At 46.2% G+C, this 136,276-nt stretch overlaps 18 protein-coding genes and 1 pseudogene across 23 annotated transcripts; 15 read left to right on the forward strand and 4 right to left on the reverse strand.

Moving 5' to 3' along the window:
• Nucleotides 1–2,534: 2,534 nt before the first annotated feature.
• Nucleotides 2,535–6,594, forward strand: LOC101776321 (myb family transcription factor PHL7). Of its 3 annotated transcripts, none has more exons than XR_002677107.1 (8): nucleotides 2,535–2,798; nucleotides 3,983–4,197; nucleotides 4,725–4,801; nucleotides 4,883–4,925; nucleotides 5,033–5,090; nucleotides 5,178–5,247; nucleotides 5,565–6,200; nucleotides 6,279–6,594. XR_002677107.1 is itself a non-coding variant. In XM_004961604.4 (7 exons), exons 2-7 carry the CDS (start codon nucleotides 3,990–3,992, stop codon nucleotides 5,904–5,906), a joined length of 798 nt encoding a protein of 265 aa, XP_004961661.1. In that variant the 5' UTR covers nucleotides 2,535–2,798; nucleotides 3,983–3,989; the 3' UTR covers nucleotides 5,907–6,594. The 3 variants fall into 3 exon arrangements, 1 of the variants encoding a protein (XP_004961661.1); XR_002677108.1 differs by having other exon boundaries at nucleotides 6,285–6,594; XM_004961604.4 differs by having other exon boundaries at nucleotides 5,565–6,594.
• Nucleotides 6,595–14,362: 7,768 nt separating this feature from the next.
• LOC101776725 (leucine-rich repeat protein 1) lies at nucleotides 14,363–15,986 on the forward strand. Its single transcript, XM_004961605.3, has 6 exons — nucleotides 14,363–14,660; nucleotides 14,921–14,992; nucleotides 15,072–15,215; nucleotides 15,328–15,399; nucleotides 15,523–15,594; nucleotides 15,712–15,986. The coding sequence occupies exons 1-6, from the start codon at nucleotides 14,431–14,433 to the stop codon at nucleotides 15,767–15,769; spliced, it is 648 nt and encodes a 215-aa protein (XP_004961662.1). The 5' UTR covers nucleotides 14,363–14,430; the 3' UTR covers nucleotides 15,770–15,986.
• Nucleotides 15,987–35,309: 19,323 nt separating this feature from the next.
• On the forward strand, nucleotides 35,310–36,291 carry LOC111256738 (serine/threonine-protein phosphatase 7 long form homolog). Its single transcript, XM_022825226.1, has 3 exons — nucleotides 35,310–35,760; nucleotides 35,853–36,151; nucleotides 36,228–36,291. Exons 1-3 carry the CDS (start codon nucleotides 35,359–35,361, stop codon nucleotides 36,289–36,291), a joined length of 765 nt encoding a protein of 254 aa, XP_022680961.1. The 5' UTR covers nucleotides 35,310–35,358.
• Nucleotides 36,292–36,300: 9 nt separating this feature from the next.
• On the forward strand, nucleotides 36,301–37,419 carry LOC111256593. Its single transcript, XM_022824768.1, has 3 exons — nucleotides 36,301–36,492; nucleotides 36,570–36,963; nucleotides 37,045–37,419. Exons 2-3 carry the CDS (start codon nucleotides 36,630–36,632, stop codon nucleotides 37,188–37,190), a joined length of 480 nt encoding a protein of 159 aa, XP_022680503.1. The 5' UTR covers nucleotides 36,301–36,492; nucleotides 36,570–36,629; the 3' UTR covers nucleotides 37,191–37,419.
• Nucleotides 37,420–42,385: 4,966 nt separating this feature from the next.
• On the forward strand, nucleotides 42,386–45,611 carry LOC101777549 (SNF1-related protein kinase regulatory subunit beta-1). Its single transcript, XM_004961607.3, has 4 exons — nucleotides 42,386–42,834; nucleotides 44,456–44,640; nucleotides 44,741–44,903; nucleotides 45,057–45,611. Exons 1-4 carry the CDS (start codon nucleotides 42,667–42,669, stop codon nucleotides 45,378–45,380), a joined length of 840 nt encoding a protein of 279 aa, XP_004961664.1. The 5' UTR covers nucleotides 42,386–42,666; the 3' UTR covers nucleotides 45,381–45,611.
• A 3,787-nt stretch (nucleotides 45,612–49,398) lies between these two features.
• On the forward strand, nucleotides 49,399–53,071 carry LOC101777968 (annotated as a pseudogene).
• Nucleotides 53,072–53,248: 177 nt separating this feature from the next.
• On the forward strand, nucleotides 53,249–53,692 carry LOC111256626 (non-specific lipid-transfer protein-like protein At2g13820). Its single transcript, XM_022824862.1, has 2 exons — nucleotides 53,249–53,490; nucleotides 53,582–53,692. The coding sequence occupies exons 1-2, from the start codon at nucleotides 53,262–53,264 to the stop codon at nucleotides 53,647–53,649; spliced, it is 297 nt and encodes a 98-aa protein (XP_022680597.1). The 5' UTR covers nucleotides 53,249–53,261; the 3' UTR covers nucleotides 53,650–53,692.
• A 1,558-nt stretch (nucleotides 53,693–55,250) lies between these two features.
• On the forward strand, nucleotides 55,251–57,717 carry LOC101778363 (calmodulin). The gene is made up of 2 exons (XM_004961610.3): nucleotides 55,251–55,492; nucleotides 57,037–57,717. Exons 1-2 carry the CDS (start codon nucleotides 55,417–55,419, stop codon nucleotides 57,408–57,410), a joined length of 450 nt encoding a protein of 149 aa, XP_004961667.1. The 5' UTR covers nucleotides 55,251–55,416; the 3' UTR covers nucleotides 57,411–57,717.
• A 742-nt stretch (nucleotides 57,718–58,459) lies between these two features.
• LOC101779305 (probable calcium-binding protein CML9) lies at nucleotides 58,460–59,318 on the forward strand. The gene is made up of 2 exons (XM_004961611.2): nucleotides 58,460–58,717; nucleotides 58,797–59,318. Exons 1-2 carry the CDS (start codon nucleotides 58,642–58,644, stop codon nucleotides 59,174–59,176), a joined length of 456 nt encoding a protein of 151 aa, XP_004961668.1. The 5' UTR covers nucleotides 58,460–58,641; the 3' UTR covers nucleotides 59,177–59,318.
• A 731-nt stretch (nucleotides 59,319–60,049) lies between these two features.
• On the forward strand, nucleotides 60,050–61,406 carry LOC101779699. The gene is made up of 3 exons (XM_004961612.4): nucleotides 60,050–60,661; nucleotides 60,767–60,883; nucleotides 60,968–61,406. The coding sequence occupies exons 1-3, from the start codon at nucleotides 60,332–60,334 to the stop codon at nucleotides 61,043–61,045; spliced, it is 525 nt and encodes a 174-aa protein (XP_004961669.1). The 5' UTR covers nucleotides 60,050–60,331; the 3' UTR covers nucleotides 61,046–61,406.
• A 6,997-nt stretch (nucleotides 61,407–68,403) lies between these two features.
• Nucleotides 68,404–73,651, forward strand: LOC101780099 (histone-lysine N-methyltransferase, H3 lysine-9 specific SUVH1). The gene is made up of 3 exons (XM_004961613.3): nucleotides 68,404–68,564; nucleotides 70,394–72,506; nucleotides 73,276–73,651. Exon 2 carries the CDS (start codon nucleotides 70,413–70,415, stop codon nucleotides 72,453–72,455), a length of 2,043 nt encoding a protein of 680 aa, XP_004961670.1. The 5' UTR covers nucleotides 68,404–68,564; nucleotides 70,394–70,412; the 3' UTR covers nucleotides 72,456–72,506; nucleotides 73,276–73,651.
• Nucleotides 73,652–74,324: 673 nt separating this feature from the next.
• Nucleotides 74,325–77,652, forward strand: LOC101780904. Of its 2 annotated transcripts, XR_002677086.1 has the most exons (7): nucleotides 74,325–74,869; nucleotides 74,964–75,170; nucleotides 75,285–75,450; nucleotides 76,098–76,297; nucleotides 76,615–76,848; nucleotides 76,968–77,144; nucleotides 77,336–77,652. XR_002677086.1 is itself a non-coding variant. In XM_004961615.3 (6 exons), exons 1-6 carry the CDS (start codon nucleotides 74,687–74,689, stop codon nucleotides 77,079–77,081), a joined length of 1,104 nt encoding a protein of 367 aa, XP_004961672.1. In that variant the 5' UTR covers nucleotides 74,326–74,686; the 3' UTR covers nucleotides 77,082–77,321. The 2 variants fall into 2 exon arrangements, 1 of the variants encoding a protein (XP_004961672.1); XM_004961615.3 differs by lacking the exon at nucleotides 77,336–77,652 and having other exon boundaries at nucleotides 74,326–74,869; nucleotides 76,968–77,321.
• Nucleotides 77,653–77,944: 292 nt separating this feature from the next.
• Nucleotides 77,945–81,027, forward strand: LOC101780501. 2 transcript variants are annotated; one of them, XM_004961614.3, is made up of 2 exons: nucleotides 77,945–78,392; nucleotides 78,779–81,027. In XM_004961614.3, the coding sequence occupies exon 2, from the start codon at nucleotides 78,809–78,811 to the stop codon at nucleotides 80,732–80,734; it is 1,926 nt and encodes a 641-aa protein (XP_004961671.1). In that variant the 5' UTR covers nucleotides 77,945–78,392; nucleotides 78,779–78,808; the 3' UTR covers nucleotides 80,735–81,027. The 2 variants fall into 2 exon arrangements, with proteins under 2 accessions (XP_004961671.1, XP_022681222.1); XM_022825487.1 differs by having other exon boundaries at nucleotides 77,945–78,252.
• A 4,154-nt stretch (nucleotides 81,028–85,181) lies between these two features.
• LOC101781707 (F-box protein At4g18380) lies at nucleotides 85,182–87,162 on the forward strand. The gene is made up of 2 exons (XM_004961617.3): nucleotides 85,182–85,619; nucleotides 85,745–87,162. The coding sequence occupies exon 2, from the start codon at nucleotides 85,897–85,899 to the stop codon at nucleotides 86,959–86,961; it is 1,065 nt and encodes a 354-aa protein (XP_004961674.1). The 5' UTR covers nucleotides 85,182–85,619; nucleotides 85,745–85,896; the 3' UTR covers nucleotides 86,962–87,162.
• Nucleotides 87,163–89,370: 2,208 nt separating this feature from the next.
• LOC101782103 (endoplasmic reticulum-Golgi intermediate compartment protein 3) lies at nucleotides 89,371–95,505 on the reverse strand. Its single transcript, XM_004961618.4, has 13 exons — nucleotides 95,143–95,505; nucleotides 93,708–93,781; nucleotides 93,478–93,561; nucleotides 93,307–93,387; nucleotides 92,308–92,388; nucleotides 92,096–92,188; nucleotides 91,573–91,749; nucleotides 91,420–91,487; nucleotides 91,243–91,294; nucleotides 91,093–91,146; nucleotides 90,912–91,001; nucleotides 90,287–90,353; nucleotides 89,371–89,887 (listed from the first exon to the last, which is right to left on the reverse strand). The coding sequence occupies exons 1-13, from the start codon at nucleotides 95,282–95,284 to the stop codon at nucleotides 89,796–89,798; spliced, it is 1,155 nt and encodes a 384-aa protein (XP_004961675.1). The 5' UTR covers nucleotides 95,285–95,505; the 3' UTR covers nucleotides 89,371–89,795.
• An 875-nt stretch (nucleotides 95,506–96,380) lies between these two features.
• On the reverse strand, nucleotides 96,381–98,519 carry LOC101783333 (60S ribosomal protein L30). Its single transcript, XM_004961622.2, has 5 exons — nucleotides 98,361–98,519; nucleotides 98,153–98,258; nucleotides 96,864–96,965; nucleotides 96,688–96,756; nucleotides 96,381–96,614 (listed from the first exon to the last, which is right to left on the reverse strand). The coding sequence occupies exons 1-5, from the start codon at nucleotides 98,379–98,381 to the stop codon at nucleotides 96,574–96,576; spliced, it is 339 nt and encodes a 112-aa protein (XP_004961679.1). The 5' UTR covers nucleotides 98,382–98,519; the 3' UTR covers nucleotides 96,381–96,573.
• Nucleotides 98,520–98,641: 122 nt separating this feature from the next.
• Nucleotides 98,642–107,343, forward strand: LOC101782511 (calcium-dependent protein kinase 1). The gene is made up of 8 exons (XM_022825076.1): nucleotides 98,642–100,399; nucleotides 104,022–104,548; nucleotides 104,631–104,685; nucleotides 105,513–105,623; nucleotides 105,707–105,939; nucleotides 106,333–106,540; nucleotides 106,820–106,879; nucleotides 107,005–107,343. The coding sequence occupies exons 1-8, from the start codon at nucleotides 98,759–98,761 to the stop codon at nucleotides 107,182–107,184; spliced, it is 3,015 nt and encodes a 1,004-aa protein (XP_022680811.1). The 5' UTR covers nucleotides 98,642–98,758; the 3' UTR covers nucleotides 107,185–107,343.
• Nucleotides 107,344–110,461: 3,118 nt separating this feature from the next.
• LOC101784004 (helicase-like transcription factor CHR28) lies at nucleotides 110,462–119,161 on the reverse strand. Its single transcript, XM_004961623.4, has 11 exons — nucleotides 118,921–119,161; nucleotides 117,225–118,018; nucleotides 116,923–117,095; nucleotides 115,620–115,691; nucleotides 115,462–115,536; nucleotides 114,337–115,375; nucleotides 113,675–113,805; nucleotides 113,065–113,286; nucleotides 111,825–112,325; nucleotides 111,512–111,721; nucleotides 110,462–110,975 (listed from the first exon to the last, which is right to left on the reverse strand). The coding sequence occupies exons 2-11, from the start codon at nucleotides 117,844–117,846 to the stop codon at nucleotides 110,871–110,873; spliced, it is 3,150 nt and encodes a 1,049-aa protein (XP_004961680.1). The 5' UTR covers nucleotides 117,847–118,018; nucleotides 118,921–119,161; the 3' UTR covers nucleotides 110,462–110,870.
• A 10,766-nt stretch (nucleotides 119,162–129,927) lies between these two features.
• LOC101784417 (probable sphingolipid transporter spinster homolog 3) lies at nucleotides 129,928–132,933 on the reverse strand. Of its 2 annotated transcripts, XM_012844658.3 has the most exons (5): nucleotides 131,418–132,933; nucleotides 130,847–130,944; nucleotides 130,680–130,756; nucleotides 130,331–130,444; nucleotides 129,928–130,230 (listed from the first exon to the last, which is right to left on the reverse strand). In XM_012844658.3, the coding sequence occupies exons 2-5, from the start codon at nucleotides 130,920–130,922 to the stop codon at nucleotides 130,228–130,230; spliced, it is 270 nt and encodes an 89-aa protein (XP_012700112.1). In that variant the 5' UTR covers nucleotides 130,923–130,944; nucleotides 131,418–132,933; the 3' UTR covers nucleotides 129,928–130,227. The 2 variants fall into 2 exon arrangements, 1 of the variants encoding a protein (XP_012700112.1); XR_002676750.1 differs by lacking the exon at nucleotides 129,928–130,230 and having other exon boundaries at nucleotides 130,240–130,444; nucleotides 130,847–130,938.
• Between the last annotated feature and the right edge of the window lie 3,343 nt (nucleotides 132,934–136,276).

Raw genomic sequence — 136,276 nt, forward strand, 5'->3', positions numbered from 1 at the left:
TAGGTTCCGGTTCCAGCTCCCAAAGGGCATGGCTTCGCTCGTACGGCGTTGAGCGCGTGCGGGCCACACCCGTGTGGTGTGGGCGTCGTCCCGTAGAAACACGAGTCAGTCAGAGGAGAGATGGGCGTCGCGCGAGATTGTTTTCGATAGGACGCAGTAGGTGGCAGCAGGCAGCTCTCGAGTCCCTGACGCCTTCGCGTGAGACTGGACCAGGCATGGGCGGACGGCCTTTGGTTGCACGGCTACTGCATGCTGACTGGACACCTGACAGGAGTGACAACTCGAGCACATACACCCTCTCTACTACACCCATCGCTCCAATTTCAACGCCCCCTACTGCGTCCACGTCGCTTCACTGCTAGTTGGTGCTAGCCGCTTGTCGTTCACGCCCCACACGCCATGAGAGCCAGTCAGTCCCTCTCCCATGCAGTCGCAGTCCAACAGCCCATCAGGCCATCGTCCCCTCCTCCAAGACAAAAAGGACCAGGCTTTGTGCTCCGTGGTCCGCCCGTCGGCCACCACCGCATAGGACGATTCTCTTGCTCTTCTGCTAGGGCGCTCTCGTAACGAACAAAGGGGAGCCCCCTTGGAAAAGACAAAAGGGGAAGAGAGTGGTCACCAGCCTCGCCAATCTCATCTGTTTATGCCATGCGCTTAGCACCTTGGCTTTGCAACAACGTAAACAACAAAAGTCGCCAGCCGCCGCCACTGCGGCTCCTCTTGTTCTGTTCGATTAGTTTAAGCTGCCCTTCACGTCCGGCCAAACCAGCGAGCTTGGTTTATCGTCTGCCAATGAGGCTTGGCTTGGTCGATCTGAAAAAAATACTGAGGAATCAAAGGCAGCTCTAGTCTATGGCCAAATGAATGAATCACCGGCGAGAGTTGGTTTAACTGAGCAAACTATGGCAGAATATTTCGCTTGTTCTTGGATCCGAAGCTCAAGGACTTGGAGCTGGGCAGCCTGCGTCCGTGTTCCTTCCCAGATTGCCGCATATAACAGTATTTTCCTTTTTTTATTTACAAATTTGATTAAATTTCAAATGATTTAATTTAGAACAGTATTTTCCTTTATTTTCAGACGAAGAAAATATTAGTTTCCCAGGTTGTGGTCGTTCGATGGGCGATCGGGCAGGCCGTAGGGGCCGCAGGAAGGCCGTAGGGGACGGCTTTCCACGACGCTTTTCCAACCGATAACGTCGCCGTCCCGACCGGTCGAATCCACGGCCACGCCCGGGGGGTCCCCGTCCACACAAGGCCCCTCCCGCTCTCCCAGGCATGCTCTCCAATCTCCATCCCCCGCCGGCCGCCCCGGCCCCTACACTGCTACACAGAATCCACAGCTGCGCTGCACCGCCCTGCACTGACGTCTCATTTCTTTCCCCCACCGTGTCATTGTTAACGACGATCCGCTCGCTAAACATGGCCCCAGGGGCGCAGGCAGGGCGGGTGTAGTAGTATGCTCGCAATGATTCCACCGGTCACCGCCGGACGTCGCGTTTCCCCCCTCCCTCCTTTGCCGGGAGATAAGGCGATGATGGCCTTGGCCTCCCATCCTTTCCTCCGAGGCCATGATTGTCCCGAGATGGCTTGCGTCGCTCCTACTTCTGAGATAGATCTCGCCCTCCGCCACCACTTTTTTTTTGGCAGCAGGCCGGTTTTCAGTTTTAACTTTCAGTCGTTTTCGTCAGTGCTCATGAGATGGGATCATGAGACGAGACGAGGGCATCTCCTCTACTGGAATGCCGTTCCAAAATTTTCTTTTCCTCGGCGAGGAGCGGCAGCAGGCAGCAGCAGCGTGATCTAGCCGGAGGATCTCACCGTACGTCAGGCGCGCCGTATCAGTTTGACACTTGAAATCGAAATGACACTTGAAATCAGGAGCACGGGATTGACTTTGACAGGGGTCAATGGTAAAGAGCACGCGCGGTACACAGTACGTCAGTATCTGCAGCTCTGGCTGACTGGCTGTGTTCAAGGAGAAAAGCCATGGATTCTGCGAGGGAAAAGAAAATAAACAGAAATGGCCACACGGGAAGAGGAGGTCTGACCTCCTCTCTAGTGAGTGAGGGCCTTGTTCCTAATTTGGAAGTGGCAAAATTGACATTTTACCATAAATGCGACACTGTAGCGCTTCGTTTGTATTTGTGAATTATTGTCTAAATATTGACTAATTAGGTTCAAAAGATTCGTCTCGCAAAGTACAACAAAACTGTACAATTAGTTTTTGATTTCGTCTACATTTAGTATTTCATGCATATACCGCAAGTTTGATGTGATGGAAAATCTTCTTTTTGAATAGTGCTAAAGTTAGGAGTTAGGGTGAAGGAAACAAGAGCCAGTTCTTCTTCACTGCTTCAGCTCACACTTCACTGACGCCAACAACTGCCTCCGGCCCGCCCGCAGGTTAGACTAGACCCGGTCCGCCTCCCGCTCTCCGGGCCCGGTCGGTTCGCGCGGAACCCTAACCACCGCCAGCGGCGGACGGGAAGGAAAAATCCCCCCAAATTCCCAGGCCTCCCTCCCTCCCTCCCTCCCTCGGCCTCCCCCGCGTCGCTTTCGCCGGACACCACCGCCCAGCCGCTTTCCCCTCGCGCGCCTCCCCCTCCACCTCCCCAAGCTTCCCCGCCCATCTCCTCCGCCCCTTTTTGACCCCGATTGGGGAATCCGCATCCGGCCCTGCTGTGGCATTCAATTCCCCGCCCCCACGAGCACGCAGCCTTCCCCCAAAGCACGCGCTCCCGGCCGGCCTGATCCCCGCGGCCCGGTGAGGGAAGCCCCGGCGCCTCCCGAGACTGCTGGTGCGTCCGCCCCCCGTTCTCTCTCGCTCAGTTTTGCCGCTTGATTGCCGCTCGGATGGAACGGTCTGCTGCTGAATTCGGTGTGGCTCCCGACGTCGCGTGTCGCGAGCTGCTCGCGGCGCGGGAGGTGCTGTGGCTTGCTAGTGTTTGGTGGTTGTGAGCTCAGGTGGATTGGTTTTTTAGCTACGGCTTTGGTGAATAGTTGTTATGAGGAGGTAATTTTGGTCGGAATTAGGATGAGGCTCGGCGTCTGTTAGTCGTCTTTGGACTGGGTAAACGGTAGTGAGAGAAAGGATCGTCTGGGTGGTGGTTGGCCTGAACCTTCTGCGGCGAGCCTTGGCTCGATGGACGATGGGGACGGTTCCGATTACGAGTCTTCTTGCATTTCTCTACTTGCTATGGTTTTGGATTGCGGGTTGTTTGCGGATTCGAAGTTTTTTCGTGAATTCGATGCTGGAAAAAGGCTGGATTGGCGGTGTGTATTTGCCTAGGCTGTGATCACGTCCCGATCCACTTTAATTTCCCTGGTGCACCTGCTGTACAAACATCTAGCGATTATAATCTGTTTGAAAACCTCAGCTTGGATGGGCTCCAGCCCTGGGGTGGTGGGTGTTCAAGACTTCTTTGGGCATTTTGGGGTCACCAAAATTAGTTCTAGCCTTGAAGCCATCTGGCAGTTCTCGAGTGCTCTATTATTAGTTTTGTTGCTATCAGAGTCTAGTTTCAGCTTCCGCGTCTTTACTGGTAATCCTTGCTAAAATTTAGTCTGCCTGCCATTTGGAGCTCAGTGGTTAGGCTGTCTTGGACTCTTGTTGTCTCGTTTTTGGGTGATCTGGAATGTTTGTTTCATGTCTATGTTTGCAAATATTTTATATACAGCTGTAACTCTTAGCTCTGAAATGTGTTGATTTAATTTCTAATTCTAATGCCCAGATGTGAGATGTGTTAACGTTGCTCATCTCATTCACTTATACAAAAAAAAAGAGATATTTTAGCTGTGGTAAGGGCAATAATACAATGAAATGATGTGAGACTTTCATGTGCTTTTTTGACATTTTTGCATCAACTTGATGTCTTCGAAGAGATATAAACTTTAGGCGTTCGAATATAGCTTAATTATCCTAATTTTTCTCACTATGCTTGGCCTTACTTGTGTGAATGACATCTCCTTTTAATCGTTGCAGTGTTCACATGATGTATCATGCTAAGAATTTTTCTGTGCCCTTTGCTCCGCAGAGGGCTCAGAATAATGAGCATGCAAGTAATATTGGAGCTATTGGTGGATCCAACATAAGCAACCCTGCTAATCCTGTAGGAAGTGGGAAACAACGTCTAAGATGGACCTCAGATCTCCATAATCGCTTTGTGGATGCCATCGCCCAGCTTGGTGGACCAGATAGTGGGTATTCTATTCTCTGTCGAGTATTTGTCATTGTCGTTGAACTTGATGCATTGCGTAAACTCATTGCGTAAACTGCCATCTGCACAAATGTTCTGCACTGATGGCATAAAATGAAGGAGTCAAATCTTGCAAAGTATTGGGTGCATATTAGTAGTATATCACTTGAATGCACTACACATGTCATATATGTTAGCAAACTTGAATTTTAATTAACTCAAGCGTGTCAATGTTTAGGATCAGATTGCTGCACACTTTCCGAAATTCATGTGCACTTGTTATCTAGACCCTCTGTAACTGTATGTGCCATGTTATTAAATCCAATCACATTGGAAAATGCTTGTGCCTTGAGAACTGTGATCCTTGTCAGTTGGGGAACAGCTTTGAGTATTGCATGTGGCACATATCTGACTCTATTAATTTAATCTGAACTTGACTAGTGATAAGCTAGAAGGTTATCATAACGGTACTTGATGTTTTTGGGATTGCAGTACTCTGTATCTAAGACTCTTATCACATTTCTTCAGGAGCTACACCTAAAGGGGTGCTCACTGTGATGGGTGTACCAGGGATCACAATTTATCATGTAAAGAGCCATTTGCAGGTGAATATTTTCTCTTAAGGAAACAGATTTCAAAAATGTTTCATTGCAACTAATACTTGCTCTTTCCTTGGTGGTGTGTAGAAGTATCGCCTTGCAAAGTATATACCAGAATCTCCTGCTGAAGGTGAACTTCTTCTGTCCAATTTTTCTTCTGCTGCCTGTTCCTCTTCCCTAATATCAAACCCAGGAACTAAACAGTTATTTTTTATGTTATGATGGAATCTCATGTAGGTTCCAAGGATGAAAAAAAGGATTCGAGTGATTCCCTCTCTAACACGGATTCTGCACCGTAAGTTATCTTTTTACTCAGTTGTGTCTTGTGTGTGCCAAGTTCTTAGGAATTACGTAGTTAACCAAATATTCTGACATGTTTCAGAGGATTACAAATCAATGAAGCGTTAAAGATGCAAATGGAGGTTCAGAAGCGGCTACACGAGCAACTTGAGGTCTGTTGAGATGTTAGCGAATTTACATCATAACGTTTGTTTTTATATCGTCTAATTTGCCAGCCAATCCTACTTAGCTGGGGCTTACTTCTACAAGCCGATGTTTCGGTTCATTTACTTATTATTTTCAAGTTACACCTTAGGGTGTTTCCTTATCATGGCTGTACTGTGTAGTTGTCAATTACTTATTGCTGTCAGTTATTTTATTTTCTTATTTTTTGTAGTTTGTGAATTCTTTTAGCTTCAATATCAATCTGAATTTTCCTTGGGAAGTCTCTTTTCGGTCAGATCAATTTCACCACACGTTATATTTTCAGGTTCAAAGGCAATTGCAGCTGAGAATTGAAGCTCAAGGAAGATACCTGCAAATGATCATAGAGGAGCAACAAAAGCTTGGTGGATCAATCAAAGCTTCTGAGGATCAGAAACTTTTGCATTCACCTCCAAGCTTAGATGAGTACCCTGAGAGCACGCAGCCTTCTCCCAAGAAACCAAGAATGGATGCACTGTCACCGGATTCAGAGCGTGATACGATTCAACCAGAATTTGAATCCCATCTGATCGGTCCATGGGATCAAGAAATCTGTGGGAAAAACATATGCGGCGTTGCATTCCCAGTAGAGGAGTTCAAAGCAGACCCTGGTATGAGCAAGTCATAAAAGCAAAGCCTTCCTTGACAGGAATTCTTCATAGTTGACCTCTCCACTGGATGATCTCACTCGCATGTGAATATATATCATCTTAACAACAGAATGTTGTTCGGATCTTCCGGACCTGCACCTGATCCCTGGAGCAACGGCCAGTTGTTGTTGTCAATGTAGTATTCATCATACAACTCCTGTGATTATGAGGATGGTGTTACAAAGTTTGTAGCAAGCATTTCCTTGGCCCTGAGTTGAACCATGTAGCAAGAAAGAGAACATGTTTACACGCAATACATTTGCTGTGAAGAGGTGTGTGATGTTGGTTTTCTATGTTGAACCATTTCCAAAATCGCTGTTACTTATATCGACTTTGTTTCATGTCTCAAGATGCAGCCAGGCAGCCAGCAACATTCCAAGTAGTCAGTCAGCTGGAAGCCTGAGCAACTCTGCATTACGCTGGACCAGATGATTGACTTGTTTCTTACTGTTTACTGGTGAAGGTTTCGGTGTCATGCACTGAGCACTGTACAATGCTCACTTCAATTTGGCATTCGGCTGTTTGGAAGGTTCCCATGTTAGGTCGTTCATAAAATTTCAGTTGTAGTGCTGCCTGCAATCAAAAGAACTTGTTTGAGAGAATCTTTCAAGGAGTTGCAGCAGAACAAAGGGAAAGCATATATTCTACCTTTTTTGACATTTTTCACAGGAGCGCCGAAATAATTTTTGCGTCGTTGCAACATGGAGCAACTAGCAAGTGGCAATTGGCAAAGAATAATCGTTTCTTTTGCTCAAACGTTTTCACTTTCTCATGCCAGTAAAATGCTTTCAGACAAGCATTGATGCTGCACACTAAGGGATTACTTGATTGGGGGGGTTTGGATTCAGATTTATAATCTAGTTCATATTGAAGCTAAATCTCAAAAAATAACTTGTACAGACTCCCTAAGTTGCTAAAAAAAATTAGCATATGTGAGGACAAAGACCTGCACACCGGGCTCAGCTAGGCAAGAATCGCTGAAACATCCAAAGGTGGTCCACTGGCATGACATATTCTGCAAACCAAAACCCCCATTGTGAATTAGGAAGTGAATTTCCCCTTCTGGGAGTTATTTTACCTTATGCTTGCAGAGAAAGGAACAACCTTTGTTGAATTGGCACTCCCTTTTCCCATCATCTCCTTTTCTTGCAGGCGTGGGCGTATTCCAATTTCCAAGACTCAAACTTCATTATCTTTGATTGACAACTAGTTCGACATTAGATTTCGTGATAGAAAATTGATGCAATGGATTTGAATTTCCTATGCCGTGAGCATTATAATCCAAGAGAGATCAAAAGCCAATATTGTAGTGTCAGAGACCATTACAGGTAAAACCATGCTTTATGTTTTGAAACGGTGCCTTTTGAAACAGAGAGGAAGTACTTTGTGTAACAGTGAGTTGTGTTGGGGCCTTGGGGGTGTGATGCTTCACATTCTTCACATTTGGATTATTTGGTCAACAAATCATTGGTTAATGCCTAGAAAATAGCATTGGATGATATCAACCTAAAAGAAATCACCCTGCGGGAATATTATTTCACGATGGTTTTTCCCAGGTATTAACCAATGATTTGTTGACCTGAAACATCAAATCTGCGATTGGTAAGCAGTGCATAGCCAAGTATATGACAAGTCCCCATTCACATGTATAAATGTCACGTAGAGTTGTATCACACAGACGAAGAAGTGGCATCCAGGATCAAATTATTAGAGAAGTCTTGGAAAACCATTTACCAACATTTTTGTCTCTGGATTAGGTAGCAATAGGTTACGATTACAACCAAAATTAATAGAAAAAGGAATTACACTTTTTGGCCATTAATCTCTCTTACATATAATGTTCACGGCAATATAATCATGATAATGGAAAATGAAATCCATATAAACGAATCATGCGCATAACAACTGCAATTCCATAGGAGAGAAGCATTTTTCATCTAGTTATAGAACTAGTTGCCTAGGTGCACCAACAGATTTCTATAAAATGCTTATGTTTGTAGCTAAAAAGTATTTAGTCATTTCTGTTGTTTGACTGGCACCGCCACTTCTACATTGAACAACACATACTTTGATATCTGTGTATGCATTGTGCGCGAGTATAGTTTTTTTTTTGAAAGAATGCCTAGAGTTCAGTTGTCGCCCCCGGTTTTTGAGAAAAACTAAGTTTGTGCCCGTGTGTTGCGACGGGCAAAATAAGTATAGCATTTCATCATGTTATGCGAAAGGACGTGAAAAATTTAAATTAATCAATCTAAGGCAACATATGAATGCACATTTTTTAAAATTCTCATGGCTACTTCGTTTAATAAAATGCAAGCATGAATGGACGAGCTCATCACAAATTAGTAACTACAGTCTATTTGAATTCTCCTGCCCTTCAATAGTTTTTTCACACATTATCACACATGTCTTTAAAAAAATTCACAAAAATAGAGAAATCTAACATAAATTTAACAGAAGTTGTGTATAACCAATACCATATCATTGCAAGTTGTTCAGCGATTAGTTGAACATTTAATCAAATATCCCCAAGTTCTTCACAAACTCCATTAAATGATCTTATCACTGCAAATCAGATCACAAAATTGAGAACCTTACATTCATATAGCTAACTACCTACATTTCCATATCTTTAATATCATATTGGTGTGTTGAGCAGAGCAAACAAAGGATATCACTGTTTGTTTCAAAAAAGATAAGCTACGCAAGTGAACTAATCAAAATTGTTAGATTTTACATGAACAAATTGAAGGAATCCAAGGGCAGGTCAACCATGAGGAGTTACATGGTGTGTTCCTATGGCGTTGGATCCGGCCCCCACATGGGTCAGTTACAAATAGACATTCTTGTGGTTACACCTCCCTGCACATATAACAAATTATTCTGTACTGGTTCTTACTAACTGGACCAAATTTCTTCACTTTCTTATTATTGTAAATGAATTACCAGCTAGTCCTTTCTGACCAAATCTTGTTAGAATATATCCAGAAGATATTGCCAAACCATACAAAAGACTTTGATAAAACACATTTGAATCAAAGCATCAGAATTCATTTCTATTGGACGCCACAAGTCTTCTGACGGAACACTTTCATGCACACTACCTTCAACATGGATTGCTCTACCCTTTAGCTTCATTTACAAAATGAAGTCAACTCTGATAGATTAAACATGACAATATGCTAATTCAAATATACTAAAAAGTTTTAACTTGAACCTTTTGAAAGAATGCATAGCATCTCATTTCGATCAGTTTTAACCTGAACCTTTTGAAAGAATGCATAGCATCTCATTTGGATCAGCCAGAAAGTTTAACTAGAGAACTTTTGAATGTATGCACGCTTTGGATCAACAAGGAGAACCACAGGATTTTGAGTGGATTGAATTGATCAACTAGAAAATCAGATATCACGATACCTTATGTAGATCCACGCGGATCATGCCAGACTAGCAGCCCTCATTTTCAGCAGAAGATTCACCTAAGGAAAATATATTCAATTTATCATTAGAAGAATAATTTAATATATAGCCGAGCCTGAACAATGCATAGGTCAGCTAAAGGTGTTAACAATGCCCTAACAGGAAGTGCATTGGGCATGAGCACAAAATGAGACACCATAATGCAATCATAAATATTAATCAAACTGCATTGTACACACATAAAGACAAAATTTTCACGAATGCATTTCAACGAACTATGAGATGCACCAAATTAACTCCACAAATTAACAGAGGAACAAAATAGCCAGCATTGTTCATGCAACTATTTTCTAAAGTAATACTTGCGAATTGTGATGAAGAAGGAACACATAGCAAGACCTCATATGCCCAGCTGGTAGGAAAATATACATGGCAACCTTATACGGTAGAAATTGTTTTGATTCAATACCTAGATCATGAGGGTTTTCTTCCTCTTCATAATTACCCTCAAACATAATAATGCTAAAGAATAAACAAGCACGATACCAAAGCTGGCACTGACCAACAAAATGGCCTCCCAGATGATGCCAATGAGACACAGTCAACCAGTGTGCCTAAGTTACCAATGATCAAACTCAGAAAATTAAAATATTAGGATCATGGAGCTCACGAATAGTGTGACCAGACAGCATATATATGAGTGAATGGCCTCACCTAATATCTCAAAGGTTTTCGCCTACCGCAGTGATGCTCTCACTATCTCACAAATGGTAATTGAATGGCTAAAAGCTGGTTTGTCCCTTCAATTGAACAAATAAGTCTCAAATTAGTTCACCTTTTAGATATATGGAATCAGTGATTGATTAGTGAGAAAGATATACCTTGACTTACCATAAGCAAACTGAAGCTATATTACAATCTAGTGTGACCGACAAACAAGAAGCAGATAAAAACTAAAGCATCTAGTGTGAGATGTAGAAATTTTGAAGATTACAACATGAATTATTCAAACTAACTTGAACAGTAACACAATTTATCTCTGGCATACAATGTTAACCAAAAGAAATTAATTCATGCCACCATTAGGATCTTCAGTACACAAGATTGATAGAGGCAAAGATTCAGGTACATCATTACCCAAATAACTTCCTTTGGTTTTGAACTGATATGTATTTGGCTCCTCTCTGTGCTCTATAAACATATCTATTCATTTCCTCTTCTTCTTTTCTCACTACCAAATGGATATTTTCTAGATGATATGACCATGCCATGTGCTTGAAAAATAAAGAAAACATAATGACACAATTCAGTGAGGTAGGGCAAAATATCTTAGCTATATACTAAAGTATGAACTTCAATGGGCACCTTGGTTCTAATTGGCTGATTCCTGAATAGGTGATTGGATTGACTGATTCCCTAGTCTCCTCCCCTTGCTGTGCTCTCTAAAGAAATATATATGGTAGTATAATTAGGATTATACTGATTAGATCAGTTGATCAAAGAAAGAAAGAGGTAAAGATGTTGCCCAAAATGCACGGAGTCACATTCTCAAGGATTGACGGAGGCATCGTTGGTGATTGTCTTCTCGGCTTCTTGTGAATCGAATCAAATCAAATCGAGCGGGTGTTTCTGGTGCTTACCCTACTTGCCGTGGATCAAATCAAGGGCTCAGCTTCAAGCACTCGCCGACGAAGTCGGAGCGGAGAGAGGGAGCGAGAGAAGAGTAGAAGCAAGGAATGGCTGCTGGGAAGCAGCAGCAGTTGCAGCAGCAGGGCATGATGGCGGCGGCAGAGCCAGGTGTGGCATGGCGGCTGTGGCGGGTGGTAAGCGACGTGCTGGACATGCTGCGGCGGGGCCTGCCGTCCGGGTGCAATCTTGCCATGGACCTCCACCTCCTCCTCCACCACGGCAAGATCGCGGGGAGGGTGCTCGGTGAGATCTTCCTCGCATTCCACCACGACTGCCACTCTGTCGCCATCTCCTACGTTGGCATCGGCGCCAACTCCTGCGCGAGGGGCAGGCCCTTCTCGTGCCGCGTGCTCGACCCGAGCCTCACGGTGCAGGATCCCGCGTCGCGGGGCTGGCGTGAGGGGAGGCTGCGGCGGCAGGCGAAGCGAGGATGTAGGGGCAGCACCTGTGCATTGTAGATGGGGATTGGGGATGGGGGATGATGACGTGCGCGTGGCCCACTTGTTAGCGTGGACCGACCGCAGGTGGCCAGATGCTACCCGTGTGTTAGTGTATGGTCTACGGTGCACCATGTCCACGCGAAAGGGTATGGCCTTCATCTAGCGTAATCCGTTGATTTTCGATCTAAAGGTCGCAGGTTCATCTTCTTCCTCCCCTCCAAACTGACGACGACCAAACGGTGGGGCCATGTGCCGTGCATGGCCAGAGTTTGCCGGAGAAAAGCTAGAATGATGTACGAGCGACGGATTTCGATGGAAATACAGAAAACGAAAAAGGATGCAGCGGGGATCTCATTTTGAATGTTAGAAAGGGCTGTGGCGGTGTGGCTTGACTGAGTCATGGGTGCTGGTTGGATGAAATGACGGGGCAAGGTGGATATGATGGTGGCGCAGGGTGGAGGTGATGGTGGCACGGGGTTGATGACGGAGGCGATACGGCCTCGAATGTCTGCGTGAGGTGCGTGAGGTGATGAGGGAGGGCAGCTAGGGTTTGATCGGAGGGCCAGAGATGGAGGCGCGATCGTAGTAGGAGGCAAGGGACGTCTCGGAGGGGGTAGAATGGATCAACGGCGTAAGCGATTAGCGCGAGCGCGTTTGCAGGAACGGAGGGGTGCTGATCGATCAGGGGCGGACCGAACAGACCGAAAGGCGAAGAGATAGAGATAGAGATAGATAAGAGAAGAGGTGTGGGTTTTAGATGGTAGGAAATGAGAGCCACCACAAAGACGAACAAAATGTACATACAATTCTGCCACATAGTTCTTGTCAACCCATTGATTCCATATAAGTTTCTGCTAGTTATAGAACTAGCCGGCTAGATGCAGCAACAAATTAAAGCTTAAAAATATATAGTCATTTATGTTGTTCTTCCAAACCTATTGCCTGGGAACGCCACTTCTACACCGGACAACATATATTTTGGTATGTATGCAGCATGCATGCACTATAGCCTGGAATACACTTGTATTTTTCGAAAGGATGCCTAGAGTACAACTGTAGCCCATAGTTTCTAACAAAAACGGGTGGATCTCGGACGGTAGGGAAATGGGATCCACCACAAAGATAAATCCAAATGGACATACCATTCTGCCATAGTTCTTGACAACCTACTATTGGTATAGTATAACCTTGGTTGAGGGCCCACGGTCAGTGATACAACGGAAATCTATATCACTTATGCCATATATGTTTCTCTATAAGTAAAGTATTTTCTACTAGAGTAGTAACTGAACTACTGAAGCAACCCACCTTGGCTTCAAAGCCTCCCTCTCACTTGAAAAAAAAAACTAAAACCGCAAATCAAACCACGCAACAACAAGCATATGGCAAGGCCGAATTTGCATGCTAAGTTTGTACACTTAATTAACAGAGGATCTTTATCGTAGCGGAAATAGAAGAAAAGGGAAAGATCCGGCCGACTCACCCAGGGCTTTGAGATGTTACTTGTATAATGCAACATAGAGTTAACATCACAGACGAAGAAGGGCATCCAATATAAATCTTGAAAACCATTTACTAATGGTTCATCATTTTTGTTTACGGTACGTACTAATAGGTTGCAACTAAAATTTATAGCAAAAGTATTACACTTTTGGATATTAATCTCTCTTGCATTGCAATATAATCGTGAGATAACGCAAATCCATTGCATCAATCTTATAGCACAAAATCTAATGTTTGAATGTAGTTGTCAAAGAAAACCAGAGTTGTTAAGCGTGTACACAAATCATGCTAATAACGTCCAGAATTCATTAGACTAGTTATAGAACTAGCCGTCTAATGTCACGAAACAAATTTCTTTAAATACATATGTTTGTAGCTTATTTTTTTAGTTATTTATGTAGTTCTTCCAAACTAATTGATTGGCGAACATCATCCCGACATTGAACAACTAACGTTTTGGTGTGTATCGATTGCCACGCACTATATATGACCTGGAGTGCACCTGTCGCCTAAGTTCACCGGTAGAAAAACGAGCATAGCTCCGGTTGGGAAAATCGAACCGGGAGACTAATAAATCGGGATTAAAGGTCCCCATCTTTAATCCCGGATCTTTTATCCGGGACTAAAGACCTTCTAGTTGGTAAAGTTTTGCGCCAAAAAAATATTCTAAATTCCTAGGAGGCCCCTCACACTCGCACATCGCAAGTCATAAATCACGTGATTTTTCACACGAAATATGTGTGCGCGATGCGTGGGATTCGAACCCACGACCTCAAGCCTCACGTGTAGCTTTCTTACCATCTCACATACACAGCATATCTAACTAAGTAGGAGATGCAATCCTTTTGTAGTAACTCGTGAGGATTCTTTAGTCCCGTTTGTTGTTAACAACCAGGACTAAAGGTGTTTCCACGGACTACAAAATTTAGAACTAGGACTAAAACCTCCGGATAAAAACAACTGAAATTTTTATTGAGGATGGAATGTTGTTTTTGTACTGGTGGTTTTTGACAAATCAGGTGGGGTCTGGATGGTAGAGAATGGAAGCTAACGATGAATAAAACGCACATATAATTTTACCACACAGTGCTCAACAACCTATCGGTGTATCGTAACTCCGGTAGAAGGCCCACTGCCAGTGACGTCACGGAAACCCACACCATATAAACCACGTATGTTTCTCGGTAAGTGTAGCATTCCCGCTAGAGTCGTAACTGAAGCCACCCACCGTGGCTCCAAGCCACGCCTTCCGGCTTTACGAACCACCTAAGACCCGCAGTTCAAAGCACAGTTCGCAACCATCTACCCTGACTCTTAAGCCTTCCTCCCACTATAAAAGCCACCTAAGACCACGCCTTAAGAGCACACAGTCACCACAGGCCACAGCACGCCTGCCTTGCAACACTCATTGTTCACCCCACTCCTCACACTAGCTACATCGTCGACGGCCATGGCGGCGCCCGTAGCCAAAAGAACCCTGTCCCTGGCGGCGTGCGCCGCCGTCCTCATGGCGGTGTCCTTGGCACCGGTGGCGGCGAACGAGGAAGGAGACGCGCTGATGGCCCTGCGCCATAGCGTAGAGGACCCCGACGGCGTGCTCGCGAGCTGGGACCCCAATCTGGTGAACCCGTGCACGTGGGTTCACGTCGGTTGCAACGACGACAACCGCGTCAACCGCATGTGAGTGTGATCTAGCCACTTCGCTGCTGTAGGCAACTGTGATGGTTTACGAGGGGATGAATGGGCTGGGCTTATACTTTGTATGGATCGGGCCTTCTGGCAAACACGGCCCACTCAGCGAACAAACAACGCTGAGTGTGCAGATTTTAGACGGAGCTTAGTTTTTTTTTCTGGACGGAGGGAGCTTAGATTTGTTTTGGATTTAAATTTCAACAAGATGTGTTCGTCTAATGTTTCTCTCGAAATTGCTTGCTGGACAGAGAGCTCGCCAACATGAGACTGTCGGGTCCTCTGCCGGCGGAGCTTGGGAAACTGGAGCAGCTGCAGTACATGTAAATCTTTCTGAATCCTGAATCCTGATCCATGTCAGTGAATGCAGTATAGTAACAATTTTTGGGGGCGCATGACCAGGGAAATGAGCGGTAACAATCTCCAGGGCCCGATCCCGGAAGAGTTCGGCGACCTGAAGAACCTGATCAGCATGGACCTGTACAACAACGACATCTCAGGGCACCTGCCCAGGACGCTCGGGAACCTCAAGTCCCTGCAGTTCCTGTAAGTCTCAGATCGAACCACAATTTTCTGAACCCATGCAGTACCCTTCCAATTTTCTGTAACATGCGAACTGACGTGAAATCGCCGAATGCCTGGCCGTGTCCTTCGACAGGCGCATCGACCACAACCGCCTGACGGGACCGATCCCCAGGGAGCTGTCCGAACTGCCCAACCTTGCGAACGTGTAAGTGCAGCAGTCGAGCTCGAACAGTCGAACTATTTCTCAGTGTTCCCATCATTTCTGGTCTATGCGAGCTGCGAAACGTTCGTTGCCGTAACATTATTGCTCTTTTGCTTCCTGATGCAGGGATTTCTCCAGCAACGACCTCTGCGGCACCATCCCGACGTCCGGGCCGTTCCAGAACGTCCCCCTCAGCAGGTAGACCGAGTCTTTTCCCCATCGTCTTCCTCTTCCATGGGTTAAACGATGTTCAGACGCTGCGACAGCGTCGTGTCCAGGTGCTCGGCTCTGCTAACGGCGCTTGTCTCCTTGCAGCTTCTCCAACAACCCGCGGCTGAGGCAGGGGCCGGGCGCGTACGACGCCCACTGCTAGACTGAGACTGGCTGGCACCGCCAGCATGAATAACAAGAGATCGAGCGGTGTTTGGTAGAGCAGTGCGCCGACGGAATCGAGGACGGCGGCGCAGGCTGTGTGTGTGTGTGTGTCAGGGCAAAGCAGCATCCCTCTGACGGGGGCCTCGTCTGTACTCTGTGTTCACCCGGCGCCGATCGCAAGTGAGAAATTGAGAAAACAATTAATCTGGTTATGATGTTGCTGATGTTCATGTGCTCGTCAGAGCAGGCTGGTTTCGTTCTGTTGCGCTAAAACTAAAAGACGGAGCAGGGCGATTGCTTTCTGTTGCGCTAAAAGCTAAAAGACGAGCTGGCGGCCGGCGTGAGCGCGAGGCGCAGGCCGCCCTCGGTTGCCGTATTCCAGCAGCAGGACACCATGCCGAGTTCGTTGGCTCTGGCTGCCTTGGGACGCGCCGCGGCGTGCTTGGCTGGCTGCCTGGCTCTGCACCGTCGCGCTGCGCGGAAGGCGTGAGTGACGCGGGCGCGGCGGGGAGCCGGTGCGTTTGGATGTTGGACGAGAACCGAAGCCCCTCTGCCCATCGTGTCGTGTCGTGGTAGCCAGTCCTGCCCCGGAGACCGTGCTGAGGTCTGCAGTTTCTGGAGCGCACCAACGGAAGGAATCACTCACAGCGGCACAAGCACTGTCGCCGAATTTTTTTTATTTTTATATTTTTTTGATTTTGCAGAAATATATAGTCGAATCAAAAATTTGCAAAAATGGACTTATACCGCCAGCTGAAACGGCGGTTTGGTCCTTACCGCCACCTGACACCCCTACGCCGGTCCCTACCGCCGTTTCAGCATGCGGGAGAGCCCTACTGCCGGTTGAAACAGCGGTAAGGCCCTCACCACCTTACCGTTGCCGCCAAAGTAGTGCGCGCGCGGATCGAGGAACCCCCACCGGTTGAAACGGCGGTAAGGACCCTTACCGCCGGATGAAGCGATGGGGGTTCGCCCTATATAACCGGTGCCGCAACAGCCCAAACAGAGAGGGGAAAGGGAATCAGAGAGGGAAAGAAAAGGAGGAAAGAAGAGGGAAAGAAGGAAGGAAAGGAAGAGAGGAAAGAAGGGAAAGAAGGAGGAAAAAAAGAAAAAAGAGAGGAAAGAAGGGGAAGAAGCTATCGTCATCAGGTATGTTTTTCAATCTCGTAGTACAGTAGATTTAGAAATATCTAGTGGTTTTAGATGTACAAAAATCTATATTAGTTAGTACAGTAGATTCAGTATTTAGTTCATAGTAAATCTAGCGCAGTATAGTTTGATGCAATTTTAATATTTATATTATACAACCGTAGGATGCCAAGGCATCGAAACGCTAGGAAACTAAGGTAATTTCAGTGCACGTTATTACGTTAACCGCTACCCGTATGGTTTAATGTTAGTTGCTTCGGTTCTTACAACGAAAATGGTAAAGGTGGAGTGGTGTTCCGTTGACCGGAAATGCCTTTGACCTTTTGCCTCTGCCTAGTGGTGTTCCAGTGCCCATGTACTTTTGCGGTGATCCTTGCAAGGTAGCCAAGTCCGATACAGAGGACACGTACAGGCAGAGATACTGGATGTGTTCAAACTTTCAGTTTGAGTCTACGCTTCGTCAGCGCCGCATTAACAAGATGGTGAGGAATTGATGTTCTGTAATAATTATTTTGTGTCATATGACATCGTGCATGATTTTTTTTTGTTTTGTAACAATTGCATTTGTTGCAGACCCCTCCACCGTTCTGTGATTTTGAGCAGTGGATTGACACTGAGATAAAGCCTGAAGACAAGGAGGAGATGCAGTACATGTTGCAGTGGACGGTAGAGAACAAGGAGAGGATGGAGAAGAGACTCAGAGAGGAGGTTGCAGAGAAGGAGCACAAGGAAGAGGAGGAAAGGAGGCGTGTTGCTGCGGAGAGGGAGGAGGGAGGGGAAGCTTGAGCGTGCACGCCGAGCGAAAGCAGCGATCGAGGAGAATCTCGGTGCCTTAAGGAAGGGAAAGTGGCCTCATTGTACTTAGTGGTCTCTATTATTGGCTAGTTTTCATGGTTTATTCATGGATAATGTTGCGTACTGTTGGACCTTTCATTGTGTTGTCCTTAGGTCATGTACTCCGTTATTTGCCGCATATTTGTCCTTCCTTTTGACCGATTATTACAATTATGTAGTTTTAATAATTATTTCAAAATTGTTTAGACATATATAGTGAACGCACGGAATCATTGAAAAGCATTAAACTTCTGATCTAGATAGAGTAGTCCACGAATGAGCGCACATCGTTCGTTACACAATCGTACACATTATAAAAGATACATGTCATCCTATGCACTAAATGCGTCCTCGCTTGAAACGAGGCTCACCGGCACCACGACCACGCCTCGCTGCCCGCTGCGCTGCTCTGGTCTGCTGCTGGTCGTACGTCAATGGCTCCGGCGGGCCAATGTCACGAGTTGGACGTCCTCCCGATGCCGCCGCTAGTGGTGCTGCCGCTGGTGGTGTCGCCGCAGGTGGTGTCACAAGGTACTGTGTTGCGCCCGGTGGAGGCCCCTGCGGGGCGTCAGGCAACTGGGAGGGACCGATCACGTCAGGCTTAGCTCTGAAAAGGTCGTCGATCCAAGCGTGGGCGCTGGACCTCTGTCCCTCGTCGATGGAGTCCTCCGAAACCCATCCGCGGTCTGCGAACCCTGTTATGCAACAAAGGAAATGGTTTTGTTAGCTCCGTTGCGGGGAATAGAAAAAATATATTCCTCACGCACCTGCTGGTCGTATCTCTGTGCCTGGTCCAGCTGAAGAGGGCCACGAGGAGCACGCTGCAGTATAACCGACATGCATCTGTGTGGCTGTCGGCAAGACGTGCTGCGGAACGGTCGACGGACCAGGTGTGGCATACCAAGATGGTGGTGGTGCAGGTGTGGCGTAGGACATCCCGAGTAGTGGCAGACGAACATGCGGTTGAGAGGACGTACCAGCCTGCTGAGTAGGAGCTGGAGAGGACGAACAGGGGTAGGCAGCCCATGGTGGAAGTACGACGTCCCCGTGACTGCCACGGCAGCTGACGGCCCTCATGAACCTACTGCAGGCGTCCTGGGCCCTCCTGTACAGCGTCCGGTGCTGATGAGCAGTCATGTCATCATAGTGGTCGATGTCGTACGTCAGCTCTGTGGCTACCTCAGGAATAACGTCGTATTTTTGGGGAGAGAAAATGGTTCAAGTTAGTCACACCAAATGATGCAAGTTGAGTAACAAAAATAATACAATAGCTTACCGTGTAGTCGAAGTTGACGTCTATCGACCGCGGATACGTCTGCATGACTGGCGCGGTCTCCGTCGGTGGTTCCCTCGGAACATACGTGACCCGCGTCCTGGTCCTCGGTAAGAACCACCGAAGGTACGCTGCAAAAGCATCGTCGTCATGTACATGGGCCTCCTGCACCACCTCGGCTAGTGAGGTCGTCCACATGTCGACCCACTGAACCATCCTTGGAGCCCATTGGACTCCAGGCCCACTACCACCACCACCCTGCCGGCTAGCTCTAACGGAACCATCGTTGCACAAGTTAAATAAACGAAAAATTCATATTGCAAGGTGAATCAAAAGGCTGGAGCTGTACCTGTGAACGGCGGTCGGGACAACAGACGTAACTGGAACTGGGGAGTGCTGGTACAGGCCGAATTGCCTCATCACATGGTGAACAGCGTAGCCCTCGACGTGGATGTCGTAGACTAGTGGCCTCGTCGTCCTCCAGTACTCCATGTCCTGATGGCACAGCGAAGAGAGGCCATGCGGGGCACGAGCCTGCACCTCCTCGAAGGTGTACGGACAAAGTCCGGGTACGACTTCTTCGTCTACACCCCACCCATATTCCCTGCAACAAATAAAATCACAATTTGGCATTTATGACTTCGAATAATTGTAATACGAATCGAATAATTGTAGTTGAAGAACCATACCCTCTTGAGGCATCACAACGACCCCATCGTGGGCTTGTCGACGTCGTCGTCGTTCAAACCCTCGAGGTACGGGGACAAGTCAATACGGGGTCGCCCTATCGGTAACCGCTTGTATGACCACAGCTGAAGCAGCAACGGGCAGCCAAGGAAGATTGGCTCCGCCGAAATTATCTTGCAGCAACCCGTGCAAAGACCCCTATATGTCACCACCAATACAGCTGAAACCCAGCTATACTGTGTAACCTCGTCGAGCGGGGCCTCCGCAATGGTCCTCGCGTAAGGAAGAAGGTGCTTAGGCACCGAGTTCCCCTGTGACGTGCACAACAAGATCCAGCCGAAGAGCCACAATAGGTACGCCTCCAAGTGTCATGCTACTGTGGCGTCGTCGGCGTCGGCTCTCAAGTACTCAGCCTGCAAACAAATTCCAAACTTGGATCAAAATTATGAACAAGTTACAAAAAATTAATTGGACATGCAGGTAATTAAATACTCACACTAAACTGCTGGAGCCATGCCTTCGTGGGCCCGTGTGTGGAGCTAAAAGTGCGGTACGGCGGGGCACCATCCATGCGGTGAACGTCCGCAAACCGACCCAGCAGCTCGTCACGCCAAGTAGGCGGGACGTCCATCGCGGCTACGGCGGACCCTGCAAGTGGAAGGCTAAGTAGGATGGAAACGTCCTCCAGTGTGTGGGTCATCTCACCAACCGGGAGGTGGAAGGTGTGCATCTCCGACCGCCACCGGTCCAGCAGAGCTGCTAGCAACGACATGTCGAACTGGAACTGTGTGGACCTCTCATCGCGTCGCGCAGCGCTGTCGACCACGTCACCCTCCACTAACCTAGCTACAGGGAGAAGGCTCACCGCACATAACCTGTATCATGCAAAAAATTAATTAGTGTAAACAAATTAATCGTTGAACTTAACACACAAGTTCTACAAAGTACGATATACCTGGGGATCCAACATGTGTCGATCAGCATGGTCTAGAGCGAGTTACATGCTCGAAACGTGCCGAGAGTCGAACCTCATACGGCTGACATGTACGACCTGTGTTGTCAATCCAAGGTAGGGTCAAGCAACTCAGGGGTCTGGTACCCCTATGGAACTGGGTGCGCTATACCTGTAACACAAGTAATGAAAAAATAAAGACTCGAAGACGTAAGAGAAATAAAATACACAGCACATGAGTTATTACAAATAAAAGCATCCATGATAAATATTACATTACGTTACATTTCAACCACAACAACAAATGAACATTACATTATATTACATTAGGGCCACAACTTAAGTTACAATAACACAACTTAAGATAAACATTACATTGCATTACAAGTTATTAGATGCAGCTTGGGCGTTCGCACTTCCATACGTCGTTGCCGGGCAGTTCTTGTAGGTGTGACCGGCTTCGTGGCACTTGGAGCAGAGTCGGACATCAGGACCTGCTTCAGATTGATCCATGTCGTTACGGATACGTCTGTTCCCGCGTCCCCCGACCCCTCGGAACATTTCTGGATCAGGGTCAGGAATGTAGCGGGCGGCATTCCCAAGATTGTTGATAAAGTCTCCTAGTAAACAATATCCATAAATCTCGTTCCTCCAAGTTTGCCATATGGTTTCTTTCAGGAAATAGTGCGGCACGAAACGACGGGGTTGCAGCCCCCCACCTCGATGCATGCAGCAATGACATGGGTGCAAGGCCTGTGAAGCAACCTTGGCTTGTGGCAAGAGCAAACACAACCTTCATTGCTGATGATGCACTCATGTGTGTGTCTCTCGCACCTCCCGCCCATTCGAACTTTGTCCCTGCAAACAACTTCGAACCAGCGTTCCATGGCTCCTACTTCTTTCGCACGATGCAAATGAGCTTTCTTAATCGCACCCTCCATGTACTCTGTCATCTTGTACCTATAGATTTTGTGGTTGTCGTGCATTGAGTTATCAGCCAACTGGTACCTTTCATTGAAATACTTCATGATATGGTATAGGTAAAATTCCACAATACCAGCAAGGGGCAGGCTCCGAACACCGCGCAGGACCCAGTTGTAAACCTCAGCTAGGTTTATCATCATTATACCCTACCGTGCACCTCCGTCATCAAAGAGTAATGACCACTTTTCCTTCGGTTCATTCTCAATCCACTATGAGAAGCTCTTGATGGATCTTCCCCATCTGCGCGTGACATTTGGACCGTCGAGCCCGACGTCCTCCAGAGACACAGGGTGGTCGGCCTCACTATTGCCCGACCTCTTCGCTAGTTCCTCACATTGCTTCTTTGTGAAGTTCTTAATTTTTTTCCACAGTAGGTTGAACTTCTTCTCCTGATTCTGGCTGCACAGGGGCTTGAACAATTTTATAAGGGTCTTGTTCTTGAATTGCCTATTAAAGTTCGCACCCATATGCCTCATGCACCACCTACTCTTCAAGTCTGGCCATATCGGCGCCCTGAAACGCTCCTAACTTTCATTCTGTAGGTCTTCGATTGCTTGCATAATGCCTTTGTGCTGATCATGAATGAGACAAACCCCCTCGACGTCTATCACAATCATGTTCTTCACCCTCTCGATGAACCAATACTAGCTATCTCTAAGCTCCTTCTCCACAAATGCGATCCCAAGCGGCAACACCTGATTGTTGCCATCGGTCCCAACAACTATCAATATTGTCCCCTTGTACCTTCCAGTCAGAAAAGTGCCATCAATGCAAATGACTGGTCGACATTGCCGGAAAGCCTGAATGCAAGGACCCAACGCGAGGAATGACCGCTGCAGGACCTGTTTCCCTGGAAACTGAACACATGGATAGGTTTTCAAGTCATATAAGCTTCCGAGATTTCTCTAGCAAATGGTATGCAATAGGACAGGGAGGTTGTCATATGATGCTTCGAACGTACCCCACTTCATCTCCAGCGCCTTCTACTTCACCCGGTAAGCTTTGTTGTAGCTGATCTTGTACTTGAACTTCTCCTCTATGGCACAAACAATGGACTTGGGCTCGAAGCCAGGATTCTGCACTATCTGAGGATACATGTATTGAGCAACAAAATCAGCAGTGAGGTTGCGGTGTGTTCCTTCCAATTCAGCTAGCAAGCATTTGTGCTTAACCACTCTAGTCACTTCACGTAATCCTTCCATTTCCCCTTGTATGCATGCACCCTGAATGGGCAATCATTTCGCACACAGCGGACATCATACACCTTCGGGCTACTCTTTTCCACCCTGAACTGACGCTGCAAAGACAAAGTGGACCATCTCTTAAGATCCACCTTCACTTCATCCCCACTTTGGTATAAAGCCCCCACGTATACCTCATTCTCCCTGTAATCCCAAGAAATATTTTCCCCAATATTGACCTGTAGGGTGGAATGGTCATAATTTGACCAATTTCGCGGTACAGGATAAGCATCTTCCTCATCGGACGAGTCACCATCCACGGCACCATTGGCCTCCTCTCCTTCCATCTCCAGCTGCTCTACTAACTCAGGAATTTATTCCCCCTCATCAGCCTCCCCATTTGGTGCGAGGGAGGCAACATCATTCTCTGCATCTCCCCCTTCTTGTTCATCGTAATCAAGTTCTTCGTTTCCACCCTCTTCTTTCACTTCAACTTCATCACCTCCTACTTCTTCTTCAATATGACTGCTAGATCCACCCTTCATGAACAGTTGAACATACTATATGATTGGTAAGCCTTTTATCGTGCAACCATTTATGTAAGTCCGGTAGCTCGAAGTTCCTTCGAGCGGAAGAAACTCCCAAAAATTTATGTCGGGCCGACTACAACCCTCACAGACACATCCACTTGATCTCTATCAACACCAAGGTCCATACAAAGCCACCTGCAAATGCCCCCCAAGTTCTCTCTCTTGCTCTTGGAACACACTTGGTGAAACAGGGAAATCCACTCAAATCTACCCCTTATGGACCATATCTAACCTTCCCCGGCCCATAGAACACTTGAAAATATAAACTACCCGACATGCCTGCCAACATACATGAAACGGGCAGACCAAATTAATCTCAGCAATATATATAAGTTAACTACAATAACGACTTCAATTCAATAAACAAACAACTATGTAACACCCAAGCTTACTAACTAAATTTATTATAAGCTTGTACCAGAACTAATATACACGACAAGCCAGAACTAATAGACACGACAAATAAATCTCAGATCCACTAGATATTTCTAATTCTCAGATCCACTAGATATTTCTAAATCTCAGATCCATTAAGATTTCTTAAATTTACTGTGATCTAAAATAAAGCTATTGTACTACCTAAGGTAAATCTACTATACCATCTAAGCTAATTCTACTATACCACCGAAGCTAAATCTATCTTACTGTCAAAGCTAAATCTATTGTACTAACTAAGCTACATTTTACTATATCTAAATTCAGCTAAATGTTCCTAAATCTCATATTCACTAGCTATTTCTAAATCTCAGATGCACTAATATTTCTAAATCTAGATCTAGTCACTGCACTATACTATCTAAACTATGAGATTAAAAAAATTTACCTGGGAACGACGGAAGAATTTCCTTCCCCCCTTCTTCCCTCCTCCTCCTCCTCCTCTCCTTCTTTTTTTCTTCCCTTCTTTCCTTTCCTCTCTTTCTCTGGCGCTCTCTCTCTTTCTCTGGCACTCTCTCTCTCTCTCTGGCGCGATCTGGTGCGGGGGAGGGGAGGGGTGCGGGCGCGGCTTATATGGTGGGCGAGCCCCGTCGTTTGAACCGGCGGTAAGGGCCTTACCGCCAGTTCAAACGGCGGAGCTTCCTCAGGTGCCGTGCGGAGCTTATCCGCTGGGTGACCGTTGAGGTGGCAGGCTCTTACCGCCGTTTCAGCCAGCGGTATAAGCCCATTTTTGCAAATTTTTTATTCAACTGCAAAATCGAAAAAACAAATAAAAAAATAAAAAAAAACTCATTGTCGCCGCGGTTTCATTCATGTCGCCCAGGAGGCCCAGGAGGAGGGGTTTGTTGTGATTGTTTGGTACGTTTGGGCCTAGGGAAAGTTTGAGCTGGGCTTCCTTCTTATGTTCTGGTCAGCCCATCAAGCCGTAACAGTTGTTGAATCAAAAGTAATGTGTGCTGGTGGGCCGGACTGAAAAATTCCAAAACAGAATGCGGCGTGAAGAAAACCCCAGTGATGATGGGCAAAACGATTTTTGTTAGCGATTCCGTAAATTAATGCTAGTCTAGTACAGATACACAGTACTGTCGCAGTGCGTGCGTGTGCTTCCACAGGCGAGAAGCGTGTGGGTCGCAACCTTTAACGGAGGGAGAGATTCCTTCGAGCAGGTCCATCGAACTTCCTTCTCCTTTAATTCCTTCGTTCTCTCTAATGTCTGTTCGTTTAGTGTAGTTCAGCTCGATCTGCCAATCATTGTGATGCTTGTCTCCACGCTAGTACAGCACAGGTTCGGCTGCCCGAATGATTACCTGCAAAATAGTCCGGCCGCCGCGAGGATAAGCACTCCGTGCATAAACGCACGGATCTGATGGGACGGACTCATGGCGAGCAAGAGCAGGAAAGCCTCTGGTCCAGGTGCATGCACACTAATCTTTCAGTAAAAAAAAAAAGATGCATGCACACTGCACGCGTTTGGGCGGCCCTCCGCTCGCGCACGTACGTGCACGGCGCCAAGGACCTATGACCAATCGTCCCATCCGGTTCAGTGCACTCGACTCGATCGATCGCTCCGTCGTTGCCGTGAGCATGCGTTTCTCGAGCAAAGGCTATGGGCCATGTCGTCGCCCGTTGCTTTTGATCTTGTTTTTGCTGCCTCCGTCACCTACCAACAATCTCTCTGAGACTCTGACCAGAGTCCAAGACCAACGGCCGGACGCGCATAGATAATACTATAACGGTGGCGGAACTGATTTTTTTACTACTCCTTGTCAACCCACGGTCAGCACACCTCTTGATGTTCCTCCAACTCAAAGCAATTTATAAGCAAGCCCATTTCCCTAATCTATATCCCCTAAACTATTTTAGGTTTAATTTCTTATCACATATTGAGAGAGAAATTGTAATAAAGGTCACCACAGATTCGATTATTGATTATTTCAATACGGTGAAGAATCGTGCGGTTAAATCTATCTATTATCTTAATACAATAGTGTTAAAAGAAGTCACAAAATTCGTCGAGAGGGTTTAGAAATTTTCACGTTTATCGAAAAAAAGAAAGAATACAAACCGTTGTATTTTTTGATGATCTAATGGTCTAAGATGAACCTAAATAATCCATGTCCTATTCAATTAATAAACACTTAATTTGGGAACTAGAAAAAAATTTAGACACGGACCCTTCGATTTCCATCCAGATGAGCAAGCCGATCAGATGTTTAATAAAATTCTATTTCAATTCCATTGAGTTGAAACCAAGCATTATATTGAAGTAAAACAAGTCACTCCATCTACCGTACGATGGCAAGATCTAATTTCTTTTATGACCAAGGAAGAGAGGAGCAATCAATCAATCCTGATTGTTGCAATGCATCGAAACCGATCAGCAAGAGAACTAAAACGAGAATTAGATGGTTTCGTTGGAACAAGCGAGGGAAGCAAGGAGTAGAAGAAATAGAAGCACCTTCACTGAAGCTTGACCCTGCAAACGACGAGATCAAGACGGCGTTAAGGCATAGAAATAATAGTCGTCTGGTGAGAGCCTGACTCCCGACGAGGCGACGACGCCGGCATGCCGCCGCCAGCAGCTGGCCTTGCTCTCCATCTTGAAACCCGTCGCGAATGCAGACGGTGGTTGTTCCGCATGGAGAGCTGAGCTCTGCTCTTCGTCTTGAAACCCGGTAAACCTTCCATCTCCTTTTCCCATGGATCTCTCCGGTCTAGACTTTCTCCGAGTCAGAGATTCAACACCAAAGTTGGCTCTCTCCTGGGTATTTCAGTTAATTGCTCTAGCGAGTCTTCCTCCAAGAATTTCTTGCTGCTGGTTTCTTGGGTCAGAGATTCAACACCAAAGTTGGCTCTCTCCTGGGTGTTTCAGTTAATTGCTCTAGCGAGTCTTCCTCTAAGAATTTCTTGCGGCTGGTTTCTTTTAGTCGGAACAGATTCAGACTCACAGCTGATTCGTTTGGAACCTACCTCCAATCGATCTTGGGTGGCTTGGTCAAGGATTTCCTCGCCTCTCATGTTGCAGATCAGATTTTTTGGTTTTCTGTCTCGTCTAAACAAGTTGGTTTTCTCATTCTTGGGTTAAAATCCTTCTCCTGTGACCTTTTCAAACGGGCTTTTCATCTATGCAATGACATTGGGCTCCAAAGAGCCATGGAATTCTCCAAAAGTGATTCTGGTCTTTCTTTTGAGTGGGTTGAAGCTGGTTTGAAGAAACAAAAATGGTCATTTGCTGAGGTGGTTAGAATGAACTCTCCTCCCCCTGATCGGGGCAAATAAAATCCCTCTTGGATTCAAAGCTCATGCTTCCAGTAATCATCGAATCTTCTCTGCTTTTCACCCTCAGCAGAATCAATTTGGTAATCACAAAGCTTTGGTTTTTTAAAGATTGGTTTTTCCCTCACCAATCGGTGTTTGAAAGATTGAATTTTCAAACACAAAAATCAGATTGGAATTCTCAGTTTAAAGGTGGTCAGAGGGCCAGTTCAGCTATTGGGTCTAGCGGCCCAGCTTTCTCTCGGCCCGATATTATTGCTGTAAGTCAACTATTTTGCTCCAGGTGCTTATATCCCAACCACTCAAGGAATTCATGTCAAAATCAAATCAAATGTTAGCACTGCAAGGAATGGGGACATGTTTTGAATTCATGCTCACTTTATCAGTCTCCAACGTTTTATTGAGTTAAGCAACTCTGCTATGATGAGTAATTTTTCCTCCATCCCAACTACCGGCTGGAAAGATAACTCTTGGCTCACATGGTTCAAGAATAATGTGCCACTAACGGATGGGGCCAGCTCTAGTAGTCCTCCTTTATTTCCCACACTAAGTGACTTTGGCCACAGTGTTCTAGGGATACGAACAGACCCTGCCCTTTCAGCTTCTTCGCCACCTCCCTTAGTTCCACATTTTCCACCCAAAAACCCCACCGTACTGAATATCTCTTCACATAATGATGCACTCCTGCTTAAATACCTTCACAAATTCTTCTCTAAGGCAGACATCCCATGGGTTCATTTAGTTTGGGATAACTATTACTCCAATGGACATCTACCTGGGCAACAGAAAAAAGGCTCTTTTGGTGGAGAGATATTGTCAAACTTTTGGACATCTACAAGGGAATTGCTTCTATCTCTGTCTCTGATGGTTCAACGATCCTATTCTGGAGTGATCTATGGAATGGACGAGTACCCTCACAATCCTTCCCAGAATTGTTCTCCTTTGCAAAGAACAGGATCATAACTTTCCAATCGGCTGTGATCTCAACAAACTTTTCCTAGAATTTTCATCTGCCTCTTTCCATCCAAGCATATGAGGAGCTTCAAGAGCTACAAGGAATTATTCAGAAAATACCAGCTTCATCAGACAAAGACCAGTGGTCCTATGTCTGAGGAAACAACTCTTTCTCTACAGCTAAAACCTACAAGACAATAATTGGTTAGAGAAGTGTCCATCCAGCCTTTAGGTGGATTTGGAAATGCAAGTGCCAAATGAAACATAAAGTGTTCTTCTGGCTGCTAACCAAAGATAGAATAAGCACTAGAGATCTCCTCGGAAGAAGAAACATGCAGCTAGAATCCTACACTTGTGACCTCTGCATCCTCCAAAAGTGAGAGACGGTGCCACATTTGTTCCTCAGATGCAACTTTGCCAAGGCATGCTGGGCCTCAACTGGAGTTTCTGTTGTGACTACAAGACTAGTTTTGCATATTTTTAGGCTTATTAAGGATAAGCTTCAAGTACCTTTCTACATGGAAATCATAAGCTTCAAGTACCTTTCTACATGGAAATCATCATCCTGATGTCTTGGAGTATTTGGTGCACCGAAAATGATTGGGTATTCAACAGCATAGATCCTATAGTTGAAGATTGTAGGCAAAAATTCATGAAAGAATTTTCTCTACTTCTCTTTAGATCCAAACCTTGTATGGCTCCCCAAATGCATGCCTAGCTGCAAGCCTTGTAATTTTCTTATTTTTCCTCTAATTTTGTTTCTGTTTTGCTTTTGCTTTGTATGGACCCTTTTTATTTGCTTTTTTATATAATCAGTAGGGGCTTGCCCCTCCTGTTTCTAAAAAAAAGAAGCATCTTGATGAAAACCGAACCCATCGACAATTGGAACACGGCGGCGGTGGAGTAGACAGTCATCCTTGCCGGACATGGTGTGCCGTGCAACCTAGGAGTGACAAGCCGTTTTCTACCGAGCTGAAGGATAGCTATCTATGTCGAGCTTGCCTGCTCCCGCAAGAGGACCACGGAAGGATAGGCTCCACCTTGATTGAGAGGCCGAGGTCACTGGATGTTGCACAGACCAAATAAACGAGGAATAGCACCAATGATCGCAGCCCGGCCTCTCACCATCCAGCTTGCTCAGAATTCATGCTGGCCCCCTAGATAGCAGCATCATGCATGAGTGGCAGTGTCCATGCCGGCGCATGTGCTACGGTGGTGTCGGCAATGTCATCAAGCCATGCATAGGTGTTTATTATTTTGCGCCTTGGCATCGATGCAGCATGCGATGACCGCATACAACAACGATTGTGATGGTAATGGGTTGGGTCTAGCCTAAACACTGATTAGGTATCTCTATGGTCGAAACTCGAAAGTGAAAAATTGTTGTGTTGGAACCATGGGTCAAAGCTATGGTTAATTAGATGAGAGATTGGGTGATCCTGTTGATGGTCAATTTTAATCCATCCAACGTCTGATGCAATGCTTAGCCTATGTCTAGCCTATGTGTACAAAGTCAACAACTGAAAATTCTTCAGTAAATATAACATCCCAAGTAACATCGGTGAACACGAAGAAAAGAATTACACAAGGCATCCATGTATCAACAAGGTACTACATTGAAGCCTTGCAAAGTTCATGATAGATGGTTGCAGCTGCTGGGTGAGGTCATGGTTTGAGTATATATTTGTTGGCACGAAAATGCGTCATGCCAAATACTTGAGCACTGAACATGCAGCCCGCAAATATGCTCATTGTTGCATCGATGCGGAGGCTGATCAGACCTCTATGGTAGGCCGGTCAGACCGGTCTCGCTGGAGAGCTCAGCGAGGATCCGACGAACGCTCGCCCGGGAGGGACCCGTCAAAGCAGGCGCACCTTGGGTTGCCCTCGGCAGACTAGCTCAGGCGCCTCCTCATGCTATAGAGATAGGAGAAGAACATCACATGAGATTGGAAGGTTGGGTAAAGAGGAAATAAAAGATAGATTTGATAGATTCAATTGGGATGCTCTCAATCGGTCGTGGCCTTTATATTTATAGGGAGGTTGTCTTGCCCCATTAGGAGTCAAAACCCTTACAATTCCTGTGTCAAAATACAACTCCTAACTCGGTTTACACAGACCAAACCGAACTGGCAAACCGGTCTGACCGGTTTTTCTTGGTGCATATCTTCCCGAAGTCATAACTTCCTCATCCGAACTCCAAATCAGATCTTCCACAAATGAATTTTGATCGTCTCAACGGGTGTTACGCAATGGTGAAGTCTGACCGGTTTAGAGACCGGTTCGCCATATCTGCCAATTTTAACCGTAAAGAATGTTAAATTGAATTTGATTACAACACTATATATCAGCACGTAGGTATGATTGATTATGATGAAGGGATTACGATGTTAAAAAAGTACGGGACTAGCCGTGCTATTTGTACGGGCATCTAGCTAGTTTAAATGAACAAGATGTATTGACCACATTTGCAAAATTATTTGATTTTGTGTATTGCTGCTGCATAATTTATTATCAGGGGCGGATTTGGGCCCCAGGCTGCCCGGGCTGCAGCCCGGGGCGAGGCCCATGAGCAGTGGGGAATTGCTTCATAAAAATGGCATAAAAAGACCTATCAGCCCATTAGCCCACCCCGAGGAGGAGAAAGCCCAGCAGGCCGTTGCCTTAGCGGCTCCCGTCCGGGATGATTTTTTATTTTTATATTTTTTTTCGATTTTGCAGAAATATATAGTCGGATGGAAAAATTGCAGATTTGGGCTATCGCCGCCGGCCCAGGCGGCGGAAGGACGTTACCGCCGCCTCAGCCGGCGGTAAAGGCCCCCGCCAACGTTCAGCAGCCGGCGTAACTGCGGGCGTGCGAGTCGAGGTGTTACCACCGCCCCAGCCGGCAGTAACGCGCTTCTGCCGCCTGGGCCGACGACAGTCGGCCCTTTATAACCCGCCCACACCCCTCCCCTCCCCCCGCACCAGGGTGCGCCCGCAGAAGCCAGAGAAGGGAGAGGGAAGAGACAGAGGAAAGGAGGGAAGGAGAAAAAAGAGAGAGAAGAGGAGGAGGGAAGGAAAGAAAGAAAGAAAGGATGAGAAGGTGGAAGAGGGAAGAAATTTCTTCCGTCTGTCGCAGGTAAATTTTTTTGAATCTCGTAGTTTTGTTTAGTTTAGATCTAGTTTTAGAAATATTAGTGGATCTAAGATTTAGAAATATTAGTACATCTAGACTTAGAAGTAATAGTGGACGTATATTTAGACTTGGAAACTTTTAGCTGTTTTTAGATAGGAAAAAGTAGATTAGTTAGTATATCTGATTTAGCATATACAGTAAAGTAGAGTCAGTATTATTAGATTTAGTTATGGTAAATGGCTAGAATAAATGAGTTATTAAATTATTTTTTTTGGTAGGTATTCGAATAGAGTTTTTCGACAACAATATTAAATTTATTTGTTCTGGTACGCTAAATGTAGTGAGTAAATTATAACTTTTTAGTTAGGTATTACAATATAGTTTTTCAGTAACATTATTAGATTAATTTGTTGTGGTGCATGTCTATGATAAAGTTAGTTAGTAAGCTCGGTTTAGTGTTACATAATTGTTTGTTTATTCAATTGAGGTCGTTATTGTAGTTAATTTATGTATAGTGCTGAGAATAATTTGGACTGCCCGTTTCATGTATGTTGCCAGGCATGTCAGATAGTATCAATATTCAAGTGTCCTATGGGCCGGGGGAGATTAGATATGGTCCAGAAGGGGTAGATTTGAGTGGATTCTCCTGTTTTACCAAGTGTGTTCCAAGAGCAAGAGAGAAAACTTAGGGGGATATGCAAGTGGCTCTGTAGGGACTTAGGTGTTAACAGAGATCAAGCGGATGTGTCAGTGAGGTTTGTAGTGCAAAGACGGTCGGACATAAACTTTTGGGAGTTGGTTCCACTTGAAGGAACTCCAAGGTATCGAGCTTACATAGATGGTTTCACGAGAAGAGGTTTACCAATCATATGGTATGTCCAATTTTTCATGAAGGGTGGACCTAGCACTCATATTGAAGATCAAGTCGGAGGAGATAAAGTTGAAGCGGAAGAAGATGTGCAGAGTACTGCGGGTGGAAACAAAGAAATTGATGGCAAAAAAACAAGAAGGTGGAGATGCAGGACATGATGTAGCACCTCGGGAACCAAATGCAGAGGCTAATAAGGGGGAAGAATTTCCTGAGTTAGTAGAGGAGATGGAGATGGAAGGAGGGAAGGCCAATGGTGCCATGGAGGAGGACTCGTCGGATGAGGAAAATGATTATCCTGTACTGCAAAATTGGTCAAATTACGACCATTCCGCCCTACAGGTAAATGTGGGGGAAAATATTGCTTGGGAGTACAGGGAGAATGAGGTATGCGTAGGGGCTGTGTATCAAAGTGGGGATGAAGTGAAGGTGGCTATTAAGAGGTGGTCCACTTTGTATTTGCAGCATCAGTTCAAGGTGGAAAAGAGTAGCCCAAAGGTGTATGGTGTCCGTTGTGTGTGAAATGATTGCCCATTCAGGGTGCATGCATACAAGGACAAATGGAAGGATTACTGGAAGGTGACTAAAGTGGTTGAGCACCAATACTTGCTGGCTAAATTGGAAGGGACACACCACAACCTCACTGCTGAATTTGTTGCTCAATACATGTGCCCTCAGATAGTGGAGAATCCAAGCTTCGAGCCCAAGTCCATTATATGTGCCATAGAAGAGAAGTTCAAGTACAAGATCAGCTACAACAAAGCTTATCGTGCTAAGCAGAAGGCGCTTGAGATGAAGTGGGGTACGTTCGAAGCATCCTATGACAACCTTCATGCCTTGTTGCACACCATTTGCCAGAGAAATCCTGGAAGTTTCTACGACTTGAAATCATATCCAGTTCTTCAGTTTACAGGCAAACAGGTCCTTCAGCGGTCATTCCTTGCGTTGGGTCCTTACATTCAGGCTTTTCGACATTGTCGACCAGTCATTTGCATTGATGGCACATTTCTGACTGGAAGGTACAAAGGCACAATATTAACAGTTATCGGACGGATGGCAACAATCAGGTGTTGCCGCTTGCGATCGCTTTTGTGGAGGAGGAGTCTGGAGATAGCTGGTACTAGTTTCTCGAGAGGGTGAAGAACATGATTGTGTTGGACGTCGAGGGGATCTGTCTCATTCATGATTGGCACAAAGGCATTATACAAGCAATCGAGGACCTACAGAAGGGAATTCAAGAGCGTTTTAGGACACCGATATGGCCGAACTTGAAGAGTCGGTGGTGCATGAGGCATATGGGTGCGAACTTTCACAGCGAATTCAAGAACAAGACCCTTACGAAATTGTTCAAGCGCTTGTGCAACCAGAATCAGGAGAGGAAGTTGAACCTGCTGTGGAAGAAACTTGAGGACCTGATAAAGAAGCAATGCGAGGAACTAGCGAAGAGGGCGGTCAATAGTGAGGCCGACCAACCTGTGTCTGTGGAGGACGTCGGGCTCGATGGTCCAAACGTCAGGTGAAGACGGGGAAGATCCATCACGACCTTCTCACAGTGGATTGAGAATGAACCGAAGGAAAAGTGGGCATTACTCTTTAATGAAGGAGGTGCACGGTGGGGTATAATGACGACAAACCTAGCTAAGGTTTACAACTGGGTCCTGCGCGGTGTTCGGGGCTTGCCCCTTGTTGGTATTGTTGAATTTTACCTTTACCGCACCATGAAGTATTTCAGGGAAAGGTACCAATTGGCTGATAACTCCATGCGCGACAACCACGTAATATTTGGGTACAAGATGACAGAGTACATGGAGGAAGCAATTAAGAAAGCTCATTTGCATCGTGTGAAAGAAGTGGGAGCCGTGGAACGCCGGTTCGAAGTTGTTTGCAAGGACAAAGTTCGAATGGGCGGGAGGCGTGAGAGACACACACATGAGTGCATCATCAGGAATGAAGGTTGTGTTTGCTCTTGCCACAAGCCAAGGTTGCTGCACAGGCCTTGCACCCATATCATTGCTGCATGCTTCGAGGCGGGGGGCCTCCAACCCCGTCGTTTCGTGCCGCACTATTTCCTCAAAGAAACTATATGGCAAACTAGGAGGAACGAGATTTATGGATATCGTTTGCTAGGAGACTTTGTCAATGATCCAGATAATGCCGCCTGCTACATTCCTGATTCTGATCCAGAAACGTTCCAAGGAGTGGGGCGACATGGGAACAGGCGTATCCGTAATGACATGGATGAATCTGAAGCTGGTCTTATGTCCATCTATGCTCCAAGTGCCACGAAGCCGGTCACACCTACAAGAACTGCCCAGCAATGACGTATGCAAGTGCTAGCACCCAATCTGTATCTAATAACTAGTAATGTAATGTACTGTCTACCTTCAGTTAGCGTCCTTAGGTAGTGTAATATAATATTTATTTGATGATGTGGACAAGGACATCAAGTATTGTAATATTTATCGTGGACCCTTCTATTTGTATTGACTCGTATGTGCTGTAGAGTTATGATGTTCATTTGCAATGTAACGTAATGCAATACTATATATTCTTTAGATGTTCGGTGCTTATTTCTTTCCATACTTGTGTTGCAGGTATGGTGTCGCACCCAAGCCCACAGGGGGTCGAGACACCTGAGTTGCTGGACCCTACTGTGGACAGCCAGCACAGGTCGTTCCACTCGTCCGTACTTGGTACCAACCTAGGCACGTTTCGGGCTCATATTCTGCTGGCGACCATGCCGATCGACTGACATTGGATCCCAAAGTACAAATAATTAGTAATACTTCTATGTTAAGTTGAACGAATAATTTGTGTAAACTAATTCATTTGTTCCGTGGTACAGGATGCGTGCGGCGGGCCTTCTTCCTGCGGCTAGGCTTGTGGAGGGCGACATGGTCGACCGTTCAGTGCAACGTGGCCGCGAGAGACCCACACGGTTGCAGTTCGACATGTCACTGCTAGCAGCTTTGCTGGACCGGTGGCGGCCGGAGACGCACACCTTCCACCTCCCGGTCGATGCTACTGGGCCTTCCTTGTGCAGGGGCCGCCGTAGCCGCGATGGACGTCCCCCTCTCCTGGCGCGAGGAGCTGCTGAGTCGCTTCGCGGACGTTGCCCACGTAGACGATGCCTCCCAATACACCACTTTTAGCAGCTCCAACGGCCCGACGAAGGCTTGGCTCCAGCAGTTCAGTGTGAGTTTCTAATTACCAGCAACTACAAATATTTCTTAGCAATTTTTTTAATTGTTGACAGAAGTACAAAATTGTTTTGCAAGCCGAGTACATGAGAGAGGATGCAGACAACACCACAGTAGCGCGTCACTTGGAGGCGTACCTGCTATGGCTCTTTGGCTGCACCCTCTTCTGCACGTCGCAGGGGAACTCGGTGCTTAAGCACCTTCTTCCATACGTGAGGGCCATTGCGGAGGCCCCGCTCGATGAGGTTCCACAGTACAGCTGGGGTTCAGCTGTGCTGGTGACCACATACAGGGGTCTTTGCATGGGCTGCGTGAAGGTAACTTCGACGGAGCCTATCTTCCTTGGCTACTCGCTGTTGCTTCAACTTTGGGCCTACGAGCGGTTCCCGATAGGGCAACCTCGTGTGGACATGTCCCCCTACCCTGGGGGTTTTGACGAGGACGACGTCGACAGACCCACGATGGGGTCGTTGTGGTGCCTGAGGAGGGTACGGTTCTTCCACTACTATTTTTTTATTCTTATTACAATTTGGAATTTTCCGAGGTACTAACTGAGAAATTGTGATTACATTTCTTGCAGGCGGTTTGGATGGGGCTTCAGACAAAGAAGTCCTACCCGGACTTCGTTGGTATGTTCGACGCTCTGGTCGACACTGACATGAGGTGGAGACCGTACAGCTTTGAGGAGGTGGAGGCTCGTGCCCCGCATGGCCTGTCTTCACTATGCCATCGGAACATGGCGTACTGGATGACGAAGAGGCCACTAGTCTTCGACATCCATGTCGAGGACTATGCGGTTCACCATGTCATGAGGCAGTTCGGCCTGTACCAGGACTCCTCGCTTCCGGCAACATCAGCGGTTCCGGCTTCCGTTCACAGGTACAGTCTAGCATTTTCATTCTCCTTGCATTAACAATATTTCGTTTATGTAACTCGTTAACGATGGTTTCATTAGGGCTACCCGTCAGGGTGGTGGTAGTGGGCTTGGAGTCCTATGGGCTCCGAGGATGGTTCACTAGGTCGCCCAGTGGGCGACCGCACTAGACGAGGTGGTCCAGGAGGCCCGACCACACGACACCGACGCTTTCGCAGCGTACCTTAGCTGGTTCTTACCGAGGACCAGGACGCGGGTCCAACACGTTCCGGCGGAGCCACCGACGGAGACCGCTCCAGTCACCCAGACGTATCCTCGCGCGAGAGACGTCAACTACGACCGCGTGGTAGGCTACTTGAATTTTTTTTACTTAACTTGCATAATTTGGTGTGACTAACTTGAAATTTTTTCGCTCCCCAACAGATCGACCTTATAGCGGATTTGGACAGGCAGCTGACGTACGGCATCGATAACTTCCCCGTGATGAATTTGGTTCAGCAACGATCGCTGCTTACGAGGGTCAGAGACGGCTGCAGGAGGTTCCTCAGTGGCGTTACCTGCCGTGGCAGGCACGGGGACGTCGTCCATCCACCACGACCTTCGTACCCCCGTGCGTCCACTCCAGCTCCTACTCAGCAGGCTGGTGCGTCCTCTCAGCAGCCCATTCGTCCGGCAGCAGCCGGCACCTCCTATGTCGTACCACCACCACCGCTGCCACCGTCTTGGCATGCCACAACAGGTCCATCCACCGTTCCTCAAATGCAATACACATGGTCGTCTTATCCTTCTTCAGCTGCACCGGAGCTACGACCAACAGGTACGTGATGTGTACTTATTGTAACTCCATTTTAAGAACGCAACGAAACTAACAAAATCGTTTCCTTTGTGATTATAACAGGCTACGTAGACCAGGGATGGCATTCGGAGGAGTCGCACGACAAGGCAGCGAGGGCCAGCAGCAGTGCTTGGATCGATGACCTTTTCAGAGTGGACGCCGACCTGCTCGGTCCCTCCCAGCTGCCAGACGCCCCGGGTCCTACATAGGGTGCGACCCAGTTCCTCGGGACACCACAGGGTCCCACACAGGGCGCGTCGTCGTAGTACCTCGCGACACCTCCTGCGGAGGCAGCGGGAGGACGTCCGACTTGTGACGTTCACCCGTCGGAGCCCTGAACGTATGACTGGCAGCAGACCAGAGCAGCGCAGCGGGCAACAAGGCATGGTCGTGGTGCCGGCAAGCCTCGTTTCAAGCAAGGACGCATTTAGTGCGTAGGGCGACTTCATTGTACGATTACGATGTGTACGATTATCTTTATGTGCGATGACTGCTCTATCAACATAATAAGCTAAATGCCTTTCATTGTTCGCATGCGTTTACTATACAAGTCTAAACATTTCCCAATTAACAATTAAAAGCACACAATTGAAATAATCGATAACTACGAATGAAAATCGTGCGGCAAATAACAGACTACATTACCTAAGCACAACACAATCAAAGGTCCAACAGTACACAACATTATTCATGAATAAAACATGGACACAACCGCACACAACGGAGTAGTAGCAAATAACAAAGCCTACTGGGTACAACGAGGCCACTTTCCCTTCCTCAGGGTATCGGGGTTCTCCTCCAACGCTGCTTTGGCTCGGCGTACACGCTCAAGCTTCCTCTCCCTCTCCTCCCTCTCCGCAGCAAGCCGCCTCCTTTCCTCCTCTTCCTTGTGCTCTTTCTCTGCAGCCTCCTCTCTGAGCCTCTTCTCCATCCTCTCCTTGCTCTCTGCCACCCATTGCAACATGTACCACATGTGCTCCTTGTCCTCAGGCTTGATCTCAGTGTCAATCCACTGCTCAAAATCACAGAGCAGTGGAGGGGTCTGCAAAAAATGTATTTATTACATAACAAAAAACACATGCAAGATGTCATATGGCACAAAATAGTTATTACACAACATCAATTCCTCATCATCTTGTTAATGCGGCGCTGACGAAGTGTAGGCTCAAACGCAAAGTTGGAACACATCCAATACCTTTGCCTATACGTGTCCTCTTCATCGGACTTGGCTACCTTGCAAGGATCGCCGCAAAAGCACATGGGCACTGGAACACCACTAGGCAGAGGCAAACGGTCGAAGGCATTTCCGGTCAATGGAACACCACTCCACCTTCACCATTTCCGTTGTAAGAACCAGAAGCAACTAAGATTAAATCATACGACTACCGGTTAACGTACGGTTGAATAACGTGCACTGAGATTACCTTGTTTTACCAGCTTTTTCACGCCTTGGTATCCTATGGTTGTATAATAAAAATATTAAAAATTCATGAAACTATACTAGTAAATACTTCTAGATCTAAATACTAAACTATGAACTAAAAACCAAATGTAATACTATACTAACGAAGCTACATTTTTAACATCTAAAAGCACACAACATATATGTAGATCTAAATACTAAACTACAAAATAAATACCGAATCTACTATACATACTAAGCTAGATTTTTAGCATCTAAAAGCACAATGTATTTTTAGATTTACTATACTACGACATTGAAAAACTTACCTGAATCCTAGGAGATTTCTTCCCCTTCTTTCCTCTCTTTCTTTCCTCCTTCCCTTCTTCCTCTCCCTCTCTGTTTCTCCCCTCAAAAACGTCTGAACGAGGAGAGGTGGGTGGCCTGGAGGCCTGGCTGAGGGGGGTTAAATAGGGGGAAGCCCCGCTGGCCCAGGCGGTGGTAACGACCCTGACCGCGCCATACCGTGGCGGAGCAGGGAGTCGGGTCCTTACCACCAGCCCAGGCGCAGAAGAGCGTTAGCCGGCGGTAATGTCCTGGGCTGGTGGGGTCGGGTCTTTACCGCCGGCTGAGGCGGCGGTAACGCCCTTCCGCCGCCTGGGTCGGCGGCGATAGCCCAAATCTGCATTTTTTCCATTCGACTATATATTTCTGCAAAATCAAAAAAAATATAAAATGAAAAAAATTCCCCGTCCGGCCGTGAGCCTTCCGCATTCACTCTCGCGGGCTCGCGGCCTCGCCTGACAGCCTCGGAGCCTCCCGTTTCCACCTCCCCGCGATGGCCGACGGCGCTAGCGCGACCTCCGTCCCGGCTCCCGGCTGCGCCTCCGCCGGCCGTGCGCCGCGCCCCCACCGGCCGCCTGGCAGCCTCCCCCTCCCGTGTCCGCCTCCCTGCGCCACGGCACCGGTGGCCGCGTGCCGTGCCCCAACCGGCCCCGCGCCGCCACCCGCGGCTGGCGGCCACGCCGGCCTCACGCACCAGGGCGACCGGTGGCCCGTCGCCCCTCACCTCCCGCCAGTCCTGGCCCCCGCCGCGGCGCCGCCCCCGCCGGCCAGCCGGCCCCCTGCCCCTGCTGAGCCTAAGTGCCTAGATCCATGAAATAGGTTGATTTCTACTTTCTAGTTTCATTTCTTTTTGAAAATTGCTCCATGATTGCTACCTTTTACATTGCAAAGTCAGGAATATTTCATTTCATTGAGCAGGACTGTCATTGAATATTTGAGTCTTACTTTGCAATTGTAACATTTCATTCCTTAGAATGGAGAAATACTATGCCAAAAAAGATGCGTCAAAGAGTAGTGCCGAAACCATAGAGAGTTGGGTTGAGCAAAAAAGATCACGGATTGAACTTGATATGAGAGATATAGTTGCTGATCCAGGAGAAAGGAAGCCAATTGATGATTTTCATCATGACATTAGGGATGAGGCAAGGAGAGCATATCGTCAAGACCGAGCAAAGGAATAAAATGAATGATGATTGGCTGAATAGTAGGATGATGTGCTATATTGAGCGGGATTTGTTTGCATCGATTGAAGATGAAAAAATTTTAAAGCACTTTCAAGGCTTAAGAAACCGTAAGATGAATTTGCTAAACGAGGGCTCAAGGTGCGTGTTGTTTACTTGTATTAGTCTATTTCAATACATAATGTTATCTTGCTTTTATAAAGCGCTGAGATGTTGAAATTTTTTATGTAGAATTGAGAATGTCGATACAAGTGGAAGTGGTGTTAATTCATGAAGACACGTATAGTTCTTTTTTTTTGTCGTGGAAGATTCTTAATTTGGTACTTTTCTACCTTCAATGTTTTACGTATTGTTTGAGTCTATTGGTTGAACACTTGGAATCTAGAAAATTATATAATTATTTGTATTCTTTGAAAAATATGTTATATCTAATAGTGTATGGCTAGTAAGATTTTAAGCCTTATATTAGTTAGTCCGGGGCGGAGTCCGTTTTTGATCCGCCACCGTTTATTATTATATATATTTATGGCTACTTAGTGTATGCTTGTGTGCACTATGAAAAATTAGGGTAATTCGTCAAATTCTTGAATCGGCAAATGTTTATTAGCCCTCATTAATTTTTTCTCTCCAGTTCCACACATACAGAAGCACGTACGCTGCAGCTAATGGAACGTTTCTTGCATCGCAAGTGAAACAACGACTAGCTAGTTGCCCGGCCGGCCCCCACACAGTCCACCCATCCCCGCGCACGTTGCAAGCATCGATCTCCGGCACGTTGCGGCGCTCGCGAGAGCATCTTTCTTGTTTCCTCTTCAAACAATAAGGCCTCGTCTCGCTACGCTTGCTCCCTGGTCCCTGCACGCAGCACACTTCAGCAAGATGAGGCTGGCGTTGGTAGTTATTCCACCAGAATCCTACGTACGAGATCGAATTCCGAAACGTTGTAAACTCGCCGCAGCGGCGAACAATCTCGCGCGGTTTCGGTGCACAAGCTGCAGTCCCCCTCTACCTGTGTCTCCCAGACCCAGAGCGAGCGTGGCCTGCCAGCAAATGCAAAGGCTTTGCAGCCTTGCAGGGACAGGTGGTACCACACGGCCACGCCTCGCAGAGGATCGCGTCGCAGCGCCGGGGGTCACCAGCGGAACAGCAGCCGCAGAGGATAGTTGTAGTGGATAAGCACGGGCCTACCAGCCTATCCATCCCCTCGTCATCATGGTCCGTCCGTCCGTCCTTAATTTATCGTCACCGCAGTACGCAGCTCATCTCTTTCGCTCGATCTGGGTGGACTCAAAGGCACCCCCCCCCCCCCCCCCTTAAATCTATCTGATTTCGGTTGGATTGGGCCCTCTTTTATAGGTGTGTGGTTACCATTTTACCCTTGCTTTCTTCGTGGCCCCAATGTCCCGTGCTCTTCAAGTTACCATCTAGCCTTCTTCTGATCTTCTCTCCTCCTCAAATAATCGCTTTAATTAGCTTGTGCTCCCAAATGTACTCTATAATCATCTCCGAGTAGAGTTGATTTAATATTGGTTCAGATTAGGCTTGCAAAATATATCTGATTCTTTTTGGCAAAAACCTAAGCCCGACTTGCTCGAGGCTCGCACCAGTATTGTGAGCTGTCTGGGAGTATAATCGGGCTTTTTTGCGGTTTTGAGTGCTGAGTAAAAATAATGAACCTGTGTAATGAGTTGGTCGAGTCTGAGTTAGCTAAGTCAAACTGGGTTTACAAGGTCATCCATGAACATATGTTAGTTTTCAGTCTTAGCTCCAAGAGCCGTAGCTTCAAAAAAAATTTATATAAAAAATCATGTGTAACTCGGTTTTCCTTTTGAGGTAGGGGGATTTGTGGAAAATTCAAAATACCATGTTAGACGTGTCATTTGTAAATATAAAGGGGATGTCCAGAATGCTAATTCTGCATCTAGCAATCCATATCCAATGATCATCTCTACACCCTTATCTTCAGCTAGTTCACGTCGAGGTAACCTCAATACCTAAAACATTAAGAAATTCAAAATTCATAGTATCCCATATATGCAATGAACGTAGCTTCCATAAACAAGCTTCCTTTTAGGTGTCGTGCGAGCCCATGACACCTCTGCATCACCCACGATATACTCCTACGAAGCATTCCGATCCAGATCAAACAGTTTTTCTCGGTCCCTATCCAAGAACATATCCTTCTAGAAAAAACCGTCCAAATTGTTGACTTCTCAGGCCTCTGCTTGAAAACCCACCCAGCGACGACAGACCAGAATAATAAATCATCCGGCCTAATCCAACAAGATCAGACCACCAGGGGCACCGCGGTAACTTCGCCCCTCGCGACGCATGCATGCACGGACGCATCTCAACGGCCGAGACGGCCCGACCCCTCCGATCCGACGGCGGAGGAAACTCGCCGGGCGATAGGTCCCGAAAAACACGCGTGAGGCGGCGTGCCGGTCACGTGACCCGCCACGTTATATCCCGGCCCCAACTCCGCCTCCGGCGAGCCGGCCCGCCATCTCTGCCAGCACCGGGGGCCCGGTGGCTCGCCGGCGTAAATCAACCAAAACCCCGTGGCATTCTCGAGCGGTGCCGTAGTCCCGCGCTCCTCCTCCTAGTTTCTTTGCTTCGCCATAACACTGGCTTAATTAGAGCGGCGGTTTTCGAGAGGTGGGTGTAGTGCTCTGCTACTTCGCCTCGAGGGTTTGGTTGGTGGAGGTGGGGAGTGGGAGAGTTGGAGTACCTGCGGCAGCGAAGATTCGGGCGGGCATGGGGAACGCGGCCGCCAAGGATGGGGAGAACGGCCACATGGCGGCTCGCAACGGCGGCGGGAGCAGCTCGGCGGGGGGCGCCGCCGCGAGGCCGCCGCCGTTGTCGCCGCCGGACGCGGTGATGCTGGAGCAGCCACCGCCCGTGCCCTACCTCTTCGCGCCGCAGGTGATGATGATTTATTGTTACCCGAAAAAAAAAAAGGAAACGATGATTTGAGAGGAAGAAAGAATCCCCCCTCCTGTGATGTTCTTGATATTTTCGCGTGATAGAATTGCTCGGCTGCCTCATTCTTCCGGTGCTTCGTGCAAATTGTGGTGGTCCTAGGGTCCGCAGGCAGAAATTTCGAAGAGAAATTGGTGCTCGGTTGTTTCTTGCTCCTGCTTGGCCAACTAATTCAGTTTTGCTCGCTGCGTGCTTTCTCTTCTTGTATAATCCAACAATGGTAATTAAATTTGTTTCAGCTGTAGAAGTGGTGCGTATCACTGGATGTAACTTTCAGATCTGTCGCTAAACTGCAACTTGTAGATGTTTGTGTTTTTCTCAAAGAGTAGATTCTCTCGTTGGGATAACAGTGCACCATGCAAAAACAAAAAAGCATCGAAGAAAAGAAAGATAAAGAACTAGGCAGTGCAACAAAAAGATTATAAGGGATTTGGCTGTGCCTGGATTCTACAAAGGGTTTTGGTAGTCCTGAATCTTGGACTGGGTTGGGTGGACAATTTGGCCCTCCTTTCTCCAATCGCACGCGCATACTTTTTTAACCCTTCTATTAGATATTTAGCTGCGGGGGCACAAATGACTAGATAATGCAAGTGTTGTTGATTGTTTCATTTTTCTTCCTCGGTGACTGCACGCCACATTGTGACAAAATTGTTACAGCCTGGTCTTGGTTTGAGGACCTGTGGTCTCTTTAAATGCATACTTTGTGCTTAGAGTTCGCCAGTGTTCGATGTACACCGCAGACCAGATTGCTTGCTCTTGGTTCTTGGATGGTCCCCATGATGGAAAAAAATGTTAGGCGCCATGCTCTAGAAATGTGATTCACAATCGGATTTATTGGAAAGAATCATGTGATTGAACACAAGTACAGTACTTTATTCAAGGCTGCTTAAATGAAACCACTAGTTAGACCTGCAAGGGCACATTTTGTATTTGACTGCATCATTTGATTATCCCTTCACCTACAATTTACATGAGAGACAAATGGCTGCCTCTTGGAGCATTAGGCTGGTACATCTAGTTGGATAAAGTTTTCGATCAGGTATTTGCTTATATGGATGTTGTAGATGGGTCATAAAGCAGGTGCTCGGGCAATGTGATCCAAAAAAAAAAATTGATCTGGTAACAGTTCATAGTCCTAACTCCTAACAACTGCCCCTTGTGTTTATAGTAACTTTGAAGCCATCTTATTATTAGTGTATATAAGCCTCCCATTGAGCTACGGATTCTTCACCAGAGTCATCTTGTTATGATGCTTAGTTTTCCCTTACCACTTGACTTCTTGTGGACTCCATTTAAACTTATGAAAATGTATAAAAAGTGACGTACGTCGTTAACCCTTTCCTTTTCTAAAGGGAATTACTGATCCTTTCAGACCCTTTAATACTTTAATACTGGGAGATATATAAATGGGCTCGTGCTTCGGATTGCTCTAAAGTTTTTGTAGGAGTATTGCCTTAACTAAGCATATGTCAATATTGCTCAACGCATTTTTAGTTGGGACAAATCACATTTATTGGCATTGCTGCTGGTCCTACTTCAACTTACAGGTAACTGCACCTTGCAGGTTCCAGTTGCTCCACTGCAGAGACCTACTGAATTTTCTCCTGTTTTCAACCATTCACCGATAAATGGAACAGATGAATCCACCACCAACCACGCCCTGGAGAAGGGGATTCCAACTCTGATTACATGGAGTCAAGGAGGAAATGAGGTGTTTCTGGAAGGATCTTGGGATAACTGGACATCGAGGTATATGCTAAAATCAGAATTTGTGTCTTCAGAAACCTTATTTACATCCCAGATTCTTAGGGTAAATTACTAAATCATAAACTCGGTATGTTAATCTCAGGAGAGCATTAGAGAGGTCTGGCAAAGATCACGCCATCTTATTGGTTCTTCCATCCGGAGTATATCATTACAGGATCATTGTGGATGGGGATTTGAGATACATCCCTGAGCAACCTTATGTAACTGATGAGTTAGGACAAGTGGCCAACCTCCTCGATGTCCATGTCAGTAAGGATATTATATTTCTGTTTCATCATTCAAACTTCTGAGAACCTAACAGCAGATTGAGAAAATTACTGGGGGTATTTGCTCTAAGCCATCTAAAGGTGTTAATGTCAGTTCCCGTTACATCTGAAAAACATATTTGTGTTGAACAGGATTATGTTCCTGAAAGTCTTGACAGCGTAGCTGAATTTGAGGCTCCTCCATCACCCGAGCACAGCTACGACCTGCAATACCCAGGAGATGAGGAATTCGCCAAGGAGCCGCCCACCCTGCCGCCCCAGCTTCTCATGTCTGTCCTCGGCGATGGTGATCCTGATAACGCTGATGATCAACCTCCAAAGCCACAGCACGTCGTCCTCAACCATCTGTTCATCGAGAAAGGGTGGGGATCTCAGTCGCTGCTTGCCCTCGGAGTCACTCATCGGTTCGAATCCAAGTGTGTGAGCTTTGTGCTCTACAAACCGCTAAGGAGGTGACAGTGTGACACTGCTGAAGAAGAAAGGAGTGTTGGCTAGGGACTGATGGAAGTGAATAATGGGAGAGTAGCTGACTTGGTAGTGTTGTACAGAAGGGAAACGCAGGAACCCTGGCTGATCTTTTTTTCACTTTTTTTGAAAGTAATAAACCGGTTTCCGTCGCCTGAGCTGATCGAGAAAATGAAAAATATTTGAGCTTGAAAAGGACTTTCCTCAATGCTCTTCTTGCAATTGTGAAAATTTATGTGGCCTGAAAATTGTAGGGGTCATGCATTGAATTGTGCAGATATCTGGTCTTTGTTCTGTGCTGTAGAGATAACGAAAGAATGGTGAGACCAGCAAATCAGTTAGCAACTCGGCTGTATCGCCTGGATAAAGTTGATGTGTCGATTTGCTGGAGACGTAGATAACAAGGACAGGGAAAGGAAATGGTAGATAACGTTGTGCGATCACAAGCTGCCTGGATTCGTCAGAAAGACTCGATAGAGACAGTGGCGATAAGAGCCGCTCCTTGTCAGTAGCTGGATAGCAATTATTCAGAAAAAAAGATCCCTTTTTTTTTGCAAAAGTATCAGTATTTTCCGTTTAACGTTGTCGTGCTGGGCTCGTAACTTTTGCAATACAAAATTTCCAAGCCCGTGCCATCCCGGCCCAACCCACGAGAACATCAACTGAGAGACCGTGTCACTGAATAAAATCCGGGCGTTCGTTTCCTTGGCAATCCTTTTAAGCCGTAGAGAGACCATGTCTGATACACACAACATGATAGTACGTAGGTACATGTTCTTTTACTGGACAAGAGTAGTGTTAAACCCAATCTTTGTACAAGGCAGAACAAATGGACTGTTCGCTTCAGCTTATTCAGCTGGCTTATCAGCCACCAAACATATTTTCCTCTCACAACAAATCAATCGTTTCAGCTTTTTAGTCGGCTTATAAGCTGAAGCGAACAGGCCCAAAATGTCCAGGACGATTCCAATACAAAGAGCCCTATCTCGTTACCTCAAGCTTCAGATTTTGATATATCGACGTCGACGCCAACAGCGTATCAGATTGAGCACTGGGCTCTGAATTCGAGAGACACCGGGCTCCTGCAAACTGCAGTGTCTGAACTTGAAGTGGCTAGCACCTAGTACTTGCGCAGAAGTTTATTTGCGACCCAGGGCTCTACGGTCCGGCATTTTCAGCGGGGCGGACCGAGAACGAGGCTACCCAAGCTGTGCTTCGGAGCCTCCTTTTCTCTAATTAAAATTATATTTTTTTAAGCTAAACATCACATATGTTAAAAGGGTTACATAGGCTCGGGCTGCAGCCCGGGTCCTAGATCCGTTCCTGATTTTCACCCTAGTTGCGAACTTGCGATTAACACAAAGTACTTATCTGAATTATTCATAGGGCATGTTTGTTTCTTTCTGGATTATATAAATTGGATTATAGTCGAAGGGTAGGAGGGTAAAAGATCATCATGGACCACTAGGGAACCACAAATAATCTGAAATAAGTTAGTATTAGGTAGCTTATTTCAGAAAGTTATATTTTACCATAGTACCCATGACCCATAATCCAACTTATATAATCTAGGTGGATTATAATAATCCCAAACAATCCGGCTCTATGGTTATATCACCTCCGGCTATCTGGAAAAAAAGTTTACAGATTTTATGCGCTTCGGATGAACAGCACTGACAACTGCAAGCAGGCTTCACCGTCGTACGGACAAAAGAAACTAGAGGACGGAGCCTCAGACCCTTTACGCATTGCGCTCGTTAATCCTTTGAAAGATAATCAATCAGAAGCATCGGTAGAGGATTAGAGTTGCAAGAATGTTTGAATGCTTTGTCTCGACGCCGTCAGCAGTATAAGTTGAAGAACAATCAGGCAAAGGGCCATAGCATCCTCCGCAAGACCTTGCTCCAACTTCTGCGGCCTCCAATTCCATCTCAAGAGCTAGATTTGGATAGGTACAGGGCTTAGGAAAAACAAACACAGCACTCATATGAGATTTTCATGCATTGTTTAAATTTTAATATATTTAAAAATTACTCGTACACTAATACATAAATAATTTTGCTTGAAATTTGTTTTTAAAAAAATCCAAATGCCCAAAACTTTAACGGGATTTTTAATGTGGCTAAAATCAAAAGTGTTATGCAAAATTTTAGCGGATTTTTTAATGTGGCTAAAATCAAAGGTGTTACGCCTTGCATGTCAACTAAGGTTTGCATCCATCTTATCTTACTATTACTAATTGAAGGTTTTTTTGAAGCCTCCAGATGAAGCCACCTAGGATCCTAGGTGAACACTCTAGAAAAAAAAAAGAAATATAAGAAATTCTCACAAAAAAGTAAAACATCTATCCATCAATCAGTAGACTCGAAGCATCATAGTCATTGGATATATTATGTTTTCTAAAAATTATCCACCTATGCCATTATGAAAATAGACTAAAGTAACCCCCTAAATCTATATCTAAATTACCCACCTTTGTCATTATATAAAATAAACTAAAGTAACCCCTAATCTTTATCTAAATTACCCACTTATGCTATTATAAAAATAATTTAAAATACCCCCTAAATTTGCAACTAAATTACCACTACTACTTAAAAATATTTTAAAGTAACTCCTTAAATTTGTATCTATATTACCCACATATGCCATAACTTAAAAATAACATGAGGTGACCCTAAATTTGAATTCAAATCACCTTCATTAAAAATATATATCCAAATATACACAAATATATAATTCTAAATTATCTATAAATTACATTATTGATATATTGTATAATAATTAAGGTATATACGCATAATATGTGTCACCATTTATAAAGATATAGATGAAGAGAAAGTAATGAGAATGTAGATTTGTATGTTAAAATTATAGCTCAAACTTAGAGTCTATTAAACAAATTCAAGCGCATACCTACAATGAAAAGTTAAAAATTATAAATGTTGATGAAAACATTATAGAGTTAACTAAAATCTATTACAATCGGACGAAGATAATAAGTATATGTTTATATAAGTATTGTGTTCGAATATTTAACAAATGAGAAGTAACTCAAGGTAATAGTTTTGTAGCAATGTGGACTTATTTTTTTTCATTGGAGACTCCCATTAGTTCTCACAAGACACACTAGCAAAAAAATCCTTAAAAATCTCACAAAAATCAGAAACATCAAACGTCAATCCTGTAAACTCTAATAATCTTAGTCATTGACCTTTTATATTTTCTAAAAAACTACCACCACTACCATTATGAAAATATTCTAAAGTAAACTTGAGAGCCTATATCTAAATTACCAAAATCTGCTATTATAAAAACTAATCTAAAGGAATCTCATAATCTTCATCCAATTTGACGATGCATGTCATTATAAAGCATATTAAAATGATATTCTAAATTTGTATCTAAGTTACCCACATATATCATTATTGAAAATAACCTAAAGTAAACACCTAAATCTTAATATAATTATCTTCGTGTTCATCGTACATAGATGTCAAAAAAACTAATATATAATTCTAAATTACCTATTTATATCATTGTTAATATACAAGTACTACGTTAAGGTATATAAGCATGATGATGGGTGTCACCATATAGTTTATACATGTATATGTGAAAGAAATATTGATTTTTATGCTAAACATAATGTATGGACGTGCGATACGAAATGAAGAAAGTGTGAATGTGGATGAAAAGGTATATAGAGTAATTACTAATTAAAAATTAATCACTACTAGACAAAGATAAGTACACATCTATATGAGTATTAAGTTAAAGTATTAAAAAATGAGAGAGTAGTAGATAAACAATTTTGATTTTTAGCCAGGAGTCTAATTTGTAAATAATGTTGAAATATAATAATTTTTAAAATTATTAGTCCGTGCGGGAGCTCGAGTTAATTGACCAGTAATTAACTAACTGAGCAATGCTAAGTTCTCATTAAACTCATGCCCTTTTGTATAGGAGGACGCAGCGACCACACATGCGCGATCACATCCTTCCCTTCAAAAAGTGTAATATGACTTTTCTTATTTGCAACCAGGTCAATTTGCTACAAGGTCTTATTTGGTCAAACTTTGTACAACAAGAGTAATACCAGTCGCCTTCTCAAAAAAGGCCCAGAAGGCTCAGAAGTCAGAAGCAGAGCATATCAACTCGCAGCGTAGCAGCCGCTCTGCCTTCCCCTGGAGCCATGCACCACCGCCTTCTCCCCATCCTTCTCCTCTGCTCGTCTCTCCTCGTCGCAACGACCAACGCCGACAATGAGCCGCAATACAAGGGCTGCCCGAGCGACGCGAACTACACGCGCGGCATTGCGTTCCAGGCCAACCTCGACGCGCTCCTCTCCTCCCTCCCCGCCGCCGCGGCCTCGACCTCCGGGTTCGCCGAGAACGCCACCGGCGCCGCGCCCGGCCAGCAGGCGTACGGCCTCGCGCAGTGCCGCGCCGACGTCAACGCGTCGGACTGCCGCGTGTGCCTCGATGGCCTGGTGCAGGACATGGCCAGCGACATCAACTGCTCCGTCCAGAAGAACGCCATGTTCATCTACGACAAGTGCAAGCTGCGGCACTCCAACACAAGCTTCTTCGGCGACTTGGACACGTCGGTGGTGTTCTCCGCGTGGAACTGGCGGAACGCGACGGGGCCGGAGCAGTTCACGTCGCAGCTCGGCTCGCTGATGAGCAGCCTCAGGACCAAGGCGGCCTAGGAGTCCCCGCGGAGGTTCGCGGTTGGCTCGGTGACGGTGACACCCTTGGTGAACATCTACGGCATGGCGCAGTGCACGCGGAACGTCGCCGCCGACGACTGCAACCGCTGCCTCGTCGGCGCCGTCAACTACATCCCGACGTGCTGCGACGGCAAGCAGGGCGGGAGGGTCATCTCCTGGAGCTGCTCCATTCGCTTCGAGGTGGAACCGTTCTACAACGCCCAGGCCGCCGAGGAGGCGATGTCGCCGGCGCCGGCCCCAGGTGGCGGGTCAGTGAACGGTGAGTTTTTGGTCTCCGGTCCGTCTCCTGTCCCGTCACTTTCCTAACGCGTCTGCTAGTTGACACTTTTGTCACTGCGTTAACGTGTCCAACACCGTTTTGTGGACCTTTTCAATTCAACCTCGCGTCTTGGCTGAACCTTTTCCGTTGTAGAGTAGCATGCGTGTCAACTTCAGATTCAGGGCGGTGACCGTCTAACTGATATGCTATCAAAGGCTGAAATGGCTTCTGTTCTGAATTTTCAACGAAGGCGGCGCAGGAAGCAACCACACTGTCAGGACGGCTCTCCTCGTGTCAATTCCTGTTGCTGTCGCGCTGCTGGTACTGCTGCTGGTTGCTGTCTATCTCTGCAGGAGGAACAGAAAGCCACACAAGCATGTGCAGATCGCGACCGCCAGTAAGTACCGAAAATATCTGACGAATAGTTCATGCAACGTTCAGAGAATCAGAGTAACCTCAATCTGTCATGTTCTTCAACAGGACATGAAGATATTGACGAAGGAATGAGAAGCTCAGAGTCTCTGTTGTATGATTTGAGCATGCTCCGAGCTGCCACCGACAATTTTTCAGAAGAAAACAAGCTGGGCGAAGGCGGGTTTGGGCCTGTCTACAAAGTAACAAACTTTTATAACTGGAACCTGAAAATTAATCCCAGAAACCTGACCTCGCATGAACGAATAATTGATGATACCATGGTCTCAATGTTCTTCATCAGGGTACACTGCAAAACGGGCAGGACATTGCAGTGAAGAGATTGTCCGCAACTTCGCAGCAAGGACAAGTGGAGATGAAGAACGAGGTTTTCCTGTTGGCAAAGCTCCAGCACAGGAACTTGGTGCGACTGCTCGGCTGCTGCATCGAGGAACACGAGAGGCTCCTCGTCTACGAGTTCCTAACCAACAACAGCCTAGACAAGATCCTCTTCGGTGCTGCATTCAGACAACCATAATCCTAATAATACTGTCATTTTGGTCCAGATGACTAGGACATTCCGTTCGCTAACGATTTCAGTAAATTGAATTGGCAGATCCTGCTCGGCAGCAGGAGCTGGGCTGGGGACTGAGGCACAAGATCATCGAGGGGATCGGCCGAGGGCTCCTGTACCTCCACGAGGACTCGAGGCTGACCATCATCCACCGCGATCTCAAGGCGAGCAACATCTTGCTTGATGGGGACATGAACCCCAAGATCTCCGACTTCGGCTTGGCCAAGCTGTTCAACATCGAGTCAAGCGTCGGAAACACCAGCCACATTGCTGGAACCTAGTAAGTTTTATTTGCCGGCGGCATCAGGAGCATGGGTGTAGTAGCACCATGCCACCATTCATCTGTGTTAACCTGACACGTCCGTGTCTTTGAAACGCAGCGGATACATGTCGCCGGAGTACGCCCTGCACGGCATCTTCTCGGCGAAATCAGACGTTTTCAGCTACGGCGTCCTCGTCCTCGAGATCGTCACCGGCCGGCGCAACACTTACACGCATGCGTCTGGACCCTCTGAAGATCTGCTCACCTATGTAATTAACATTCGAACGGATCCCTCTGACTGTCATCACGGATCAGTTAGAACCTTGTTTCAGGCGCTTAATCCATGTCGTGCATGGGCAGGTTTGGAGGCACTGGAGCCGCGGGAACGTTCAGGCGCTGCTTGAGGGGTGCTCCGCCGAGGGGCGGCGGCCGCAGGAGATGCTGAGGTGTATCCACGTCGGCTTGCTGTGCGTCCAGGAGGACCCGCAGCTCCGGCCCGGCATGGCGTCCGTCGTCGTCATGCTCAACAGCCGCTCCATCACGCTGCCGGCGCCCGACGCGCCGGCGTACGCGGTGCCGGGACGGCGTGCGTTCACGGACACCGCGGACGCACGGGGCGCCGATCGCGAGGATCGATGGGTGGGGTCACGGGAGCACTCCATCAATGACGTTTCCGTTTCTGACTTGGAGCCGCTTTAATAGTTCATCAGCACTCAGCAGCATGGACGAAGTGGATCGATCAACGAACTTGCGCAGCATGAACTTGAAGTGCCTAGCGCCTACTTGCGCAGAAATTGATTTTGCGGTTCAGGGCTCAAGAGTCCGGTAAATTTCACCGTAGTTGAGATTTAACACAAACAGCAGTACTTCATCTGGATTAGACCGTGCGTATCGCGTCCAGCTTTGCCCGGAAAAAATTACAAATTTTACGTGCTTCAGATCAACAGGACTGCCGACTGCAAGAAGGCTTCATCGTCGTGCAGACAAAAGAAACTAGAGACAGAGCCTCACACTCCTTGCGCTCGTTTTTATCCTTTCAAAGATAACCAATCAATCAGAAGCATCGGTAGAGGATAAGAGTCCAATCTTATTACAGGAAATGTTTGAATTCTTTATCTCGAACGCCGCAGTATAAATTGAAGGCGAAACCCACGTCGCCATCCACAACAATCAGGCAAAGCGCCATAGCATAGCATCCTCCTGGCCCCAACTTCCAAGGCCTCCAATCCCACCACTAAGAGATGGCGTTGCCCAAGCTCGTCGCCCTATTCCTCGCCTTCGCCGTGGTGGCGACGGCGCTGCAGCCCTCAGAAGCGGCGAGGGTCCAAGCCCAGCAAGGGTTCAAGCCGGCGGCCGCAAGCCAGGAAGCAGAGAAGGTGGCCGCCCAAGCTGACGGCGGTGTGCTGAGTGCACCGACCCTGCCCGGCCTCCCAGCTGGCCAGCTCCCCCCGGGGCTGCTACCCGCCATCCTCGGCCTGCTCTTCCCGCCGCTGGGCAGCAGCATCGGCATGATCCAGCCGCTGCTCCCGCCGCTGGGGTCTCCGCCCCAGCAAGGCGGTGTCCTAGATGGCATCTTGCCGGGGACCTCGCCTTCGCCGCCGGCGCCGGCGGAGTGCATGACGCCGCTATCGGCCATGATGCCGTGCACGGACTATCTCACCAACATGACCGTGCTGACGCCCCCCGGCGAGTGCTGCGACGGGCTCAAGACCATCATCAGGGACGCGCCCATCTGCCTCTGCCACGGCATGAACGGCGGCCTGAACCAGTTCCTCCCAAAGCCCGTCGACCCCCTCCGCATGAACGTCCTCCCGCTCGCCTGCGGCACTGTGCTGCCGATCCAAACCCTCTTCATGTGCAACTGTGAGTATCTTGCATTGTTATTTTCAGCAGATTTTATATGTCTTGCAAGGAGATCGATCAATTGATGAGACGATGCATGTGTATTTGACAGCGAACCAGGTGCCGCCGATAATGCCGCCCACCCCTGCAGAGCTGCCAATGACGCCTGCTGCACCGTAGATAGTTTTGTCGAGATGGTTTATCCTAGTTTATCCTCTTAGTTCTGTTGATACTGCACCTAGTTTATCCTCTTAGTTTTAAGATGGTTTTAGGATAGTTTAGATTAGAAATTGAAGTCATCGTAAAGACTAGATGGTATGAGGTCATATTAGTGCAGAGTTGCAGTCATGTACAATGATGACGCATCAGTGGATTGGATGGTAAAGGAATTTCTGCCTTAACGTTACATCGATGTCATGATTTGCTTTTCGAGGCTCATCGTGTATAGTAACTGCATATGGTAATTATTTCCGCCCAGAGAACCAATACAATGTTACCAAGCTGCGTATTCTGAATTTTTTTTTTGGAATTCATCGTAGGACAGCGTTTCAAAATCTTCTGGAAGAAAATATGAAATTAGTTCTCCTTTGATCTTATTCCTTACTTTCCAAATAAGATTTCTTACAAAGTTAGTCTTGACAAGCTAAATATTAACTTACAATTTGGAAACCAAATATGAAAATATTTTCTTACAATGATACCAAGTTGCATGCAGATACAATGAAACGTTATCCTTTAATCTTATTCCTTACTTTCCTTACTTTCCAAATTGTAAGACATTTTATTAGTTTTGACATAAATCAAACTTCTCTGATTTAAACCAAGTTAAATGAAAAATGCACTAACATCTACGGAGTATCTGCAAAACTAAATTAGTTGCATATTACATCCATTATCTGGGATATGTGTTGGTATTTGTTATTGAAGATGTTAACGTATTTCTCCATAAATTTGGTAGAGTTGAAAAGTTTGACTTATATAGGATCATTATGGAATCATAAATAGAGTAGCTTATTTGAGATTATTTGAGTTTTTTCAAAGTGGTCCTAGGGTGATCTTTTACCCAACTATCCATTGACCATAATCCAGCTTATATAATTTAGAAGGGAAACAAACATGACCGTATAAAATTGAACTAATAATTAACCTATCTTGCAGACGTCATGCACTCTAAAACAAAAGCAAGTAGCACTTCGTAATTTGTACTAGATTACGACAAGAAGAAATAAAATACTTGAAAGTCAAGGAATTATACTAGGTCACAAAGGAATCAAACATCATTTGCATACATGTTTGGGGTTCCCCCTCTTTTTGGGAAGAGTGTGACTGCTTACTTAGTTTTCAGATGCACATATATGCCTTTCTTATTTTTCCAATTTTATTGCATGTATATACTGAGTACCATATACGAGCAGTCAAGTCTTCTTTCTATCTTTTTCTTTCCTATAGATCTATGTTAGTCCAATTATTACTTAACCTATTCCCTAACCACCATGGGCATCTCTTTTCTCACCTCCCTACGTGCCCCTCATCATCGCTTTTATTAATTCATATAACATCGTAAAAAAAATCAACACATATTCAACTAGTCCTTGAAGAAAAATCACATCTGTTGGTCTTATAAATCTGGTCATAATGCCAAGCTCAAGATGGAATATGGAATCGTGGGTTGCCTAACGCCAAGGGAGGCCAAATAAAGGAAAAAGAAAAGCAAAAAAGGAATACAGACAAGGAAAAAAGGGCGGAGAACCGGATACAAAAACCACGGTTGGAACTTGGAATCCTCTTCCCCCTCGCCTCACCGCTCCCTATAAAGCCGGCCCGCGGACCGGCCACCCCGTTCCCCATCCGCGCAGGCCCAATCAACGGAGTGACGCGAGCGCGAGCACCCTCTCTCTCTCTCTCTCTCCCCTTCCGCGTCGCGTGCCCTCGCCGCAGCCCTCTCCCATGGCGGACCAGCTCACCGACGAGCAGATCGCGGAGTTCAAGGAGGCGTTCAGCCTCTTCGACAAGGACGGCGACGGTACCCGCCTCCCCCCCTCACCCGCCTCTATCCGCCCCCGTTAGGTTCCCCGATCTCTCGCGGCCGGATCGGGATCGCGCTTCCGGCCCCGCCCGATCCGGCCCGAATTATAGGGATTCTGTCGGAGCCGTCGGGGGCACGGCTCCAGATCCAGACCGCCGCGTGATGTGGTGCCTAGGGTTAGGTGATCTGTGAGGTAATTCGCCGGTAACCGGTATGCTGGCGTTTTGGGCGTGCGGGTGCGCGCAGCGATTTGAGCCGTCTAGTGATGTGCTCATTTGCAACTATCAGCTGTTTGTTATGTAGGATTTTGCTCACGGGGCGGGAGAACAGCGAAAATTATGGGTTTCGATGCGTGATCTGTTATGATTTTGCGGTGCTATCCAGGGTAGAACTATTTGGAAATCGTTAATTGCTTACTTTTGTAGCTAGAGTTGGAATTCTAGTGTCTAGTGGAACATTCATGAAGAATGGACAGTCAGCTTAGCATGATCCGAGCATCAAACTTTGGGAGCCAGGTTATTACCTTGGTGTGAACATATGGTTGCATGATCTACACATCAAGTATCGGAGATATCTTAGGGAATGGGTTTTAGTTGGATTTAGATCACTGAGATTGTTTGTGAAGAAAGGGTGTTGGTTTTGAGCTAAGCAAATTAAGGTGTGAATCTGTTATAATGTGGTAGTCTGATGTTAAGCAGTAGTCATTTTAGCTTAGAGAAAAAGTGTCAGGCAGGTTTTTTTACTTTGATTTAATACGTGTCTAGCAGTGTGTTTGTCCTACCTGTTTACGAGCCTACAGATAGCAGGGCACTCTTTATCAGTCACTAAGGTGTGTTAACACATTTTTTAAATGTCCTCTGTTGAATAGATATTTGACTTTCATGCTGGATTTGCTTTAAATTACACAAGTTGAGAGCTGTCAAGCATGGTTCTTTATTAAAGTGGCAGGAAACTGATCAATTGACTGCTAGGCACTAAAATTTGCATATGTGTTCACATTACCTTTTCCAACTATAACGTGGATCATGGTCTGCAATATTCTTTCCTCAAGTATTTACAATATTATGCGAGATAAATCCATAAATTGGCTGTTTGTATTTGAGATATGATGACCAACATCATTCACTGAAAGCAACTGGCATTTTACTATTTCCTATCATGTTACTTGTTTGACATTACTTTTATCCTTCTAAGGTGATGCAATACTTTGCTTGTTTAGGTGGCTTTTCTTCCAAGCAATGTTTTTTTTTTACCAATTTTTCCTGCTACAATAAGTTTATTGTAATTCGATTGGTGTATGGAAGTCATTGGCATGCTGACACACCTCAGGCTGCTGAAAGTGATCATGGCATTATGATGTGCTTTGTATTATTGTCACAATAATGTGAACTAAAAATAGCCTTAACAGTTATGTAGTATTTGGTCTTTAAATCTAACCGGCTATGTTTATGGACTTTTACAACTTTATAAATCCTTATTAATGAGAACATTGCATGTTTTTGAGTACTAATCATAAGTTTGGTTTCTTTTTCCCCTGGCAGGTTGCATCACTACCAAGGAGCTGGGAACTGTGATGCGCTCCCTTGGCCAGAACCCTACTGAAGCAGAGCTGCAGGACATGATCAACGAGGTTGATGCTGATGGCAACGGGACCATCGACTTCCCGGAGTTCCTAAACCTGATGGCAAGGAAGATGAAGGACACTGATTCCGAGGAGGAGCTCAAGGAGGCCTTCCGCGTCTTCGACAAGGACCAGAACGGTTTCATCTCGGCTGCTGAGCTCCGCCACGTCATGACCAACCTTGGTGAGAAGCTGACCGATGAGGAAGTCGATGAGATGATCCGCGAGGCTGACGTGGATGGTGACGGCCAGATCAACTACGAGGAGTTTGTCAAGGTCATGATGGCCAAGTGAGGAGCGGTCCCCATGAAATAAGTCTGTCCAAATTGAACTGTTATCAGGATCACAAGCTGTAGTTTGTCATGTCCCTTTGAGTACGTATCAGTATCATGCAAGTGGTAATGTCGAGTAGTTGTCGGGTTAGGTGGTGTAGTCATGGTAACGCGACATCAGATACCCTGGTTTCTTTTGATTGTGAAGTTACCTTGCATTATTGCGCCTGTTGGAGCTCTAGGATCTGTTGAAGTTCATATTTTCTTGGGCATTGGGTGTTTTTTTACGCAAGTGTTATGTTCATTTTGAATCGATCTGCATTTCTGTATGTTGGTTGGACTCTCGCGTCTCCTTAATGTGGCCATGGCCATGTCTATTGTGGAAGTGTTTGTTTTGGCCGGTCGGTGCCCGAGTTCCTGTCCAGAGTTCATACAGATGCCAAAAATTATGGAAATGTCAGCTGCGATATGAATATGATTTGCAAATTATGGAAATGGAGGATGTCCGATGATTACTTCGATAATGCATCGTCCGAGAATGCGCTCGTGACAGCAAATCGCTCGCGCTGCAGGGATCTTTTGAGTTCCTCATCCTCACACGTGCACGCTAATTATTCACGAACGAATCATGAACAGGAGAAACCAATTAGGTGTGATTCCAGGCTGTAGAGCCAACTTGGCCTAGTAGAGCTCAGAGACGACAGTTGCTATCGCCACTCGTATAGCATGCTCCCAGCAGTACCATTTGGTATGTGGGAAGCAGTAACAAACAAGGCCTGGAAAAATTGGAAGTGTTAACATTTGATTCAGCTGCTCCTAATGCTGTTATCATTGTTGCTCTTCCCCTTTGCCGGTTTGCCCCCTTTCTTTTGGCTTGTCTAATTCTGGCAGATAGACCCCTTTTAATACTGCTCGTGTCAGCTGTTGGATCTCGATCGGTCGCTGCTAATCGTGATGGTTAGGTGAGGATCATGGCGGCATGGCCTATCTTTACATGCACCCAGATGGCCAGACTGGATCACGCCAGGGGGGTGGATGAAACGTCGCTTTTATTATGATTACTACTAAGTGCCGCCACCGAATCCATCCTCGGCTATTCTCTGACCAAGAAAAAGTTGGCGTGCCAGATCGAAAATTGGGGAGAGTTTGGCTTTCCCTCCTGACCTGTCGAAATCGAATCATAGAAAGGTTCGCACTTCTCTCGCGAGCGAACAGTTAGCATCCACCGCAAGAGGAAAGCAGCTCCGGCGAGCATGGCGGGGAAGCTGACGCCGGAGCAGGCCGACGAGTGCAAGGAAATCTTTGCCCTGTTCGACGCCGACGAGGACGGCAAGACACCGCTCGCGCCTAGCTCTCCGGCCGCCGCCACGCACACAGCTACACTAATCTTCCCTTGTGATGATGGCAGGTCGCATCGCCACGGGCGAGCTCGTGACGGCGCTGCGGTCGCTGGGCCAGAACGTGGACGAGGCCGAGGCGCGGCGGTTCCTGGAGGACGCGGGCGTCCCCGCGGGCGCCGGCGCCATCGACCTCGCGGCGTTCCTGGCCGTGGCGGAGCGCAAGGCGGGCGCCAGGGTGACCGCGGGGCGGCTCGAGGAGTGCTTCGACGTGTTCGACGACGCCCGGAGCGGGTCCATCCCCGCGGAGCAGCTGCGGCAGGTGATGGTCAGCCACGGCGACCGGCTCACGGAGGAGGAGGCCGACGCCATGCTCCGCGAGGCCGACCCCCGCGGCGAGGGCCGCGTCGAGTACAAGGAGTACGTCAAGGTGCTGCTCAGGGACAAGTGACTCGGTGGCCACGAGCGATCGGACAGGACGGGGGGCCCCTGCTGGATCAAGATTCAGTATCTGTATATCCACTTTGTGTCAGCGTTGATGAATTCTGAGCGTACCACTGAACCAGTTTGCACTGGCGGTTACCATTGCACGGAGTATTTTGTGTCGATCGAGCAATTAGCGCACGAGTGCGCGGGCGGCACGACCATGATCAGAGCTCGCAGGATCCATTAGCCTCAGATCATGGTGTTCAAAGAGTCCATCGTCCTCCAGGAATCGCTCACCGGGCTCTGTTACCCCGCGCGCCACCGCGGAGGCAGCCGATTCTCCACGACGACGGCGACATGGATGGAGCCCAGCGCGGCCATGAAGCGTCCTCCTCGGTGAGCTCGAGAGGCCTCGAGCTCGCGCGTGTATTTGGCGGCAGCTGTGTCTCCCCGTCGAGCGAGCGAGAGAGGAGGAACGCGGCGTTGTTTACGTGGGCCTCAGAAAGGAGATAAGGCGGTAAAACCCGTTGGGCCGCCGCCCATTACATAATGGCGAGCGCTCGACCGATAGAGAGACGCGCAGAGCATGCAGCGGCAGCGCGTTTCAGCCGTTTAGTCCCACCTCGCCCAAGCAAGCGGAGCCGTGGCGTCGACTCGCTACATGAGGAGACCCTGGGTGCCGTTCCAAAGCATACCTTTCTCGGCCTTTTGGCTAAGATCAAGTGTAGTATCTGTTCTTATCAGTTTAATATCTGATATGTGGGCCATGTGCCCACTTCGATATTAAATTTATTTTTTGTGGGGGAGGGTCCACCACAGTGGCTTGCCACTGGGGCCCTCGAGCGTCGCCCAGCCGTTGCACTGCTGGCAGGGCCTGGCGCGCCCCAACCAAATCTAAATCAAAATTTAATTAGTTCTTCGTTTCGAAATTGAAATCTTATTTAGATTGCAGGAAATTTAATTGTCCGCTCTATGCAGCTTAGAGCTTCGTTGGGCCAAACGGAATCAGTCGTAGGCCCAACAACTCCGCGCGAAGCCCACGCCATGGCAGCATCGTTCTATCTCACGACGCCTCGTCACCGACCACGTCCTATCCACATCCCACCCTACTCCGCCATCCAGCACCACCGCTTGCCTCGACACACCCCGCCAAGCGCAAGAGCTCGCCGAGTTCGTCTCCATGGCGGCCGCGGCGGTGGCCGTATCCACCTCCCCGTGCAGCGGCTCAGGGCACCTCGGTCTGTTGCAGGCGTCTCAGGCCCACCATCTCCGCCGCACGCTCCTTGGGGGGCGAATGGCCGGACGATGTGGGCGCAGCAGGCTGGCGGTCTTGGCCGCCGCAGGCAAGCCGCCGGGAGAGGCAGAGGAGCAGGTCCCTGCGTGGGCCAAGCCCGGCGCTGACGAGCCGCCGCCCTGGGAGCGCGAAGGCGGGGCCGTGCAGGGGCAGGAAGCCGGGCAGGTGCCGTTCTACGCGTACCTGCTCGCGTCCGCGGTCACCGCCATCGCCGCCGTGCGTTTGCTCGGAAACTCCTCCTTTTCTTTCGCTGCACGTGACGCACTTCGTCACTCACCGACGCGTGGCTTAACATCTTTTTCTCACAAAATCGCTCCACAGATAGGCTCCATCTTCGAGTACACGAACCAGCGGCCGGTGTTCGGGATCGTCGGCTCCGACAGCGCCCTGTACGCGCCGCTCCTGGGCTTCTTCGTCTTCACCGGCATCCCGACCTCCGTACGTATCCACATATGCGCCGTGCCTCCTATAGCAGCGCCTGGTTGTTGCTGACTGACTGAAGAGTTGCTGTGCAAATTTCAGGCGTTTCTGTGGTTCAAGGCCGTGCAGACGGCGAACAGGGATGCCGAGGAGCAAGACCGCAGAGATGGATTTCTGTGACTTTAATTCATTTGCCGGTGCAGAAGAACAAGCACCGCATCAACGTAGCATTGGGTGATGTAATGTATCTGTGTTCTACAAATGAAGAGAGTTGACGAATTTGCGGCATGAAAAAAAGAAAAATGTGCAGATTAATGAGGGGGGTTTTATATGCATGAAGTTCCTGAGTGGCATCTGTCAGCATATGAATAGAAAACATTTGTTTCTTTGGTTAAAAATATCATGTGTTTTGCACTTGAATAGAATGCTTCTTCCTCCATCACTAGCACTGCCTCTTTACTTTGATGGCAATGATGCTATGTCCCTGTATACTCTGAAGGAGCATCTAGGCCCTTAATTCGATTTTGGAGATTAATGACAACATGATCATTGCGACTAACGTGTATTTTGCAGCGGCATTCGATAAGTTAGTGCAACGATGGGCTTTCATGGTATTCTTAGCCCCCATCATGTAATTGAAATTGTATCGGTTCAAAGGACTAGCGAGAAGGCTAAGGACAAGCTAGTTCCAAGAGTCGTTTGGAGTTGAAAGACACTTGGATTAGTATAGGTCTTTTATTTTCCTTTGGTCGTACTATAAAGGGGGGCGAAGAGTAGTAGCTTGACCTAGATGAGTCCTTGAACTAAGTGGATGCACACTTATGAAACTAGGCACTAGGTAGCCCATTTAAAGCTTTGAGATGTGAAGAAGTGGTGAAACTCAAAGAAGTTGAATTGGACGAGTTTCAAACACTTAAAAATGTCACCGATTCATTTGGTGACAACTGGGATGTGTCACCGAATGTGTCAGTGACCACAGGATCCGCAGTATGCTAAACCGAACCACGGGATGGTACGGTGGGCACAATTACGTGCCAGCGGATTAGTCGATGCGTCTAGAACTGACAGTGCCCAGGTGCCCCACTGAATGAGTCAGTGCAATCGGCTCGGCTCGTGATCGGCTCAAAATCAGCTCAGGTAGATTTTGATGAGAAATAAGGCCGCATAGACTATTACGGTGGTAACAGTGACTGAGCACCGAATGAGTCGGTGGCTGTGTCAATGACTGTTGCTAATTGTACTTGCCGCTTGCACCGATTCATATGGTGACACCTTTGGGCTGTCACCGAATTAGTCGGTGCTGCTATTTTCTGTGCATGCGAACAACACAGCTAGTTCATTGCCTTGGCCTATAAATACCTCTTGGGCTGGTTCATTTCAGCTGTCTTGGCACTCAGTGAAGATGATAGGATAAATTTGAGGTCAAGGGAAAGTTGAGCACTAGAAGTGATTTGAGAAGTTCTTAATTGAAGATTAAGGATATCATTAGTGCTTGGAGAGTAGCAAGTGTGCATCCATCCATCTTTTTAGCTTGTGTAGGTCAATTGAGAGTCTTTGCTTGTTACTCTTGGTGATCGGTATCACCTAGACGGCTTGGTGGTGGTGTTCTTGGTGAGCTCTCAAGGAGGTGACTTGTGAAAAGCCCCAAGAAGTATTGTGCTCGGTTTGGAATCCACCGATCCGGAGGGGAGAATGGATTACCACTAGTGAGCACTTATCCTTGTGCGGATCAAGGGGGAGCTATACCCTTGCGGGGGTGCTCCAACGAGGACTAGGGAGAGTGCCGACTCTTCGATACCTCGAGGAAAAATCAGCGTTCTAACCCTCTCTTTACTTTCCGCACTTAAATTCCACATTTACTTTTCGCATTTCAATTTCTAGATTGCCATGCTAGAGTAGGGTTGGAACTAGGTTGCAAACCTTTTGTGTGAGTAGAATAGATACGCTATTTAAGGTTTTAGGCGCATGGGGTGAATTAGCTTGATAGGTTTTAATTTTCACAAAAAAATTGTACAAGCCCCCCCCCCCTCCCCCGGCATCTTGACCCTTTCATACTCTATTTGTTGTGTTGAGCAATTGTGGCAACATTTTGACTGAAGTATAAAATCTCAAAATTTTGCATCGCCGGCGAGGTTGGGGTCTCCTAGTGGTGGTTGTGGCAGCCGCCAGCAATGGTGTCCAGTGAGGAAGGTATATAAGCAGTTTGACAATGAGTAGCATAGCGATTGGTTACAATATTTCTGTCACCACATTCTCTCCTGATGGTTGTATCTTCCAGTTTGAATGCGCTATTGACAACAGCGGGTTTGGCTCCCTAGTCCCCACAAAGCTTCCTTTTCTCTTTGTATGATTCTGCTTGTAGGACTGTTGTTGGGATCAAATGCAAAGATGCGATCGTTCTGGTGATTGATCTGGTCATTGCTGGATTTTAATCCTTGGTGGTCAGAGTTTTTTCATTGGGTGCTTGTATCGTGTGACAACCTGTTATAGTTTTGTTCACCTATAGGGTGTAGAGAAGACATCAAAGATGATTCTGGAGGGGTCTAATCGGTGAATTTACTCCCTGCACCAAAACTCTGATGATTCTGGTAATTATGTTCTTCATTTCTTTTTTTCTTTCTTTTCTCAGAGGAGTAAGCAATCCAATAGAATCGTTGAGTTTTGACGACATCTTTTACTTAAGAACATACATGCGGCAAAATTGCACTTCTATAGCGGCTCTTTTCTTTGGAATTGAGAAGAATGTGCTTGCATTGTATATAGTGATGTCTTCTGCGATACTTTCGATGACCGCTATTCTTTCTGATACATTTGTGTACTTACAGAGTTCCTGTCTTCAACTTTAGGATGTTGCTGGTTTAGCACTGATGGTAGGCAAACAGTATTGAGAGCAAAGTCAGAGGCCATCTAGTTAATCTTGATTATATACTACCGCTTTCTCAGAATTGTTTTTTGACGGGATTCTCAGAATTGATTAAAGCTGTAATGCAACAGGGTGTTTGGAGCACCCATGCCTGTAAAGGAGTTAGCTGATTACCAGATCGTGTAGCCAGCTATGTGCAACTATGTACACTCTATTGGTGCCTTTGTTAAGGAATTTAATTTTTTCAATTATTTTCGAGCTAGGTGTGTGCTTTAATAGATACGTCTACTAATGTTTGTTGCAATTTGAATCAGGCCTTTTGGCTGTGGAGTTATTCATGTAGGTTATGATAGGGGTGGGCCACAGCGATACATGATCGAGCCTTCAGGTCTGTCCTAAGTGAGTTCTTACCATAATACTTGAGATTGTCTTCATTTTGTCTTTATTTACTTGGATTAGAAAAAGGAGTCAAAAGACATACTTTCTAGATTATAAGAATATATGCCTTATGTTAGTGGCTGGGCTTACCAGCTTATGTAATGATCTGATTTGCATTTTCACTTGCATCCGCAACTTTGTTTAGTTGTATTAAAAGTATATATTGTATGTAATGTCTAATAGACATGCACAATGCTTGTTTCAGCTGCCGTCAATGCACATGTAGTTCTAGTTATTTGACAGAAATATTCTGGGGCTGTACTGGTGAAAGGGAAACATGCTGCTAAAACTTAAGCCAATCGTCTCAATATAGATTATTTAGTTATTTGTTGTATGATTTCTGCCCAGCTTCTCTCTTTCTTCTTTTTTCCTCACTAGGACACATCTAGTAGTGGCACATTCATATCATATTGCACTAATTAGATTATCACATAAGTACCATCTTAACAGCTTATAGTATAGGACCTTAGGGTGTTTTGTTACTTTGTTGTTGGTCTCTATGCTACTTTGTACAATTATACGTCAGTAACCCCTATACAACTATATCATTAGTGCATATGCTTGTTTTGATGAGTAGCAGACTAAGAGTCCATGTCAAACAGGGAAAGGTGCTCAAATTCCTTGTATTGGGATTTGAGATTGCACATATCAGATAGGATTAGTTTTTCATTTCAATTTATTTAAACCTACGCTTCTATTTAACAGTTTTTTTCCTTTTGGATGTTATTAGCTAAGCAACAACCTCTTTTCTGTGGCCATGACAGAAATAATTTGCCTTTTCTTTTTGTGAGAATTCTGTTAGTTATGGAGTAGCACCACGACACTAAACTTGGCCTAGGGTTGTAGTTCATAGGACGATGAATAGATTTCACGTAATGTGGTTGCATCTTTACAAACATTTTCTTGGGTTGATTTGTTAGTTTGTTAGGGGCTTTGAGGTTTTGGAAAGACCTTCAGTTGGCAGCAGAAAATGTGCATGATCAGTTGATCACTGAATTGCTCACAGCTTGCCTCTGCGATTCAAGTTCCGATGTATTTTTTTTAAGGAAGTTCTGATCTATTTGAATGTTGCCTTTCAGGGAGCTGGAAAAATTGAAGCTTTCTGATCTAAACCTGCAGGGAAGGCATTGTTGAGGTTGCAAAGACTTATTTCCTGAACCTTTTACCATTGTATGTGCTTGCCAATTCATTAGTGACTTGCTGCAAAGGAAGGACTTGAAAGCTTGTCAATTTTTGTAATAACTTGCTGCAAGGGTGCCACTTGCTGCAAGGGGGAACGAAGGTTGTTGGTTTATGAAATTTTTGCTGGTAAGTTTCTGTTGGAATCCACTAGTCTATTGCATGTTGGGAATACAGTAGGCTATCGGCCTAGCACCCGAGCTTAGAGTAACTAGAGCTTTTTCTTTGCTCAGATTCTTTTGATGCAGATTTGTCGTATCGAGGTGCTGGTGCTAGTGGCAGTCCTGTTCAGAGATTCCATCCCAGGGAGTATTCTTCAGGCCTTGTTTAGTTGGCAAAATTGGGAGGTGCTAAATTACTGTTACAGCACTGTAGCACACTGTAGCGTTTCATTTGTATTTGTGAATTATTATCCAAATATTGACTAATTAGGCTCAAAAGATTCGTCTCGCAAAGTACAACAAAACTGTGCAATTAGTTTTTAATTTCGTCTACATTTAGTACTCCATGCATGTACCACAAGTTTGATGTGATGGAGAATCTTCTTTTTGCATAGTGTTAAAGTTGGGAGTTGGGAGTGAAGTAAACAAGGGGTCAGTTGAAACTGACCCTAACTTTGTGCCGTTCATTTGTGGCGCCAGTTCGCCAGTTTCATTTTCTGAACTCAATACTGACTCAAAACATGGCTTCTGTGGCGCCATTTTGTGGTGTGTAACCGAGTACCGTGTCGCTGTCAGCTGGATGCATGCTGGCTGAGGGAGCACCAGGGACCACGGGCTGCCTCGTGCTGTTTGGGCTTCTGGTGACCTGCTGTTTGTTTGGTTTGACGCGCCCTGGTGTCTCTGGTCTGGTCTGGCGGCCGGGCGAACCTCAAGTGCCCGCTGTCACTTTCGACACCTGTGACCCGTGCGCCAAACCCACCGAGCCTATTTCGCCAGACCCGATACGCGCGCGAAGCACCAAGCGGTGGCTGGCTACAAGGAAAAGACTTGAAGTCACGCGACTATCCAGCAACGAAGGTTGGGCTAGTTTTATCCCGTGGATCGTCGTTGTTGTTGAGAGAGATAGGGCTACATCGGGATTATCGCCATAGCTGCGTGGTACATGCAGAGTGTGGCTTGCTTTGACTGTGCTACGGTGGTTTGGGCTTGGCCGCTTGAGCATGCTGGAGTGGAGTCCATCTCTTTTTCTTGTACATTGTCATTGCAAATTTACTGTTAGCTTGCACTCTCGATTGGCAATGGAGCACGGAAAGACTCTGGGCTTGTGCACATTTTGATACTAGGCCTGTCTCCTTGGAAAGTGATTGAGATTTTTTTTTCTATTTATGATGTATGTTTGTTTGCACTGGGCTTTTGCATTTTAGAAGCTGGCTTATGTGAAAACATCCTATAGACCAGAAGCCAAAAGGAAAAGCTGAAATAAACTGGACCAGCTTCTAGGTCAAAATTCATGGCCGTGAGATATCAATTCAACGATTTAGATTCGTCCCCCGTAACCTTCCTGGTTAAGCAATCTTTTATCACCACATGATTTCAATTCTACAGCTTGGATTGATTCTAACTCCATATATAACTTTCTAACCCTAATCCCCATCCTTGCCTATTTAGCTGCACTACCCCTCGGATGTTTTCATTATACGCGCCGCCACACCACTACCTTGCGCTCACCATCTCTTGCACCGACGTGTTGCATTTCAGAGTTCCGCCGCTATAGTCCCACAATTTTCTTCCTTGCGCTGATGGATCCTCGTTCACCCACCTCAAGTGTCACCCTACCGGGATCCACGGATGGCACTACCATGGGAGACACTGTTGGAGCTTACGACCCCGCGACACCTCTCCCGCTAGCTCTAATGGTGTGCGATGACCCTATTCCCCTCCAGCAACTTCCTCCACCCGACGACGCCGTCCACAATCATGGTGAACAGTCCCTGCGCTACCCCGCCATCCAACCCGCCGTCAATCTGATAGCCTCCCGGTGGTAAATCCCTAAATCCGAGATCCCTTTGCCTTAACCTAAACTGTTAGCTACTAAAGTTTGGTATCCAGTGGTAAGACAAGTAATTCTATTTTCCATAGGATAAATCTGAATAAAAACGGTAGTCTTTTTTCTGAAAATTTGCAAAATTGCCATTAGCTTTTTATTTACCCTTTCAATCCAAACTTTAGATTTCAGTTGTCGGGCCTTTTTTTATTTTGTCAAGTCACGAATGCAAAATGACATAATTGCTCATGTGATTAGATTCAACAGAACGTCATATGTTGAGCCAAACCATTGTGGGTTGGATCTCTCCCTAGCGCGATTTCTACATTCCTCTCAGATCGTGCATCCGTATTTAGTTAAAAGGAAGCTTTTCATTTTGTGGCAACTAACTGGCTGAATCAACAAAGGTTTATAGTTGCGATATTTAATAGATCCGAACAACCTCATTGAGGGAACTGTTGAAGTTGTAGAGGCAAGGGACCTAAGGTTTTTATGTTCCCTCCCATGCGGTCTCTTTCTCGTTCATCTCACTAACCTCTCACTCCTCTTTTTCCCATCCTCTGTGGGGGTGGAGCAGAGACCAATCCGATGCTTGATCCATCTCTACTATCTCTGATCCTATCGCGCCGGGCGGATTGCTCTAAGTGTTTGCTACGTTTATTAGGGAGCATTTCATTGCGATGACTGTTGAGCAATTAAATCTGAATCTACCCACGTCCTTCTGTTATTTTAGTTGCTGATTTGATCATTGCATGTTGTCATGTGAGTTAATCGATGCACCATCCATTATCCTTCTCGCGCGCAAGATCAATACGCTTAGATGCAAAAGTCGCTAGTTTTGTGAAAAAAATTAAGGTTCATTTGATCATTTCACCATGTCTTTTTGATCTGGAGGAGGTCGATCTTAAATAATACCACAAATTTCCAGTAATTTCATAATTGCATACCATTTTTCCGCGATCGGGGCCAATTTAGAGGGCTGGTTGTAAAAGTCTGTCTCCCGAAGTTCGTTGAATGGGAAAATACAGTTCGTAAGCGGTCCGTCTCCCCTCCAATACACGAGGGGCAAATCCAACCGTCCAGTCAACCCCTCCCTACTGGACTCCTTCCTTCCCACGGCCACAGGCCCACAGCAAGCGCCCTTCTTCTCCGTCCGAGCCCAGCCACTCTCTCTTCCTCTCCGATTCGTGCTCGTCAACCTCTGGTGGGTAGTGGTGGACTGCCGGCGACGAGGTGGGTCCTCCTCCTCCTCCCTCTCTCGGATTGAGGCATGGTGGTGGCTGGGTTAGGGTTAGGGTTTCGGGTTCGGGGTCGTCGGGGGAGAGAGGGCTCCATGGCCGGCGGGCTTAGAGGAGCATCTGGCGGCGGCGGCGGCGGATCGAGGGTGGACAGGCGAGGCGGCGGACGCCAACCTGCGGGAAGGCCGACGGCGTGGGCGAGCGGCCTCCTTATTTAACGAAATGGTGGGGTGGAGGGCGTCTTGTGGGTAGCGCGGCCGGCGGCCGGAGGCGGTGGTGGCAGGGGCTGTCGGGGTTCATTGAACCTGGACTGTGCATTCCGCAGCCCCAAATCTTGCATGCACAGTTTAGTAAAGTCCTTGTCGAATAGATCCTTTGAGGGCTTGTTTGGATACAGCCATTCTCGGTGTGGATTGGAGGGGACTGTGGGGGGATCGAGGGAGAAATTGGTCCATTCCCCTCCATCCCCTCCAATCCACAACGGGAATGGTCTATCCAAACTAGTCTTGATGTTTTGGGGGCAGGCACGCTGTTTCAGACTTTCAGTTTAGGTTCTTCTGGGGTTGTGATTCCTTCGGTCGGGGTATTTCTCCCACATTTTGATCTGGGGTTGTGCTCGGTGACACCAGGGGCTAGTTCAAAAGGTCACTTATATAAACACTATTGCTATAAAGTCCCTTGAGATTTTGCTGGCGATTGGCACCTTGGATGCATGTTAGACCCAATGTGTTCATGAAGATACCTGTGCGGCGAACCTTCTCAGCCTTGCTGTATGAAATGTAATGTAACAAGCATACCGAGATGGATGCTGCTCGCCCCAGTTGATGGCTGCAAGTTAGAATCCCTTGTAGAGCACTAGAGCATGCCAACGAGAATCTGACAACTGTTTGATATCTACCTTCTTGAATCACAAACCCATGATTTATGCCTTAAACCAACCTCCTACCCCTCATTTCATGGTCTCATGGGTGGAACTTCTGCAAAAATCACTTGGCATTTGGACAGTAATGGAAACCTTGCAGTGAACCATCCAAATGATTGTTTTGTTTAGTGCAAGCTATTTTGCCATTGCACTGCTGCTGCCATTCTATCCCGCACTTCATACGCCTTTTTCCAATTTCGTAGCTGATCACCAGCCAACTTCCTCGACATCATTGACACCCTGGTGCCGGTGGGAGACCAGACCACAATCCATAAACGTGTCCAATTCACCACAAGTTCTCTGTTCTGAACTTTTCCTTGCCCTTCCCCTTATTTGTTGCAATTGTTGGCAAATGCATGGTGATCAACCGTTTGGTTTGGATGGTGGGATTCAGGATGGTTCATATCGAATTGCACAAGGCGACAAGGGCCTGAGGCTTGCTTGTATGTATCTGGTTTTGGCATGGCCGTCGATTATGTGCTCATAATGGCTAATAAATTTCTGTTACATGGAGTTTGTGACAGTCAATGGGTAGTACAGAGTGACTTATGATATAAGAAAACTACTTTAGTAATGGTTCCTTGAAAAACAAAAAACTACCATTATAATGGAATTGTGAAGTTTTTTATTTGGCGAATGTTTCTTTTAACAGTACTTTGCCGCCACAACTTGCACAGAAAATATGCAAAGTGACTTGTAGGGTGACAAAAGTATGCCGGATTGTCAAATAGTGCTTGAAGTTCACGTGCTGATTACAACAGTTTTTTTTTGGGATGGAGCTCAAGGATTGATTTTGCTTACTTCAATGCTCTTAAGGGTTCACTCAACATTCATTCTTTGCTTACTCCACTAAGGATTTTCATTTTTCTAATACTCCACTAATATTTTTTTTTCTTTGGCAGGAATTTTCATACATCTGAGATGTACAGGGCCTCAAATTTCATACCTGATCCTAATCAGGAGCTCCTAGATGTCAAGCCATTAAGGTCTTTAGCTCCCATGTTCCCTGCACCCATGGGAGTCAATGTTAATCAGTCAAGCACACCACCATTGGTCTGTGTCACTCCGGTTGGCCAATTTCCAACAGGGTTTGGTGCGGGGAATCTTCCTTCCTTTGGATCTTTTGCTACTTTCAGTGCCTCTGCGAATGGTGTTTCTTATACCGGCACCAGTGCCAACGGGCCCATTGATGCCACCCCTATCTCTGCATACAAGACAAGATCAAGCATGTTAGTTGATGGTGATGATGAACCTTACTCTGGTAACCAAACTGTGGCATCTGAACGGAAGGCTAGGAGAGGCCGTCCTCCTGGTTCTGGTGCATCTGGTGCCGATGGCTCAAATGGTAAGTTAAAGCGCCCTAAGCCCACATACAAGAATTTTGTTGCTGGCAAGGAGCTTGCCTTTCTGCCATCTGCATCCGATCCCAGGGAGATTGTGGAAGCAGTTCACATGACCTTTGAGGCACTCCGGAGAAGACATCTGCAGATGGATGAAACACAGGATGCTAGCAGACGTGCAGACCTGAAGGCTGGCGCCATCATGATGGCCAGTAACATCAGGGCCAATTCGGGTAAGAGGGTAGGAACTGTCCCTGGAGTTGAAATAGGGGATATTTTCTATTTCAGGATGGAACTTTGTATCATTGGGTTGCATGCACCTAGTATGGGAGGCATAGATTACATGACTACTAAGTTTGGAAATGATGAGGATTCTGTAGCGATATGTATCGTCTCTGCAGGCGGTTATGAGAATGAGGATGATGACACAGATGTGCTGGTGTACAGTGGCCAAGGGGGAAATAGTAGGAATACTGAGGAGAGGCATGACCAGAAGCTTGAGAGGGGTAACCTAGCTCTTGAGAGGAGTTTGCACAGGAAGAATGAGATAAGGGTTGTACGGGGCTTCAAGGATCCATTTTGCATAACTGGAAAAATTTACGTGTATGATGGCCTCTACAAGATTCATGAGTCCTGGAAGGAGAGAACAAAGTCTGGTATCAATTGCTTCAAGTACAAGCTGCTGCGTGAACCTGGTCAGCGTGATGGAGCTGCAATATGGAAGGTGACTCAGAAATGGATAACTAATCCTACTACCAGAGGCAATGTTCTACTAGCTGATCTGTCATCTAAGGCTGAAATGTTGCCGGTTTGTCTTGTCAATGAGGTAGACCACGAGAAAGGACCTGGACATTTCACCTATACTAACCAGGTCAAATACTTGAGGCCTCTCAGTTCTATGAAGAAGTTGCAGGGTTGCGGATGCCAGAGTGTTTGCCTGCCTGGCGATTCCAGTTGTGCTTGTGGACAACGCAATGGAGGTGATTTACCTTACAGTTCATCAGGATTGTTGGCCTGCCGCAAACCAATAATCTATGAATGTGGTGATTCTTGCAACTGTTCTACAAATTGCCGGAACAGAGTGACCCAAAAGGGAGCCAGGTTACATTTTGAGGTCTTCAGGACCACCAACCGAGGCTGGGGTCTTCGCTGCTGGGACCCTATTCGTGCTGGTGCATTTATATGCGAGTATGCTGGTGAGGTCATTGATGAGCTCAAAGTTAATCTGAATGATAGTGAAGATGATTACATCTTTCAGACCGTATGTCCTGGTGATAAGACTTTAAAATGGAATTGTGGGCCTGAACTGATAGGTGAGGAAAGCACATACGTATCAGCTGATGAATTTGAGCCAATGCCCATCAAGATAAGTGCAAAAAATATGGGAAATGTCTCGCGTTTCATGAACCACAGTTGCTCACCAAATGTTTTCTGGCAACCAGTACAATATGACCATGGAGATGACAGGCATCCACATATAATGTTCTTTGCACTGAAGCATATTCCTCCCATGACAGAGCTGACTTATGACTATGGTGTTGCTGGAGCTGAGTCTAGTGGTTCAGGTTCTCGTAGAACGAGGAACTGCATGTGTGACTCACGAAACTGCCGGGGTTTATTTTGATTAGTTGGGACTTGCTCATTGTGGTTAATCATGCAAATTACTTTCTGCTAGGTAAGTTTTTTGCCCCCCCAAAATTGGTCTATTCGTTTCATCATATGTGCATATTTCATTTGATGAGCAAAATGGGCATCATGTAAAAGGTAGACACAAAGTAGACATGAAAGTTCTGGAAGAATAAAAAATGATTATGTAGTCTATGGAGTGCAATATTGCTTCAGTCTGGACACAAAGTGACATGAAAGTTCTGGAAGAATAAAAAATGATTATGTAGTCTATGGAGTGCTGTAGGCTTGTAGCACCTTTTAAGACATACAAGTTTTCCATGAACTGTTGCATTTGTCAATATCTTTATCTTTTGATTTATTGTCTATCAGAATCTTTCTTTAGTTCTCACGCTGAGGAGTACAAGGTAGAGTAAACTAAGAACAATTTTGGAAATTTTCATGTCCATTCAGTGCACAAAACAAAGCTGCCTTGGCACCTTGCACTATACCCAACAAGTCAGATTGTATGTGACATGTTGCCCTAAATGCCTAGTTTCCTGACTCATTATATGTATCATAGAATGATGCATTTATCTTCCCTCAGGACCTGATTTTTCTATTTTATTTGTATATTGTATAAGTTAATTTTGGAGCTGCGCATGTAGGGGGGATGATATAATTTAAGCTATCGTCTTAAAGTTTAGTGTAAAATGCTGCACAAATTACCTTTTTCTTCGCCCAGAATTATACTACTACGTTTGGGTTTTAACCTGTATCCTTTGTTGGTGGGTGAAATCTGTATGACATCTTCCGTTTTACTGTCATTTCTTTTTTAGATCCTTCCACCGGACCCCAAGTTTGAGCTGCATGGTGTTACGCCTCAAGGATGATCATGCGACTGATGATATCATCGTCCGCGAATGTGAACTGTGAAGGCAGTAAATTATCGTCGAACCGTAGAATTTCCATTTTTTTTCCTTTGTCGTATGCTGCACTCGGCTCGCAGTGTGTGGTGGCCGTCGTCCCATCATTTGCTCTGATGTGTTGCTGCTGCTGCTGCTGCTGCTAATCCTGTGTACCAGTTGTTGCACCCGGTTTCGTAGTCCGATTAGCCCTGCTCGCGCTGGACGCCTGGCCGTTGCCCGTGACTCCTTTGATTTGGTGTCATTGTAAAGTTAAATCTGGTTTAGGATCATGTTGCTTTTGACTCGATTTCTCCGTCTCCCTTGCCCTTTTGTTGCGTGTTGTGCGGCGTTGTTTCTTGATTTCTGCCAGGTTCAGGTTTATGCTGAATGTTCAAGGAGGGAGAAAAGGATTCAATCTGGCACGGGCACCCAGTTTCGTCGTAAGCGCCGGCGGATGAAATTTGCTGCGAGAGGAGCCAGTTCCTGATGCAGTGATGCTGTTGCGCTGACCAGTCTCCCACAGGTAGCAGGTGGAGGCTGGAGCGGCGTGTCTGACTCCAACGCCAGCACGCGCGTTTCTTCCGTGTGCCCTGCTATTTTCACTGAAAGCGATGGCCGGAATGTGCGAGAAGAAAATCCGTATCCAGGAGCAGGAGCGTTGCCGTCGGCGTCGGAGTCGTCGACGCAGCAGGGCACGCCGACGGCCCGGCCGTCTCGCATCACTCACCTGGCGTGCGATCTGGCATCGTCACCGCACCGTCCTCGACCACTGGAGCCAGGAGATGCATCCTGAGTTTCTGACAGGAACAGGAGCAGCAGACGTGGCTGGCACACCAATAGCGCCGAGATCCGCAGCCCCCGGTCTCGCGTACACGAGTCCCGGCCCCGGACTCCCTCACCGCCTCACGGGTCCCGCTCCCGCGCCGGCCTGGCCGTCTGGCTGGCTCGTCGTCCGCGCCGTCCCGTCCCCCGCGTCGCGTTGCGTCGCCGAGACAACTCTCCATCTCCAAGCCTCCAACCAGCCGGCACCGGCGAGCCCCACGCATTGCCAATTTGGCGTCGCATTCACATCCAACCGCTCGCTTGCGCCCCCCGCAACGCAGCGTCACGACACCGCGGATTCGATTCCCTCCTGGCCTCCTCCCTCCAAACCTCCGTTGCTTTTCGCTTTTCCGGCTGGGCTGCTGTTACCGCCTTCGGGGGGCAGTCGGGCAGGCGTTGAGCGAGCCCTCGGTCTCGACGCCTCCGTCCGCCACCGGGAGCGCGCCATGGCCGCCGCCGCCGGCGGCGCGGGTTCTCCCCTCCGCCGCGCGTCGTCGTCCGCCGAGACCGTACGGCCGCGATGAGCCCCGCGGTCCGGGTGAGGAGGGCTGCTCCGTCCGCGCCCGGTCGGGGCGCCAAGGTGGAGGAGCGAGGGGAGGAGGCGGTGGTCGCGTGGCGGGAGCTGCAGGGCCGAGCGGTGGCGCTCGCGGCCGCGGCCGAGGAGCGGGCGGCCCTGGCCCGCCGCATCGAGGCCGCGCTCGAGGTGCCTCCCGTCCCCGCCACGTCCGCCCCTTCTTCCACCGCGTGGTTTTGTTTTTTTTTTTAATTTTCGGTGCGGTGTGGCGCTCGTCGTGCAGGTGAGGAGGGAGGCGCTGCGGCAGGCGGAGGCGCTGGGCGAGCTGAGGCGGAGGTTGGACCTCCAGCACGCGCGCGCGGAGGAGGCCGTCGTCGGGAGGAGGCGGGCGGCCCAGGACGTCGAGCGGGGGAAGGAGCGGCTGCAGGAGCAGATCGAGCGGGTGCTGCCGCTGTCCAGGGCCCTCACCGCCGCGCACCAGCGAGTGCAGGTAGCCGAAGTGATCTTTCTGCTGATTTGCGCCAATGCCAAGTTGCTGCTAGATTGGATTCGAACTTGGATTATCTGCATTTGTGTATGGAGAATCAACCTGCGCTGATTGCAGGAGGCGAAGGAGGCTTTAGCTGGAGACAAGGCCAGGCTTGAGGATCTGCAGAGGCTGCTTAGGACGAGGCAGCAGTGCATGGTTGGCCAGGTCGCTGCCTTGTACCCTGTGAAGGTCTTCCATGATCTGTCCCAACACGCAGAAAACCATCGTGCCGACACTAATGGTGAGAATCCATTACTAATATGCCTCTCGTGATATACAGTATCTCTTTGGAAGAAAATACATTCTTAATTTCTTATGGCATATTTCATTTTGTCAAATGATCTTATGACATATTTCACGTGTCTTCTAGCAGTGGATAGGTGAGAATGAGTTTGCCTGGTTTGTTCAGCAGTCCCCCATCTGTTAGCTCTGCGAAGTTAGCAAGATAGTTTTCTTGTCCATTAGTGTTGACTGATATGTTTCATGTTATGATGGAAATGCAGTGTTTACATTTAGTCCATGACCTAATGTTTAATTTACCTCATCTGTGTGATTTATTTTTCCGCTCTGACCTCCTTGGTATCCATGCCTTTGGTGGTACTCTAGTTCAGTGTCCGATATGCTAGTCTAGTTGGAGACTTTGTTCTCTGCAGTCCAGGGACTGGGGGACTGAACGATTGCAGCGGCACTGGCGCACTGCTTAAAAAGAATGCATATTCATTGAAATTTCCATCTCAGTTCTGATACAGCTTGCTTAGGATATTCCTATGTAAGGATCACTGGTAAACATCTGCATTATGTGTTTTTCTTCTATAAGAGAAATTGAGGAAAAAACATTCAAGAATCACCTTTCGAAACCATTTATGTGAGATGACAGAACACTTTCAGGGGAGCATGGAACACTTTCAGAGGAAAATAGAACACCTTCAGGAGCATATGGAACTCATGTACCCAGTGCCATTAAATCTCCTCAAGTGCGTGCTTGGACGTTTTTTGGCTGGCAAATTATGAAGCCTAAAAGAAGGCAAAAGAATTACAGTGACAAGGAGCTTCAGAGGTCTGCAACTGTTCTGGGATATGCAGCCCATGTAAGTCTGCTTACTGTCTTTACTAATTATAATGAGATGTCCTCTGAGCAGCATAGGTATTCCAACCTAGCTGGGATTATTGTCACGCACAAGGGAGAAAATTACCCCAAAAAAATTGCATCATAGCATACTAATTGTATATAAGATCAGTTGAAGAACATTTTAGTTTTCATATATTAGTTTGGAATGATACGAGGCACTATGGTCCTTTCAACTTTTCAGTTTATCGCAAAGTTCAAAAATAATCTACTTGCATGTACCTCTGGTTTGATACCTTGATGACGTCGCGAGTTGCTTATCTTTTTTATTTGTTGTAGGCAGTCTTGCTCATAGCCTCCTATCTCGATGTTCCCCTCCGATATCCCCTACGCTTTGGAGGATCCCGATCTTATGTGAGTGATCGTTTGCCTTCAGCTGAAACATCGGCTGCTTCAGCAGAAAACGCAAGCACGAACAACACCGGGTCAGAACTAACAGAATACCCCCTTTTCATGGAATGCCAAGAAGATGACTCCACTAGGGCCTCCTATGCCATTTATTTGTTACACAAGGTTTGTACTTCCCTCTGAACCTTGTATCATAGCTGCTGATATTCCGTTGCAATGCTTGTTTGATATAGTTTTCACCTGCAAACTGAGACTGCTGCGTTCATTTGCATGCGAATGATCAGGATACGGAGCAGCTTCTGAACTACATTGGAGCAGAGAGCTCTGGGAGGCATGTATTTGGTAACCTGAGAGAGCTTCTTAGGATCGTACTGTCCGATGAGTATGTGTACAGATGATGGATGGATTCGATCCCCACGTGGTTTTGAAGTGCTTATGCTCTAGAGAAGTGTCATACAGATGTAAGTAGCCAAGTAGGTGTTTTTTTCCTGTCTATTATTTTGGTGTGATTTTTGCCCCTCTTTCGCTGCGCCGGGTTTTTGTACGCGCAGGAAATAGGCATGTTAGGTCTTTTTTATAGATGAAATGAAATGGTATCACATCACATATATGACGTTACATGCGCCTGATCCTCTACATGTGCGCTCTCCAGGTTTCTCTGCGTGTTATCCTAGGCAAGCTAGACATTTTGCGCAAGCATCAGGAGCTGATGTCGAGATCGCATTGTCCGGCCGACACGCCACCTCCTAATTTCAACAGGACCAACCAATATCCAGAAATGCTCTGAGTACCCTGGCTTTCCAACCTGGCGTTCTTGAGCGAGAAGCACGCCACTGATCTGGCGCCGCTGTGTCAAAGAGGCGACACGGCAAAATGTGTTTTTTATGGTTCGCGGCAGGGCCTTGTGATGTGCCTTCCTAAAGCCGGTGCACCAACATCTGATCCTGAGGTGTGGTCATCATCAGCGCCACACGGCCGGGACGGTGAGCCCCGTCGGCGAAAGAGGAGAGCCCGGAAAGAAGCTTTTCGGCACCGTCCAGGACCAAACCCATCCTGAATCCCTGTCGAAAAAGGCGCAACAAACCAGCGGCGCATCAGAGAGGATCAGGTCGGCGGATCCCCCAACCCCACCAGGCCAAGGCCACCACCCAACCACCACCACGCCACGCTTCCCTCCCTCCGATTCCAAGACCAGACACGCGGGAAAAATACCCCACCCACACCCCTCCCTCCCCGTCCCGCGCGGCCGGCGTGGACGCACGTGCCACCGCCACCGGGGCCCCGCCAGCCGCTGCCACCTTCCCCCACTACCGTGCTCCGTGCTTCCATCGCTCTGCCGGTGCGCCGCTCTCGATCTTGAGCCCTGTTTGGTGCCGCGCTCCTGGCCTCCTCTGACGCCGTGTCCCTGGCTTCCTGTTACCTTCTTTTAGTTCTTTCGCCCTCGACCACCCGCCACCGCCATTGTCGCCCCGCCACACTGGAGGCGCGCCAGCGGTGCGCGGCGGCCTAAGCCTTCCCCGTTCTGCTGCCCGCCGACGGCGATATCCAACCGGGCGAGGCGACCCTCGGGTTAGTTTCCGTCTTATTCCTGGCCTGCCTCTGGTTTCTCCTGCTGCCGTCGCTGGTGACGCCTCCCCTTGCTGTGTTCCGCGGGGGCGCTGCACGCCTCTCAGATCCCGAGCGCGGATCCGATCGCCGGCTGCCTAAAGGTACGATCTGTATGACAGCACCGTAGGCGATGCCAATTTTTTTTTTGGAAAACGAAATAGCGAATTGACGATGCTGCCGCCTGCCGGACCGACGGCTTTCGGAGATTTATAGCTGTGGGGGTTGCATTTGTTGCTGGGCACACTAGCTGCGCCCACAAATCATCAAAGATTGCAAGATGGTCATGTGGATTGTATTCTTGGTTGTGCTCTGGCATTTATTGTCTAGTTTAATATGTTCTGCCTGCCTGAACATACCTTGCTCTATCCTAGGCCTAGTGTTATCTGGGCATCACGGAGGCTACAGATTGTTTTTTGGTTCACTTCATTTGCGGGTTAGCCTATCGAATCCACGGACCTAATGTTTCTTGTGTGTTTTCTTTTGCTAGATTTGTGCGGACAATTGGGAGAGGCCAGGCATGGCCATGGGCGTCGAGGCGAAGCAGGATGCTTCATGCAGTATCAAGAAAACTCTGAGATGTGCTGTCAGAACAACCTGGAGATGTGCCTTTGAATATCGGGCTCTGTTCAGTCTATTGCTACTGCTCTACCTGCTGTACAAGTATTCACCGGGTTTCTTCGCTTTCCTTCTCTCCAATTCTCCAGTCATTGGATGCACGGCCATTCTCCTTGGTGTACTGATAAGCTATGGGGGTGCACATCTTCCGGAGATCGATGAAGACAGGAAGGCTCCTGAAGGTATTGCAGCTCCAAAGTTTGAGATTTCTTCCAGAAATGTAAATATTGAAGCAGACCAGAGATTTTCAGTGCCTGCAATGAAGGAGAACATAATCAGGGAGGCAAGTTTTGGCAGAAGAGACGGTAACAAGTGTATTGATCTGGATGAGAGCGTTCCTCTTCTGAAGGGACCCGATCTACAAGATGAGAGAGTTGATGCTGCAGGTGGTAGACCTGTGAAAATTCTCACTACTGTTCCTTCCATGGGGGACATGAAAACTTATGCGGAGAAAAGGTCTGAAGGTGCTTTTTTGAGCAGGGACAAGAGCGACGGGTATGCCAACTTGTTCGAAGATGTACATCAGAGAAGAGTTGATGGGAAAGAAGCAACCTTGGGTGTATACTCTTCAAGTGAGAATGTTAGGCAAGATGCTGAAATTGTGGCAACTCCAAATTATGAAGGGAAAGTATGTACAGATTCACAAAGTGGTGAGGTGGTAGATGCTTCAGAACACAAGGCTGTTGATGGCGCAACAAGTAAATGCAGATGGGGACGTGCTTTTTCTGTGCGTCGGAGGAAGAAGCTGGCTGATATAAAGATCGAGGCTGTTAATTCTATTGTGGACAATCAATTAGAGAATCCTCTATGCTCACCACTCACTGGAGTTGGCAGTCATGATAGTTCATCAGGTTTTGACCCTGATAATGCAGAGAGAGACACTCCTGATGTTTCTATGACCGGCACTAGTGCCGTGCTCGATGAGACCGAACCTCTTCTGGGTGCTGATTGCTCTCATCCTCATCACATTACTAATGATGAGTCGGGTAATCATTCCAGCATCGCCTCTCATGATTCTCAAGTTGAAAGTGATAGTAATGTTGTGGCTGACAATAGCAAGGCCAAAGATGATGGCGAGGAGAAGGAGGATGCTGGAACTGAGCCTGCGCTTTTGTGGACAGCTGACAATGAGAAGAATGTCATGGATCTTGGGTACTCCGAGATTGAGCGCAACCGTAGGTTGGAGACTCTGATGGTGAGGAGAAAATCAAGAAAAAACATAAGATTTGAGCTAGACAGCATGGGTGATATAGCAGATGATTTATCACATTCCCGACTTCAGCCTATTTCAATTTCATCACGACAGATGAACCCATTTACCGATGATGCGGAACTTCCTGGGTCGGCTCCTCCTATTCTGCATCCACAAAAGAGCCCCTTCAATTTCCTTACCGAACAATCAGCTGAAACCGGTGACCTTGCACATCACAATCTGGAAGCCCAGGAATCCATGGCGGTTTCGCATCAAGACACCCTCTTCAAAAGGCACGAAAGCTTCAACATTGGCAGACAGCCGCAGAGACATGGTTCCAGGTTCAAACCATGCTTTGTCCTAGAGGAGTTTAGCTTTGAGGAAGCGGGGGCAAGCAGTTTCCAGAGGCAGTTCAGTGACAGGAGCGTGTCGAGATTGAGCATCGTCTCCGAATGCGACACGGTTTCTTCGGTCGGCGATCAGGAGCACAACGAACTCATAAGGAACTACATCCGTGGGGTGCGCGAGTCGCCTAGCCTGCTAAGACAGGATAGCGATCTTGCGTGTGCTGGAAACGAGTGCTCGGATGGGATCAGCTTTGTGGACAACGAAACCTTGAATGCTGTTATCTGCTGAATGGATTACGAGGCATTGGAGTCTTGGAGAACATTACACTGCATATTGTGACTGGAGAGCGGAGGAGCTTTGCTGTAGCCCTTGCTCATGATGCATACTCCTTTCGTGTCCTCGCTCGTCTGACAGGGTTTGCATTCTTCCTGTACATTTGCACAGTTGAAAATACACTGTCTTGCTGTACATTCTTGCGTGTAATAGCGTGAAAAGATGAGGTGCCAGAAGGCTGAATACTTGCATCCAGCTCTATTTGTTGATTGTGTTTATTTGTACTTTCTTCTTCAGTTCTGAATCATCTGGACCTGCCGGGCCGGCCGGCCGGCAGTTTCCCAGTGACCATTTTCAGATCTGCAGCTTATGGTTGTGATTGGTAGGGTGCACTAGTGGGAGCCTGGTTAAGAGTAGCTCATGGATGATCCAAGCCTGGTTTAGAACACGCAATGAGCTCGCGTTTGGTTGCCTGACTTAGTATTCGTTTTTCGTAGCCACGCTTGGATTATAATCTAAGCGAAGATTTTCTCGCTTCTCGCTTTTCGCTTCTCGTAGTTCAAATCGTTGAAGCGGCTTACCACATAAGCGAGAATCGGTAGAAATAAGCAAAGCGTTTGGCGGGATTCTCGCTTATTTTCACCGATAAGCCGCTTATAAGCGGATACAAACGGGGCCTTAGCTTAGCCTGGCTTGTTCTTGAGTGTGTTTGATTGGCTGACTAAAGGTGATATGGTTACCTTGGACTAGATGAAGGTGGAGCTACCGTCCTGCCATCTCTCCATTCTCTTCTCTCCGCTTCCATTGTTCTATCGCTCACCAACAGTGGTGCACTCTCTCTCATCTAATCCCAATCGATGAAGCCAAGGAGATGGTCAGCACACCAAAGTTGATGGTGTGATGCTGCTGCGCCGCCGAATTGATGTTCATTTGGCACTTGTGCGCCCGTCGCTGAAGCAGCCAAATCGATGTTCCGACGATGTCCAAAGAATGAGCAATGCCAACTTCTTCATGACTGAAGCAGCCATGATTGGCAACTTGCTTGAGCTCGACGTCACCAAATCAATGCTTCCGCCGCACTGCCGCTCGCTGCGGCCTCCACGACCACTCGCTCGTCTAGCCCCGTGCCCGCCGCAGCACCTGCCAGACGCACCCGCCGCCGCGCTGCGGCCGCTCGCACGCCGCGGCCCCTGCCCGGTGAGCCCGCCGCCGCGCGGTGCGGCAGCCCGCGCATCACCGCCCCTGCCCGACGAGCCCACCATCGCGTGGATCTCGATGCACCATGGAGGAAGTGCTCCTGGTTTGGCTGTGCCGGAGTCGATGCACCATGGAGGACGAGAGCCTTGACCTCGATTCAACCGTGCCATGGAGGAAAGGGCCCTTGACCTCGAATCGGTCATGAGCCTTGCAAGCAGGGACTCGAGGCGAAGCCATCGAAGCTCGACGCCTCGGCATCGGTGCGAGCTCCTCACGCAGTGCCGCCGCTTCTTCCTTCCAGCCTCGGAGGTGAGCGGAAGTTGGAACTTGGCCCAGCGGGGCGCTAGCAAGCCTGCACAACCGGAAACGAGAGGGATTTTCGTTTCCCACTATACAGGCCGTACAGAGCCTTTTACACAGCCCAAGCCTGGCTATCCCTCCTATGCGGGCTACCAGCAGGCTGCATTACACAAGCCTCGATAGCCCTATACAACTTACCAATCACAAATCTATATAGAGTATCCCTTCAGTTTATTGAGGAGGTGTTTGGTTTGGATACACCACAATACAGCTTGCCCATCACAAACCTATATAGAGTATCCCTTCAGTTTGCTGAGGGGGTGTTTGGGTACCCCACGCTAAAGTTTAGCACATGTCACATCGGATGTTTGGATGCTAATTAGGAGTATTAAACATAGTATAATTACAAAACTAATTGCACATATGGAGTCTAAGTCGTGAGATGAATCTATTAAACCTAATTAGTCCATGATTTGATAATGTAGTGCTACAGTAACCATTTGCTAATGATGAATTAATTAGGCTTAATAGATTCGTCTCGCGAATTAGCACAGGAGTTCTGTAATTAGTTTTATAATTAGCTCATGTTTAATCCTTTTAATTAGCATCCGAACATCCGATATGACCTTATCTTGTGTGAGGATTCTAGATTCTTTTCCTATGCTGGACGCATAGCATGGTGCACAGATGCCAACGAAAAGGCTAGGTATTTCAGTAGCTTCTTTCCCAGAATTCCAGCCGCGGTAGTCTGTAGATGCCAAAAGCTTTCCCCGAACAAGTCACACGGTCGAAGGAGGAACAGTACAGTCTAAAAAATAAATGGAAAATAGAAAAATCAAAATAAATAGTAATTTAGAATTTAGGATGGAGGGAGTACTGCACGAGCCTTCCGGTAAAAAAGAAGCGGTCTCGAGTAACTGCCAGACGGTACGGCTTACCACGGCAGGAATTTATATTATGTAAGACCTTGATCTGCAGGGCTACTGGCAGGATCAGTCAGTCATCACTCACTGCCATCATGTTCGAAGATGAGAAGAGACGAGTAGACGACACTTGACCCGTCAAACCCTGCACGATCGCAGTCGCTTGAGGGCGTCATGGAATCTTAGGCGAAACCACACATGCCGCTGCTGCCGGCTTGCTCGTTGCTCCGAAGTCCAGAGGAAACCTACCATGGGGCGCGGCAGCACCGCACAGGTACCCTGCCGTCAAACCAAGGACGTGGGACCGGGATGGCATACGGAGTTTTCACAAAATATCTTCAACCCGGGACCCACAGCCCCGGCAGATCCTGCCGTCCTGCAGACCTACGTAAATAAAATAGTACTCGAGTACTGCACACCACAGGCTCGATAGCAGACAGTAGTGCTGCAGTGCCCCCTGCCAGGCTGCCACAATTTTTTTGCAGTAAGGCCATGTTTAGTTTCTCCCAAAATCCTAACTTTGACACTATGCAAAAAGAAGATTCTCCGTTACATCAAACTTGCGATACATGCATGGAGTACTAAATGTAGATGAAATTAAAAACTAATTGCACAGTTTTGTTGTACTTTGCGAGACGAATCTTTTGAGCCTAATTAGTCAATGTTTGGATAATAATTCACAAATACAAACGAAATGCTACAGTTGCGCATTTATGGCAAACTCCCAACTTTAGCACTCCCAAATTGGGAACTAAACAAGGACTAAAATTGAATCCGATCCCACCTCAATTTGGGCAGACAAAGGCACCAACCCGAACCTGAATGTGCAGCAGGGGCATCAACCTCTGGCTTCTACGCCGCCGTATGGCCCACCTGCAGCCTCACCTCGTGGTCAATCAGCTCGGCCCTTGCCCCTTGCAGTTGCAGGCACCAAACGGGTACCAGCTGACGGAGCTGAGCTCGTCAGAGTACCCAACACGAGACGAGCTGTTCCGTCGAGCTGATTGATCTTCGAGCTAGCAGCAGCGTCGATCAATAGGTTCGAAGCCGATCGAGCTGTTCCGTCGCCGGCCGGCAGAAACGGCCAGCCCAGCTTTCACAAGCCGCGGATCCCCGGTAGAAAATGACGCCACGCCGCCGTGGCGTCGACGTGCTGGCCGCTTGCGCCGTGCCTTTTCCGTTCCCCTGGTTCGCGCAGGGGGCCCGGCCACATCCAGGTCCATGTCGGCCTCGCCACCACCAACCGCCGGTCTGAACATGCCATGATGCTCTCTCTCCTCCCGATCCACCACGCCATCCACCCTTGAGGCTTTTTTGACTAGTCATGGTGCTTGGGGTACGTTGAGCACGACGTTTGTGATTAGTACTCCCGTCGTTAGGGTGCTTCATCCCGTCATCCCGTCGAGGACTAGTCACATTTACGGCGTGCACGAGTACATAGAGATTAATTAGCCTGTAAGCGTCACGTATTTAAAAATAGGCAGGGTGTACTTAGACTAGTCCCAGTGCAAGGTTTCATTGCACTATTTTTAAGGATGCCACGTCATCCCATGAGGTGTATTCTTATGAATGAAACAGGGAGTCCTAGTGCACAGTTTCATTTCACGATTTTATAGGATGCCCATGACATTTAATTGTGAGGTATGTGATTGGATATGATTAGATGAAATGAAACTCTATAGCTCCCAATGCAAGTTTCAATATGTTTCATAGTCTTGTATACATAGTTTCATCCTGATGAAACTCCTTCCCTCTCTTACTTCATAACTACCATACCATATCATTACATATGCTGATGTGTCACCGTATTTAATATGCATGAAACCTCTATGAAACTTCCACTGGGGATTAGCCTTATGGGTATAAGCCCGTTAAGTAGGTCGGATTTCACTAGAGGGCAATCGCATTTTGTGTCGATCGTCCAAGATGGCATCACCACGGTCCCGCCGCTGACGTGGACGGACGGCACGGAGCCGTTACTTAACGGCGCCACCACCTCCGAGACCGAGCCCCCGCCCCCAATATTAAAGCCGCGTCGGACGGTGTGAGCGAGAGAAAGGAAAGGCATTCGCATCGCAACACTTCCTCCTCTGCAGCTCCCTCTTCTCTCTTCTCTCTGAAAAGAATTGGAAAGAGGAGGGGAAAATCCCCAACTCCACCTCCCATAAACCCTAATCTCGTTTGGATTCGCCCCGGAAGCCTCCCGAATCGAAGCCCTCCGGCGTCCCAGCTGCCCGCGGGAGCTGAGCCGTGCTCGGTTCGGTGAGGAATTGCAGGTTTTCTGCGACCGGAGCCGCCATTTTTTCCGGCTGTTCCTCGGAGGGCAGCGGTCTCCCGGCTCGGGTTTTCCCTGTGCTCGCCGGCGCCGGATCCGGGCGTGTTCCGGCGAGAGGTCGGGTTTCGCGTGGGGTCGGTGCGGCTTCGAGCTCGATTTGCCCGCTTGCTTGAGTTGGGTCGCGGCGGCGGTGGCGGTGATTGAGGTATGCCATTCTCGGATTTGCTTGCTGCGATTCTTGATTCGGGGCCCTTGTTTGAGTTCTTATGGTACTCCTGGTGCATGTGGGTTTAATTAACCACTTGCCATTTTTGTTCTCGTTCTGTTCAGGTAGTCGCGTCGATTTGACAGGCGGTTCTTGCCATTTGGGCGAGGCATTCGGACGCGCGAAGGTTTCGCTGCGGGGCAGCAGCGTTTCTTGGCAACCCTGGGCCATCTGGTCCTTCTGCGTGGCTGAAAGGCGTGGCCTTTTGTGCCGTGCGATGCATCCCAAGGCTCGAATCCACGCGGACCCGGTGCTGGAGGTGGACCAGTTCGACTGCCTGCCGGATTCGCTCGTCCTGCTCATCCTCAACAAGGTGGAGGACGTGCGGTCGCTGGGCAGGTGCTCCGCCGTCTCCAAGCGCTTCTGCGGGCTTGTCTCCCTCGTCCACGACGTGTATGTCAAGATTGACCGCGTCGTGGGGGTCGACGGCGACGCCGAGGACGCGCTCAACCTGTCCTCGCCCAAGCCTCGGAACATCTTCTCGCACTTCCTGAAGCTGATGCTCTTCACAATCATCAAGCCGTTCCACAACATGCGCAACCCGAATGGTAATGGGAGGCCACTGTTCGCGCAGCTCTCACAGCACTCGCCAGCACAGGTGCTCCGGAACTTCACGCACATCCGGAATCTTCGGGTTGAGCTCCCCTCTGGGGATGTGGGTACTGAGGAGGGAGTTCTACTGAAATGGCGGGCAGAGTATGGGAGTACACTCCAGAATTGTGTGATTCTGGGTGGTACCCGGGTTGATCGCAGGCCTGTTGGTGGAGAGCATGAACCATCTTTGGAGGATAATGGAAGCATGCCAGAGTCTTTCTATACCAATGGCGGACTGAAGCTCCGCGTCGTCTGGACAATCAGCTCTCTGATTGCGGCATCGACGAGGCACTATCTTCTCCGGTCAATTATCAAGGACCATCCCACACTTACAAGCCTGGTACTAACAGATGCCGATGGCCAAGGCACATTGTGCATGGGGGCGGAACAGCTGAAGGAGTTCAGAGAGAACCAGCTATCAGCATCAGCATGCTCCAACAGGACTCAGGTCCCAGCCTGCAACATGAAGCTCAAGTACTCCCCATATCTCGAGCTGCCTGGTGGTATGGCGTTGCAAGGTGCTACGTTGGTGGCTATCAAGCCATCAACCGAGGGAAGCAATGGAGGCCATACCAGCCGCAAGGAAACTGATGCGTTCATCTCTGGAGCATTCGATGGACCATTCAAGGTTGCTGTGAAGGCGCTGATGAAGAGACGCACTTACCTTCTGGAGATGAATGGCTTCTAGGTAACCCCAGTTCTCTGGGGTATCTAGCTTGGTGGTGGTAGCCATGGCACCTTTAGCTGAACTTTCCATTCTGTGTAATATCTGAGATGGTGCCATCTCTAGATCTCTAGATGGTGCTTATCTGCTGTTTTAGCTCTTTGTACAGTGGTGACATTTGGCTATATGAAAATCATATGTAGTTAGTGTATCCCTTTTTGCTCACCATTCTGCTCCCTGATGCCATGTGTGATACTGTGATGCATCCTTCTGTCAATTCGTTCCAATGAGCATTGTGTTTCTCTTGTGCTTAGTACAAGAGTTGAGATATTCAGATGCCCCATTGCACACAAGTTATTGCATTTGCCATGTGTACAACTGCATGCATAAATTAGTACTGTATATTTTGCTGCTCTTCCAGTTTTTGTATAGCCTGTAGGTGGTCAGGTGGAAGTTGAAAGTAGCCTTGAAAAAAGGGAGAGCCAGATTATGCCTGCAGGTACATGACATTCATTTTGGGATTGTGAAATGAAAAAGACTGATCTGATGCTGACTGATTCATGCAGTAGGACAAGTGGACAACCTCCGCTCGGTTTTGATTCCCACGCTTCTTCGAATGTTTTTAATGCATAGTCATTGCACGTTACAGTCGTGAGATGCTTTCCTGAAGTTGACTTCACCTATGAGTTATCTGGTCTATCCTACTACTTGGTAAAAGAACCTGCTATTCCAAATTAGTTATCATTGGTCAATGATCTCTATCCTCGATGTTAATGACAAGTTAAAGACTTCATTATAAAAATGGTATGTTAATATCATTCCCATGCGATTTGGATCATGATCTAGATCATTAAGGTGGGTTGATAATTTTGTAATGGAGTTTGTTACAAAAGTTCTTTCGATGGTGTCCACTTCTCATATCCATTCTTATAAGATAGCACTTCTTTTAGATCTCTGAAAGGGTCACACATAAGCTTGCCCCCAAAAGAAATCCCTCTGCATTATTAGTAATTAGTATTTAGCTGGCATGAGTACTTTTTCCCAAGCTATAATTATTGAAGAGTTTGGAAAATATTTGGATAGTGCCTAAGTTTGAAGTTTGGATTCCTTGAAAACAGAATGGATGGCACATACACTTGTAACTTCATATCAAGTTGCGGATATTTTGCTTGATGGGAATATTCTCTCACTAATACTGGTTGGCATGTATGGCTTAAGAGATGTTATATTTTAAATATAAAATGAACAACTAGCGCTTGGTGTTATGATTACAATCTTGCTTAGTTTTTATAGTTCAACGATGAAGTTACCTTTGGCATAAAAGAGTTGTGTTGCTAGTTTTCTGCCACCAGTCTACCATCTGTCCATCTCGTCTCTTCTTTAAAATGTTCTTCCTGCAAATCCATGAGTTTCCAGAAAAACTGCTTACCAGCTGGGAGTGGTTTTGTTATCCTGATTGCATCACCTTGCAGATATTCATTTGTAGGGTAACCCACCTCAAGAAAGGGCCTCCAAAGGTTTCTCTTCTCAGTACTGCTGCAGTGCTGTGGTGACTTCAAGAAACACTAACCTAAAAGACACACCCTTAATTGCTCATTTGTTTCTATCCTATTGCCTTGTTATCCTACATGAATCTGGGATGTCACTTGGTAAGGCAGTGAGGAATTTTAGGGGCACAATTTTTGGCAGATTAAGTTGGTTTTACTCTCTAGAGGAACCTTCTCTGGCGTTAGAGTATTGATGCTAAAAAATCGCCACTTGCAGTGACATCTGTACTGGATGATATCGGCTGACCCGCATAATGAAGATGCATGTGCAGATCAGTCAAGGAGAAAATAAGTCTGACAAATAATCAACACCATCCATCTCTGAAGCTGCTTTTATTTGTTCTTATCCACTCAGCTCTTCAGATCGAAATATGATCGGATCAAAGTGCAACTGTGCAAATCAAATCAAATCGGAAACAGCATCATTATTTTATTCATCTTATCCTGAGGTGGTCTTAAAAACGATGGAGAATGCTTCCGGAAAAAAAAACAATGGAGAATATATTAAGAGCTTAGTCAACCCCTTAGTTGACTATAGAGAAGCAATCCCTCCTTAATCTATGCTGAGTTTTTGCAAGCAACATCAGTTCAAAAATGATTGGGCAGTGCTCCTGCCATTTTATTCAAAAAAAAAAAAATCAGTTCAGGTCATTTAGCTCAGTTCATTGCGAAGATCACAACTTGGAAAATACCATCAATATGTCCCAATGACGTTGTGGTCTCCTGGCACCACATGTCGTGCTAACAATAGATGGTATATAGTAGATACCATTATGCACATTGTTTGCACTGCTTAACTAATTGAAACTAGGACTGATAATCACTACTAGAGTATATCATATATGTTTATTGGGATGGTCTCAGATGGAAAACAAAACAAAAAAGGTAACCGTGAAAGGCCTTTAGGTGAAAAGCAATATAATCAAATGGAATCGTTCTAGTTCGTCCTGAAAAGCAGCAGCAACAAAGTTAGATGCACGACACCATGAGTGAAGCTGTTTCCTTCAACAGACTTTCACGAGAAACATTCCGTGTGATCTATGATCTATCCACCGCCCGAGTCCAAATTACCCCACCTCACCAGTTCGGCCCATTAAGGACAGCCAACAATGAGATAGACATCAAAGCACTCCCCCAACCCCTAGACCAGGCTATTCCTTGTCTTTTTACAGGTAATATCTGATCAGCAAACGTGCAATAACATCAGTTTGTTGGCCTTGAAACCTCAGCAACGTAAGTGGCTTCTCGTCATCCCTCCTTACATGCCACAGAACTTGGAAATGGTGAGGGCCCGCATAAGGTCGATGTTGATCATCTGTACTTGCCTAGCTCCATTTTCTTCTTGAGTGCCTTCTGTCCATGGTATATGAATGAGTCGATGATGCCAGAGACAGTGAACACGCCTGAGGATCATGCAAACCAAAAATTAGTTAGTTGCATTCATAAGTACCACATCAAAATCCTAGTTAAAGCTATTTTTATCAAGAATTTATACAGAACTGCAATTGATTATGAATGCGGAAATCTGGCTCCACAAAGCTTTAGTGTGCTACAATCAAAAGCTCAGGTTAAACTATTTTATCAAGGACTAATGCAGAACCGCAGCAGATTGATAACTGTGGGCAGTTAATTCCACAAAAGGTATGCCAAAAAGTACTGTCTAAGAATTACTGTAAAGCTTCATTTATGTCCGAGTGAGACTGTAGTGGTAGCAATCTTTTGACAATTCATACTACAGTTCATAATAAAACAAAACAGAATTAACTAGTTCTTTGTGCATAAACTAGAGTTGATGCGCATACCGCCCACAATAGCACAAAGGTTTGTCAGGTAGTGGAGTAGGGATCTATTTTCTTCTGTGAATATCACCTGCAAAACAAAAGGCAGTTCAGTTTTATAGGGGTCATTGACCTGAAGAACTGAATTGTGGCTTTCAATCTGAGAAAACTACAACAATACTAACTGGACTAATTGAAACATTTAAGAATCAATTCATACAATCACAGGTTTGCTTGTATATTGCCCATATCTCATAGCATTCCTGATGCACATGCACAGGTATGTCTGGAAATTTATTAGCAAAAAGGGTTCTTAGGACCATGTCCACCACCTCTTCATTTTTTTTCATGCACTAACTTTGCTTCAACTATGGCCTGCGACTTCACATGCATGCGACTATAGAACAGAAAATAGGGTAAAAGAAAGGTATTGCATTTAGCATCGTCCAAAGTGGAACTGAATAATAACAGTTCGTGCATATTGTACATGAATGTGCAGTTGATATACACAGCTGCACATAGGCGAAAAATTTAGAACTGTGAGGCTAAAAGCATGAAAAAAGATAAAGCCAAGGAAGAACAATGCAAGTAAAAATATTTATGCTCTACAGAACACAGTATATGCATCTTTTATCCTCTCCACTGTTACCTTTATAGGTGAGAAGTCATAGAAGAAAAATACACCAGGTTGGGGTTTTGGACGAACATTTCCATCTCTAAAGTGCTCCGTCACTGAGAACTGGGAATGAAAGTAACAAGAAGATATTTAATGTTTGAGGGGATAAAAAAGTTGTACATACATATATAATCATTCAATTAATTCCACAAACCTGGTTTGAATGAATCTTGCGCCCTCTTATATCAGTGTATATTGTCGGGACAACCTGGGTAGGAAACTCATAAGTTTCTTATGCAACGATAAATGCTTAGACCAAGAGCAGTCATAGAACTGTAAATAAAATGGATGGAGAAAGACTCACTTTTATGAAATACTGGTATGTCCCATCTGATGCTGGCTGTGCCCACTGAGCACTGTGTTCATGAATTGTAAAGTGGGTAAGAAAACTTTCCAAGAAAAAAACATACTTAGCATAACAGTAATGCCTGAAAACGGAATAACGCATTTTGTGCTGAAAGAGCTAAATGTAGATACTTACCCATCAAGTGGATTAACAACACCAGGGAATTCTGTCCCAAAGGACAGTTTGTTTATTTTGTGAGTAATCTGGTAAAGTTACAAGGTAATATTAGAAACACTGAATAGAAACACCAAAAAATAAGGGAAAAAACTGTTCACATGATCTACTTACATTGAAACCACCTTCAAGTACTGATAGCTCAGGCACATCTACGTTTGATTCATAAAATCCTTTTCCCGGGGCAAAGTGGAAATTTCCAGCAACTTTACTGACATCTAAAAAGCCATGGACATTGCAGCCTTCGCCTTGCTGAGTTTTAACTCTTTCAACAAAATCCTCTCTTGTGCACTGTAATAGTCATAAACACCATTGAATCTCAGGAATCAAGTGTGCAGGAAAACTTAAAAAACACAAAAATAGTTGCTTGCTAATTATAAACCAACACATGAAATATACAACTCTAAGTTCTAAAGAGCTAGTATGCGGCGAATGACAAAAATGTTCAGGTCATTGTAGATCCCAATTTCTGTTATTCAGGGCAGATCGATCAAGGAACAGAATATATAGGCTAGGAACATCGGGGAGATGGTGATATATCAAGCAATGCACTAAAGTTGATAAAGTAAGATTCTCTCAAAGAAAAGCTGAGTATTAAACTACAGATGAATAAACACAGGTAATACAGCTGATATACCTGGTCAATTAGGTCAGGATTTGTAAGGGCCCATCCTTTCTTCTTATACGCCTCCCTGACTTCTTCACAAGAATTACAGCATTGCTCATCCGACTGAACTCCGAATAGGTGCAAGCCATGCAATGTTAAAAGGTAAAAAAGCATAAGATGGAGAAGGAATGCTGAAATAGAAGTTACAATAAAATAAAATGAAACACAAAGATTGTGCATACCTCCTCAGCACCATAACATGTGCCACAATATTGTTCACCTTTGTCAAGCCTTCCTCCATGTTTTTGCAATGGCCTCTCGATCTATACAAAAGTTCAATCAAAGATATGCATGAAATAGCTAACAGTAAAATGAAGCCACATGAAGTTGGCCTTATATCTTCAGCTGGCCAAGTTTCATTGTGGTTGTGGCACATAGCAGAGGAGACATGAGGGCATTATATTACTAGAATAACTTCAACATAATATACTGGTAATGTTTCCATGCTAGACTCAAATGTACCGGCCTTAACCATGATTAAAAACATGTACGGATGCGAACTTTAAACTTCCAACTTGTTGATGTCATGCCACAATATGGTTTTCTGACTCCATGAGTTCTAGAAGCTCTTTGAGGAGCAACAATTCTGCAGTGAACTAGTTGAAAGCACACATGGGCTAGGAATGGAAGACTTAAGAATTTACTGATATGATCATGATACTGTCTTTATAAAGACCCATCATTTTGCAGAAGCTGATGAAGCAAGGTTGTTATCAGCTTTTCTGCCAAGTCTTCTATTTTTTCCCCTAATAAACCCACAGGCGGCTCTCAAAATTTCAACCTTGTATTTGTAAAATATTAAGCACAATGCGCTATTGGCTCACAAATGTGCACCGTGTATTAGTCGGTTGGCTCAACTTTTGAAAGAAAAGTATAGAAATTATACCCATACTTCATCAACCACAACTGCTACAATTGTCAAAGAAACATGCACATACAGGTCTTTGGTCGAGGTCGGGTTTGTTTCTGTGGCGCGTATATAGGCCTCTTTTTGTAGGTTTGTGGGTGTGTGTTCTGTGCTGGGGGTTTTAGTCCTTAACCGGACTTTTGTATTCTCTTTTCTCTCTTAATGAAATGACACGCAGCTCTCCTGCGTAGTTCGAGGAAAAAAAATCATCCAGACTAAGCTGACACAGCACTCAAGTCCTATGTTTTTGCAAGTATGCAACAGAATCACTAACCTTTGTTCCACCAATGCCTCCTTTTCTTGCTTCAATAACATTACCGTGTGAATCTAATCTTCTTTTCTCAATGTCATGCCTCTGCATGGAAAAGAACAATGGAACCATTATATGAAATATCAACAAATATATTAAAAGATTATCAGAAAGTAAGATAACTTCAGAACGTACAATGTCATGATGCTGCTCTCCACTAATATCTGTCGTATCAACGCTGAGGAGAGTGCAAGGGATACTCGGAAAAGTAACATCAAACTGCAAAACAGAGCTAGCTTTACAAAAGACATTCAAAACTACCAATTGTCAGGCGCGTACTACCCTACACTGTATGTGTCTGTCTATACAAAATAGAAACAACTGAAAAATGACCTGCACATTTAATTGGTAGAAAAAATACTAACGTTTACTCGTAGCCTTTCTCCTCTTGATGTGTCCACCACTAACTTAGTCTCTGTTGCTGAATAAAAATATGATCCTGAGAAAATATTATGCACACAGAAAAATCATTAGTAGCCGCTTGAGTCTGCTAATTTAAGCAAAGGATGTAACATAACATCATTTCCTTAACAATAATAGTATGTTAGTAAGAGGAACAACATCAGTAGATAATACATTTTATTAGAGGTGGCAGCAAGTTGAGGTGAAGTTTCTCAAAGACCATAAAAAATTGGAAAAAAAAAAGAAACACCAAATGCCCGATGGATTTCATAACAGGATGCTAAAATTTACCAAAGGAAAAAAAAACTACAAAGCGTAATATCCGAATTGCATCAGTGGTAGTGCTAGGCATCAGCCTTATTTGGCCCTTTTTGGTTCAGACAAAGACAGATGATGGACATATTCCTCACTTCTATTGTCATTTTGGCCTAAACACTGAAGTTTTACTATGACGAGTTCAGAGCAAACGCCATGTGGACGCAGATGAGGTTGTGTCAAAAACAATGAATATTCTGCCATAAGCTGGTGATAAATTAGCTAGCACTATGAAGGAAATAGTTGCATATTTTTTTTACTTAAATGTCATATACACACAGATGCCATCACAGCACTGACCTATTGTTGTTGATACACACAAAAGGCAAAACATGAAACAGGTACTACTGCGGTACTGCCTTAGGTTCCCAAAAAGGTGATGCAAGTTCATGACGGTCCAAACATGCAAACTAAAAATAGAACCTTCCTCTCCACTAGAATTTACTGAGACACAAATAGTAACGGCAAAGTAGAGCTAACCCAGTAACCCTCAGTACCTAATTGTTCCCACACGTGATTTTGAACAGGAAAAGAAATATAAACCCAAAGCTTCTAAACTTTAACGATAAAATTGAGACGTCAGCAGAAAATTAGAGTATTGTCCCCCACCAAACTGGCACGACCACACGAACTAAACCGAAAGAAACTGAAAATACAACCTTATTTGAAAATATCCAAGTATATCAGTGTCTCCCATTATACATTAGGATTTGTGGCAATGCCAAGTAATTTCTGTCTACGAAAACTCGGATCTCATCCTCCACACCACAAAAAGCAATAAAGCTAAGCCCAAAAGGCCGCCTTCATCTAGAAGTAGCAGGCGCACGCTCAGAAGCTTCTCGAAAATAAACTTTTTTTCCAAACACAATCACATCGGGCATACCAGCCCGGCGTCATTGAAACTGAATCTTGCCCAAAATTAGCAGACAGCAACAATCAGCCCAATCAAAAGGCGTCCCAAAATTGAACTTTTTTTTTACAAAGTTGTTATAACTCGAATTCCACAACCATGCCGGGCCATGAAGAAACCAATTGAAAAGAAAAACAAATCGGATCAGCGCCGGCCGCCGGGTGGGCACTTACTGGTCTCGGAGATGAAGAGCAGCAGCATGACGACGGCGGCGACGAGCGTGACAACGCCGCCGGAGAGCGTCCGCTTGTAGAAGTCCTCGTTCACCTTGGGGTACGCGTCCAGCCGCTTGAGCTTCTGCAGGAACTCGTCCATCTCTCCCACTCTCTCCAACTCCCCCGCCGCCGGCGGCGCAGGAAGGCAGCGCGCTCAGATACCTCTCGCTCGCTTGCTGTGGAACCCTAGCCCGCCCTCTGATCCGAGCTCCCGAGAGCAGGCAGCCGTGGAAACCGCGGCGACGCGGCGCGAGCTTTGACCGCCGCTCTCGATGCCGCCGGGGTCGGGCTCGGGTCGGGCGGAGGCGAATCAATAGATTGATTACGGGGACGAGGTAACGGTGGGATTTAGGACAATTTCCACGCACGCGTGCCACGCGGCGGGAGGTCATTGGCTGCCGGCCGCGGGAATGCGTTGGTCTCCGCCGACGTGGCAGGCCCGGTTCGGTTGGGAGGCTGGTGCACGGGATTAATGGGTGGTTTTATTTATCGGAAACTTTTTATCTTGCTCGTGTGAAGAATATATAAGAGTTTGGGTGTTGAAGAAAAGATAATCTCACTAGGCAGTTTAAGAACGCCAGGTGAGAGCTTATGGTTGGTGAGCTAACCAGGGGCTCCGTAGCAGTTTGTGGCGTGCTAGGTGTGGATCTGCGCTGGCTGCTAGAAGTTTCGGAAAGGTCAGCTCCAGGTTCCGGTGCAGTCCACAGCGTGTCAAAAGCTTACAAATTTTCCAACGCAAAGAGCACCTCTAAACCGTGCGCCCAACGGTTCTGACCTGTTCTCGCGTCGCCGGCATGTGGTCATGTGCCAGGTTCATACGCGTGACTTCGATAATAGGTACAGCATCAGGAGATCCACAGGCCATCGTACGAAAACGTAGTAGCCTTTGATTACATCGCTGTACATACCCCAGAGGCTGGTAGCACACCGTGCACGCCGTTGCGATAGCGACATGTATTTCTTGCGAAAACAACGCGCGGCAGAAGAATATTGGCAATTTAGCGCACACAAAATAACACACGAAACATACTACAAATGCCACGTTACCTTCTGAAGATGCAAAACCAAACCAGGCGATCAACGAATCATACCAAGCTTAACGAGCAACGCAACCCCAGCCAACCAGCATTGCCCAGCAGATCATCACATATACTGACCTGATTTGATGTGATGTGACCCACACCAACGAGACCACAGAAATAATTATGACGATCTCATCAAACAAAACCATAGATATGCCTTACATAGCAACCATATGAGGTATAATCTGTATGCAAGAACAACTCATCAAAGACTAAAGACAAACAAGAAACGGCCATTGGCCTTGCAACAAAGGTCTGAGCCCTATATCTCATCTAGGGATAGGCAAAGCTCGCTCCTCTTCTTCGTTCACTGGGTGCCAGGGGTGGTGCTGATGATGTCCGAGTCACCTGAAGCATAAGAGTGTTAACGTTTGTTCGGCTACAGTTAGGAACAGCAGATGTGGCAGTTACTGAAACAAACCTGGGTCAATGATACTGAGGCAGCACACTCTGTAGTACTTGCCACAGGCAGTGCCAAGATCAACATTGTCTGGAACAGAAGGGAAACACAATGTGTAAACACACATATAATAACAATCATCATTGGGAGTGGGAGAGAACTTGCACAAGATTATTCAGAAAGAATGACGATCTTACTTCCATGGAAATGATGCACGCTGACTTTGGCAAGCATGGCATAGTACTCAATCTCAGACTTCCTAAGCGGAGGGCAGTTGTTTGCGAGGATGATCAGCTTCCCTGAACAAAGACAAAATCGATGGTCAAGTAGAGCTCAGAATCATACGAACTGGAAAACCAACACTAGAACCTCATTTAAGTTACTGTAGATGTCAAAACAATATTGTTTCCATAATCTTTTACACAAGCACATTGAATTGATGGTGAAGTGATTTGTCGAGCAGGCAAAAAAGAAGGATTTCAGGTGTTACTTTTGCACTTAATAAGCTTCACCCACAAGATCTCATTAAACACCTCAATAGATATACATCTACCCAACATTACATTAATATGTTGCATACTTAGCTAACCCCATAACTCAAAGATGCTAGAACCACTTAATTCAGTGCACTAACATGTGGAAAAAACCAACAATAAAGGCATAAACAAATATTCCAACCTCCATTTGGCTTCCAAATTTAGAAGAAATCAAGGAAAACTTTAACCAAGAGGCTGGAATTGTTCTAGGGCGCTGCATTCATCTCAAAGGCATTAAATTAAGCCAAAGAGCCAAACTCCAGTCCCAGTCATAAACTATGGAAAAATACAACTACATGTAAATACAAATGGCTACCATGCTATATACATCAGGATATTGTGACAGAATCAACCCACTTAAAACAACCAATTAGCAAAGAAAAACAGCTCCAAAGATAAGTCGAAAAACAAATGTCTCAACCCCCATTTGTCCTTCGGATATAAAGAAATAAAGAGGACTCTTAATCAAAAGGCTGGCATTTTTCTAGGGCACTGCATTCATCTCTAAGGCGTTGTACAATGAGGCCAAAGAGCCAAACTTCAGTCCCATAGTACAATCCAAAATTCAAGAATCTAAAGCCCTACAGTGAATTGAAGGAGATGGCAATGTGACTCAAAACCTATAAATTACACAATGAACTACCTACGAAGGAACCACTCGCAAATTTTCTACATCACAAACAAGCAAGCATAGTCCACAACATATTCAGCTGGAAGTACACATCAGCTGCATTCCCAAACCATACAGCACATTAACAGATTGCTAAACGCATCACAAAAGATTCTATAGGAATACAAGCTGTAGTGTTACACATCGAAGTTAGAAATTCAACAGGAAGGCTAATAGGGTGCCATATATTCACGCGCCTACGAATTCATACAACCCCGCCGAGACTATCTTTTATCTAACAAATGGAGAGCAGCGCTCAGAAAAGAAATGTGATCCATACCCTTGGAGTTGCGCAGCGTCTTGAGGACGGTCTTGTAGCCGAGCGTGTACTTGCCGCTCTTCATCACCAGCTGCAGCTTGTTGTTGATGCTCTCCGTGCTCTTCTTCTGCACAGATCGAAAACCATCAGGAAAACAACCACACGGACGAAAAATTGACCTCGAAATGGGAGGGACAGTGCACCAGAGGAGATCGGTTAGGGTTCGTACCGACTTCTTCGTGGGAGCCATCGGATCGAGCGGCCGCAGGCGGCGATGAGCAAGGGCGGCGGCGCGAAGGGCAGCGGCGAGCAGCAGAGGCGGCGCGAATGGGCGGCTCGTTAGGGTTTAGCACCAGAGGGAGTATATAATGGGCGGCCCGTAGCCCGAAATTACAGAGTTGCCCCTGGCCCTAGATACCGCTGGACCTTACTGGGCCTCGTCAAGCCCAAACATTTCTAGATGGGCCTATACGTCCAACATTATTTTTTCAGGGGTGGGTCATATACTCGTCGGTAGCCTATGGGCTCGCTCGCCTCCAGTAGCAAAACCCTAACCAGAGCACCTACCCCGCCGCCGCTACCACCGCTGCCGCCGCCTCCTGCTCCGCCGTGAATTCACTGCTGAAGATGGGGAAAGGGAAGAAGGAGAAGAAGCCGCTGGACATCCTCGCGGGGTCCGACGACGACTCCGACGGCGGCGGGGAGGACAGCTCGAAGATCCAGATCAACGAGGAGTATGCTCGCCGCTTCGAGCATAACAAGCGGCGGGAAGCGTTGCAGTACTACGAGAATCTTAAAAAGCAAGGCCTCGCTCCCCCGTCTGACGACGAGAAGGACTACGGGGAGGTGTCATCCGAAGAGGATGAGGACGCCATTGCCTCGCGCACCGTCGACCGCCGCCTGTTCGAGGTGATCCGCCGTATCCGCAGCGGTGACCCCGCGATCCTCGACAAAGACGCCAAGGTTTACTCCTCGGAGGAGGAGGGCGGCGAGAAGAAGGAAGGAGAGTCCAAGAAGAAAAAGAAGGCCAAGAAGGAGAAGCCTTTGTACCTCAAGGACGTTAACGCCCGACACCTGCTCGAGGAGGGCCCCGAGTTCACAGCTCAGACCAGCCGGAGCAGCAGGTACGATAGGATCGCCTACGACGAGCAGCAGAAGAAGGGGCTGGAAGCCTTCCTTGAGGCACAGAAGGAGGTTTTAGGTGATGACGATGACGATGATTTGTTCCATGAGAAGCCGAAGGCTGGAGCAGCTGCTGATGAGGATGAGGATGAGGAGGAGAAGCAGACGAAGGAGCTAGCTGGTGAGGTTTTTGGGAAGGATGAGGAGCTGGACGAGAACGAGAAGTTCTTGAAGGAATTTTTCCTTAAGAGGCCGTACCTTGACTCGGGTAAGAAGTCCTATCTGGAGGATATCCAGGAATTGTCGGACGAAGAGGAGCTCAAAGATCAGGAAAAATATGAGTATGTTTACAGTTTCCGGCATGAGGAGGCTGAGGCATCAGGGGCAGTGGTGGCAGACCGGGTAATGGGACATTCAAGGGTTGTTGAAGGGTCTGTGAGGAAGAAGGAAAGCAGCAGGAAGCAGCAGCGGAAAAGCAAGGAGGAGCGGATGGCCCGGGCTAAGCAGGAGCAGGCTGAGGAGCTGAAGCATCTCAAGAATTTGAAGAAGAAAGAGATAGCAGAGAAGCTTGAGAGGATCCGGATGATTGCCGGGATTGAAGGTGATGCTGCTTGTAAGCTTGGTGCTGATGACCTTGAGGAGGATTTTGATCCAGAGGATTATGACAAGAAAATGCAGGAGATGTTTGATGACAGTTACTATGAGGCTGATGATGTTGATCCTGAGTTTGGAAGTGGTGAGGAGATGGATTTGAAGAAGCCAGATTTTGATAAAGAAGATGAATTGCTTGGGCTTCCTAAGGGCTGGGATAGTGAAAACTGTAAAGAAGAGTCTTCTGCCACCGATGGGAAAGCTACAAAAGGGAAGATCTCTCTCAAGGACAAGGTGGAGCTTGAGAAAGAGATGGAAGAGTACTACAAGTTGGACTATGAGGACACTATTGGAGATCTGAAGACTCGGTTCAAGTATAAGAAGGTTAATCCCAACAGTTTTGGTCTTAGTACCTATGAGATATTGGCATCAGATGACAAGGATCTGAACCAGTACGTTTCCATGAAGAAGCTAGCTCCTTACAGGGAGAGTGAATGGAAGATAACACATCATAGGAAGTTGAGCAAGGATTTGATCCTTGGTGGACAGAAGAAAGTAGGAAAGAAGGACAAATCTGGCAAGAAATCTGGGTCTGCCGAGGGCGGCCCTAGTTCTTCAAAACCAGAGAAAGACAAGCTGCCAATTGAACAAGAGTTAACTGATGACAAGAAAAAGTCTACCAGAAGCAGACGAAGGAAGCGCCGTAATGAGGATCTGAAGATGTCTGCTGATCGACTAGGAGCATATGGAAAGCTAAATTCGAAGCGTCACAAGAGCCATTGAGCTTTGGAGATTCATCAAAGTACATCTAGGGAATTTTGCTTCTCTTTTTATGCATTTTGGAGGGAGTGAAATCTCAATTAACGAGAGTCTTTGCTTCTACTTTGGGAGTTGCAAACTAGTGTAATCCTCGTAGTCATTTCTCTGAGTTTGCAGACAGTGTTGTGCACCTCCTTTCCTGAACCATATAATTTAATTGCCTTGAAGTTTGCTGCTACTATGTTTTGTGTTACTGTCATTTCCTCTTCTAATTTGCTTGAATTGTCAAATTATCCCAGTGATGAATTGGCAGATGAACTCATATATGCCTGTTGAACTGGCCTCATACTAATGTTGTTATTGTGAAATTCTAATGGCATGGCGCCTTATCTGTTCATGCCCACCTGATGCTCGCACACTTTGTGTGTGTGCCATTTATGTCTCAATCTGAATATGTCATGTTAATTGATATATCCAGATAGAACCTACGGTGGTCCAAGGTGCTGCAATAGCAAACCACTGCGGTGCTCATTGCTCCATGCAGTCTAGAAAAGTCAGATTCCTTTGTTGCTTTTGCTCTCCTCTGCAACTGAAAACAAGTGTGCTACCTGTGCTGCTCGAAGCCCCTACCGTGTTGTGCGCCATGATCCCACAAATCTACCCCGATTTGATGCTCCTGAGTTGGTTGCCTCATCCATTTCTCTGAGGAATTTTCCAATTTCTGCACAAGCAGCAAGTTATGCATTCCAGCTACTGGTTGTTGAGAGCTCAATCTGTAGGTGAGTTCCTGTTTTGTTTGGCTTTCTGTTGAGATTCTTGATATTTCTGCATGGCGATGAAGCATTTTTATTTAGGTGCTTATCATTCTGATGTTTCTTTTAAATTGAACTACATGCTGTCGAGAATGTTATTAATGTCGGGTCATTATCTGCAGAAATGGATCACATGGATGAGCATGAGTGCATGACAGTGATGACATGAAAGTAGGGGCAGATGGTGCCTCTAGATTCAGAAAGAAGAGGTCTAAAGTGTGGGACAAGTGCAAGCCCATCTTTGTAGATGGAGTGATTCGGAGTTTCACAGGTGCTCATGGCGTCCAATGGTACAAGCCATTTGTGGCGATACAAAAAATTTGCTGAGCAAAAGATAAATTCTGTCCAAGCCCACTGCAACAGGATGCAGATTTGCCATACGGTATGCTTTAGCTACTGACTAGCTCTTAGGAGAGATGCCAAATTTTATTCCAACCAACTTATATGTTTGTATGACAAATTAGCATGGGTGCTTTAGGCCTTTATCATTAGTTTGTATTACTATCTGTGCTTATCTGTTTGATGATATTTGTTCATTCATCACGGAAACATTTTTTCATGGTGATTACGATTTGGAGGATAAATAATTTTGTTACATTTTTTACTTTTAGTTCTCTAACCCTACTTTGATGTTGTGAAGTATATTGTGGTTAGTGTCTCCTTAATATCTTTGCATGCCGGACTTAAAGAGAAACATTGTGAAACAGAGGGACATACAATAGATTCTATACACCTCATTGATCACTTATTTTGCTTTTATTGCATAAATTTCGTAGTTTGCTAGTTTGTGAGTTGTATAAAGCTATGCTCCTGCTTTTTTGTTCATGCAAAATTGTATGTCTTCAATATTTTGTGCATATTTTGAAGGGAGAGACATACTCAAACTTGTCCAGCATGAAGTGGAAATATCACAAGTCGTCAGAAGGGTGTGCTGTTCCAGTGCAGTATATCAAATTTTAAATCCAGGCTTCAAGGTGAGCATTCACCTGCCTTCACAAATGGTAAGGTTCAGATTGCAGAGTACGCCAGGAAAGTTCCTCAAGGGCAGCTCTGATGATAACAGCCCTGTGGAATGTCACATTCTAGCTTTACCAGTGATGGATGAGATGAATTCCACAGAACAATATACCTCCAGCTCAGATTGCTCCGGACATAAGCTGGGAATTTGACCAAGAAGCATCTTAGCATCTTATCAAGAGTTAACTACATGATTATTTCACATGCCTATCCCTTGTTAATAGTTGAGCATGAATAAAAATGACAAAGTTTGCAAAGAGAATCCTGCATTTAATATCGGTTGAAGCATTTATATAGAAGAGTACTCAATTCTTCTATTTCAGAATGAAAAGGTTGACCTTAAGTGAAAAATTGCACTTTTATCCCATCAGAATCAGATTTCCTTATCAGCAAGTGTGTGAGCTCCTCGTGGAGCTGAGGCCTTAGTGAGGTATCTCCATGCTGTCTAGAAAGTCAGATTCCTTTGTTGCTGGAGCTCTCCCCTGCAACTGAAAAGAGGAGAGCCCCATGGAAGTCCAAGCTGAGTGACAGCAGGTGACGGTCTAGAGCTCGGTTTGCTGCAATCGGGTGGAGTACTGGAGTGTCTTGAACAGCTCCAACACAGCTTTACATCCGGCATTAGGTTTTCTGTTTCCCTGCTTTCAAAACAATAGGTTTGATAGTGAGCTTGCCTGAGACCTTCAGATATCTCACACAGACCAAATTGAGCCATTTATGCAGCAACTTTTGTAACTGTCCTTGAGTTCCAATAAGGAAAAATAATATTAATTTATCCATACATCTGACGTTGACAGCTTAGAGCTTTGGGCTCCTTACAAAAAATAAAAGGAACTCTGCGTGTTTGTGATGCTGTCTGGTACACTGGAATTTTACACTGATGCAAGACAAGCCACAAAAATGAACAAAATTTTGCCTCACTAAGTGAAGACCGATTCAAAGAAGCTCCTGAGCAGTAGCAACCAGGTCAACAAAAACCATTGTGGCCTGACATCCACTTCCAATCACCCCATTTGTATATTCTTGTCATTTTGCCATTAGCACAAAACAAATGCTCAATGGGTTTATTCCATCGTGTTGGTAGTTGCACATGTCCCTTTCTTCTATCGTCACCATCTTCAGCACCCCACGTTACTCTATTTATATGCCCTCTCCCATCTCAGTTTGCTCCTACATTGATCATAGTCAAGCTGCTTATATGATATGGTACATCCCTTTCTACTGCCAACTGCTGCTCCTAATTTCTGTCCTGCTGTTTCCCTATCTTCTTGTTCCCAGAGAAACATACTGATTGTTGCGCTCTAGTTTTTTCTTGTACGGAACACACTGATTGTTGCTGGCTTGCTACCAATTTTCCAGTTCTTGTGGCCACTCAATCAGCATCTGGTACTAGTATTCAGTTCCTTGCATAAACTTGCTGTGCAATGTCCAAGACTGAGAGCAGAAAGCTGTCCGATGACTATGAAGTTGTGGATGTCCTCGGCCGAGGTGGGTTCTCGATAGTGAGAAGGGGAGTGAGCAAGTCAGAAGGGAAGACCCAGGTTGCCATAAAGACCCTGCGAAGGCTTGGTCCGGCGATGATGGGGACGAAGCAAGGGTCAAAGGGTGGCCTCCCAATGTGGAAGCAGGTATCCATCTCTGACGCGCTGCTCACCAACGAGATTCTCATCATGAGGAGGATAGTCGAGAACGTCGCGCCACACCCCAACGTTATCGGCCTTCATGATGTGTATGAGGATGTGCATGGAGTGCACCTGATCCTCGAGCTGTGCTCAGGTGGTGAATTGTTCGATAGGATAGTGGGGCGTGACCGGTACTCGGAATTTGATGCGGCAGCTGTAGTTCGTCAGATTGCGAGAGGCTTGGAGGCTCTTCATAAGGCAAACATCATACACAGGGACTTGAAGCCAGAGAATTGCCTGTTCTCTGACAAAAATGAGGATTCCACATTGAAGATCATGGATTTTGGTTTGAGTTCTGTTGAAGATTTCAGTGACCCGATTGTGACTCTGTTTGGGTCGATAGATTATGTTTCACCAGAAGCTCTCTCAAGGCAAGATGTTTCAGCTGCAAGTGATATGTGGTCTGTTGGGGTAATACTGTACATCCTTTTATCTGGGTATGTTTGATAACTCTTCATTGTGATTCCCTTGTTTATTTTTTTGCTCATAGTTTGAAGGATTTTACTTTGTGTATTTCAGATGCCCACCATTTCATGCTGCAACTAATCGAGAAAAGCAGCAAAGGATCCTGCAAGTAAGTCATTATTGTAGCTAACCTCTGGACATAATGCTGTTATATTATTTGAGTTTGGTGGTGTTAGGAACTCTCCAGTGATTCATATTTTGATGTATTCACCTTTTGAGCATTTCTACAACCTTCTCTGACAATATGGAACACGTTGGCTCAGTTGTAGTGGGAATGGGAGTTCAATCAATTTCTCTAAAAAACACTTTCCATTTTCTAACAAAACCAGAATCATTTGGCATCACTAGTCACACGTCATATTCATGGATGCGATGTAATTTAGACTTACATTCACTGCTGCCTCAATAGACTATCTTCTATATGCTCTTCCAACCTAAATTACATTTAGAAGATGAGATTACCTAGTAGGAACTAGGTAATTTAGGCATAGCTCTGAACCTTCTGTCATCTGGTTTGGAGCAACTGTGCACAGCATGGTAACAGATCTGTCAATCAGTGCTGAATTGTCTTCTTCTGGTAGCTATCGGCACCTGAATTTTAATTTGTCCTGTTTCGATGGCTAAGTTTTCTTGAGGCAAATGGGACTTGCTTTTTCCTGGGTGTAAAATATTTCTCCTGAGTACAAACTGACCGTTCCAATCCAATTGCTCAGAAAAAAAAACAAAACGTAAGTCGAGTCCAAGAGGTTAGACAAAACTGCGTCAAAATCTTCTTAAAATGGAACAGAGTTAAACAAAAAAAAAAGAATATCTTTAAATAAGATGGGTTCTTGGTTGTTTGCTTGCTTCATCAAAGAAGGTATCAATTATTAAATATTCCTTACATTTAATTGGGATGTCTTGCTCTAATGTTGTGCGTTTACCAATTTTTTTCAGGGAGAGTTTAGTTTTCAGGATCACACGTGGAAAACAATATCTTCATCAGCCAAAGAATTGATTTCCAGTCTTCTTTCTGTTGAACCTTACAAGAGGCCAACAGCAAGTGATGTCCGTGCCATGCCCCCCCTTTTCCCATGATGGACATTCTGACTAGATATAACCGTACTGAACCATGTATCATTTTGAACCAGCTTCTGAGGCATCCTTGGGTGATAGGAGATTGTGCAAAGCAAGATCTCATGGATGCGGAGGTCGTGTCAAAACTGCAGAGGTTCAATGCTAGAAGGAAACTGCGGGCAGCCGCAATAGCCAGCGTCCTTAGCAGCAAGGTGGCATTGAGGACGAAAAGGCTGAGGAACCTTTTAGGAACCCATGATCTTAGCTCAGAGGAGCTAGACAATCTGCGCGTTCATTTTGCACGAATGTGAGTATAAGCAACTTGAATCCCTTTTTTGGTTTTACTTGAATTTCGATTCTAGCATTTCTCATTTAGCAATAAGAAGAGGTTGAAGACTGAGCTATTCAAAATGTGGCTTATATCCATATATCCTCCAGAATCAATTTTAAGCGTAAAAGAATCCATACTTGGTATGAAAAGCGCATGGCAATTATTGACAAATGCAGAATTCGAGAATCATGATGTTTACATTTGGCGTGTCATGTGTTAAGCAAACTGATGTGGCATTTTTCTTTTCTTCGCGTGAAAATTTCAGTAGTTCCAATACTTGGTAAAAATCTGCATAGCTCCGAAACCTTTTCATAGGACACCTGATGTGTTTTGTTGACTGTACTGAAGAAGAGAGCGATCCTGGCGCAGATGTGCGGATGGAGAGAACGCCACGCTGGAAGAGTTTGAACAGGTCCTGAAGGCGATGAAAATGGACGCGCTGGTTCCGCTGGCGCCTCGCGTGTTCGACTTGTTCGACAACAACCGTGACGGCACCGTGGACATGAGGGAGATCCTCTGCGGGCTCTCCAGCCTCAGGAACTCCCGAGGCGACGATGCTCTCCGGCTCTGCTTCCAGGTAACATTGTGCTCGCAGTTGTTTTGTGATGCCTCTGTGCATTGCTGATTCGTAACCGGGGGGGGGGGGGGGGGGGGGGGGGCCTCTCTTTTTATTTGAAATAGAAAATATTTGGGCCAAAAAAAAAAAAAAAATGTTGGATCAAAAAACCTTAAAAAATTTTTCCAAAATGACACCCCCCCCCGGGGGGGGGGCTCCCTTTAATATCTGAACATGACAATCTTTGGCCAAAACAAAATAAAAAATGTCTGATCATGAACACTTGAAATAATATCTCAGATGTACGACGCCGACCGGTCAGGCTGCATCAGCAAGGACGAGCTGGCGTCGATGCTACGAGTAAGGGGATTCAGAAAAAAAAAAAGACAAAATATTTGCTTCACCTCTATTATAGAAACTGGTGTTTGTTCGAGCTTCGGTTAGAAACGCTGACGACGCATCTACTGCTTTGCTTGTGACCCCAGGCGCTGCCGGAGGACTGCCTCCCCGGGGACATCACGGAGCCGGGGAAGCTGGACGAGGTGTTCGACGAGATGGACGCCAACGGCGACGGCAAGGTGACCTTCGACGAGTTCAAGGCGGCGATGCAGAAGGACAGCTCCCTCCAGGACGTCGTCCTCTCCTCCCTGCGACCGGTGCAGTAGACAAATCATCAGGATTCATTAAAATTATTCATGGAGAATAATAAGTACTTTTTGACGCTGCATTAACTATTCTGTCTGAAACTTCTGTATCCCGGCCGGCCGTATGCTGGAAACGCGTTCAGACTTGGTCCCAGATGCCTTGCCGCGTTGGCAGCTGTATTTTTGTTTTGTTTTGTTTTGTTTCTGAATGAAGCCTGCCTGCGTCATTTCGGTCACGTATAAACAGTCAAATACTGTGTGATTGGTGATGGTCCTTGGTCGTCGTCCATCCCACTCCGGAGTCAACGGACGGCAGCTTTCTCTGGCCTGTCAAAGGTAGGTAGCCCACGGGCCTCCTCCTGGGCCGCGCAGATCCCCAGACGAGTAGCTGAGCAGCCCATGGAGTTTTTCGGAGATCTGATGAACGTGCTTGCTGACGACTGCGCTGGGATGCAATCCTTTTTGGTGGATGGTCACTCATCGTGAGGATCTACGGTATCAGGACAGGAGACGTGTGCGCCTTCATCTTCGGCGAAGAGGGTGACTCTCTGTCAGTGAGGGTGCACGTCCTTAGAGCAGCTCCCACGGGATAAAAATGGGGGTGCAGTGCAACAAGTTTTTCATCAGTCACAGTGCATATCTAGATGCATATAAACATCTATGAACTAAAAAGTCAAAATAACCTATAATTTGAAATGGAGGAAGTACGAGCTGAACATTTGAGAGTTTTGTGCTATCTGAACATTTGATGATGAGCAGGTGACGAATTCTTGCTGTACCAGATTTGAGTACTCGATTGTCGACAAGGTGCTGTTGTCCTGATGAGCCAAAGCATGTGTGTTTGGCCCAAATGTTTGGGAGATGCAGCCTCTTTTAAAAACTCCGAATCTGAGCTGCCTGGGTGCTAGCTGGTCTCCATCTTTCAAAATGGAAAGCGAGCTGTCGCCTCCTTGTTTAGTTCACCCCCAACTCCCAACTTTGGCACTATGCAAAAAGAAGATTCCTCATCACATCAAACTTGCGGTACATGCATGGAGTACTAAATGTAGACGAAATTAAAAACTAATTGCACAGTTTTGTTGTACTTTGCGAGACGAATCTTTTGAGCCTAATTAGTCAATGTTTGGACAATAATTCAAAAATACAAATGAAACGCTACAGTGTGCTACAGTGCTGTAACAGTAATTTGGTACCTCCAAACTTTGGCAACTAAACAAGACCTCAGAACTGACAGATCCGTTGCTTTTCTTTGCTTGTTATCCCGGTGTTAATTCTGGAGCTGCCGCGACTGTCCACATACGCATTGATATTCTGTTCACACTCTGTCCCGTTCTCTATTCTCTGGTCACGAACCCTCGGTTAACGATTCCTTCGATCAGGCGCGTCGGTTGGCAAAAGCTGGGATACAGAACATGCAACCGTGTGATTTCGAGTCCTCATCGGTCAAAGCAACCATGAAGAAGACACTAGCCACTTGCTATCCTTCATCACATCATTTAAGTACGGTTAGAGAAATAAAAGTCAAAGAGTGTAACAAAATTCTTGATCCTTCAGGTGGTAATCATCATGAGAATGTTTCCGTGATGAATGAACAAATACGGTCAATTGGGTGGCGAGCTCGCGGGAAACATCTTAGCAGCAGGTGTCTCCGTCCCCGTGCCCCCCTGTGGCCCCTCTTCCCAACTGAGAACAGCGGCGATTCATGAATATTCTTCAGATGGCAACCATTGCTTTCACATCCTAGGAGCTACACAGAAGAATAGCATCTTGCAGGATGCACAAGAAACCTAACGAAGCAGAAGCAAAAGTTCCAGGGATTGGAAGCACGAGTATTGATTTTTTTTCCCCGACACATCTAAAAGTGAAACTGTAGCAATAAGCACTATTTGACATGCGTCCAACTGTTATGTACAGATGAGCGTGCCCCTTCCGCGATGCCAAAGAATTCAACAGCTGTGCCTGATCAAGAAAAAAGAAGAGACAAGAACCAGCCAGATAAGGACTGACTACTGCGTATAACAAGAAAATCAACGAGAAGCTGACTGTCAGTGTGCTAAATTGCTAATGAACTGAAACAGTGAAAGGTATTTCCATATAATTGTTCATTTCTGGTAAAATCGATGAGGAACGACAACGCATGTCGCAGCATTTCCCATATTCATTTGTTAGCAAATTTGATTTCGCCAACAGAACTTCCCTACCAAAATGATACAACATTTGATTTAAGGCATTTGTATTCATAAGTACAGTTAACAACATTTAATAGTTCAGGGCTCAGAGCAAGGCTTATGGAGCGCAAAAATCTTTACTCTACAATGAGAAGCAGGGCGGGTTACAGACAGATCCCTAAGACCTTGATACATTTTTTTTTACAGAACTGATCCTTCGTACATGCTGGAGTAAATTCCTCATTATCCATTGGCATTTACCTTTGTGTTGGCTATCTACAGTGTTATCATGCTGAAATTGCTGATAGCACAACTGATGCATTCAGTAAAAATGTATGAAATTACAACGCAGGAGTTCATATTCAGGGAAAAATAATGATGATCCCTCAAACTAAACCCAAAATCTAGGACATTCTCTCTGCCCACATGGATATTATGTTCCTCACCTCCCGTCTGAAAGTCAGAGAAATTCTTGTTTGAGAGTAGCTAGTAGTTATTCCTGAACCAAAATTCTTAGTAGTATTTTCAGAAACAATAATAAATAGCCAGGCAAACATCAAACTTCTTTTCGGATCATAAAGCCTTGCAGAGCATGGTGTGTCACCCAGCAGTGCATACCGCATCCTCTAAAAAAAAAAGGCAGTGCATACTGCATATAACCAACTACATCTGTTTAGTAACAGAAATTGGTTTCTCAAGCATGCAAGCGACAAAAAATATAGTATCAGGACATCACAACAGTACAGTATCCCAGCAGAATGATCTAGCCCCAGACGCAGCGAAATGGACAATGTGATAGCAATCGTCCATTCATCCTATGAACTGCTCCTTCAGCACTCAACAGTCATGGAAATATCAGATGTATGGCAGTGTAACAACATGAGGTGGTGGAAGAGAGGAGAGTGGAGAGAGCACGCTTTGTGAGAGCAAGTGGCTGATTCGTGGGACCCACTGCACAGTGAACAAAACCGATGGTTTCCCAGAATGCTTCACGCCAGAGGGTCCTGGCTACACGGGCAAAATGGAACAAAAAATACCGTACAAAATTAAAAAGGACCCCCTCACTGCCGTGTGGGACCCACACAGCGCGCGTCCTACGTTGACCCACCTGCCAGTCGGTGCAACTGCACTACAGCAAACATTTCTGACTGAAAACAGCACAGCAAGTTAGCAACAGTACAGTGTGAATATATGTATACAACGGGCTGGCGGGCTGAGCTCCAGACTTGTCACCGGGAGAATGAGACAGCATAGCAGAACTCTCCTATACCAGGAGAATAGAACAGCATTTAACATGGTTCTACAAGCCTGGGGGGTTATATTACACAGGCTATCTGGCTCTAAATTACACATCTAGCAATCTGAGCACGGCAAAACCGGAGCTGTGGCAGGGGGGTGTGGGGGAGGAGATATGGACCCATGGGCCACGGTGCCTCACTGCCTCAGCTCCAACATACTCGCAACAGTGATACAAGCGTCACTTTTGCCAGATTAAGATTACAAGGAACAGAATGCGCCATCCATCGTCGCTCATAGGAATCATATCTTAAATAGGTACCGCAGGTCTTCCACGGTGAGCCGAGTCGTGTGGCCACCGGATTTGTCTTCACCGAATGCAGAGCTGACCATAGCTCTCTTTTCCTCCTGTTGAATGGGAACATGCATAAGCAAAATGGCTGTAAATTTTATAAGTAATATTCCGTATCTAGGTTGGTTCCATGATATGATGACTTAAATCAGAACTAGAAATAATAATAGTCCAGAATTGTTAAGTAGAATATAGCTGTTTGGTTCCAAAGGTAGCGGAAAGTGCCATGGTAAACATGAGTACAGTCGCTCTGTTTTCTCCTTGCACTGATCTCAGCTAATTTGAGTTCTCCAAAGATCACTTTACAAGAATAAAGCAATTTGGTTTCATTCACTGTCATGTTTCATTTCTTAGGCATAACACCACGCGACAAGCTAGACATGATTCGGCACTTATCACACAACTTCTCATAAACATTAAATCAGATTGGACAACCAACTAAACATCAAGTCATATAGTATCTTGAAATATCATTGCATGATTAAACTGCATCTGATTGTATTGCATAATTCTCATCCTCTATAATAACAATAACTAGGCGCGTGACACATAAGTAGTTAAAAATGCATCTCAGCAAACTTTGAATAGTTACCTGTAGAGCTAAAATCCGATCTTCCACTGTATCTTTAACGGTCAAGCGAGATACAGTAACAGGACGAGTCTGCCCAATTCTATGTGCTCTATCCACTGCCTGGTCCTCAGCATAAGGGTTCCACCAGAGATCAAGGAGAATTACGTGGCAAGCAGCAACCATGTTGAGACCAAGATTACCTGCTTTCAGTGACATAATCATAACCCTGACCTGGAGAAAAGAGGGAAAATGTTCTTTTTAGTACAGATATCGACTGAAAGTCTGGAGATGTAAAATAAATAAGGCATGAAAAGAACAAACAGAACAAAACTACCTCCGGGTCAGTGTTAAAATCCTTCACTGCTTTATCTCTTAAGTTGAGAGACATCGTTCCATCCAGTCTCCTGTACTGTATAAGATTGCTATTCAGTGAAAGCTCCAGCAAATCCAACATGCCAGTCCATTGGGAGAAGACAATCGCTTTTGCTGGGGCTACTCGACTTCGATTTGATTCCGTAGTATCACTTTCAGTAAGGGCATCTCTGTTGATGATAGAATTTAGTATATCAATGGCTGCTTGTATCTTGGAGGAGATGTAGCTACTTTGACTGATTGAAGATGACTCATTATCTTCTGATGAACTTGTTCCTGCAGTACTAGATTTGCCAGAGATGCAAATCCTTAATGCACCTGATGAAAATAATGATTCAAGACTTAATGTTTTACTGCAATTAGGGGCAGGACACATATTCTCATCAGTCGTTATCCGTTCATGTATACATTGATAGCAGAAAACATGACCACAAATTGTCACAACAGCGTCCTCAGGTGTGTCCTGCAAAACACAATTTGGTTCCAAGCATTAAAACTGAGATGAAAGAACTTTCAAGTGCAACATAGGTTTTTTAAAAAAAATGGAAATGGAACCTCGATCGCATTAGCATGCTTACACAATGCGCACGCAAAAAAGGATAAAGATCTTGACTAAATGTGTGCTATCTGGCTCAATCATCCTAGGCAATATTAGACCTGGACCCTGGACACCAAATTTTGAGTACAGTCCAGCATATGTGTGTTTTAGCCATTTCAAGCACTCATCTTGTTATCGATTCATGTCCAATTATGCATACTTTTAAAATGAACTAAAGTTTGGATGAACTAGATTCATAAGAAAGTGGGTTCACTTGAAATGCAGTTCTAAGATTATATGTCAGTATAGACTTTGATTGTGCAATTATCTCAACAAAATTATAAACATACATCATGTTGAAAAAGTAAACTATAAATATTTGTGCAAAAATATGCTCATATGTGCTCTGTAAAAATAGGATAATAGATGCGCCTCATTTGCAAAAGCATATACGAACTTCTTTTTTGCACGATAGGATATTTGAATATTTTTTATAACTTTAAAGTAAACAAGTATACATATCCAAATTTAGGTGGAGCTAGTGTAGAGAATCTATATTTGGGGGCCAGACTTGCACAAAATTTGTATGATTACACCCATAAAGGGAAGAGGAGATAGAAAACAGGTGAACATCGAAATAGTGGTGAGAGATCAGATTGCTTACATTGCATAAGGTACAAACAGCAGATCCCACTTCCACTTTTGCAAGCAAATCTATCACAACTTCCTTAGGCAGTTGCTTTGCCATTTCTATAGAACCATCACCTCCATATTCTGACTGATTACCCTTCACAAGAAGAGGATGATCACAGGCTTGCCGAAGCCGCAACAACATTAAAAGGATATTGGCATAGTTTTGTTTGAGTGTCCCAGCCGCAGCAAATGCCTGAAACGGGCAGGCAACACATCAGCATCCAGATATCTGCTTTCAATATTCCCAATCACCAAAATGAGATCCAAATATTTAACTACTGATCAAAAGAAAATCCACCTCAAAACTACTATACACTTACATCTTTAGATCTACAGTAACAGATGGGATAAGTATGGATTAATGGATGAAATATAAAAGAAGCATGAGTTCATACGATAATTCAAATAGGAAAAAAAAAAAGAGGGAAAAGCTAGCAATATGAACCCAAATAATGGCTCTAGATACGGCATTGATGTTGAACACATGTGAACTGTAGGGCAAGGAATAACCAAGAAGATTTGAGAGAAGCTGTCCAGAAAATAATCAGACAAAGGAAGTCGAATTCGAGGATTTAACCAACCTTGAACTGTTGCCGAGAGCGTTCTTCCAGCGTCAAATAAAAGGACCGCTCCTCATGTGAGAAATCTATTTTATTCAGATTAATTGTCTTTGGAGGTAAATTTATGATTGGTTCCCCATTAATCAGAGTTTCTATATGAAAAAAAACATCATTCAATCATCAATAGAGATTTTAATCAAATGGAAGATTTTACCAAGTCCACATGCACTCAATAAAAGTCGTTATAACGTAGCAAATGAACATAAACGATGATGATGATGATGATGATGATGACAAAAACAAAGCCTTTTCGGTCACAAGCAAGTTGAGGTCAGCTAGAGATAAGACAACAATGCTTAGCAACGTACAGTTCTTTTCTGCTATCTTCACCTTAGTTAAGGAGCTTAAAAAGATAGCTTTAGTGTTTTTCCAATGCTCATATTCTAAATGATTTTTTTTTCTGGAAAAACATACTGAAACAGAATGTTATCAAAGACACATATAAATGTAACCACATGCAGAAATAACTTTCAATAAACCTCTTCACATGTTCGGTAGCAATAAACAATGCTATGAGCAGCAGTAGAAATAGCATTTAAGTGCAGTGATATAAACTAAATTAGCACACATAGCTTAAAAATAGAACCACAGATAGGTACATGAAGTAAAAATACATTTATCACCTTTTGTACGACGCAGGAGAACTACCCTCAGCACAGCTTGAAGTTTCTTATACCCATGAACTGCATTTCTAGCAATTGGGTGCTTTATCATTGTGCAAAATGAGTTATATGTGGAATATGGATCATATTTCAAGAAACGAAAATAGCTAAACAGCTCATCAATTGCATTTTGAATAGGTGTTCCTGATAAGCACCATCTCCTTTTTGCTCTTAGCCCGCAACAGGCTCTAGCCACTATAGTTCGGTGGTTTTTTATTGTCTGAGCTTCGTCAAGCACAACCCTAAACCACCGTACCCTCGCAAGTGGGCCACTGTCAAGGTCAAAGTCTGAGTCCTTCAGTTTCTTCTTCTTCTTCTTAGACTTGCTCTTTGCACTTGATGGTGGTTTTCTTTTATTGCCAGCTGAGGGTTCTCCACTGTTCTTTCGATCTGCATCATCATCAGCGATCTGTTTAGGTACTTCATTGGCCACAATTGTATATGTAGTCACAACCACATCGTATTTTGCCAGCTCACTTGGATCTTTGGTCCTCAAACCACCATGGTAGACTAAAACAGATAACTTAGCACTTTCACTAACCTTGTCAGTCAATTCGTTAGCCCACTGCTTAAGAACGCTAGCAGGGCATACTACTAGAGTACCTGCAGCTGGCCTTGTCATGGACCGCGTGGTGGATGCAGATGATGTGCATGTTTTAGCTTTCTTTTTCCATTCAGCATTGCTTTCAGCCATTTTATCTGGAACATTATTTGGTTGACTGACACATGGCTCAACGCTACTGGTGCCAGCAACTGTTAACGATGAACTAGCCCCTTGGTCCTTCTTGGGCTCAACACTACTGGTGCCAGCAACTGTTAACGATGAACTAGCCCCTTGGTCCTTCTTGGGTTCATCGTTCACAGTTTGTTCTCCTTCATCATCTTCATCGAGATTTAGTAATTCAGATTTCAAGCGATCTGAATCAACAGACATGAATTCAGACTGTTGACTCTTTTGTTTTTGTATAAGGGCAATTGTAGACACAGTCTTCCCAAGGCCCTGTTACAGGACAACTGCTTTGCTGTTAGAATAGAAGCATACTAAGAAATAAATTGCTTACGAACAACTTTGAAATCAGAAACAACCTGGTCATCTGCAAGAATTCCACCAGCACAATGTGAGCTATTCTCCTTCGAAACCATCCAAGCTAATGCCATTTTCTTTCAAGCAATAAAGATGTCTAAGGAACATGATATACAACATATATGAAATTGGCATAGAAAGTTTGACAAGATTCATATACCTGATGCTTAAGGAGAGATACTGTTAGCACTCCCTCAGGCAGATCATCTTCCCTTTTTTCCCGACTAATATGCTGCATAACATATTTTGAAAAGCAATGCCATTCACAAAGTAGACTCAAAACTGATGGGAAATAGCTAAAGCAGCTTTACCTAGATCACTTAGGGGTATAATTCCTACTGGGAAAATGTACCATGATTTTGAGCAAGAAAAACATAAACAAAATGTCTTAATTCAGATAACGAAAGGAAAAAAAAATGCATGTCTTCTTCAACAGTCAAAATGGGCACTTGTGTTTACAGAATGTGATGAAATACTTTAAACTAGATTTGTAGATGGCAGTCATAACTGCTAAGATGTTTATAAAACAATTCTGATCAAAATAAGTAATATGTACCATCGGCTTTACAGAATCTGACTTCATTGGTTAAAGTATAATGCAACCGATTCAAATTATTCTTTTCTGTTACAGAACTGGTGAAAAGGTGAGGTTGAGCTTGTTTTTTTTGGTAAACTACGAATCAGAAAATAATTTGAGGAGCAAAATGAGAAACTCAGAAGATAGACGCACTGCATGTACAAACTTTCAGGCATTTGCATTGAATATGACAAAAGGGCAATCTTGTTTGGTAAAACCACTTCCAAACCACGTTGCAACAGGAGATATTGTTCCATTTCCAATAGCAGAAAATATGGGAAGGTCACATAGAAGAAATAGGAAAGGATCAACCATTAGACAATAAAATTTGTTAAGCAATAGTCCGATCTGCTAAAACATGCTAGATTTTCACATCCTTTTTCTGTTAAAAGAAGTAAATGTCCAAAGAATTTAAATCATTTTACTGGTGCCACAACATAAGAAATAGCCAATAAAAATTGACAGATAAGTACCTGCGTGTATATTCAAATTCATAAGGTTAGATGATGCATTCTGTTTCTTTGAAAGAAGTGCATTAAACAATACTGGTACATGTAAACACGAGACCTATATGTGATTCTTTCTGTTTATATCCGGCAGAAACTATTTATAGAGTATTCTTTTCAGTGAAGAGGGAAATTAACTAGTAAATAAATAACAAGCAGTGCCTATCGCCCACTGATTTATCAAGTTATGTCATGCAATTCACAAAGTGTAGAGGGTATTGATAGTTATATTGTATAAAAATTGCCAGCAAAGCAATTCACAAGGGGAAGAGATTTATAATTCAATTGTATAGAAACTAACACTGGATTCAGCATGTGACACTACAATCTGGGCAGGAAGCAAGCAGCATTTACATATCAATGGGCCAAAGATGCTATACCTGCAGGGCTTCTTGATATACTGCTCTCTCATCAGAATCCAAAAGTCTATTTTCTGGATTCAAGCGACCTTGTGGATCAAAGGCGTTAACTTCACTGTTATTAGAATTGTTGACACCCAACGATGAAGGCAGTACCCTATGTGTGCTGGGACCTCCATATACAATAACATCATCTGTCAAAAACTCAATATTAAAATCAAGATAAACATTAATCTTACTACAGGAAACCTGCACCAGCAGACCAGCTAACATCATTTGCATGATTGATCAAAATAGAATCATTTGAGATTAGCTGTGCATACCATCATCAACCTTTTTCTGGGTATTACTCGCATTAAAACTTCCTATTGCCATCCTTGAAGATGAAGGATGCGCATTTCCATTGGTCATATTTGTTCCCATTCTGTGCTCACCCAAACTATGTAAGTTTCTATCGGCGAAAAGTGGTGGGAGCTTGCGTGTTGCACTAGCAACATTTGCATGCATAGATTTTGATGTGTTGCCATTGGAAAAAGAAGATGGAAGAACCCTCTTGTTATTGCCGTTTGCATCTGCTGTAGAACTGTTGTGTTTTTCCCCTACACTGTCAACTCTGTTCGAAGCAGAAAGGCCCCTTGCTTGTCGCATAGGCATATAAGAACTTGGATGGGAACGAGTCATGTCCCCTGAACCAAACGTATGACGAGCACTCTCCATTGGTCTACCATTTGTAGAGGATGGTGGAAGAGTCCTGTATTGACCATTATTATTATGGATATTCCTTGAAGAAGATGGGGCAGGAGCACTCCTCTGCCAATCCTCATCCTCAAAATTGATTGGACGCTCTTCACCATTTTGACCAAATCTTGTGCTTGCAGAAGCTGGCTGCTGGTCAAAATCATCATCACTATCCGAAATCAAGTCAATAATATTTTCATTGTTCATATTGCCAGCTAGCAAGTCAAGTTAATATGTATTCTCAGGATTTTCTTGTTCTTAACATGTTAACCTGCCTGAACCGATGGTTTGATTTTTTTATCTTGACGTATTCAAAACCACTTCCTAAGCTTTGCAGATGATTGGCATGCTGAAGAGGCTCTTCACTATGACAGTTAACCTGTAAGCAGATCAATTATTTTAGAGCTGAGTAAATAACAACTTTTCACAGAATAACACAGGAATAACAGCATGCAAGCTTTATCCATGAAAATAAGGAGGAAAAAGGTATTTTTTCTGAAAAATAGGAACACTCAATCACCAAAAAAAACAACAGTTTTGAAGATTGTGTTAACCTAAACGCTCCGACAGTCATTCTAAAAGACTATGATAATGTGGGTATTCACCTAGTAATTGTACATACTAGGTATCGCAATATGTGCCTGCCCAATCAACCTGCCCACCCACTATAGTGGGCAGGAATAGCATGAGTGGCAGATCAGAACCACGAGTAACCCTTTGGGGTTGTCATCTTTCATATGTGATTCACGAATCCGATTGTGTTTTACCCAAAAAGACATTTTGATTATGAACTTTTCATTCTTTCCCACGTGTGTTTTCGTGCAAACTCTTGTGACAGTTTGGTTCCTAAGATAAAGCTTGTGTATGATGCCCTTGGTTCTTCTTATCCGAGATGATCTTTTGCATTGACTAAAGCTTATTCCCAACTGACTTTAAGTTTACGGACAGACAAACTGCACTTGTGGCGTTAGAAACAATAATGAAATTCAAGAGACAAAAGGGGCAAGTTTCCTGGCACAGCCCGCCTTTTCCCACAAACCTAACGTTAGGGCATCTACCATTTCTGGCTAATGCGGCATGCACTCAGAGAGCAATCCTACACCAAAACCTGGATCGGATTAAACAGGCGGTCCAATCAACTATCAAGAGGAACCACCCAAAAACGATGAACCGGATCAAATCTTGCAGCGGGAGACCCCTGCTCTACTGGATCAGCCAATCATCCATTTCAAGGAACAAGGAAGGGGAGGATTCTAGGTAGGGCTCGGGGCGCGCACTTACCTAGGTGCGCAAACAGCCGCAGATGGAGAAACGGCGGCCGGAGGTTGGGGGCGTCAGGGTTCGGTGGCTTTGGGCCTCGTCGGCGGCGACGGCGTGCGCTCGAGGAAACCCAGGCCGCGCCGGCGTGGGGCCTCGTCGGCGGTCGGCGGTCGGCGGCCGGCGGGGCTTGTCGCGTGGAGGGAGGCCAATCGGGAGTAGAGAGGCCGGAGGGTGGTGGTGGCGACGATGGAGGAGGATTCGGTGAAGTCGCGGCGTGAGTTACCTCCACATCCAGCCGGTCAGTGACGATCCAACGGCTCCTGCGTTTTTCCAGGCAAAAGCAGGCCAGACTTGGCAGTTTTCCAGGCCAGCGCCAGACGACCTCGTCCACGCGGCCGGCCGGAGATGGAGATGGCCAAGGGGGAGGGTGACGTCACCGACGCCACGCCCCATCCAGCTCTTTGGCAGCGAGGAGCGGACGCCCGCCGGGCTGCGGCTCGACGGCGAGCCCATCTTCTCCGTCCCTGGTAAATCTACTTCGTCCCCACGTGAGCGATGGACCCATTGAAGTTCGTCATCAGAATGGAGTTCTTGCCGCAGGAATCGAAATTCCCATCCCAAACCATATGATCTTGCCACTGCGGATTGATTAAACTGGGAGGCGATTCAGCTCTTGCTGTTGAATCATCGCCCAAACATTTTCTTTTTGAAACGAGTCGCCCAAACATTTTGGTGGCTTTGTTTGTTCAGGATTTGTTTCGTTCTGATCTCATTTGAATTCGTTTCAAGCAGCTACTCTGCACTTGAGTTCCAGCAGAGGCTTTGGCTGCCCTTCTTGATTTCCATCATGCATCTTCCAGCATCGTTGGCCATCGATAGCTAGCTGCTTTTGTGAGATCACCAGAGTAAACAATATTTGTGATCCATTTCTTAGGCTCGATCTCGTGGAGTACCGCGTACGAGTAGATGAGTATTTGGTTTAAACCTTGCAGCTTCTCCATGCTACGCCTCGTGTTATAGGATAGGGAACAACCCCGGCGTGATTTACATCACGAGCAGCATACTTTGAACCGAAATCTCCTATTTACATCAGTTATCTATTAGGCTATCTAAACTAACTCGGTACAATTTGTTGCATGCGTGTTACACACGATGCATATCATTTAACATTCTCCCTCAATCATAACTTATATAAGTTGAGATTGTTGTTGAATCCCTCAAGCAGCTAGCGCCTTTGTAAAATCAGCGGCCACCTGATCTGTAGTAGACACAAACTGAACCTATAAAAGTCCTTGTGCCACCCTTTCTCTTACAAAATGAAAATCAACTTCAATATATTTGGTTGTGGCATGGGACATAGGATTAGCTGAGAAATATGTTGCACCTAAATTATCACACCAAAGCCTTGCAGATTTCGAAGCCTTGACTCCTAACTCATCAAGCAAAGCTTGTACCCACATAACTTCAGCTGTTGCATTTGCCAGGGCCTTGTATTCCGCTTCAGTACTTGATCTAGGCACAGTAGCTTGCTTTCTTGCACTCTAGGAGACAAGATTAGATCCCAAGAACACTGCAAAACCACTTGTTGACCGTCTGTCATCAGAGCATCTTGTCCAGTGTGCATCAGAAAAGGCACTAACAAGCATAGATAGGGACCTTTGTACCTCAATATCCACTTGGCTACTGTCCAATGTAAAGTAGTGGGTTTATGCAAATACTGACACACCTTATTCACAGCAAACGAAATGTCTGGTCGAGTCAACATCAAATATTGGAGTGCACCAAATATGCTTCTGTATCTAGTAGCATCAGAATCTCCCAAAGGTTCACCATTAAAGGCCAAATATGTATCTAGTAGCATCAGGATCTCCCAAAGGTTCACCATTAAAGGCCGACAATTTCTCAGATAGAGACAAGGGTGTATTGACTGGTTTACAATTCTCCATTCCAACACACTTAGAGCAAGCCTGTTGTATACCTTTCCTGTATCATCAATATTCCTTCTCGTACCTTATCGTACCTCAATTCCCAAGAAGCAACGTAGATCACCAAGATCCTTTAGAGCAAACTCAGTATTTAGAGCTCCAAGAAGTGTAGGTGTAGCTTTAGAGGAGGAGCTCGCAACAATAATGTCATCAACATATATAAAAAGAAAAACTATGACACTATCCTTGTTAAAATACAACAGGGATGTATCAGTTTTGGACGGTTTAAAACCAAGCTCTTGCTATTTCAAACTTAACTGGGAATAACAGCTCTAGGCGCTTGTTTCAGTCCATAAAGAGTTTTGTCCAACTTACAGATATATTGTGGCCGACTTGTGCTTTTATATCTAGGAGGTTGCCTCATGAATACTTCTTCTTCAAGGTAGCCATGAAGAAACACGTTCTGTATATCTAGCTGGCGTAGAGTCCATCCATAAGATACTGCAATAGATAACACAAGTCGAATTGTGGCTGCCTTGACTACTGGACTAAAAGTGTCCTCGTAGTCAATACCATAACATTGTTTGAATCCTTTAGCAACAAGACATGCTTTATACCTATCAATAGTTCCATTTGGTTTCCTTTTTATTTTATAGACCCACTTGCAGTCAATAATATTTCTACCAGCTTCTGGAGGAACAAGATGCCATGTTTTATTTTTAAGAAGTGCCATGTATTATGTACCCACTGCTTGTTTCCGATCTTTATTTTCTAGAGCTTCATGCAAATTTCCAGGTTCTTGACAGATAGCTAGACAGCCATACCGTACAGTCCTGTCGGTGTAAACCTTTGGCTTGCGAATCCCATCTTGTGCCCGAGTCCTTGGCCGTGAAGAAGCAGGATCCAGCGCACCATGGCTTGCAGATGGAGCTGGCATAGTAGATCCGAACAGAGCGGCTACCGCAGAGGATCCCGGCGTATCCGTCGGGGCAGATCCCGGAGAAATCGATGCTGTCAGGCCATCATGGGGAGCGGGAGCGGAGGATGTTTGGCCCCCTTGCGCGGCAGCAGCGGATTGGCGCACCTAGGGAGCGGGGTGCAGGCCGACATTCGTGGCGCCATCTGGTTGGCACGAGGAAGCAGGAGCAGATGGCAAGGCAGATTCGCCTGGCGCAGACCGTTGGGGCGGCAATCCCGATGATGATTGCCCTCCTGGTGCACCAGCTGCCACGCTCGTATCTTCCTCGAAGAGCGCGTCCGAGGATTCCTGCATAAAATCACCTCCAGGAGCAGCATTTTTACTTGGATTTTTAGCAGATAAATCAGAATCATTAAAAGTATTAGTATGATTCAATGTTGTGCCCCTAGGTAGATCAGAAAAATTGAGAAGATGGGATGGTAGGAGATTTATCTCAGCTTGAAGTCTAGCTCCAGCATTGGCATGTAACTCGGAGAAGGGAAAAATATTCTTATCAAACACAGCATCATGTCATGTCATATGTAGACTGTCCCGATAGAGATGTCAAGGCACTTGTAGCCATTGTGAAGATTGCTATACCCAATGAAAGAACAACGTTTGGAGCGAAACTCAAGTTTTCTAGCATTGTAGGGTTGAAGGTTTGGCCAACACGTGCAGCCAAAGATGCGTAGAGAAGAATAATCAGGTGTCTCTTGGAACATACGCTCCAAAGGAGTAGAAAAATCGATGACCTTACTAGGTGTTCGGTTAATAAGATAAGTGGCAGCTAGAAAAGATTCATCCCAGAACTTGAGGGGCATAGATGCATTCGAGAGAAGAGAGAGCCCAACCTCAACAATATGCCTATGCTTGCGCTTGGCAGCCCTATATTTTGCTGATGTACATGGGGACAGGAAAATAGATAAGTAATGCCTATTGTTTTAAAGAAAGAGTTGAGTTTCTCATACTCTTCTCCCCAATCTGTCTGCATAGCAATAATCTTCCTGTTAAATAGGCGTTCAACTAGTTGTTGAAAGTTGTGAAGCACAGAGAACACTTTTGTTGGTACTAAAGTAAGTAGATCCACACGAATTTGCTGTAATCATCAATAAAGCTGACATAGTATTTCTTTCTCCCAACAGAGTCAGGAGCGGGTCCCTAAACATCAGAAAAAACTAACACTAAAGGAATAGTAGATACTGGTTGATTTATGATAGGGAAGTTGGTGACTTTTGGCTTGTTGACAAGCGTCACAAATAGACTTTGGACTGACTTCTTTCGAACAAGGAAGTTTATTTTGACTAATAACTTGTTGAACAATGGGAAAAGTAGGGTGACCTAATCTACTATGCCATCGAGTGCTAGAGGGTTCGACCACACTTAGTGCCACTCCTTCTGAAGTGGGAAGAGGATAGAGCCCTCTTTCACATCTACCTTGCAAGAGAATTTTCTTCATGTCCTTGTCCTTTATCAAGAAAAAAATCAGGATAAAATTCAAGAAAGGCTTGATTATCAAAGGCAAGACGATGAACAAAAACTAAGCTTTTCGATGCTTTGGGAACATGAAGGATATTTTTAAGATGCAGATTATGATTAGGAGCATGAGCAATAGCATGGGCAATACGATTAATGTTCATACCTACTCCGCTAGCCGTGCGGATTTGATCAGTGTCGTTGTACTGGTCATGGACGGAGAGCTTCTCAAGGTTGCTTGTGACGTGGTCTGTGGTGCCGGTGTCAACGTACCAGTTGGTGTCGACTCCATATGCATGAGTGGCGGCGTTGACGTGGCACTCATCAAGAACTTAGTCGGAGTTGAAACGATGCCAGCACTGGACAGCGGAGTGCCCTTCCTTGAAGCACACCTAGCACCTGCCAGAGAAGCGTCGTTGCCTGCCGTCGCCCTTGTTAGCCGACCCATTGCCGCACCCACGGCCATTGCAGCCACCATTGTTGCCGCCGCCGCGAGGAGCATTGCCACGGCCACGGTTGCCACGATCATAGCCTCCAGAGTTGTAGCCATTGGAGCTGTTATAGCCACCAGAGTTGGATCCACTAGGACCACGCCCACGCATAGCAGAGTTGACGGAGGACTGATGGCCCTCAAGTATGAGCTCGAGGCACTACTCGAAGCTCAAGATCTGTGCTTGCAGCTCGGTGAAGGTGATGGGCTTGACGCGAGTCACAATAGATGTAACCAGCGGGTTGTAGTCTAGGCCAAGCCCAGTGAGAACTTAGGAGTTAAACTCCTCGTCCCCAAGCGGTTTCCCAGCAATAGCCATCTCATCCGCCAGGGCCTTCATCTTAGCAATGAAATCAACAGTAGATCCATTACCTTTCTTTGTAGTTGCCAGCGCAATGCGCGTGCACAGACCATGCTCGGGTCCATGACGAGAACACCTTTTCGACCGCCGTCCAGAGCTCTCGGGTAGTCTTGGATGTCGCGACTTGGGTCATGACCTTGCGCGATATGGTGCTGAACAAGTAGCTCAGCACCTGTTGGTCAAGGGCAACCTATCTGCCGTAGTCGGGGTTGGGCCGCTTGACCGTCTTGTCTCCTTCCTTGGTGTCGATTTGCGCCGGTAGAGGAGGAGCCGTGCCATCGAGGAGCCCCTCCAGCTGGGCTCCGCGGATGGCTGGAAGCACTTGAGACTTCCTAAGGACCAGATTGGTCTTGGTGAGCTTCTCGAGATGGGGAATCCAATCGGCGACGCAATGGCTTGGCCAGAGGAGGAGGCCCCTTGGAGAAACACCGTACTAGATGCAATCTAGAGTTAGGCTCTGATACCATATATGAGTAGATGAGTATTTGGTCTAAGCGTTGCATCTTCTCCGTACTACGCCTGCGTGTTATATAGGGCCAGGAACAACCCTTGGCATGGTTTACATCACGAGCAGCAGACTTTGAACCGAGATCTCCTATTTACATAGGTCATCTGTTAGGCTATCTAAACTAACTCAGTACAATCTGTTGCATGCGTATTACACAAGATACATATCATTTAACATACCGCACATAAAAAAGGTATTGTGCTCATATGATTTGCCCATGACACACATTTTTGATACGTGTGGAGAACTGTTTAGGCTCAAGCTCAATGTTGTAGAGAATATGGAGATAAGCAGAATTGGCCATTCCAAAGTCATGAACTTGTTTGGATTAAGGCTCAGATTATACATTATACTACCATGCTCGTATGGTGTTTTTTTAATAAAGGAAAAGCGCTCCAACCTCTACACCCATACATAAGTGTATGGAGCTAAATGTTACATGACAAATTGTACTTAGACTATAGTCTACAGCACCACATAAATAGCAAGGTCTCGAAACAACAACAAAAAAGAGTTTTACCCCCAAATTAAGCCGTCGTAGCACCTACTTTCCAACCATTTTGACATCCTACTCCTACCTGTGGAATTCCACCGTCTCTCCAAGAGTACAAACCAAAACAACCCCGCCGTCGAAACCTGGAAGGGACAATGCAAGGTCACCGCCATCCTGTACCCCTCTCACTGTATATCCATATCGTCTATTTGATACCCTTAACCACGTTGTTTGGTTTGCGGAACGAAACAACCTGTCTGTCACCGGGCGGTGTATCCCATAGGCTTGAATCGGTGACGCAAGGCCGCAAGGGTTCCTTGATTGGACGACCTTGTCGGAGAAATCCGCTCGCTCCTAGGGTCTGTTTGGAAGCCTGGTTTCTAGTCTAAAACCGGTGTAAAATACAGGTCATAATTCTTTCTAAAACTGGTGTAAAATACATGTAGAAATATTTGTTTGGATGGCTTGGAAACACAAATTATTTACCCCCGGTTTAGGCCAATACAACCGAAAAATATAAATCTGCTCTGGAGGCAACACAAAAGAAATGACAAATGTTGGATTCCTCCCTCGCGAGTCACAAGCATCGCATCACTCACTCTACAGCTTGAGTTTGAGGGGTAGCGGCATGGTGACCACCATGGGGAGAACCAGCGCATGCTGATCAGAATTACTCGATGGACGATGGCTACCAGCTAATGAAACGATTAATCTGCGAAATTTCAACCTGAACAGCTGGATGCAAGCTCCAACCCTTTGGCAATGGTGGCTCCTCCTCATCCCTATCTACGACAGCCAGGCTCCTCCTCATCCTCATCTACGACAGCCATCTCCACCGCCGCAAAGGCCCGATTTAATCCTGCAACGTGAGATTTACAAGTGAACGATATTACCAAACTCCCAAACAGGGCCTAATATAATCCCGTGAAGTACCAGCGGATCCTTGATGGGTCAGTCGTCAAACGAAACAAGCTATTTAGCGCCACACGCACATACGATCGACAGGCAGAATGCTCTTCCGCTTCAGTTATTACGCTGAGTTGGGGGTAAGTGTAGTTGGCTCGGGCCCTCCGCCTCACAGTCGCAGTGGTGTGCCCGTGCCGTGTGGTGCCATGCGTGACTCGGGGGGCTGATTGGTTCGGTTGCATGCCCCCTCGTCCAGGCTCTGTGTGTGGGTCCCCGAGCCTGGCTCCCAGGGTGCGGTCACAACATTCGTCTTCTCGGAGCCTAGCTGGCTAGATGTGGCGTCGAGCACGCGGGCGAGAGCATGTGAGGAAAATAGGTACATGCATGCAACCAATCAAAATCTTCCTACAACCTGGCTGAAACGAACCAAGCAACCAATCACGCGCCTTTTGCATGCATTGAGCCCGTCCCTAGCCGGCCTGGCTCCCTCCTGCGAACCAGGCTACGCTAGGAAGAGAACTGATCGGACCCCGGTGGGTGGTGGCTCGGTGGCCGGCGCGGCGCGCACCGGACCGGGCGACTACATCACTACAGGCTGACGTCGCGAGCTGAAACACAAGGTTGTGCATGCTAGGTGCGGGTGCGCCACGTACGCCGACGCCTGGGTTGATGCTTCCTTCGATTAGGCGGCGTCATGCCTCCGTGCGGCGTGAGCTTAGCTCGACTGTCGCGTGCGCACGCGACGAGAAAAACCCAAGCAAACAACGGCGCATCGTCTCAGGGCAGCCAACGATTTGATCATGCTACCGCAATCAACCACATCAATTCCTCTGACGAGGAACACTCGAATAGCAACATCACCGGTTCTTCTTTTTCCCCCGTGCGATCTGCGCCGGGTACAAAGTACGAACGAGGCTCGTCGCCCTAACACGGTAGATCAGCGACAATCTTTCGGTGCACTACCCCACCGTACCTGACGCTCGGTTATTGTTCATACTGACAGGTGACAGCCATCTAGCAGTTGGCCTCGTACTTGCCCCCCTGATGCAACCACGGACTGTTGGCGAAGCTGCAAGGGACCAAGAGAAGCACGTGATTAGTAGACCTCGGTTGGTGCCGCTCCATCCAGCTCCGGCTCCTGCACTGTACGTGGCAGGAGTGTGAGAGGAGCTGGAGCCGGTGGAGCTAAAATTTGTGGCTTACCAGCTCCTTAACTGTCTATGAGGGTGAGGAGGGGGAGAGAGAAAATCGGCTGCCGTGAACAGTGTAGCTATAGTGACATGTTAGGTGAAGCCGGAACCGGTGGGAGGTCCACCAAACTGATCCTACGCAGCATCTCAAAGTCACATGAACTCACGGAAGGAAGCTCCGCCTACCTGCTGGAAGGAACGTCCTTGAACGCTCCGGACGTCGGGATCGTGCCGCATAGGTCGTTGCTGGACAAATCTCTGCAGCAGGCAGCAGGAAGGAAGAGCAATCTCATCGCATCATGGAAGAAATCTCTGCACGGGAAGACGACTCAAAAACTGAGAGAGAACGATTCAACTGCGCTTACAAGAATTTCAGGGACTCGATGTTGCCGAGCGCCAAGGGTATGGGTTCTGAGATCCTGTTGCTGTGCAGGTCCAAGCCGATCAGATTCGTGAAGCCACCAAGCTCCGACAGGATCCGTTCCTGGATATCGTTGATGTATATTTCCCTGATCGATCAGAAACCAAAAGATTGTGGCTGTGATTCAAACGGTTCCGGCTGTAACTTTTTTTTAGCAGTTTTTTCTTGGCTCCGGCGTTAGAAAAACATTTAGCAAAAACAACTTCTCCTGATAGTTTAAAATGGATAAGAATGTGAAATGTCCATGATGCCCTTCTCTTTTTTTCATTTTTTCTCATTTCTTCTTATTTCTTCTTATTCTTTTTTTCCCTTCCTTTTATTCTCATCTTCGTCTCTACTGGCCGGCCATCCATCTCTATCCTTTATGCTCCCCACCGGCCGTCTAGCCTCCTCCCTACCAGCCGTCTGGCCTTCTGCCGGCTGCCTCACCCCTGCCGCCGTCTGGCTCTCCCCCGTCCGCGACTCGACCGTGGCGTCGTCGACCTCCTCCCGGCCCCCGACGCGCCCGCACCACCGTCGAGCTTCGCCCTCGACTCGTCCGCGCCGCCATCGAGTTCCCCCACCCCCGACGCGCCCGTGCCGCCATCAAGCTCCGCCCCCAACTTGCCCGCGCTGCCGGGCGCCTCCAATGCACCCACCAGCCAACTCGCCCCCACCTCCATGGGCAAACTAGGAAGTTTAGCCACGGGAGCATGATGGAGCCGTGGGGAGCCCATTTTTTAAGGCTCCACCTCCATCAATATGCTCCGGTCACCGTATTTCACGGGGCTCCGATGGTGGAGCCGTTTCTTCCCCCACCTCTTTGGCAGGGCTTCACCAGAAGCCGGTGGTGAAGCCGGTTGGGAAGCCCTGCCAAAGGGGGCCTAAGGTCCCGTTTGGCAAAGCTTTGGCGCCTACCAAAATGGCTCCGGCTCTTTTAGTGGACCGGCTTCTCTAGTGAAGTTGAAACGTTTGGTAAAATGCCTCTTCCATTTTATGATGAATGTATGGAAGGATTAAATGTCAAACATACCCCTAGCTATCTAATTTTATTTGGCACATAATTTTTATGAGTTTCCTCTACTTATAATTTGATTTCATATATAATTAAATTGATTGATGAATGTAATTGTCAGTTAAACCATAATTTCTTTTTTTTTCTCCATTTAATTTTCTTTCTTATCCATTCACACTTCTGCCTTATCCTTTCTTCTTGCCGCTTGAAAGGCCACGAGCCTGTCGCTGTTCCTGCTGCTCTGGTGCTCCTGCTACCCATGCGCCGCAGCACTACTACACGCCGCTGCTGCCCGACCAATGCTGCTGCTCCGCCGCTCTTGCTAGCAGCTGCCCGGCAGCACGCTCCTCCTCTTTCCTCACCATGCCGCGTCGCACCCCCGCCTGCTTGCTCCGGCCAGCTGCGCCGCCCCAACGTCGCCCTACTACGGCCACATAGCGCTGCGCCCTCGCCGGTCGCCGCCTTGCTGCGGCCCACCGAGCTGCTCGCCCGCCGCCGCACCCATGCCATCACACTCCGGCCCACCGCGCCGCCCTCCTGCTGCCGTGGGCCGACAGCGTGCTTCTCGACTGGCGTTCCGCTGCCAGCGCTGCCAGGCCGTGTGCGCGTCACCTTCGCCGCTGTGCGCGAGCGGCCGTTCTTCATCGCCGTGTGTGCGCCGTCGTCCGTCGAGAAGGAACGACCATGTCATTTTGAGGTGATATTCACGTGAACTTCCTTGGGTATTTCGGTAACACCAGCACTGGGCAGTGGAGGAGCCGGGAGGAGCCACAAATATTGGCTCCGGCTGTTCAAGTCATTGTTGGCTCCGGCTCCTTAACAGCTTCACTTGCGGAGCCATTTTGAAAACAGTCGTTTGGCAGGGGAGAAGCCCCCCACGGAGCTCTGCCAAAGGCCCCCTAACACTGCATTCACCAGCATGTATGACGGATAGGTTGGTTCAGAAGAGCATGTATACCTGTATTGCAGCCGCTCCAGTTGCCCCAGCTCGGGCGCCAGAGGGCCAGACAGTTTCAGTCCCCCAAGATCCTTGTGAAATAATCAGTTTTAAAACAATCAGGCCTCGTTCGGTTGCCCAGAAACCGTTCCTGTCCAGGATTGAGTGGATCTCCTTTCCTCACTCAATCCTGATCTGCTTCAAATCCTGCTCAGGAACTATTCCAATCCCATAAATAATTTGCTCGGCTGGATAGGAATTATTTCAGGACCAGAGCTATTTCAACAGAACCATTTCACCACAAAAAATTTGTTCTCGAAACAACGAATTCAACCAGAATGAACGTAGTAATAAAACGAACGTAGCAACAAATTTGTTCTTGAACATTTGTATTCAACAGAGCTATTTCACCAAAACAATACATCAAATTTGTCCAGTGAGCTAGCATGTAGGCCAGTGTCTGACATTTGGATATGGAGCAAGCACCTTTTGATAAAATAAGACAAAAATCGAAATTAGCTACACAATGACAACAACATATGAGTCACCACAGATCCACGCTAACGAAATGGAAGCATAAAGGTATGCAGTCTGCTAACTTCATTAGTTCATTCCAAATAGAACTGTGCGCACATGTCACTTCATTAGGACTGCAGAATGTTAGCTTGCAGCTCACTTCGGAAGGAAAAACAAAACAAAAACACTTTTGTTATGAAAATAGCAAACTGCATTTCGACTGCTATATTGTCAAGGATTAGGTATTGTATTTTCTTACCTTGAAAGCATTAGGAATTGTAGCCCCTATCTTGTCAAGGATGATACCTCCTGATAGAGTTCCAAGGATTCCACACACTATAGTTATTCCACCAAACATAAGACCTGCACTCGCCTGATGAAAAAATTCAATGAGAAAGGTTACACAGTGAATAGAGAATGTACTCAGTTGTGATATTGTGAAATAGAGTATTAATCTAGATCAGTGCTAAACTGGACTTAAATTGTGGTCCATCGAGATTGAACAGTCTTTTTTAAATAAGAAATGTACAATGGTCACACATCTAATGTATGATTATATGTAATATGCCAAGATATTGCCACATGTGAGTGAAAGACAGGACTTCTACCATATTGTAGATCTGTTGGCCCACCTTGGGGCCCCAGTAGGAATAAGCACCAATGACAAAGTTATAGGAGATGTAACCTGAAATAATATAGGGACATGAAACTTCAGAATCATAAGTAGATGTACAAAAAGTGTGGAACAGACAAGACATTGAGAGGACAATCTGACCTAAGACAATGATGAAAAAAGGCATCTCTTGTAGTAGTTCTTTCATATCTTTGCCGAGATGACCAATTTCAGTCATGAGACTCTGGCCAAACCTGGAGCTACAGGATCAAAACAGAGATGTGTTTCGATAGATCTTATAAGGTCCAGAAAAGTCTAGTCTTAAATTATACTTGGTCACCGCTCTGAATTTTAAATAGAAGGAAATTCAAAATAAGCTAATATCCTTAGCAAAACAACTGCCTTACTACTTAAACTACTTGTCTTATGAATCGTTTGAGATGCTTATGAATGCCAAGCTAGTCTTAAATTATTTATCTTACGAACTATTTGAGATGGTTATAAAAGCCAAGCTAGTTCAATTCATCATTAAATTAGATCTGCAGCTCAGAATTGTTTGTTTTACAAAGATGAACAGAAGCACAAGAAGATCAGAATCCAGAAGAATTTCAGCATATAAAGAACAAATGGCTCCAATGGAGACTATTCTTCTATGTTCTACCAAAAAGCAAAATTGCAACAAAAAAACTGTTATTGTCCAATGGGAGGATAAAAATTGACACAAGGCACATACTTATCTGATCTTGAACCTCAGGATTAAGCATCTGGCCGTATTCTTTTGTTCTATTCTGAGCAAATCCTAGTAAACAAAATCTCCAGCCCCCAAAGAGGCAAAAAAGCGAGAAACATCAGGTACCACAAGATGACAATTACAAAATGCTGTATAGTGGAGTTGTTTGCTTAGTTAACCATAACTGTAAGAAAAGAAAGGCAGACCTTTCAGCCATTGCCTTGCCATGTGATCCTCATCCTTCCTTCACCTGCGTATTATTATTAGCAGCCGCAGCAGCAGCGCGTAGCAATTAAGAGCACCACCAGCCAGCAAGCAGCAGCAGGCTCCCGCACCAGTTGCAGCTCGCCACCTTCCTCTGTGCTTCTTCTTCCGCACCAATCAACGACGAGAAGGAGGGGATGGGGACGGGGTGGCGGAGGGCGCTGTGCACGCCTCTGTCCAGCGGGACGACGGCGACGCCAAGAACAAGAAGCGCCGCCTGCACGACGCACGCCACCAGGGGGAGCGGCAGCAGCAACCCGTCGACGCCCACCTTCCGGTGCCGGACCAAGCCCCTGCAGCAGCCAGCGGAGCCCGTCCCCCGTGACGCCACCCTCCGGTCGGCACCCGACAGGAAGCACCGGATGCCGCTGCTGCAGGCGTTGTCGGTGCCGGCCTCGCCTAGATTCCCATCCCTACGGATCTCAACCCCAAGAACAAGAACGCTTACGGACCAAACCGCCCGGAACGGGCCTCATTCCGGGCGGTTCCGGTCGAAACGAACGAGGCCTCAGATGAATCACGAATGCATCTCGCTTCTCTCCTAATCCCAGTCTAACCCAGATAGACAAGGAGGTCTGAAAGAAAGAAGCGGCGAGGCGCCAGCGCCACTTACAGGCGGGTGACGCGCGGTTGTCGCCGTCGCACGTGACAGACATCCACGTGCACGGGTTGACCAGCGTCGGGTCCCAGCTCTTGAGCGCGCCGTCGGGGTCCTTGAGGCCATTGCGCAGGGACGTGAGCGCGTCGGCGTCCTTGCTCGCCGCCGCCAAGGACGCCGCCGCGACAATCGCCATGAGAACGGCCGCGGCGGCGATCGACAGGGTTCTCCTGGCGGTGACGACCGCCATGGTGTGGGTTGGAAGAGAAGCAAGACAAGCAAGAATGTTTGCAAGGCCTGCTGCTGCGGTGTTGTGTGCTTTGACTTGGCCTTGGGGTGGTTTTTATAAACCGAGATGGGAGGCTTTGGATGGAGCCAGGGTGGACGGCTTCGGTTATCACTAGCTGAAATGCTGTGGGCAGTTGGGCTTGGCACCAGCAAGCCTACTGTATCCCACTGTATCACTTACAGTGGGCCCTATATCGAGGTTACTATATTTAGCACCAATAGGTTGGCGTTAAGAGTTTAAGACTGTAGATTTTGTTCACCTTATATAGAGGATTTTTAATTTAGTCAAAATCTGTAGGTAACAGCTGTGCTCCAGGATTTAGTGCATGGCAATCAATACATGCCAACACATGCATAGTTCAACGTGGTAGAAATGCATTGCTGGTTCATTGGTTTCTAATCATACAATGTAAATGCATAAATATTTGCTAATTAAATATACATGTATATTTCTAGATTGGCTACATACACTCATGTTTGGGTGTAGAGGCCGGAACACTTTTTTCTTTATCTAAAAACATGTATATTTGTGGAAATATGTTCATGACATATTGGAACGTACACTCCCGTAAGATAAATACTCCCTCCATTCCAAATTATAAGTCATTCCAAGAATCTTAGAGAGTCAAAGTATCTCAAGTTTGACCAAATTTATATGATAACATAATAACATTTATGATGTCAACTAAGTATCATTAGATTCTTCATCAATTATATTTTCATAGTATACCTATTTGAGGTCATAAATCTTTATAATTTTCTCTATAATTTTGGTTAAACTTAAGATGTTTTAACTCTTCAAGATTCTTGGAATGACCTATAATTTGGAATGGAGGAAGTATTTGCCAGTATGGTTGGCATGATTTATTTATATGCTTATCTACCTCACCATTTCTTTTGGTGTTCTCTGAACTTACATCACTAGTATACTCCGCAACTCTATGCATGGCGTGCGCCAAACAGAATGATATAGTCCGAGTTTTGGACGGATCCCTAACCAAAGCGATGAAGAAATATATACTTAGTATTACATGTTCACCGAGTAGGATTGTATAATCCGGAATTTGAATGGACCCCAACTAAAAAGGTGAAGAGATATGCATGCACTTAGTGTCATGGTTCTAAACAGTCGACTAATAAGGGGTTTAGACACTGAACTCTAAAAACAACTAATAGCAGAATAAAAGAGGCTACAGCGGTTAAATTTGTACATGGGTACAAATAGTGGTATAATGCTTCAAATAGGCTATGGCGGCGGCTATAGCGCGAAATTTAAAACTTTACCTGGTGTTACGGCTAATCCCATCAGAAAGAGTCTCAACTCTCTCATTATAATGGGAACCTGGACTTTATGGAATCACCGTAATAAAATGTGTGTTTGATGGTGCATCCCAAGTATAACTAGAGTTTTGTTGCTTGCTAGTGAGGAGCTGCGCTCTTGGGGTTGGCTGGGGCTCATCTCCTTGCCGTAGTACCTAGTGAGGATTGAACTCAGCTCAAGGCCGTTATCTGTTTGCAAAGGCACGCTTGATTATGTAAGACTCCTCGGCTGTTAGTATAGGTGGGTTTCGTAAGGGTTTCCATCTTATTTTCTTCTTAATATAATGATTAGTTTTCCTGTGTGTCCGAGAAAAAGAAAGTCTTACGCACATATCATGTAGAATGGTATAATCCGAGTGTTAGATGGACCCTAGCTAAAACAGTGGCGGAGTTACTATTCCCTCCGTCCAAATTATAGGTCGTTTTGTTTTTTCTAGATGCATAAATATTAGAGAAAAGTCTATTTTTGACCATCCAACTGTTCCCTCCGTTTGAGTTTGGTCATCCAATTCCAAAACCAGGAATCTTCGACCACTGATCAACTGTCAAAACCATTCAAAATTGACCATCTAGTTTGATAGGTGGTTTTGCTCACGTGGATGACACATGGTAGTGGACCCACATGTCAGGTGCTCTTTCTTTCTTTTCTCATTTTCTCTTTCTTCTCTAACTTCTTTCTTCGGCTCCGGCGCTGGCAGCAGCACCACCCTCAGGCTCACTGTCGAGGCGGTAGTGGTGGCCCCATGGGAAGGACGGCGGTCGCGGCCTGGCGCGAGTGGAGTCGTCGGTGGTGGCTCGACACAGGGGAGGACAGCGGAAGCCTCGCACGAGGGTGGACGACGGCGGGGTCCGGCATGGGGACGACAGTAGTGGCAGCCCCCGCAGGGGAGGAGGGCGGGCGGCAACCAAACACCGTTCCACACCGCAGCCAAAGCCGTTCCGCCGCCCGCTAGGGCCCTACCCGTTTTCACACAGCTGCTCGCGAGGGGGCACACCGCCGCTCGTGGGTAGCAGCACGAGTGGCGCAACGACTGCACTTGGGGGCGAGACGCTGTTGCCGCAGAAGGCCACCTCCGTGCTGCGGATCTTGGGCTCCATGCGCTCAGAGGAGAGCTCGTCGGCGGGGAGCATGAACGCGGCCACGCACCCACCAAGGAGAGGAGCTCGTCGGTGGGTCAAGGGGGAGAGAGAGGAAGAGGAAGGAAGAAAAGAAAGGGATGACATCAACAAGGTGGAGATGGGAGAGAGAAGAGAGAAGATGTGCTGACATATGAACCCTAACAACCTGATGGCTAAATTTATGATTATAGTTGGATGGTCAAAGATCCCTGATTTTGGAGTTTCGTGGTTGAAACCAAGCTGAAGCAATAATTGGATGGTTAAAAATGGACTTCTTCTTAAATATTATTATACATCTAGACTAAGAACATAACAAAGACTATCAATTAAAAAAATTAAAACGATCTATAATTGGGAGGGAGTATTATGCATGTACTACGTTCGTAGAGCATAATGATATAATGACATAGTCCAAGTTTTGGATGGATCTCCATTTGAAAATTGATATTGTGAAAGTGAAATGTTGGGCTGCTATCAGGCCCCGGGCTACACCATTCGGGCGACATCTTGAACTTCCCAACGTTCCTTTCAAAAAGGAAAAAAAAAACTACCAACGTCTCTACCATGCTCAAAATTGCGTGCATCATAAAGGGCGTACTTGCTTGCTTATCCTAAAATGGAATTGTTCCGTTAAAAAGAAAAATACTCCAATCGGTAACTTGCATTCGACGCACTGGCCATTATTAGGCCCAATGGCTTAATTGTGCCGGGCCGAGCCAGCACCGTGTGCTGAACTGCCGGTCCAAGCTCGGCACTATGGTCCTTTTGTGGTGCTGGGCCGACCCGATGGCACGACAGGTACTATCGTGCTAGTGCAGGGCCAAGCCTACAAGCAAAAGCAAATCGAAGAGAAAATCATGCAAAAATCAAGAAATTCTTCACAGATTCATAGTAATCACCAAATACACACATAAAAAAAATACATGACATAAAATCCATGGAAAACGGTTATCTGGCGACGAGCGCGCGGCTCTGTGGCCCCGGCGGCGAGGACTTGCACCGTTCACGGCCGCGCCACGGCGGCATCGGTGGGCGTGTCGCCAGGCGGCGGCCCCCAAAGGCGGCGGTGGTGGGTGCACCTCCAGGTTACACCCCCGCGGCGATGGCAGGCGCACCTGCAGGCCGCGCTCCCGCGGCGGCCCTCGGCAGCGCAGGTCCCGGCCGCACCCTTTGCAGGAGTGGCGCCCGAAGTGCCTGAGCGCGGTAACCGACCGCCAGCTCGACTATTAGCAGGGGAGGGAGGGGCGGCGGCGGAGGCACGAGGGGAGGAAGG

This window comes from Setaria italica, chromosome III (assembly GCF_000263155.2).
Source record: "Setaria italica strain Yugu1 chromosome III, Setaria_italica_v2.0, whole genome shotgun sequence".
NCBI classification, from domain to species: Eukaryota; Viridiplantae; Streptophyta; class Magnoliopsida; order Poales; family Poaceae; genus Setaria; species Setaria italica.

Bases quoted from the DNA above. Each gene is read 5' to 3' on its own strand.
- LOC101784417 (XM_012844658.3), bottom strand. From the start codon at position 130,922: ATGACTGAAATTGGTCATCTCGGCAAAGATATGAAAGAACTACTACAA. The intron at 130,757-130,846 runs GTCAGATTGTCC...ATATTATTTCAG, and splicing joins TTTTTTCATCATTGTCTTAG to GTTACATCTCCTATAACTTT. The intron at 130,445-130,679 runs GTAGAAGTCCTG...TTTTTTCATCAG, and splicing joins GCCAACAGATCTACAATATG to GCGAGTGCAGGTCTTATGTT.
- LOC101779699 (XM_004961612.4), top strand. From the start codon at position 60,332: ATGGCGGCCGCGGCGGTGGCCGTATCCACCTCCCCGTGCAGCGGCTCA. The intron at 60,662-60,766 runs GTGCGTTTGCTC...ATCGCTCCACAG, and splicing joins CGGTCACCGCCATCGCCGCC to ATAGGCTCCATCTTCGAGTA. The intron at 60,884-60,967 runs GTACGTATCCAC...TGCAAATTTCAG, and splicing joins TCACCGGCATCCCGACCTCC to GCGTTTCTGTGGTTCAAGGC.
- LOC111256738 (XM_022825226.1), top strand. From the start codon at position 35,359: ATGAGAGAGGATGCAGACAACACCACAGTAGCGCGTCACTTGGAGGCG. The intron at 35,761-35,852 runs GTACGGTTCTTC...CATTTCTTGCAG, and splicing joins CGTTGTGGTGCCTGAGGAGG to GCGGTTTGGATGGGGCTTCA. The intron at 36,152-36,227 runs GTACAGTCTAGC...TGGTTTCATTAG, and splicing joins GTTCCGGCTTCCGTTCACAG to GGCTACCCGTCAGGGTGGTG.
- LOC101777549 (XM_004961607.3), top strand. From the start codon at position 42,667: ATGGGGAACGCGGCCGCCAAGGATGGGGAGAACGGCCACATGGCGGCT. The intron at 42,835-44,455 runs GTGATGATGATT...TGCACCTTGCAG, and splicing joins CCTACCTCTTCGCGCCGCAG to GTTCCAGTTGCTCCACTGCA. The intron at 44,904-45,056 runs GTCAGTAAGGAT...TGTGTTGAACAG, and splicing joins CCAACCTCCTCGATGTCCAT to GATTATGTTCCTGAAAGTCT.
- LOC101782103 (XM_004961618.4), bottom strand. From the start codon at position 95,284: ATGGACGAGTTCCTGCAGAAGCTCAAGCGGCTGGACGCGTACCCCAAG. The intron at 93,562-93,707 runs GTTAGTATTTTT...TCTGTTTTGCAG, and splicing joins GAGAAAGGCTACGAGTAAAC to TTTGATGTTACTTTTCCGAG. The intron at 92,389-93,306 runs GTTAGTGATTCT...ACTTTTGTATAG, and splicing joins GAGGCATTGGTGGAACAAAG to ATCGAGAGGCCATTGCAAAA.
- LOC101779305 (XM_004961611.2), top strand. From the start codon at position 58,642: ATGGCGGGGAAGCTGACGCCGGAGCAGGCCGACGAGTGCAAGGAAATC. The intron at 58,718-58,796 runs GCAAGACACCGC...TGATGATGGCAG, and splicing joins GTTCGACGCCGACGAGGACG to GTCGCATCGCCACGGGCGAG.
- LOC101780501 (XM_004961614.3), top strand. From the start codon at position 78,809: ATGGCCATGGGCGTCGAGGCGAAGCAGGATGCTTCATGCAGTATCAAG.
- LOC101776321 (XM_004961604.4), top strand. From the start codon at position 3,990: ATGATGTATCATGCTAAGAATTTTTCTGTGCCCTTTGCTCCGCAGAGG. The intron at 4,198-4,724 runs GTGGGTATTCTA...ACATTTCTTCAG, and splicing joins CCAGCTTGGTGGACCAGATA to GAGCTACACCTAAAGGGGTG. The intron at 5,091-5,177 runs GTAAGTTATCTT...GACATGTTTCAG, and splicing joins TCTAACACGGATTCTGCACC to AGGATTACAAATCAATGAAG.
- LOC101778363 (XM_004961610.3), top strand. From the start codon at position 55,417: ATGGCGGACCAGCTCACCGACGAGCAGATCGCGGAGTTCAAGGAGGCG. The intron at 55,493-57,036 runs GTACCCGCCTCC...TTCCCCTGGCAG, and splicing joins CTTCGACAAGGACGGCGACG to GTTGCATCACTACCAAGGAG.
- LOC111256593 (XM_022824768.1), top strand. From the start codon at position 36,630: ATGAATTTGGTTCAGCAACGATCGCTGCTTACGAGGGTCAGAGACGGC. The intron at 36,964-37,044 runs GTACGTGATGTG...TGATTATAACAG, and splicing joins ACCGGAGCTACGACCAACAG to GCTACGTAGACCAGGGATGG.
- LOC101783333 (XM_004961622.2), bottom strand. From the start codon at position 98,381: ATGGCTCCCACGAAGAAGTCG. The intron at 98,259-98,360 runs GTACGAACCCTA...CGATCTGTGCAG, and splicing joins TGGCTCCCACGAAGAAGTCG to AAGAAGAGCACGGAGAGCAT. The intron at 96,757-96,863 runs GTAAGATCGTCA...CTTCTGTTCCAG, and splicing joins CGTGCATCATTTCCATGGAA to ACAATGTTGATCTTGGCACT.
- LOC101782511 (XM_022825076.1), top strand. From the start codon at position 98,759: ATGGGGAAAGGGAAGAAGGAGAAGAAGCCGCTGGACATCCTCGCGGGG. The intron at 104,686-105,512 runs GTAAGTCATTAT...AATTTTTTTCAG, and splicing joins AGCAGCAAAGGATCCTGCAA to GGAGAGTTTAGTTTTCAGGA. The intron at 106,541-106,819 runs GTAACATTGTGC...ATAATATCTCAG, and splicing joins CTCTCCGGCTCTGCTTCCAG to ATGTACGACGCCGACCGGTC.
- LOC101780099 (XM_004961613.3), top strand. From the start codon at position 70,413: ATGTACAGGGCCTCAAATTTCATACCTGATCCTAATCAGGAGCTCCTA.
- LOC101784004 (XM_004961623.4), bottom strand. From the start codon at position 117,846: ATGAACAATGAAAATATTATTGACTTGATTTCGGATAGTGATGATGAT. The intron at 117,096-117,224 runs GTATGCACAGCT...AGTTTTTGACAG, and splicing joins CCAGAAAAAGGTTGATGATG to ATGATGTTATTGTATATGGA. The intron at 115,692-116,922 runs GTATAGCATCTT...TATGTTATGCAG, and splicing joins TATATCAAGAAGCCCTGCAG to CATATTAGTCGGGAAAAAAG.
- LOC101776725 (XM_004961605.3), top strand. From the start codon at position 14,431: ATGGCGGCGCCCGTAGCCAAAAGAACCCTGTCCCTGGCGGCGTGCGCC. The intron at 15,216-15,327 runs GTAAGTCTCAGA...GTCCTTCGACAG, and splicing joins CTCAAGTCCCTGCAGTTCCT to GCGCATCGACCACAACCGCC. The intron at 15,595-15,711 runs GTAGACCGAGTC...GTCTCCTTGCAG, and splicing joins CAGAACGTCCCCCTCAGCAG to CTTCTCCAACAACCCGCGGC.
- LOC101781707 (XM_004961617.3), top strand. From the start codon at position 85,897: ATGCATCCCAAGGCTCGAATCCACGCGGACCCGGTGCTGGAGGTGGAC.
- LOC111256626 (XM_022824862.1), top strand. From the start codon at position 53,262: ATGATGCCGTGCACGGACTATCTCACCAACATGACCGTGCTGACGCCC. The intron at 53,491-53,581 runs GTGAGTATCTTG...TGTATTTGACAG, and splicing joins AACCCTCTTCATGTGCAACT to CGAACCAGGTGCCGCCGATA.
- LOC101780904 (XM_004961615.3), top strand. From the start codon at position 74,687: ATGAGCCCCGCGGTCCGGGTGAGGAGGGCTGCTCCGTCCGCGCCCGGT. The intron at 74,870-74,963 runs GTGCCTCCCGTC...CTCGTCGTGCAG, and splicing joins GCATCGAGGCCGCGCTCGAG to GTGAGGAGGGAGGCGCTGCG. The intron at 76,298-76,614 runs GTAAGTCTGCTT...TATTTGTTGTAG, and splicing joins TTCTGGGATATGCAGCCCAT to GCAGTCTTGCTCATAGCCTC.